The following is a 144,179-nucleotide window of genomic DNA, read 5'->3' as shown; positions in this document are numbered from 1 at the left end:
GAAATGTCTATTTAGGTCTTCCGCCCATTTTTTAATTGGATTGTTTGGTTTGTTTTATATTGAGCTCCATGAGCTGTTTGTATATTTTGAAGATTAATCCTTTGTCGTTTCATTTGCAAACATTTTCTCCCATTCTGAGGGTTGTCTTTTTGTCTTGTTTATGGTTTCATTTGCTGGGCATATGGCTGATTCACTTTGGTGTACAACAGAAACTAACACAGTATTGTGAAGCAGTTATACTCCAATAAAGATCTATTTTTTTAAAAAAGACTATATTATTAAGAAATCAATAATAATTTTTTTAAATGGGCAGAAGATTTGAACAGATACTTCACCAAAGAAGATATATGGATGGCAAATAAATACATGAAAATATGTTCTCCTATTGTTCAGTCATTAAGGAATTATAAACTAAAGCCACAATGAGGTAGTATTACACTCCTACTAGAATAGCTAAAATTAAAAGGGCCGACTGTACTAAGTGACGGTGAGGATGTGAAGGAACTGGAGCTCTCATACACTGCTGGTGGAAATAGAAAATAGCCCCACCACTTTGGAAAACAATTTGGTGGTTTAAAAGTTAAACTGTATATGATCCAACCATTCCACTCCTACGTATTTATACAAGAGAAGAAAATACATATCTCCGTTCAAAGACTTGTACATAAATGTTCATAGCAACTTTATTTGTAACAGCCAAAACTGTCAACAGCCAATTGTCTATTATCATGTGAATGGATAAATAAATTATAGCATATCCCTGCAATGAAATACTATTCAGGAATAAAAACAAATGAGACATTGCTACAACATGGATGATTGTTAAAATACTTATGCTGAGTGAAAGAAGCTTGACAAAAAAGAATATATAGTGTATATGTACTCCATTTATAGAAAATCCTGGAATGTGCAAACTAATCTATGTTGACAAAAAGCAAATCAGGTGTTATCTGGGAATAAATGAGGAGGACAGGAAATGGCAGAGGAAGGGATTGCCAAGGGACAGAAGGAAAGTTTTACGAGTGATGGATATGTTCACTATTTTGATTGTAGTGATAGTTTCACAGATATGCACGTGTATACATATATGCACATATATGTCTAAATCTATCCAACTGTACACTTCAAGTACATTTTGGTTTTTGTTTATCATTTATCCTTCAATAAAGCAGTATAAAGAAAGAGCAACAATGAAATAATCTCTACAACACAGTGGAAAATGTTCAAAAGATAATGAAAGCTATATGCATGAGGATATCTTTATTTCAGGGCAATAAAAAGTTGGAGCAAAGTTATATGATTTAAACGTCCAATGACAGAAGAATTGGACTTAATGGAATATTATATTGCCTCCATTAAAATAATAATTCTATCCCATAATGTTAAAGTAGCAGAATTTAAAATAATATATACACAAGTTTAATAGCTATATTGCAATAGGCAAACTGACCACAGAAAAAAGCATGAGGTAGTTTAGATCTCAATCCCACCACTGACTAGCTATGTATCCTAAACTTAGGTTTCTTATCTAGAAAGTGGGAGTAATAATAACTTCCTAAAAAATTGTGAGAATTAAATGTGAAACTATGAAGAATATGCCTAGGACAGAGTAGGCATTCAATAAAAGGTACCTTTGTAAAAGTTGAAGAGCTATAAAGTGTGTGTATGTGTGTGTGTGTGTGTAATGCACAGTACTTGGAAGACGGTGACAACTTCAAGCAGTGTTGTCCTTACCAGTAAGCAGGGAAGGAGGAGCTGGGGAATAAGACAGTTGGGGTTTTAAAGTTGCATTTTCCGGTAAGAACTTTCCCATGTATTAGGATATTTTGTTGAATATAGAAATGTTTCCATTTGTTGGAAAAATCCAGAAGACTGATTTCTTTCTTTTTAAAACCTCAATATGCCTTGCTTTCAGGCATGATCTATGATACACAAATCTCATTGTAAAGAGAGACAAGTTAGGGGATAGTTTTTCCCCTGACAGAAAGGATTGTTTGTTTTGCTAAAGGATTGTTTGTTGCTGAGGACTTGGATGATAGTTGTTTTCTAAGAATGGCTCTGCAGTGCGGCCTTATTTTCAAAATTCCCTTCTACATACAGAAGTAACACACTTGCTCCATATATTGAGTGTTCATCAGGCCTCCAAATGAATATGTAAACGGTGCTAGATGGAGAAAAATGTGGTTTGGGGTGTACAGGAGTCAGGGAGGATTCAGACTAGAAGCTGAAGGACAGAGAAAGCCAGCTGAGACTGGCTCCCAGTAAATCACCTTCTTGCCTACAGATTTCCCACCCAGCAGAATCCTTAGGTCATTTTGGTGACTAGCTGCGAATAACAGGCTTCTAAGAGTTTCAGATTTGAATCAAGAGTCACATTTGAACTTTTGCAAATGTGACTAAGGTGTGCCCAATTTTATAGCAAACTTGGACCCAGGGTCAGGTACACAATAGAAGGCGAGACTTACTGGAAGTTTCTGCTTTGCTTTTGCATTTTATTGTCATGAGTTTTCACAGTTTGTCTTATACCACCTTGTTACTTAATTCCCACACCTTGGAGGGAAAAATGTGTAATATTTTAATATTTATATTACAGATACTTAACATTATGTTTCTGCATAGGTGTTGCCAAGATAGCAAAGCCAGCCTTTATTTATAGAGGGTAGAAAATATAAATCTGTCTAAAATCTTTTGTGAAATAAAGGTCTTAATATTTCCAGAGTTGATTTTGGTGCCTACTCTTGGAGAGGCTTAGAGAAGCGTTGTCAATACAACGTGCCATTGTTTTAGGTTTCCTATCCATGACTTGCTTTTTTCCCCAACTTCCCTCTCTTTTGGCAACTTCTCCTCGCATTCTGTCCTACATTTGGCCCCGAGACAGTTGAAAGCTTTGCAAGTTGATTTTCCATTCCCATCTGAATTTTAGCTTAGCCGTGGAACTGTTTTCCATGTGTTTTTAATCATTTGTCCATGTGTTATGAGCTTATAGGGACAATATGTTTCCCCCAATCTGCCTGCATTGTATAAGCAGAAACTGGCAAGGTGGCCAGTGGGGGAACAGTTTTCAGAAGTTGCCCCCTACATTCATTTCTGTTGGTGATACACCATCCCCATCTTCCAACTGGAGGGAAACAATTTACAAGCTGCATAAAGTTAACTAACACAGAGTCCACTGGCCTGAGTTGCCTTTTTTCAAAGTATAATTATCTTTCAGAAGAGATTTGCCTGGGAACCGTGGCTGGTATGACAAAGTTCAAAGACCTACTCTGAGACTGTGGCCAGGTTGGGAAATAAAGTTTTATTCTGAGTCTTCCGAGACTCAGTGGAAATTTGATTTTAAAATAGGGTCTAAACAGAGAATTAAGGATAAGTTCTCCAGGACAAAGAGATACCTCTTAGAAAGTAAAGCACAACAAGGACCCATGTCAGAAGTCCAAAATTTTTCTTGGATTTGGTATGTTAAAGCAAACATTCATTTTTTTTAAAAAAAGCAAACATTCATTAACCTAAGTGCAGAGCAAGGAGCCAGGAACAGGAAAGAAACAAAAATACATTAAGCAAAATCCCTGTTCTCAAAGTCTGTGTCAGACTGCTGTCAATGCAGTCTCCGGCAAACACAGACCTTGCCTCCAAGGAGCCTTCTCCCCTGGTTGGGAAGACACGCATGCAGCCAAATTAAATCAATGCTGAGGAATTGCTAACTAGCAGAGTAAAGAAGGGACTTGGCTTCCGGGTTATGGGAGAGGTGACTCCCTGTAAATCCTCTACTCCCCAGAAAGCTGGCTGGATGGCAGATCTGCTCTTGGAGGTTAAAATTTCAGGTTTCTCATAGCTCTTTTGCCTACTCTGACCTCCCTTTCTTTCTCCATTTTATTTAGGACCAAATTCATGAGAAGTGAGTTTCATGTTGCAGAGAGTTCCAATAGCTACACGGAGGCATGGGTGATCCTGGGAAGAAAGATTTACAGGAGGGCTGCAGCAAAAAGCTAGACTTCGGTGGGTTGATATGTCAGTGGACGTCAGAAAGTAGAGTTTGGGTTTGGACAATTCTTTCCAAAGTTTGCCTGGGAAGGCAGAAGACAACACTGAAGAAAAGAACCTGGAAACCTTTATGAAATCAAAGAGACATTTTTAAAACTTGAAAACAAGCACACACTATATAATAATAAGAGGCAGCCAGTGGAGTGAAGGGAGTTTGATGATATGGGATGAGACTATTAATAAAGTAGGTTGGAAAGGGTGGATTTCAAGAGCAGAGTGAAAAGGAGGAATGAATTGTGGTTTGATGATAAAGTCAAAGGAAACGCTCCCATCTGATGGCTTCTATCCTTCTCTGTGGAAGAAGGGGTGAGTTCATTTGCTGAAAATGTTGAAAGAGGCAGAGCAGTCAAAGGTTTGAGATTATCAGAGAAGATTTTTAAATAATCTACCTGGAAAATGAAGAGAGAGTTGACTAGAGTCATACAAAAGACTGCTGGGCAGAATTGAGGGTTCAGTTAAGATGGGAAATAATTTATATGGAATCAATTTTTGCCATTTTGTAATTGTCTCTGCCAGAATTCCATAGCCCAGAAGTGGTCCAGGAAAGAGGGACAGCTGGTTGTTTCCAGGGTTGGAATTTTACTAGATCATGCAAGAGAAAGGAAAAGGGCTGAGGAAGTTGGGAATATTGCAAAAATTTGAAGTGATGGGCCATGGATACAAGCTGGATAGGGAAGGAAGTGAAGACCAGAGGATTTATATTCATTCATTCACAAATATTTTGAGCATCTATTACACAGAAGGAACTCTTTTAGGGCCTGAGATGGTGACTGAGAAAGGCAGAGCCCCTACTTTCATGGACTTTAAAATCTAAAGTGGAGACAAATGTTAAACAAATGTTCATAGAAGTAATTATTTAACTGCAATTGTGGTAGCACTGTTATAAGGGCAAAGCAGAAAACAGATGCTGTGGAAACAACTGAGAGAACGGAAACAACAGAAGGTTGTCCTGAGAGAGCGGAATGTGAAATTTACCGTTTAGAGGTGGAGCAATTCCTGGGAATAACAGGGGTGAGAATGTAAAGGGGATGGAGAGGCCAGGTGGAGTGGAAGCATCAGATTTCAGCCAGGGTACTGAATAGGACATCATGTAATACTGGTGGCGTGTTATTGGTCAGACCCATCCATGTGAATCCTGAAGTTACCCAGGGTAATAACAGGATCTGGGGTGAAAAGAAAGGCAATGAGCCAGATGAGGAAAGCACGGCAGGTGGTATTCTTTCTGGCAAGGTTTAGGGACATGAAGTTAAGCACCTAAGATCATGAGGCTTAATAAACTGTCAGGCCGAGCCAAAGTTTTTCTGGCTTCAAATCTGGAGTTACTCCCACTTACATTACTCTTTCTGAGAGCAGCTTTCTGCAAAATGAGAAATGATCCAGGTAAATTTTAAGGATTAGGAAGAAGGAGCATGACAGATGTTTATCATCAGTGAAGGCATCCTGGACTAGCTATAAATAGAGGCTGTAGGCAGTGGGGGATGGATGGATGGTGGATGGTGGGGCACATAGTGAAGTCGCCTTGGCCTCCTTCTCAGATTTGTAGGAGCCCTCTATGCAATCCTGGTAAGTAGCTTATTTGTCAAATTTAGGTATTGTCCATGACTTGTGCATAGTAATAGATACATCCCCAGTTGCAAAAAGTAAAATGCTTCTTTACGGTGCGGGAGTGTTTTGGACAGAGAGCAATAAGATCACTGAAACTGCTAACAGAATAATCTGACCTGAAAATGTAATGCTGAGATCAGTGCCAAAGAGTGGAAATGGGGAAATTTTATAATATGGTACAGCATTTGGTATTTGTCCTTTTCTATTATCTATATATTTTTTCTCTTTCAGTGATGTATTAGTTTGTTACGGCTGCCATAACAAAGTACCACAGACTTGGTGGCTTAAACAACAGAAATTTATTTTTTCACAGTTCTAGAGGCTGGAAGTCCAAAGTCAAGGTGTTGTTAAGGTTGTTTCCTTCTGAGGGCTCTCTTCTGGGAATGTAGACAGCCGTCTTCCCCTTATGTCTTTACATGGTCTTTCCTCTGTGTGTGTCTTTGTCTCAATCTCTTTTTCTTATGAGGACATCAGCCTTATTGGATGAAGCCCCACCCTAACGGCCTCATTTAAATTTCATTACCTCTCTAAAGGCCCTATCTTCAAATACAGTCACATTCTGAGATACTGGGGGTTATGACTTCAACATGTAAATTAGGGGGAAGACACAATTCAGCCCATAAGCGGTAACAATTTTAAACGATTGAATATAAATAAGTTGACAACACTGATGGCCTCCACGGCAGGACAGGAAGCCTGGGAGTTCAGAGGAAGATTTAATTTTTACCATACAATTTTTTGTATAATCTCAATTTTGTTGCTACACCTATTTATTACCTAATCAAAAATAAAAGAAAAAATTTGCATGACGTCTATTGCACTACCTGGTGCAATACTTATTTGCAAATGTTTATTGAATAAAATTAGTAGAAACACAGTGTGACAGTCCACAGTGCCTTTGGGATTTGGATCTACCTGAAAGTCCCTGATTAGTGCTAGGAATGTTGTCTGCCTAGGTTTTCCTTGTGTAACTCATTTTGAATAAACTATACTCTCCCTCTAGATTGCAAATTTCATTAGGCCTGGACAAGGACACCCTCACTATTTTATCCTCAGGACCTAGCACAGAGTTGGCACTCAGATATATGCTGTATGAATGAGTGTATCCATGAGTTCAATAAGTGAAGTAGCTTTGGGGAGGTAGGCCTTCCTAATGTTTTCTTTCCATAGAAAGTGGAAAGGAGGGGAGTGGAGAGGGAGAGAGAACTATGTTTTAAATGATTTACTAAACTAAATCATGATAAAAGGTTTAAGGGGAAACCACGTACCCTAATTTGCTGTCTTCCTTGTCCTTTGGAAAAGAAGAGAAAGATTTTGCCTTCTTTTGAGTTCTTTTTAAATAATCTAAACTCCCATGGTCCTGTGGTTATTCTCTATTTTGAAAAGAGAGAGAGTTTTGAGGCAATGGCATGTACCCTAGACAGATTTCTTCCACAAAGCCATCAGCCCAAATTCCCCTTTCTGTCTCTCAGTTTTAACTCTAATGCCTATCTCCTACCCCAACGCTGCCTCTCACCTTTTGTTGATTTAGGTCTGGGGTTTTTACAAAAGAACTGAGTTTCTCTGTTTCCCCTTAGAGAGCACTGGACTGCTTTTAGCTCCTTTCTGAGAGTCTGTAAGAGGGACAGGAAAACATAGCTGTTACTGTTCTCTCACAGGCACACTGGGAGCTCCACCCAGTCCTGAAGACATCCTAGTGCCTAGGAAGCCAGGTCAAGTTGAACTCAGAGTTCAGATCATGTGGAGCGTGAGTTATAAATCGGAAAGAATGAAGGATGGGATTGGACCCTCTGGCTCGCACGAAGGCTTGAGGTGGTCCCAGAAAGCAGACTTAGGCAGACTTGGGCTCATGAAAGCTCAGGCCTGCCTTCCGCTGTGGCATTTGGTACTAAGGACACCAGCAATTTGTGGTGCTCTCTCCACACAGCGGCTCCCTGCTGTGTCTGGAGACCCCCTCCACACCTATATCTCCATTTGGCTTCATCCAAATTGAGAGGTCACTGTATGCTTGTATGACTGAAGACCCACACCAAAATGTTTATGTTTTTAAGCGTAAACTATAATGTACCACATACACAGCTTTAGAACTGATGTAAGGACACAGTGGTGAAAGGAGAATGTCATCTGCTGTTAACTGTAAAAGGCAGGGGTTGAAGATAGACTCCTGTACCGTAGTACTCGTCACAGAAGGCTTTACTTTGCTAGATTTACCCTTCAAGATATTTGCACGTTTTCTCAACAGGACTGACAGAACAGCAAAAGGAAATGCTCCATGAGTAATTTTTTTTTTTTTTTTTTTTTTAGTAATTTTTAAATGACATTTATAAACACCAAAATTAGTATCAGAAGAAGAGGGGTTTAGGACTAAGGAAAGGATAAATATGCATAACTGACATCCCTACAGCTAATTTAATAAAGTTATAAAATGTGTGATACCACTAGACTACTTGAGGGCAGGAAGTAAGTTTTCATCATTTTCTATCATATTCTAGTATCTAATATGATGCTTGGCCCACAAAGTGAGTCTTCTACAAATTTTAATTCAAAAGAAATTACTTGAATTGTACCCTATGTTCAGAGACAAGCAACCTGAGACCCCGAGTAGAATTTCTGGAATAGTCTTCAGTCTGGGGAAAAACTGTGATTGATGGCAATGGAACTTCAGGCACGAAAACATAAAGTCTAAAAGGAATCAGGAAACATATCATAGTTAGCTCCCACACCATATTTATAATTAAGTGATCAGCTAATATAAATTATGTAATTTCTATTTAGAGTGGCTAGCTCTGGAAGGCCTACTGCATTGGATGGCTGAGGGAAATTAAGAAATTCAAACAGCAGGCAACTTTTAAAAAGCATTTTAAAAGAAATGGCAAATACTAATGTTCATTTAGTATGAATCAATTGTACCTTAAGTAATACTAGCACAGGTTCTGTGGGTACTTGGTACAAGTAAAGTATATCTCTTCTGATAGATTTCTGGCAAAATGATGGTTCATTTAAAAATAAATCATTATTGTAGGTAAAAGGACTTGACGCTTTGTCTCACAGAAATCGTGTCTGACTATTAAGAAGAACACTAGGGTCTGAAAAAAATCTTCAAATGGATCACTTCTTGGAAAGAAAGATTAATCGGTACTGAAAAAAAGAGAGGGGCATGTTCCAGGCTTACATGTGATGTGTTACTGAAAGCAAACGATATGGTGATTAAATTAAAAGGGGAGAAATACAAGCAAGTACTGAGTCAATTCCCAATGGAAATACTGTTCAGTTAGTGTAGAGCGTAGCTTGAACTCAACTCTGGGGTTCCATTTTTGTGGATGTGTTCCTTTCTCATACCCTCATCTGATTTATAACATTTTTGAATGATAGTCATCTAACAAATTTTCCTTTGATCCCTGAAGAGTCATGTTTGCCTTCATCTTTATTTAACCTGGTCATCAATTACTGCAGAATAAAGATGATGTGGATTCTGTAAGGTAAAGAATGGACCAGCCAGCTTCATGCCCAGAGCTATCAAACCTGGTTCTTAGAATCCACGTTCTCAAGTCTGGCTCTTTGTTTAGAGAAATTAAAAAAAAAAAAAAAAAGTCAATAGGGTGGCTTGAGGGAAAGACACTTCCCCATCCTCAGTGAGGGCTAATGAGCTGTCAGTCTATTACTTAGGATCCTGTTGAGAAATTTGTGAACAATTGAAAAAGCTTATCTGATGATTGACCAGTTGTGAAATTTAGCACCAAGTATTTGATTCTTAAGGTGAGGGGATTACTTGGGAATTGTGAGTTTCCATGTGTGGAAAAGGAGAATATACTCCCTTTACTGTTACTATGCAAAAATCAACAACCCTAACCACATCTCAGTAACAGGGAGCGTCCGCTGCTCAACGAACTTAACATCCCTCTATTTCTTCCTTTCCCTTCCTTACAACTTTTATATACTTCTTTGGCTGCTTCTCTGTGTGCGTGTGCGTGCGCGCGCGCGTGTGTGTGTGTAGAGCCTAACAGCCTGATCTTTGGCTAAATGTATGCGTTAATTTTTATCTGATATACTTCTCTCCTTAAAACATGTCTGTTCTATCCCAGCACAAAGCAGATGCACCACAAATATTACCTCACTCTGGTCCTTCTAACAACAGTGATGGGAAATCCGGGCAAAGAATGTGTTGTTTTCACAAATACTGCTCTTTAAATCTCAGACGATAAAGTGTCAGCTAATTACCCCCTGGGTCCCCGGCTTTCACTGAGGCCTTCTAAAATACACAAAACCAAAATGAAGGCAGGACACCATTAGCACTACATAATTCAAGCAAACAAGGAATGTGTTTACTCTGCCTGGCTACTGACCACCTGCCTTCCCATCCCACAAGGCAGGTATCTATATATAGCATCTCCCTGTTCACAGTCCTGCAGAGAGTGAACCTCTTTTGGGGCCTCACCATCTGTGAATCTGCAAGAAGCTTCGGCCCCGACAGCATGCATCTTCTCTTCCTTCAGCTGTTGCTACTCCTGCCTCTAGGGAAAGCTGCAAGGCACGGGGATGGCCGCCAGAGTCAGAATTCTGTTTCTCTCTTGCTCCTAGAAAGGCATCGCAGAGAGCTCTCCTTGGGCAACCATGAGGAAGCTGAGGAGAAGCCAGATCTGTTTGTGGCAGTGCCACACCTAGTAGGTGCCAGCACTGCAGGGGAAGGTCGGAGGCAGAGACAAAAGATGCTGTCCAGGTTTGGGAGATTCTGGAAGAAGCCTGAGAGAGAGCTGCACCCACCCCAGGGCTCAGTCAGTGAGCAGTTCTTCCCTGGGACCCAGGGTCTCACTCAGCCAGAGGATGGGATGCCAATGGAGAAATCTCCTCTTCGGGAAGAAGCCAAGAAATTCTGGCACCATTTCATGTTCAGAATGAGTCCAGCTTCTCAGGGGATCATCCTGCCCATCAAAAGCCATGAAGTGCATCGGGAGACCTGTAGGACGGTGCCCTTCAGCCAGGTATTTGTTCTGGGTGGGGAAGGGGGTCCAGGTTTTCAGGAGGGGGTGGACAGCTGGGACAGGTGGAAAGTAGGGGCCGAATGTGCCAGGAGCCCGAGTCTCACCTCATTCCCAGATTTGGTCCTTGGGCCTTCATCAGTGGATTTGGCAAAGTATGATCATACTCCCTAAATTTCCTTCCAACCTTGGAAATGCTGCAAGAATGGTATGATGGGACTTCATATTGATGGCATAGAGCTTTGTTTTATGGGGTTTTATTTATTTATTTTTACATCGGGGTGGTCTTATCTGGAGAGTTAATAGACTGTACCCCCAGTTAGGAAGTTGGGAATTTCAAGCAATCACTAGAACTTCTCTCTAGCTACATCTCTACACTCTATTAGGATATGGATGAACAGGTGGATTCCATCTGTAGATAAGATGGGATACATTGAACTCCTCCCCAAACATGCATGTATGGTGGTCTTAACCCCTGTATTTCACACCTAACTACTTCATAGGTCTATAAAATATGTTGAGGTTGTCAGGCAGAAGTTGCCATATTAGTTCTAGCATTACTATCACAAAAATGATTTAACGTATTTTCTCATAAGCTTTCAAAAAGTAATCTTGATGTGAAATCACATTTCCTCCTCTTAGAAACACCTGTTTCCCAGTTCATGTTGTGTTGGCTGATTTGCAGTTATTTTGATTGATTCCACACTACTAAGACAAAGGTGCATTCTACTATCTACTGCCTCCAGTCAGTCCTGGCAAAGCCCACACTCCAAATGTTAAATTAAAATTGAGAAATTGCATCAGGTCCTTAAACACAAAGATACTGAACCAAAAGCAATGCAGGATAGAGTAAAATTTTACAGTCCAGTAAAGCTACACAATTAAGCAGGCAGTATTATAAGGTAATGGACTGTGCAAGGCAGTTAAGTATTCTAAAAAGGCAAGGATATGTAGCAACGACAAGTCAATGATCAAATAATAATGACTGCTTTGTTGGCCCATGTATAATTAAAAAATTGCTCCTAAGAATTGGGCAATCAAATTTCCTTTGAACTCTTATTTTGAATTCTATCACTAATTAAATTAAAAATAAGGTGTTTGGCTCATATATTTTGAAGGGCACATACAGCTAGGTGTATGGGGTTATGGGAGACGCAAAGATGTCATGCACGATGATTTAGAGGCACAGGTGCTGCAACTTTGCTCCATGCAACTTAATAGATTTGAGTGTACTATAAGCGCTGTAAAATAGGACAGAATTAAACTCTGGATGTTCTGATCTATTCTATGAGCAATTGAACAAACATGTATTGAAAATTTATTTTGTACAATGCACTGTGAAGAGTAGAAGTGTAAGGCACATTACTTATAAGAAGCTAACCATTAGAATTTTCAGACAGGTAACACCCAATTAGACAAAATGTCTTAGAGTTTGGCATTTAAGTGTAGAGTAAAATATTTTCATATTACCTTAGTTATTTTCTACAGGCTAACTTATTGATGTATCCAATAAAAAATTTAGTTAAGGTAGCTCCACACTCTTAAGATGCCATCACTTGATTATTGCAAACTGTATCCAACATTGGAAAGATCTTTAAATCTTTTTATTTATTTTTTGGCCACTGCACTGCACGTGGGATCTTAGTTCCCTGACCAGGGATCGAACCTGTGCCGCCTGTGGTGGGAGTGCGAAGTCTTAACCACTGGACTGCCAGGGAAGTCCCTGGAAAGACTTTTAAATTTTAGTCTAAGTTATCCTCGCTTACAGTCTATAGCTTCGGCATCATGTATGGTAAAGAAATGACTCAAGGTAATTTAATGGAGATGTGTTTGCCTTTTAGACTATCACGCATGAAGACTGTGAGAAAGTGGTTGTACAGAACAACCTTTGCTTTGGAAAATGCGGGTCTGTTCGTTTTCCTGAAGCTGCGCAGCACCCCTACACCTTCTGCTCCCACTGCCTGCCTGGCAAGTTCACCACGATGCACTTGCAGCTCAACTGCACTGGCCTGGCCCCCGTGGTCAAGCTGGTGATGCTGGTGGAGGAGTGTCAGTGCAAGGTGAAGACAGAGCAACAGCATGGCCACCCCGAACAGGCTGGCTTTCAGGCAGAATTTCACGTCCAGGATCCCTTTATCCCAGGACTTTCAACATAAAAACAAGTCATCCCACTATTATCAGCAAAGTTGCTGATGATTCAGTCTGAAATGTTACGTGGGTGTGTAATATTTTAAGAGAAATGTGGTTTACAAAGTAAGAACGATTTAGAGGCATTCATCTAGTTATCGGTGCACATTTGGGATCTGGTCTTGACTCTGCCGCTGACTGGCTGTAGGATGTTAACAAGTTGCAAAAGCTTTCTCCCCCTTAAATTTTTCATCTATAAAGGAGGGACTTGAACTCGATGATAGATAAGGTCCTTTCCGCTACTAATATTACATGATCTATTGTCTACAAGTTTTGGTAAAAGCCTTCCATCTGAAGAAGGAAAAGAAACTAGACCATAAAAATGGGTTTGTTTAATAGCTTATCAAAGCATTAGCAGAAAAGTATATGTATATATTTATACATATATGTATATGCATGTATATATACATATCTGTATGGTATTTGTAGAAAGGATTCCTCATACTTATAGCTGCCTTCGCCCTCAGGCCGTGTTTTATTTGACTTCTATCAGATGATTAAGTAGTTCCATAGATAGAAGGAGTAACTTGTTTGGTTGCCTCCTTATTTTTGATACTCCCCATATAAAATTCTTGATGTCAGATCTCCAGCTTTGAAGAAGGAACATTGACGTTACTTTTAGTGGTTTACATAGGGATAAGGAACAGTCATCAGTAGCCAAACTAGTACTTAAAATATGGGGAAGGAAGAATATATGACCAGTACCAGGTTTAAAGGTTAATCCAGAAATGCTAATGCAAGTGACCAAGGAATTCCATTAGATGTCAAATTAAATAAACTGCAAATGATTTAAAAAACAATTTACAGGTGAAATCCTTATCCACATGCATTTTGGATTAGGTAGTTTAGTAAGGGTTCTGTGTTTGGATGACTGTGTTTTTGCTACTGTATAATAACTCCATATTATAAATTTTATTTGCCAATGTCACAGTTGCAAATTCTGAAAATATTCCAAATATTCTAACGTATTAAATATTAGTGTATGAAGCATTCTGGGAAATGTTGTGGCATTCAATTGTCTTATATTTTGTCCTTATTTGTTTTGCCTGTCCCATAATTTAAAGACACTATTGGGAAATTACCTATTAAGAGCATTTCTGAAACGGCTTCATAGGCTAATGACACTGGTCCAAGTGTTTCTTTTAACAATGCAAACAGCTTTCTGTTAAGGTCCTTCAATCACTGTCTTTTAGTCATTACATTTCTCCTGTCTGTATTTATTTGTATGAAAAATGTGCAGAACTGGCTTTCCTTACCCATATTTCTTTTTCTAAAATCATTCTCTAAAAATTCATCTTAAAAATAATTTTATTTGAATCCCTTTACTCTCAGAATATACAAAAAAGTATTTCTCAGAATAATAATTGTTTTTTAAAAGAAATTAATGCCTATTTAAATTCTATTCCTCTTTAATCACACCATTTAACCTTGTGTTCTGAAGAAACAAATGCATTTATATTTAGTGTATATTCTACAACACATCAAAGCAACAGGATACGTGCTACACAGATACACATGTGGCATTCACATCAGAATATATCATACCCTTCGGTGGTCAAAGACAACCTAATTGGCCAAGGTATGGTCATGAGGATAAAACTGTTAAGCATTAATGATATCCCAGCTGGTCAATATATTTTAGTGCCAAAAGCTCTTGAGCAGCTGTCTAGCTTGCAATTGCCTAACCTTGATTATGTAAACCCTTCTCTGCCAATTGGACTATCCTTCTCCTCCTTACACACTTGCAAATCCCTTTTATCTATCCTTGCAAATAGACTCTCCAGCCCAAGCCCCAAACAATCATCAGTTTTATTCAAACTCTGCTCTGTCCTTCCCTCATGTGTGAATTCAAGATGAGGTAGCTGATGGTTGTTATCAGAGGTCACATTCAAAGAGTAGCAGCATGAACCTCACAAAATTGTCCATATTCAATGATTTTTATTTAAAAAAAAGGCAGTTTCTAACTGTTCAACATAATACATGGCAGCATAAGAAACTGAGAGGAAACACACAAATATTGAACAATCTATTAAGTGCCAGATACTACGCTGTGTCTTTTATATATAATATAATTTATGTCATACATAAATACATAAATTATACAATGCTCACAAGAAGCAAATGAGGTAATGGGACTTCCCTGGTGGGGCAGTGGATAAGACTCCACGCTCCCAATGCAGGGAGTTGGGTTCAATCCCTGGTCAGGGAACTAGATCCCACATGCCTGCTGCAACTAAGACTTCTCATGCCACAACTAAGGAGCTGGCAAGCCACAACTAAGGAGCCCTGGAGCCGCAACTAAGGAGCCTGCCTGCTGCAACTAAGGAGCCCATGTACTGCAACTAAGGAGCCGGCGAGCCACAACTAAGGAGTCCGCGAGCCTCAACTAAGACCCAATGCAAAAAAAAAAAGAATCAAATGAGGTAAGTAAATACCCTATTTTATAGGAGAGGAAAACAAGCCTTAAAATTTTAAGCAACTTGCCTAAGATCATGTGAGGCATATTTTCTACTTGTATTAAAATATTTACCTATTTGTTGTTTGTCAATTTAGTTTTAACTCTTCTAGGTCTCTTGCCTATTGGCCTCAAAGCTAATTTTTTTTTTTACCTCTGGTCTAGCCCTCATATTTGATGGGGCAGTGATGTTATCTCTTGAAAGAGAAATCATCCCTAGGTCAGGTTCTCAGCGGAGCATTGCCCTTATCGGCAAGCCCCCTTATCAAGCTTGGTCTCATTTTCCTCCTGTATAAAATAAGGCTGGTAATAATTACGTCAAAATTACTGTAATGATCAAGTATAGGTAACAGCACATCAGAGAGCTTTAGATCCTGTAAAGCTAGGATAAATTCACTCTTCTCTATTCAGACCTTTAAAAAAAATTGTTTTGCGAAATTTAAAAGATAGAGAAAAGTACAAAAAGCAATATAACAGACCCTCAAATCCTCACCACCAGAACAGTTAATGTTTGTCATCTCATGCTTCTTGTCTATTTTCTTAAAGAAATAAACCATTTCTCATGTAAGTAAAGTCTCCTTTAACTACCGTGCTGAGTTCTATCCTCCAAGGCTCTGACCACTCAATACTTACCCCGCCCCCCAAAATTCTTGTTTACCCTTCCAATACCTTTTATATTTTTGAAAAGGTACATAAACATCCATAGATAATACATAGTATTATTTTTGTGAATTTGTTCCTTTATTTGGCAGGTATTTATTTGTCCACCAGCTTTGTGCAAGATATAGCTCTAGGTGTATAGTTGTGTCTATAGCGAGGAAACAAGTCACACAAGGTCCCTGGTCCTCTAGAGTTCACATACTAGTGGGAGGAGACAAACAATTTGAAAATCAATCAATTCATCGATCAATCAGCTGAGAAGGAAAAATATCGGATGGTTATAAGTGATATGCAAAGAATGAAAATAGAGGAGTGTGCTAGAAATTAGTCACCTTAGACTGAATAGTTTCCGAAAGGGTGACAATAAAGCTGAGTTTTTAATTACAAGCATGATATTCTATATAAATTGCTCTATGGTTACTCTTCTCTCCATATAGGATTCTGGTTTGTTTTTACAAAAGTTTTTAGAGCTGCTTTTCCCCATATATTTTATCTCTATTCTAGGAAGTTGGCATTAAGTATTCCCTACAGAGGGTGTTTAACTTAGCTTTGATAATTTATCAAAGCTATTGGTGTACATAGTCTCCTTAACCTGTCAATTTAATTCCTAATTAAGAATGTTACGTGTTCTCTGAACTTTTACTGATCATTTATTCTATACATGACACTATTCTGAGAACCCTCGGTTAACCAAAGATAGATAAAACACATTTCCCCCTACCTTGTAGCTTATAATATAGTAGCAGAGATAATATATGCAAATAATAAAGCAATAATAGTGAACAAGTCCTGTATATTATACACCTTTGTTATTCTTCCATTTCTAATATGTTTTATATTTTATATATTATATTATTGTAATGTATTATTAGATATATCAGATATATTTCTGTATATATTATAATATCATGTATTTATATATTCTGAGATTGATATATTTGCATGTATACATGAACATACACCTATGCCTACAATGTATAACTTCAATGTTTTGTAAGGAATAGATGTTTATTACCTGTAAAGCTAAATAAATGAATTTTGGGAGATGCTCTTGAAAGGACAGGTAGGGTACATAGTGTGGGGCGCTTTGAAAGGCAGCCAACAGGTCTTAAGCATGTATTTGGTAGGCCATGGGGAGTTTTTGAAGGTTTTTGAGCAGATTAGATGGTAAGGATTTACAACAGTAGCTTCAGAGGGGCTCATGACCCACCTGAAGTGTGCACAAATATTGTGGATATGGACATACTTCAGGGGAGATCTCCAGAATTTTCCTCTGCTTCTACAAAATTTCCATGAGCCAAAAATTTTAACAGTGGGGCCGGTCAATTGGAATGGAGAGAAAGCATGGAGGCCAGAAGAGCTGGAAGAAAGCTTGGAAATCATGTGCGCAAACCTCTTCTGCCCGAATCTCAAGAAAGTCACATTTCCATGTCAGGAACAGCAGACAAGTTTTAAGTGTAAGTCAGTGGGTCCTCTTCACCTTCTTTAATCTACTGTTCACATTCAGGAGTTGGCAATGGTGAAATGGGTGAGTAATAATACCTTGAGCAAAGGAATGGACTTTCCTGAAATACTAGTTTTCCAAAGCCAGGCCCCACTTATCCGCCCACATATCCGGGAGAGAGCTCAGATTTTCATTTTATTGCCTTCCTCTCTCCTATTTTGTTTTGTTCCTCCTCCTTTCATCCAAAAGAAACAATCACCAGTGACCCATCTCTGGGTGGGGACTTGGGTTAATGTTTCTCAAGGAAATGATCACAACTTCCTCTTGTCTACCAGCTAAGGGAAACACACCTATTTATGTTCAATATACAAAGAACAAGAGTTTCCAGTACATGCTTCTTTATAATAGTCACAATTCCATTACTAAAGGAAACCTGCATGCTGCCCAAACCTCAGGCAAGAAATAGATAAATATTTAAGTGGATACACAGATTTTACATCTTACAGCAGTTCAAGTAAGACACTAAAAGGATGCCTCCATCAGGGGCCCTGGGATCCATGGGATTTAGTAATCTTTGACCATTAAAAACATAATACCCTGGAGCTTTTCAGGACCATGAGAACACAGTGTGAACCTATCATGGAAGGGGCTTCCCCATGTGCAGAGATTGAAAAAAGAGCCTTTATGTCCCTCACTCTCCTGTTCGTCTGCAAAGGAGATCATGAGTCCTGGCATAGCTCTAAGGAAAATGGCAAAGCAGGTGGAATTTTCTTTGGTGTCTACTTTTCCTTCTTTCTGCCTCACCCTTGAGCTCCCTTCCCTCTCTCACCTTGATTTTAGGATATTCAAATTATCTACAATTGCCCAGGGCTCCTAACTCATGTCCATTCATCTGTGTAGCTCATCAGTGTATTCATCCAGTTAACATCTATTTAGAATGGATGAAGCGTCAGGCACTGGGCTGACCCACTGGGGTACCAAGATGGCTCTGACAGCTTCCCGTCCTTAAGGAGACAGAATTTACTGACTAGAGAGTTCGGGTTTCATTGTACAGGTAACTAGTTCTTAACCTTGGCCGTGTGTTAGAATTATCCATGAGCATTTTAAATACAGAAATTCTGTTCTAATAGTTGGAGGTAGGGGTTGGGTACAGCAGGTAATAGTCGATATATTTTTGAAAGCTCCACTGGTGATTTTGCCACCAGGGCAGATAATGAGTAGGTGGGAGCCACTGCAGAATTCTGGTCACAGGAATTCTGAACACTTGCTCAGACTTCTTCTAGAACAAGAAAATCATGCTGTTCTCCCAGACCTTCCTGATCCTCCTGTTGTTCTCCACCAAAACTCTCTTGTAAGTTCTTTAAATTTCATTTTCATGCAATTTGTGAGTAGCATTACTCTCACCCGGTTAACTAAATTGCAATTCGTTGCCCACAGGAAATAGAGGTGTTTAATTGAGTTGATTTTTCTCCCCCACATCATTTCCTCTTTTTCTCATATACCTATTGCATGTATGCTTCCATTAGCATTTAGCACTGTAATTCAATAACTCTCATATTTTAGTGTGTCTAAAACTTACTTTGGGTGCTCACAAGCAATGCGTTTTTCGTTTCACACCCAGGGCATCCGATTCACTGGGTCTGAGATATGTTTGGGAGCCTGCATTTTTTCCACTTTTTCGTTATGTAGGTTTTCAAACATACCAAAAAGTTGGAAAATAATAGATCCAAGAATACCTCCATAGCCTCCACCTTAATTCAACAATTGTTGTTTGCCATATTTGCTTTATCTCTCTGTTTGTATGAATGTGTGTCTATGTGTGCTCACTACGTATTTTTATATTGTTGAACCATTCAAAAGTAAATCACAGGTATCATGACATTTCACCCTTAATACTCCAGTATGCCTCTCCCAAGAATGAGGATGTTTTCCTATGTAATAAAGATAATGATATCATTATCACTCCTAAGGAAATTAGCAATATTTCCAACACGTTACCAAGTTATTTGCATTTTAACTGATGTCTCCTGGATCTAGCTCACTCTCTCAAGTATAGAGGTGGAAATTTCTGACTTTATGGTGGGCTAGTGGAGGAGATCGCAGGGGAGCAACCAGGACTTATGAGACAACCCAAATAAGTCTTGAGTTAGCTCTGAGTAGATTTCACAAGTCAGGACAGGCCAATGTCCCAGCTGGCCAGAAGACCCATTCCACTTGACACAAAGCCTAAGAGAAGCCAGACAGGTCATACAACTCCTAGGGTGCACTCCCGCACACTGGCTTGAACTATAAGAAAGGTGAAATGTTGTTTCCTGCCTTGGGAAACTTCAAAGAAAATCCTCCTGCCCTTATGTTTAAAATAGAAAGTTGGGTGGTGAGTGTACAAAAAGGTATCTACACTCATTAACTACAATCCCAGTTTAAGGGATAAGATTGGTTCCGTGGAAATGATGTTGAATGATTCTCTGCTGTGATTAAAGAGTTAAAATTGTGGTCCAGCGTCAGGCTTCAGGGGAGCTGTAAAGAACAGGGATGGTGGGAGTGGTAGCGTGATACTTTTGCATGCTCGCTAATATCGTCTCCATAAAGCAGCATGAACTGCTGCTGCCGCACACAGTGTAAGTTTAATATTTACAGAAGTGTGTGTGTGTGTGTGTGTGTGTGTGCTCCTTTAATAGTTACAGCATGCCCGTAGAAGATTTCAGTGATTTCTGTGGCAAGTAATGAATGACAGCACAACCATGATCAGACAGCTTCAGGAAAAAGTCTCTCAGAATGCTGGTATTCACAAATCCAGACCCGAGGACGATTCCTGGGTTCAGGATTTTCTAAACCTAAGGTTGGCACCATTACATTATTGCCTACATGGTTCTGTAGGGTCATATCTCCAGGTTCTCCCCAAACAGCAAAAGTGGACTAGGAAAAGGTGATGGGAACAAGGGGGTCACTTGCTAGAACAGGTATCAGCTGGGTCACTTGCTAGAACAGGTATCAGCTTGGGACAGACTTTTTGTTTTTGTAATGCAGTTACAGTGAAAGTTACTCCTTGAGTAAGAGAGCAAAGAACAAAGATATCAACAGAAGTGTGTGTGTGTGTGTGTGTGTGTGTGTGTGTGCCGTGCATGTCTATCAGTTTGGCAGGTATGGCTATCCAAAGCAGCACAGGTATTTAATAAACCCAAGATGTGGTCAGCACATTCTAATAGTACATCAGTCTTTCACCATCGCTTGCACTGAATTCCTCAATTACGCATTTGCTTGACCGATGCTCTTCTCCACTGTGACACTCTGAGCCTGCATTACCTCTGGAATTTTCCCAGGCATCTCTGTTTGGTGGTGCACCCATGTCAATTACACTTTTTTTTTTTTTTTTTACCACCTAAGGCTACAGCTTCCTGCTGTGGCACTGCAGGGTGTCAAAAGGTGAAATGCCTCCTAGCCTCAATCTTTTTTTTTTTTTTTTTTTTTTTTTTGCGGTACGCGGGCCTCTCACTGTTGTGGCCTCTCCCGTTGCGGAACACAGACTCCGGACGCGCAGGCTCAGCGGCCATGGCTCACGGGCCCAGCCGCTCCGCGGCACGTGGGATCCTCCCAGACTGGGGCACGAACCCGCGTCCCCTGCATCGGCAGGCGGACTCTCAACCACTGCGCCACCAGGGAAGCCCTCAATCTTTTTCATCTATATCAGATGTAGTTTCCATGAATCCAAACCAGGTCTGTTGAGTTAGTATATGTAGAAAACAACCAAAGTAAATCCTCTAAAGTGTTTTACAGCCATAAGTACTATTATGCAGAACAGCAGAAAGTACTATTTTTATTATCTCTGGCATCTGGGTTTTCTTTGAAGGACTCAGAAATTGTTTTATCCCCCTAGTCAACGTTATCTCCACATGAGCCACGTGGGCTGTCCCTTTTAGTCTCTTCATCCCCTTTCCTAGTGCTGAATATTCCCCTATTTTCTTCCCCTTTCAGAGAGCCCAGCACCTCCTGTTCTTGTGTCTGCACAAAGATGGAAGCCATTGAATTTGAACTCTTAGCCTCCCTCCTCTCCCCTTCAAGATTTCCCACTTGTTCACCCTCTGGCTCTTCTTTGCTCTGACTTTGAGAATTAAGCAGCTGTTTCTTCTCTACCAAAGAAAACCCTCCTATTTGGACTCTTGATTCTACTGGTGCTCCTGCCTTTCACTTTGTTTAAGCTCCCAATTCTAACTTGTCTTCCTCTTCTCTGTTTTTATGGTCTTGTCTTGTCGGTTTTCTCCATCTCTTTCTGCTGTTTTCTTTATAATAACATCTCTCGATGAAAATCTCACTCAATCTTTCTCTGTCATGAAAAGAGGTCGGCATCATCAAAATTGCCCTATTTTTAATACGTTGTTTGCATCGAATCAGGGCAGAACTTGCCATCATCTTTCTAGACCCATTTTATTTCTGTCTTGGAATTCTGTTAATCCCATTTACTTAGAATAAGCTGTTTTCTGAAATACCACTCACAAAAATAGTTTTTAAAAGCATTTCAAAACCTTCTATCTCAATCCATATTTCTCTAAAGGATGAAGGATCAGGGGGATCTGCCCAAAGCATCACTTCCTCCCATGTTGGAAGAGTCCACGTGTGAGACTGCTGAGTCTCATTGCTGAGAATGGCAGCTACTTTGCTGTGCCTTTGACACAGAAAGGGAGACCTCTTTCCTGAAGAACCTTGACTTTTGAGTCCTGACAACAGGTAGCTTTCATTATCAAATGGGTTCTTAAAACGTACTCAGCCAAAGACTACCAGGAACAAGTCTGTAGCATGAAAAAAAAGCAGATTTATTGCCTTGGAAAAAGGGAGGGCACATCAGAGGAGTGCCTGCCGCTAGACAAGCAGGAAGAGGTAGGCATCTTTTGTGAACTGGGCTCTCACTGAAGGACTTTGAAGATGGTCTAAGGGAAGCAGGGGTCAGTTTTGCATTGGTTGTTGTTTTGAGGTACGAGTAGAAAAAGAGGCAATTAACTAGGAACTGGGTGTTTTCATGAAGTGAAGGTATCAAGATGACTGAGCAATTGGGTATCCCTAGTAAGAAATGAAAATAGCACGTGGTCTGGGGCATCACTGGTCAGTAACCACCCAAAGAGAGGGTCGTTATTGTAATTTCTAACTGCTCCTTGATCTTGGCAGAAACAGTGTTTTCTATTAACGTTGCAGCTGCCTTCATCTGTGTCTGTCCTCCCCGCCTGATTAGTGGCAGGGCTTTTTTCTTTTTTTCTCTTTTCAGTCCAAGTTGGTTTTCCCGCTTTCAATTCCAAACAGATTTTCAGCATCCCAGACTCTAAACTCACTGAAATACATTTCCCCACCTAACCAATTGTAAGTATTTGGGTTCACCTTGATTTAACTTAATAGAAAACTCTAGAGCAGACATCAAGCAACCTTAAAAAGTTGAGGCAAAGCCATGTGGTTTCACTCCCAGGTTCCAATTTAGAACTTTTCCAAATGCCCCACCACTCTGCCTTTTGATGATGCCACTGCCCTCACAAATAGCCTTTCTAGATTAGAGCAGGTCTATTACCCTACTCTGAAAGCTTAATGGCTCCTCATTAGAAATCTCACTGTCTTTGAAGCTCACCATGATTTGGCTCTGTTCTACCTTTCCATTCTCCTCTCTTTCTATGTGTTTCACATTTGAGCCACATCAGAGCGACCCTTGTACTTCTACACTTCCATGCCTTTGCTTACACTTTCCCTCATCCTGGAGGGATCCTCTGTCCCAATCAAAATCCTATTCTCACTTATCTGAAGCAAGAAGTTTCTCCACGAAGCCACTCCTGAATCAGCCTGTTGACACTACCAGCTGCTTCTTTAGCATTCCCATAGCACTTTGTTTATGCCTCTGGTTAGCATTGCTTTTCTTCGGTCTCCTAAGAACGCAGTGTTTTTTAGAGTTATCTTTGATATTTGGGGGGAAAAGTGTTATTTTACCGACTCTCTACGTCCTGGGGAACATAGAACTCTCTACGTTCTTAACCTGAAGTTCATGACTTCATGTCTGGGGACATGGGAAGGTGAAGTATCTTGTGAAACTTTATGTATACATCTGTATGTACATGTTATATAATTGTGTAACTTGTTGGGAAGAGGGTCTACAACTTTCAGCAGATGCTCAAAGAGATGTGTAACCCCAGAGAGGTTAAGAATAACTATTAGAATATTAGACTGTTGTGGAATGGGCACTCTGCCACTCAAACAGATGGGGGAGAGGAATACAAACAACCCAGAAATCATGAATGTGCATCAGATGTGGGTGCTTAGGGCATGGTACCCAGCTGGGCAGGTGGAGAACTCTATCCACCCAAAGCTGCCAAGGGCTATTTGCCAGTACTGATTAAACTCTGGACTGTACTTTCACTGACTTTAGGAAATTGCAATAAAATTCTGTCCTCCCCAGTCAAGGCACAGCAGCACAGTCATTGGCTGAGTTTGTCCACATAAATGCCCTGACCGTGCCTTTGCTGAGAAGCCAAGTTGGCAGTGGCAGCAATGCTACTTGTCCTCATCTACTTTTTCTATTCCCAGATAAATATTAGTTTGATTAATAATCACATTTCAGTCAGTCACAGGCACCATGAAGACTAAAATTCTGGAGGGAAAAAATAGTGCATGACATATATCTTTTCTCCATCCTTAGACTAAATAGAAAAGCTCCTCAAAAGGATTATATGATGCCATATCTTCCTATTCTCTCACTTTAACTCAGGTGTCTAAGTATATGGGTTGCAAGACAATACAGTCAATGTTGAGCATGAATGAGACAACTATGACCTGACCTTCAGTGCAAGAGACAGGCCCTTGATGATACTGCCCATGAGAAAAAGACTCATGATTTTGAGAATGTTTGTCCTGCCACTTCTCTCCTTCCATGCCTTTCTTAGAAAAGTCTCTGTGGAACTGACTTGGCTAATAACAGGTTAGCATTAGAAAAAGGCATGAAAAATATGTACACTTCCAATAGTCATGTGCATTCACATGCCCATCAACTAAGCCTCATTTTGGCACCTGTTGAGATCATTTGCCACAGCTTATTCTCTCTCACAAGGGTATGCAAAGAGAGAGCAAAAGAATATGCTATTCAGCACCAGGGTTTAGGGGGCAAAACTCCATGTTTCCTGTTCCTCAAAGTGACTAGTTATCATTATTACTTCTTTCTTTTCAAACAAACCCAGTTACAAAAATCCTACAACAGCAAAAGCATTATGAAAATCAATGATAATTCTTCCAAAAGCAAGTGTGACTGCCTTCAAACCTAGCTATTCGTGAGCGAAGGAGCTTAGTTCTCAATCTGAAAAGCAATAAAACTTGCATATAGTCAAATCAACCCCTACCAATGAGTTCCTTTGGGATTAACAGATAATATTTTAACTCAGTAATTTAAAAACGAGCATGCATTAGAATCATCTAAAAGGCCTGTTAAAATACAGATTGCTGGGCTTCAGCCCCAAAGTTTCTGATCCAGTAGATCTGGGGTGGAGCTGGAGAATGTGGATTTCTCATGAGTTCCGAGGTGATTCTGATGCTACTGGTGTGGAAACCACACGCTGAGAACCACTGATGTAGGACTTTAAGGTTGCGAGGTATTGGTAATTAATTCAGAAACCAGGACATAACATGTTTTAAACTACCTAGTAATACAAGGTAACATAAGGGTCCAAAATAAGCTACAGTGTGTGTGATATTGAGAGGGAATTCTGGGCTGGCAGGATTTGAGCTGACTCCCAAGTCCAGATGGAATTAAGATCATCAGAGAGGATGGTGGAGGGCATTCTAGGATGGGCAGAAGAATCAAGTTAGTTAGAGGTAAGACTGGAGGGGTAGGTAGGGACCAGTTTGTGGAGAATGGCTTTCAATGCCATTCTATGAAGAGTTCAGATTTTATGTAGCAGGTAATATTTCTTCCATTCCCACATTATTCCTCCCATGGCATGCAGTCACAAAGCTCTAGTTCCAGGTTACTGCAAACATTTTAACCTTCCCAAAGTATTGTTCAGGTGAGGTGAGGGGGAAGAGGGAAGGTTTTAGCGTATCTCTGATGTTTGATGAAGATACGAATTGAGATTGGGAGTTGGATTATTTGCAGTGTAGAGTCAATTTATTTTTCCTAGGTTGGAGGGATGGGAAAGCAAGCAACTTTTGGATGGCATCTGAAACACTAAGTAAAGCTTATTTCAGTATGGATTTTGGTTGCTGACAGGAATAGGAAAAAATCATGGATGTCTTGGGCAACTGTGGCTCCTGAAGTGGGCAAGACCATTCACTAGAGGCCAGTGCTTTTCAATCTTTAAGGTGCACGTGTAGGAATCATTTGTAGATCTTGTTAAAATACAGATACTGATTCAGCAGGCCTGAAATGGTGCATTTCTAACAAGTTCCCAGAGGATGCTGATGCTGGGGACTGCAATTTGAAACAAGGTACCAGAGGACATCCAGAGCGCCTTAGGGGTAGAGAGGCCCGTGGGGCATCCTTCCCGAAGTAAGGAAGGAGGATAAATGCGATCCTTAAAGAAAGGCCCTTCTCCAGTCACTCAGGAGAGCGGGGACAATGGTGTGGAAGGAGGAGGAGAGCGTGGGCAGAGCTGGGAAGGTGGCAGCCGGGGAGGGCGACGGCGCCGAGGTGCGTCAGGTACGGGTGTTCGGGTGATGGCTGTCCGGCATTGCCGCGGCGCGTCTCCGCGTGCTCGAGGCGCGATTTCTGGTCTTTAGGCCCTCGGCGGCTCCCATCGCGGCTCCCGGGCGCCCAGCTGGGACCGCGGCGGCGGCGGCGGCGGCGGAGGCAGCCGGTCACTCCATCGCGCGAGCGGCGCACACCTAACCCGCCGACCCCGGCGCTCTGGCTCCCGGAAGCGGAAGGGGAGCGCGTCCCGGCTAGGGCGGTGGCGGCGGGACTAGAGGAGGAGGAGGAGGCAGAGGGGGAAGAAGCGGAGGTGGAGGGGGAAGAGCTGCCGGCGGCCGCGAGAACAGCGGCGGGGAGAGGCGAGCCCCCGGCGCCGGTGAGTGTGTGCAGGCGCGAGAACGCCACGGCCGCCCCCCCGCCCCCGGCCCCTGCAGCCCGGCGCCCGGCCGCCCGCCCCTGGCTGCGCCCCTGTTCCGCGCGCTGTTCCCTGCCCGCACCTGCCCTCGCTCCCGCTCAGAACCCCGGGTCTTCTGCGTGCCCTGCGCGCCTGGGGCCTGGCCTTTCTCCCAGCATCTTCAGCCAGAGCTGCAGCCGCCCGCCAACTGCCCCTCCTATAACTGGTGGTGGGTGGGTTCGTGCTCCAGTCAAGATGATTTGGGGTCGTTTTTCGTGTGTGTGTGTGTGTGTGTGTGTGTTTAATTAAAAAAAACCCTTTGCCCTGAGTTTCTCGCGTGTGAACTGTAGTTTCTCTCTCTGTACCTGCGCCCGGAGACCTGCGTAGGGATCTGGGATTTATCCCTTGCCATCACAGCCTTTCATTCATTTCCAGATCGCTGGGTGAGGCTTCAGAAGACTTGCAGGAGGAGAAATAGTTTGCTCCTTTACTGACCTTCTGCCTCCCTCCCCCAGATTCAAGAGTGGTTTTAAGAAAATGGCTTACGGATGGCAGCAGTTTGCACTTGTTACCATTCACTGTAACAGACCGCTTTTAACTGGGGAGATTTTAACAGATTTTAACTGGGGAGTCCATTTAAAGTTGTGCTCTTTCTCAAGCTGTATTTGGAGCGTATTTTAAGATCCCTTGTGAGTCAGTGGAGGATGTCTGTATCTCTAGGGCTAAGAAAACCTGACCAGTTTATTACTTGAAAATATTGCAATATAGCAGTCTATAAAAGTACAAGAGGAAAAAAAAATCAAGGTCGTTGTGAGCAGGTCATAAATCATAGTGTAAAGTTACAGTATAAAATCATGACAACTAACGATAATTAAGCATGCAGGTTAAAAATATTTGTCAGATGGATCCAAGGCCTAATATGTGTACTTTAAAAAATTCACTGCCTTCCTTGTAGTAAAAAGTAATAATAATTATCATCTGATGATTGCTTAGTATATGCCATTCCTGAACTAAAAGGCCTTTGGTGTAATATCTTGTTAAATCCTTCCAACTCTTTAGATTTTATTTATTTTAAAGATAAAATCCAGAGAGATGCTTTATTTTGCCGTAGGTGTGCTAAGTTGTCATGGCAAAAAAGCTTTTTGAAGAGATGAGAAATCAGTTGGAAAGAAGGAACCAAATGATTTGGTGTCGTGGAAAGAAAAACTAGATTTTAGTTCCATTGCTGTCACTATTTAGCTGTGGGGTCATGGGTAGGTCAGTGACCCATGCCATTTTTCATCTATACAACCAGGAAGTCAGGATAAATTCTTTAATGCTTATTTTAGCTTTCCCATCCTGACTTGGCATATGCTAAGTTTGTAAATAATTTAAGACCCTTTAACATGTTAAAGTTACTTTTAAAACATTTACCTGAAGAAGTATTAGTAAAATTATATCAAAATATAACCCAAAAATGTATAATTCCATACTTTTAGAATAATATTTGGTGTAGAACTATTTCAGAATTCCTCATTTTGGAGGTAAAACAATAGGATTATATTAAGTCCCTTCAAACTGTTGTGACTTCTGTTAAATTTAACGTACTTTCGAAGCCGTAGTTGGAATAAATGAACTAGAGCATATTTTAAATAAAACGGTGTCACATTGCCTATCTCTGGGGTGTTTTACTTAATAAAAAGAAATTTAAGCATTTAAAAATGCAAACATGTAACCATCAGCTTAACAGGTATGTTCTAAAGAAGTAGCCAGTGAATCATAAAATTTTTTACTTCTTATTTACCCACTGCCTGATTTCTCTAATTCATAGAGACTGATTCAGAACCTGTGGAAAAGCACATGGATAGAAGAATGTCGTGTATTAGTGAAGAAATGAATTTAGAAGTCTAGTAATGTCTCCATGGAGCTTTTTTTCAGGAATTGTAATTGAATGTGAGTCAATAAAATCTTTTTCAGTGTAGAAGGCTACATAGTGGCGTTATCAGTACTACCAGGCATAACAGGGAAGGCGGAGGAAAAGCTATTTTTATTATCGGGAAGTTGTTCCCTAAGCTCAGTTTTACTTTTATATTAAGGAATGAAGACATTTTATATTACTTTAGTAAAACATTAGGGCTCAGTTTCAACTTTTCAAATGCACTAAGTATAAACGGCATCGTAGCATGTAGTAGAATAATCAATGAATTAATACCTCTTATTAAAGTTGAAAATGTTTTGCTTTGAATCAGTAAAAAATATAGGTGAATGACATGAAGAAAAATGGAAAAACACCAGTCTTGCTTATTATCAGAGTAGTGATTTTTTGTTTCTTTATTGGAGTATAATTGCTTTACAATGGAGTGTTAGTTTCTGCTTTATAACGAAGTGAATCAGTTATACATATACATATGCCCCCATATCTCTTCCCTCTTACGTCTCCCTCCCTCCCACCCTCCCTATCCCACCCCTCTAGGTGGTCACAAAACACCGAGCTGATCTCCCTGTGCTATGCGGCTGCTTCCCACTAGCTATCTATTTTACATTTGGTAGTGTATATATGTCCATGCCTCTCTCAGAGTAGTGCTTTTTTTGGTTAAGAATCTTTGGTGAATAGAGTTAGCCTAGTTTAAAAAGCATATCTTAATAGACATGAAATAGCACTGCTCTCCATGGTAGCTACCTTCCCCAAAATATCTTAAAGTGATGGTAGATTATTTACTTATTTCCCTCTTTTGATGTACCATGGGAAGAAACGTGGTATTTTCAAAGTTTGTCTTCTGCCTTTTAGGCCTCTTCTTTCCCTGTGCTTTTCCTCTCAGGTAGATTGACTTGATCCATTTAAGAGACTGAATAGGTTTCTGCTCTCTTCATCTCTCTGTTGCTGCCACTTCCACAAAAGGGCAAGTTAGGTAAAAATTAGTATTTTACTACTCACTGATTCATTCAATTTTAACTTAATGTGCTCCACTGTGATCTCAACCAGGCTTCTGACTTTAAGCCTTTTATCTGTAATTATGGAATGAATAACTTTTTTACCTGCTGCAGGATTTTCAACTTCAGCAAGCAAGGAGAGATTTTTTTTCTTTTAGTGTTATTGGTTTTAAATCATGTCTGCTCTGGTAAAGCCTGGTGTGAAGGAAATCTAATTTAGCCTTTTGGTTTGTGTGTTCTTTTTTTCAATCTGTTCTTGGTGCAGTGGGTACTAGATAGAGGTAAGTAGCTGGCTTGCCTTTCCTCGTGGAAGAACATGTCTGATTCACACCCAGGAAATGCCAGAGTCTAACTTCTGGCTTTTACTGTAGCTGAAGTTTTTTCCTTGTGCTGTTTTTGGAGCAAAGGTTACCCGTGCCTTCTGTTCCTACCCTGCATTTAACTCCAGTTCTTCCCTTGCCTGTCCTGTCCTTTTTCCCACACCCATACCTTCCTAAATGAAGAGTCCTGCCTAGACATTTTGTACTGATTGAAACAGTATTTGGTAGTCTTTAATTCATATCATCACACACCTTCCCAGTTATTTTTGCTTTTTGTTGGGAGTTTCTGAAGAAGTGTGTCGTTGTAGTGCAATACTTTTAATAAAGGTGTTAATTTACATTTTTTTCACTCACGAGGCGGGTACACAGAAGAGCAACAGCTTATGTTCAGTTCTGCCCAGAATATAGTGATTTAAAGACTTGTTCTAGGAAGTGGATTCTTGAAACCATTGATGGTACAGGTTTGATATGCTTTGACACTTTGTCTACCCACATTTTAACAGTCTTCCTGGAGAACTGAGCAATTGGGTCAGAATTCCCTACTTTAATTCTGCATTCTTCCTTAGCTTTTGAAATCACGTGCTGGTTTTCTGCCATGCTTCATTGCTTAATTTCCCAGTCCTTCCACTTCTACCTGAAAGAGATTTAGTTTACAGGCTTTAGTTCAGTCACTCTATTTTAGATCAGATCTCTATTTTTGGTTTTCTGCTTGAAGAGACCTCACGCCAGCCTTGTGGAAATACAAACTCCCTACATGCTTATAGTGTGATGCGAGGGAAAAGGCTGTGTACTGTCCTATCTGAGGTTTCTCATCTCTGACAAGTTCTCACACTTCAGTGTTAGAGAAGGTAGGCAGCTGGGTATAGCTAAATTGTATTTAATGATGGTGACCCAGAAGCACTGTTTCATCCTGGAGTTTGTAAGACTAGATGTACAATTCATCTTTAGTGCCCCCTGTCCACCACCCCCCACAAACGCCCCTTTAAAGTTCCCATTGTTGGAGGTGCTTATCATTTGCCAGGCAATTTCTCTTTTAAGTATGACAACCACCTTGTGTGTTGATATTTTTATTACCATTTTAGAGATGGTTAAACCGAAGCTTGAAAAGAAACTGAAGTTTGGAGAGCTAATAAGAGGCTGTTTCATAATTTGAATGTGGCTCTCTTAAGTGTCTGTATAAGATTAATTTCCTACCCTATTGAAATAAACTGAATACCTCTGATATTTTAAAAATTGGATTACCTCTTTGGCTAATTATTAAAGACAGCTATATCCTGATATTTTAGGTAGAATTACTTGACCAATTTTTCAGAGTTGATAAAATCAGAAATTAAATAGCTGTATAAATATGTAAGATTCATTTTAAGCTGCAGTTATAAGGTTTAAATTTTATATATTTTAAAATTTTATATATTTGTATATTAACCATTTTGTTTTGACCCTCGAGGGGGATTTTTTTTTTTTTTTTTGGTTTGCCCTGTAAATTGTTGATTGCAGTCTCAGATGTAGCAATGTTAAAAATACTTAACATTTTGTAGTTATAGAACTTCGAGATATTCTTTGTTATCACAAAATTTCTTGGGTTTTTAAGACTAGAATTGCTTTTATATCATGTGGGTGAGATTTGATTCCACAGTGATAGCGATGCTGAACTAGATAAAATGTTCATCTCATTTTGGATGCTATGGCTGTGATGTAGTTCTGATAACTGTAAATGTAAAGTAGGATTTTTTCCTTGATTTTAAGCCAGTGAGTGACTAGGGTTTGTTTCATAGACGGTTGACTTGTGCTGTTACCTAATGTTACTGATGGAAACTACTGTTTTGCTGCAACAGTAAGAAGCCACCCTAGAGTCATAGCTTTAGCAGAATTACTGACTTTGGCCATGTTTCAGAGCACTTCATTGTACCACACTTAATTCTGCTTGAGATCTTTTCTAGAAGAAGATGAATTCATTCATTGCCACTAGAGTAGCAGCTCCTTTACTAAATCATTCTGTATTTTGTCTCTAAGAAGCAAATGTGCAGCCAAAGAGAGCACTTTAAATTAGCTTAGAAAGTTAGAGTGTAAACAAGTTAGATATATATCACAATCTAACAATCATGGACCATAGAAAAAGTGACCCTGGGAGAAAGTACAGTTTGAAAAAAAAGTCTGTAAGGGGAATGGAAAAGTAATGATAATGATTTTGATGTTTTTTTCCACATCCTCAGTATGTAATAGATTCCTATTGTACTGGTAAGCAGTATGCATAACAAACTCACAACTTGTCCTTTATCTCCTTTCTTGGAGAATGGTACCACCATTCACCAAGACCCTAAGCCAAAAACTTGGGAGTCATCCTAGCATCTGCCCTTTGCATGATTGATTACCACGTCCTATCAGTTTTACTCATTAAGTTCTTATTCTGCCCTTTTCCAGCATACCTCCTGTCTTAAGTGTTCCTTCCTCACCCCCCTCCCCTCCCCAATTCCTTTAGAAGTTACCTTTTTTGGGGTACTTACCATGTGCCCTCATTTCTCACCTGAATAACCAGTAAGCCTAGCTTATTCCATATAGTCAGTCTTGGAGCTTTATCCATCCACCCAAGTTCATTCCTCAAAGTGTTGCTCTTCTTTCCAAAATGCACATTTCATCATGGCATTCTTCTGCCTTTAATCCTTCAGTACTTTCCAAACTACTGTCTTCAGGGTGAAGTCCAAACTCATTGGCATGGTTTAACAGTGGTTTTTATTCTTAGATCACCCTCTTCTTGTAGGTCATGAAATCAGTCTAGTAGGCTGTGACCAGCATTATATATTTTTATTAAAGTGAAATATAATAAAATAGTACAGTATCAGAGTACGTTACATATAGTCAGGGTGAATATCACTTCATTAAACTTTTTCAGTTATATATTTTATATATGTGAAATATATACTCACATATCTCATATATTTCTGTGTATATATTACCAGATGTCCTGAACTATGTTTCTTAAAGATGCTTGTGATCGAAAGGTTAAACGCGTTTTATCCCATTCTTCTATATGCAATGACTCTAGTCATTTCAGTTTACTTAGGTTTTCTTTGCCTGCCCTTATACCTTTGCGTACTCTGCTCTCTTGTTCAGAAGAGCCTCGATTCTTCATCCACAGGTTTTGCTCTCTCCAGAAATCTTTTCCTGATGGTAACGTACCAAAAGAAATAAATTTTTTATTGCAACCTCGTACACACAAATATTTACATAACTGAAAAGTTCCGTGAACCAATACCCTTCCTGTATGAGATGCATTATTGCCCCCTTGCCCTCTGTCTTACTTTGTCTTACTTGGTATTGATCATGTCTGTTTACTAGTTTGTCTCTATTGAGAATAGGGATGGTCTCTTTTTTATCTATACCAGTGCCAAGGCGTAGTAATACAGATAGTGATAGAATTAGTGGGATACTGAATCAGTATATGTTTTCTAGAACTCTTTATAGTATTATTGTTTAAGCCTGAACTGTAGAAACTAACTTTAATGGTTGATTCTCTTAATGGTTTCATTATAGGAGGATAACTTTTTTCCTTAAAACATTTAAACTAATATGTGCTTCTATTTTAAACTCTTTATTTTATGTTTATCAATTGTGATTAGATAGTCCAGGCCTAATATCTTGATAGATATTACATTGGATTTTGTCACATCAGTGACCTCAGAATGTATTGTCATTTTGTGATTTGTGGTCAGTAAGTTTGATGAAGCCCAAATGCTGGACATGTAATACTAATTTGATTTTATGGGAACTGAGTGGTTTCAAAAGAGAGAAAGTAGAACGTTCATGTATAATGGTAATCAAATAAAGATTTTGGGGGGCTGGCTGGATTAGATATGAAAGCATAGAATTAAGTGGAGTTGAATCATTTTATTTCTAAATTTAAACTTTTTTTGTAATTGACATTTTTTACAGTTAGAATATTTAGTTGCTTACAGTTTTTATCTTTGTTGTGAGATATTATTTGTTAAACCATTAATAGATTCGCACGGAGAACTGCTCTTGAGGAGAGATCCATTTGTTGGGATATAATAAAAAGAATGAATCAAGATAAAACCTCTAAATGCAAGTACCAGAAAAATTACAGCACATCTCAGTGAATTTGCAGGTGGTAAGTGCATTTAATTTTAATGGGAATATGTTTCTGAATTGTGCGTAGTATAGTATCCTTAGGCGTAGTATCCTTAAAGTGTTTTGTTTAGATGAATTTAACAATCTTTCATTTGCAAAAAAAATGATAGTTGCTTTATGTTTATATAAAATTTTCATATTATCTTTTAACTACACATTTTCTTAAATAAGGCTTTTTCCATAGAGAAAAAAATCTGTAAATAATACAAGTTTCAGAAACATCTTCCTGAATTATAAGTTTTATATGGCTTTACAGCTGATGCTTCTGTGCTGCCTTTTTAAAGATATTAATTTTAAAAGCATTTCATATAAGGATAATACATAGTGATAAAGAGACGCTAAAAGTAAAAATTTTGTTTGTGAGGTTGTAATGTCAAATCACACCTTATTGGCTATCTTTATTTTTCAGTTGGTCGAGAAGAATTTAGAAGTACATATGTCTATTAATAAACTTACATGAACACATAAATATATATATAAAATGTGACAGCATTCCTTCTCACTACTCTTTCCTTCCTCAGCCCAGTGGTAACCACTGTTAACAGTTTGGTAGATGTGTTTTCTTCCACCCATACAGAAATTACTTATACATATTTTTTTTCTAACAAAAAAAAGAAACATGTTATACAACGTACATCTGAATACCCATCACCTAGATTCTACAACTAATATTTTACTGAACTACATCACATACTCACCCATCTCTCTGTCCACACATCAGTCCATTTTTTGAGGGGATCCATTTGAAAGTAAATTGCAGACATCAGTATACTTCCTTCCCCCTCTCCCCAGTCAGTTTACATGCATATCAGCAATGGATGAGGTTGTCCTTTTCTCTGTGCCCTTTCAACATTGGGTGTCACCTGTCTTTCTAGAATTTTGTCAGTACGAAGGGTAAATAGTATACCTAGTGATTTCACATTTTCCTAATCAGTAATGATTAACCACTGGATTTTTTTTTCTTTTGTGAATTGCCTCTCTGTGTATTTACTTTGTATGACTCTTACTAGTCATATGGTATATTCTTTGTTTCCAGGGATGCTTTGTCTTTTAATTTTGTTTCTGGTGTGTTTTGAACTTCAGAAATTTTAATCTTTATGTGGTCAAAGGTGGCTTATGGGTCTTGTTGAAGATCTTCCTCATTCTAAGATTATAAAACCACTTGCTATATTCTTCTACTAGTTTTGCTTTTTATTTGGAATTTTGAAGAGAAGGAGAAATCACTGTGAACTAAGGTGCCAGGAAAAATTTCATATGGCGAGTGAGATTCAAATTGACCTTGAAGTGTGAGTTGAATTTAAATAGAGTAGACAAAATGGTAGAGACATTTTGGACAGAAGGAATGAGAGAGGGAATATATTTTTCATATTCATGGAACAATAATACCACTGGCTGAGGTGGCAAGTCATATAAAACTGCAAGTTTAGAGATATTCATTTGGCTCCATTTCTTGTAAATTATTTTGGCTCACTTTTATCATTTTTTAAAATCTGCATTCTGGTGTTATAGTTTTCTGTCATGTAATAGTTTTCTGTCACTTTCTTTTCATAGTGACTTCAGTATTCTTCCTGAGGAAAATATGTGGTGAAATTTTTTGCCTGAAAAGGCAAAAAAGGGAAGGGTGGTTTCCTACCAGAGTAGTTTGAACATTGTGAATATTTACTAGTCTAGTTTATTAGAGTTGAGTTATAATTTCTTTAAAAAAAAAGTCGTGCTGTAGTAATTTACATAATTAATGAAGTGAGAGCACTCAAGTATAGTTACCAGATATCAATCTTCAAAAATGTTGAAATACCAGTGTGTCCCCTAGTTACATCAAAGAGTTATGAGCTCACCATTTAATATACAGATTAATATGTTGGATTCTCTAGGTGATGAAAGTATTTACAGATGCCACCCTTAAGACTGAGTAGCAACATTGTGTTCAGTTTGGTTGTTGCTCAGGATGTGTAATAGTTTCTGTTCAGCCGTGAGCCACGCCTGGTAATAACTGAGTGGAGTGATCCTGCAACTTTACCAGTTACACGTTTCTGGTTGTAATCTGATTTGGAGCTCTTGGAAGGCTACTGTTTTCTTTTCTACAATCTAGTTGTAAGGATTATGTGGCACTAATTATGTGGATTAATTTTCACTACTCAGGTATTTAAAAAAGTATTCAACATCTTATTTGTTCATTGTTTTATTTTTCTCTCCTTAGCGCACTTTTCCTTGGAGATGCTTGTTCTTTTAGAGCTTGTTGACTGTGTATGTTTATATCCAGGAAAAACAGACACATTTTTAGCTATACTTTTCATTTATAGTTTCTGTTGTGAGGAACTCTTGCAGTGATAAGAAAAATTTGTTATTCTCTGGTAGAGGAGAATAAAAATAGAGTTTAAAAAAACAAATGAGTGTTTGATAATTTTGCTACTTGTTTTGCTGGCTTGTATGCTTTTCTATTTCTAATACTAATACATTTAGAAATAAGTAACGAAATCACTCTGTTCTGTATAGTTACTAGAATTCATTGTCTGTTTTTTTAGTCGTGAATGGAACTGAAACATTAAAAGAAAGCACATGAAGTTAATGATATTGAACATGTTGAGAGACAGAGCCTTCTGTCATTCTTTTAGCACTTGATGGTTGGCAAGACTATAAAAATAAACATTCTTTTTAATGTTTCTCTTTTTAGGTATGTTGATAGCTTGTCATTTGTATTTGAGTTCATTTAGTTTTTAAAATAATCATCCCTAGAAAATTAAATCCTCTGTGACTTTCCTCACTTTAACGATACTGATAGGTCTTTTAATTTTTAAATTAAAAGGTAATGAAGTTCAACTTTTACTTTTTTAAAGGCCTAGGCATTATTCCTATTTTAAAATTCATACATAAGTGCTAACTGAGACCATATCTGATTTAAAGAGTTGGGTGGTGAGTTTGAGTTCTTGTCTTTTTTTCTGCTGTCCCAGTGTTTCCAGGTTCTAGGGATAACAGGATAGGGGTATTCTTTTAAAATTAATCCTTAATCTTTTTTTCTTTGTTCTGGTAGCTTTGTAACTTTAAAGAACATTGGCAAGGCCTCTAAAGGGTAGTACCCTGAGGCTCTTCAACTGATGATAAATTATCCTTAGAATGAAGTAGTCTGGGATATAAGCTGGAAATCTGGGAGTCATCCTCCAGAAGCTTACTGGTTTGATTCTGTTTCTTCAGTTGATCTCTCCAAAACTAATTTTGGCTTTTGCCTTCTCTTAGCCTAAATGATCTTTGTCTTTAATTTCATCCTCCACACCAGAGCTTTAGTCCTTTATTTAAAATATAAACCTCATTATGTTACCCGCCTGCTTTAGTAGCTTTCCAGTGCCTAAGAATGACATCTTTATATCCATCATGATATAGCCCTTTATTTCTTACCACTTGCTCTCCACTGAAAGGTTTGTGATTTATCATGGCAGTTTGTAATACCTCCTACAATTTTTACTCTTGTCTACCTCCTGCTCTTCCTTCTGTTTGCAGTATTGTTGTCACTTTTCTTTGCTTGGATAACTTTTACTCTTTTAAGATTGAACTCAGTTCACTCCCCTGCAGGGGGGTCTTGCCCTGATTTAATCAGTCCCCATCTTTCTGTGCCTATAGTAAGATCTTGTCCACATCCCTGGAATGTATTATATTAAACCCATTTTATGGCTCTTTTCCCAATTAGACTGTTAGTTCCTTTAAGCAAAGACCATGTCTTATTCATCATTGTATCTACAGTGTCTAGCAAGTGACTAGTATATAGTGGAGGCTCAATGAATATTTGTTGAACTGAGTTCAGCTCATTGCTGTACATTGAAGTCTTAGTGAAGCTCCTGGATCCGTGGTTCCTGGATACCAGTCAGCTGTATCGAGACAGCTGGGGAGCATTTTAGAACATTTTATAGGTTTTTGAGCATTACTCTGTAAAGAATTATGATTCAGTACATCTGCAATGAGGCCTGGGAATAAGTATTTTTAAAAAGCTCCTCAACTGATTCCAGTTTGCTTATAGGTTTGAGAAACATTGTCCTAGTGTATTATTGTATTATTCCATTGTATTTTGTGTAAAAAAGTTGCACCCTAGACCTCATATAGTAATTTATTATTTAAGGTTTATAAATTATAGCTACTAAAGTAAGGATATATTTTAGGTCACTTTTTTTTTTTTTTTTTTTTTTTTTGCGGTATGCGGGCCTCTCACTGTTGTGGCCTCTCCCGTTGCGGAGCACAGGCTCAGGACGCGGAGGCTCAGCGGCCATGGCTCACGGGCCCAGCCGCTCCACGGCATGCGGGATCCTCCCGGACCGGGGCACAAACCCGTGTCCCCTGCATCGGCAGGTGGACTCTCAACCACTGCGCCACCAGGGAAGTACTAGGTCACTTTTTTTTTTTTTTTTTTCGGTATGCGGGCCTCTCACTGTTGTGGCCTCTCCCGTTGCGGAGCACAGGCTCCGCGGCCATGGCTCACGGGCCCAGCCGCTCCGCGGCATGTGGGATCTTCTCGGACCGGGGCACGAACCCATGTCCCCTGCATCGGCAGGCGGACTCTCAACCACTGTGCCACCAGGGAACCCCCCAGGTCACTTTTTAAATACCATATGTAGAAGTATCTTTAAGCCTCTCATTGTGAGGCCTATTAGCATTTTGTTAACACTGAACTGAAAAAAGCCCCATTTAAGCAGGAGTCTTCTCGAATTGATAGTAATATTAGTTGGGCTTCATTCCATGAATTTAAGTATTTTTGGCAATTTGTAATTACTTCTCACTTTTTATTATAATTTTTCAAAATGATTTTTAAGCATTTTGTTGTGGTTTAAAATTAAATTAAATTGAACAAATCTTAAGTGTATATAGCTCAGTGAGTTTTTACATATGTAGATATCTGTAAGGCAACAGGTCAACATCTAGAACATTTCTAGCTCCTCAGAGTTTCCCCCATTTCCCTTCCCAATTAATAAACACCCCTCCCACCACAAGATGAGCACTCTTTTGACTTGTATTACCATCAGTTAGTCTTATGTACAAAACCTTTTCGTAGTTTTAATCATATCTTTTGGTGAATATGTGCACTCATTTCTCTTGAATTTACACCTGGAATTGCTGAGTTAAGGGCAGACTTGTGTTTAACTTCAGAAGGTAATGCCAGTTTATACTCTATGATTGCAATTCATATGAAAATTGAAATTAAATTATTTGAAGCTTATGGTGAAATTTTAATAGGCTGAAACTTCCCTTTGTTTTCCAAAGTGTTCTATTTTGTCAAAAATATACATAGAAAGAAAATTTAAGTGTCATTTTATAGTTGCCAAAAAGGTAGTTTTGTTTTATTCAAATAATTTTTCCCATATAAGTAATTTTTTCTTTTTCCCTTTCCTTAGGTTGATCTTTCCTTGTGGTTTGGCAGGCAGTCATAGGACTGCAAAATGGGTCTCCGGATTCACTTTGTTGTTGACCCACATGGTTGGTGCTGCATGGGTTTGATTGTCTTTGTCTGGTTATACAACTTTGTTTTAATTCCCAAAATTGTCCTCTTTCCTCACTATGAAGAAGGACATATTCCAGGCATATTAATAATAAGTAAGTTTCTAGATCTTTATTTATTTCTTTGGATAATTAAAGCTTTTTCTCATTGTGAATGTTTTTGGAGTAAAATACCACTATAATAATCTTCCTTTTAATATTATTCAGTGCTATTAATATGAAGTTATTTACTAAATTATGGACATTTTTAAAAAGAATGGCCTTTATATATTTTGCAGGGTTAGATAAATGTGATATCTTCATACCTAACTCTACAAAATATATAAAGACCATTTTGTAGGTCTGTGTGTATTTTCAGTGTTTCTGTTATATACTTATTGCAAATGTGGAAGGAGTTTTAAGGATGATTATGATACACATTATTGAGAAAAAGTTTCATGATATAAAAGTTATTGATTATGATTTTGATTATGATAATACTTTGAACTTCTGGATAATTATTTTCTCCTATAGTTTAATGGTGATGGTTTGCTTATGATTAAAAGAATAAGATTGAAGTGATATGTTTTACATGTACATGGCATTTATCATTTTCATGTACATTATGTCATTTTGATCTCATAAGAGCTGTGGGAAGTATAATCTGTTTTACAAATGATAAAACTGACCAATACCATGCAGTCAGTCCTGGAGTTAGCACTTGAACTAAGTTTCCTATTCCAGGTGCAGTGCCTTTATCCCCCCAACAAAATGCCTATTTCTTTTTCATCTAAAAGGTAGAATTATGATGAATGAATATATTTTCCTTTACTGTTATTTTTTCTAGTTATTCATTTTAAAACACAAAAATTTCTAGATTCTTTATTTTCAAATTAACTATCTTAAGATCTATTGAAAAGAGCAATTGAACATCACTAACCCAATGTAATTTTGAAGCTAGCCACCTAGAGTTAATGAAAAAGTTTAATTGTAGAATAGGTTTAAAAATGCTGTTTTGATTCTGTCAAATATAGTACATGTAATAATTAAAAGGGATTCATTTATACCAATATTAGTAGGGAATTTCTGTTAATAAAGAATCTGGTTTATAACAAGTTTATCAGTTATTATTATACAAAATAACTATTTAAAATTACTACATTTTACATAATCCTCTTGGCAGTATTATTTGATGAATGAAATGAATTCATCATCTTTCCATCTTATTTTTGAAAATTATTTATCCTGATGGTATTAACTAAAATATACATTTATCCTTTAGATATGCTTGTTGAAAAATGTTTTGAAGGGTAAATACTAATTTTATTTATTTACTTATTTGTTTGTTTATTTCCAAGTATTCTATGGCATTGCCATATTTTGTCTGGTTGCTTTAGTGAGGGCCTCAATAACTGATCCAGGAAGACTCCCTGAGAACCCAAAGATCCCACATGGAGGTATGGTACCTTTCAGATTTATCAGTTTTACAATGCCAGAATTATCATCTTTATTAATGTATTTGACTGCCTTTAGTATATTAATTATATATGTCATGTAACGCCACTTTCAAGTCTTTCCTCAGTTGTTTCCTTTCCAGACTTCTCAATTTAAAACCACAAATCTCAGCTGACTCCTCATATCCCCCACTCTCTGGCTCTCCTTTTCAGTTTACTTGTTTATTTATTTGTCTCTCCCTCCTCCCACTCTACATCTATATAACCTCTGTGAGGGTGTAGATTCTTTGTTTCGTTTTCTTCATTTGTTCAGTACTGTATCCTTAATGCCTAAATAGTCTCTGTCACTTAGTAATAGTTGCTAGGTAAATATTTGTTGAATGCTATATAATTACTGAGAAATTATATTTTTATTTAGTAAAGGAATTTTTTGATGGTGCCACTTACCTCATGATATTATTGATACAATATTGCTTAAATATTTGTAGTGTTATAATACTATTGCCTATATTTCTTCAGGTTCAAACAATTCAGTGAAAATTTTGAAAGCCTTTTATTCTAGTGTCAGTGAAGGTAATTTTTGGTCACTTTATTACATAGTAACCATTCAGGCAACACAAAAAAATTACAAATGTATTGCTTGTTTTATTACATGCCAGATATAGTAAACCTCCTTTACCCTCTTTCCCAAGTTTCACTTTTCCATCATTTGCTATGTAAGCTTGGAGAACTCTCTGTACTTTCTTCTAGAAAGAAATTTATATGTCTTTGTTATACATTATAGAACCAGAAAAATTTTTATAGTTGTTTCCGAACTTGCTGTACATTAGAACCACGTGGGGAGCTTCAAAAAATCTCAATGTCCAGATCACATCCCATATTAATTAAATCAGAATATCTGGGGGTGAGAGCCAGGTATCCGTATTTTTGAAAGATCCAAGGTGATTCTAGTGTGTCACAAAGTTTGGGAACCAATGTACTAATTCTTTCTAAAATTAGATAAACTGGCAAGTCACTTATATAGCCTCCCTTGAGTTTCTGATTGTTTTTTGAGATCCATCATTTGGGGCTTACTTGGTCTTGCAAGTTTAACGATTAAGTGGGAATGATATGACACTGATGTTTATGTAGAAGTTTCTGAAAATTATCTTGAATATTTAGTTTTTATTAATTTATAGAAGCAGTATCACTGTCATTTAGCGGTTATTGTGCGTGTGCGCGCGCATGTACCTGTGTTTGGTCAGGGAGGATGGCACTCTGTAATGTGTATAGAATCCCTCTTCTCTACTAGCCTAAACCAAAGGCTCTCTAAAATGTTGATACATGTATTTTCTTTCTTTTTGCGCTACGCTGGCCTCTCACTGTTGTGGTCTCTCCTGTTCCGGAGCACAGGCTCCGGACACGCAGGCTCAGCGGCCATGGCTCACGGGCCTAGCCACTCCGCGGCATGTGGGATCTTCCCGGACCGGGGCACGAACCCGTGTCCCCTGCATCGGCAGGCGGACTCTCAACCACTGCGCCACCAGGGAAACCCTGATCCATGTATCTTCTACTTCAACTCTAAAACCCAATGTTACCAGAAAATCAAAGAAGCAGGCTTTTCCTAACTCAGGACTCATTTCTGATGAAATCTTTAGTTTGCTGTGGTCAAACATTCAAATGCCTACATCTGTCAGATACTGCAAATCAGTGAAAGGGGCCAGGGAGGAACTATTTTACGTTGAAAATCTCATATCTTATCTAAAGGGAGTGGCACTATTCAGCTACAGTGAAATAGTCATACAGGCCTGGTATTATTAGATACTGCAATTTTTGAAGAGAAAATATAGAATCTCAATTTTTATGAGACATTTCATGATTTTTAAAAATATTGGCAACTAATTCAAAAATTTTAAAGCATTGTTTTAAAATAAATACCAAATGGATTATACCTGTCGGTCAGATTGAATCCATCTGAAACTGCTGTGTTACCTTTAGCTTATAGACTCCCGTGATGGAGGACACCATGGCATCTTGCCAACTATTTGGATATCTGCATTATATCTGGTCTCATTGACATTTGGCCTGTTTTTCTTTAGTGAAGAGTTCCCATTTGCCCAACCAAAAAAACATGCATTCATTTATCACATTTTAATGTTTCCAAAGTCTCTTGGTATTGTTACAGAGCTACACTGGCAACCGATTCTGTCAGAAAACCTCTGTTAAAACCCAACCCTTGTATTGATTTTTTTAGTTTCAAGTTATATTTTTCTCCCCAAAACATTACTTTGTGATTTGAGGTATAGTAATTGAGAAAAGGCCCCCTAATATGTGAGTCTTTTAAAAGACTCAAATAAAAGGTGATTCCTTCCTTTTTGAGGGATAAACCAAACCAAATCTTGCTTTATAGTCATTCATGCATTTACAGCATTAATAAGGTTCCCTGTTAAACAATGAGATGCTGTTTACCTTACATTAAAGAGCATCTATTATTTATAGAGTTTACCTTTTTTCTTTTATTTGTTTTATGTTTTGATTTTTCTTTCCTTTAAAAAATGTATCTGTTAATTTTTTATCTTCTATAGCTACCATAAATTAGGAGTTGTATTCCGTCTCCCATAGGCTTTTATTTTGTTAGATGGGTAGTACAAAAGTCTTGTAGGTGACCATCAGACACCAGAATGTATCAGTCACCAAGATCCTATTTGGACATGAATAAACCCTGAAGAAAAAAGGGAGAAGACTAAGAAATGGTTTATAGATACATAGGGTGGTAGGTTAAGATGGATGGCTTTTTTTCTTGCTCTGCAAAGCAAAAACATAGATGATACTTTAATTTCTGGATTTTAAAAATAGTGATTTTTTTTCTTTTCTAAAAACATAAATGTGTGTGTGTACTTGTGTGTGAAAATGTGCATTTTCATTTGTATTTTTCATTTTAGATTCTTACATCTTAAAGTGAGCCTTAAATGGCTCAAACCCTTTCTTTGAACAAATTTATGTTCCAGACCATAGGTCAGCACATTCTTCTGTACTGCTAAGGGCCAGATAACAAATATTTTTAGCTTTATGGACCATATGGTCTCTGTCACAAGTCCTCAGCTCTGTCATTGTAACCCAAAAGCAGCCATAGAAATATGTAAATGAATGGGCATAGATAGCTGTGTTCAAATAAAGCTTTATTATAGACATTGAAATTTAAATTCCAAGATTTTTATATGCCACAAATTATTATTGTTATGATCATTATAATTTTCAATCATTTAAATTTGTAAAAAACATTCTTACCTCATGGGTCACACAAAAACAGGTGGTGGCCTGGATTTCCCTGTGGACTGTAGTTTGCCAACCATAGTCTACACTACAGAATGAATTACAGTCTTTCTCTGACTCTAGCCAAATGCTCTTTTCTGAGGATACAACATTTTAAGTATGAAATAAATAATTTATTCTTTGCAGTATTATGTGCTGAAATTGCCAATAGCAAATACCCCATATTTATTTTTTAAGGGGCTGGTTTAAGAACATAAAGTTTTCATGTTGTCTTTTTTTTTTTTTTTTTTTTTTTTTTAAACATCTTTATTGGGGTATAATTGCTTTACAATGGTGTGTTAGTTTCTGCTTTATAACAAAGTGAATCAGCTATACATATACATATGTTCCCATATGTCTTCCCTCTTGCATCTCCCTCCCTCCCACTCTCCCCATCCCACCCTTCCAGGCTGTCACAAAGCACCGAGCTAATATCCCTGTGCCTTGCGGCTGCTTCCCCCCAGCTATCTACCTTACTACGTTTGTTAGTGTGTATATGTCCATGACTCTCTCTCGCCCTGTCAAAACTCACCCCTCCCCCTCCCCATACCCTCAAGTCCGTTCTCCAGTAGGTCTGCGTCTTTATTCCTATCTTACCCCTAGGTTCTTCATGACATTTTTTTCCCTTAAATTCCATATATATGTGTTAGCATACGGTATTTGTCTTTTTCTTTCTGACTTACTTCACTCTGTATGACAGACTCTAGGTCTATCCATCTCATTACAAATAGCTCAATTTCATTTCTTTTTAAGGCTGAGTAATATTCCATTGTGTATATGTGCCACATCTTCTTTATCCATTCATCCGATGATGGGCGCTTAGGTTGTTTCCATGTCCTGGCTATTGTAAATAGAGCTGCAATGAACATTTTGGTACATGACTCTCTTTGAATTTTGGTTTTCTCAGGGTATATGCCAAGTAGTGGGATTGCTGGGTCATATGGTAATTCTATTTGTAGTTTTTTAAGGAACCTCCATACTGTTCTCCACAGTGGCTGAACCAATTCACATTCCCACCAGCAGTGCAAGAGTGTCCCCTTTTCTCCACACCCTCTCCAGCATTTATTGTTTCTAGATTTTTTGATGATGGCCATTCTGACTGGTGTGAGATGATATCTCATTGTAGTTTTGATTTGCATTTCTCTAATGATTAATGATGTTGAGCATTCTTTCATGTGTTTGTTGGCATTCTGTATATCTTCTTTGGAGAAATGTCTATTTAGGTCTTCTGCCCATTTTTGGATGGAGTTGTTTGTATTTTTGTTATTGAGCTGCATGAGCTGCTTGTAAATTTTGGAGATTAATCCTTTGTCAGTTGCTTCATTTGCAAATGTTTTCTCCCATTCTGAGGGTTGTCTTTTGGTCTTGGTTATGGTTTCCTTTGCTGTGCAAAAGCTTTGAAGTTTCATTAGGTCCCATTTGTTTATTTTTGTTTTTATTTCCATTACTCTAGGAGGTGGGTCAGAAAGGATCTTGCTGTGATTTATGTCATAGAGTGTTCTTCCTATGTTTTCTTCTAAGAGTTTGATAGTTTCTGGCCTTACATTTAGGTCTTTAATCCATTTTGAGCTTATTTTTGTGTATGGTGTTAGGGAGTGATCTAATCTCATACTTTTACATGTACCTGTCCAGTTTTCCCAGCACCATTTATTGAAGAGGCTGTCCTTTCTCCACTGTACATTCCTGCCTCCTTTATCAAAGATAAGGTGTCCATATGTGCGTGGGTTTATCTCTGGGCTTTCTATCCTGTTCCACTGATCTATCTTTCTGTTTTTGTGCCAGTACCATACTGTCTTGATTACTGTTGCTTTGTAATATAGTCTGAAGTCAGGGAGCCTTATTCCTCCAGCTCCTTTTTTCGTTCTAAAGATTGCTTTGGCTATTCGGGGTCTTTTGTGTTTCCATACAAATTGCGAAATTTTTTGTTCTAGTTCTGTGAAAAATGCCAGTGGTAGTTTGATAGGGATTGCATTGAATCTGTAGATTGCTTTGGGTAGTAGAGTCATTTTCACAATGTTGATTCTTCCCATCCAAGAACATGGTATATCTCTCCATCTATTTGTATCATCTTTAATTTCTTTCATCAGTGTCTTATAATTTTCTGCATACAGGTCTTTCGTATCCTTAGGTAGGTTTATTCCTAGATATTTTATTCTTTTTGCTGCAATGGTAAATGGGAGTGTTTTCTTGATTTCACTTTCAGATTTTTCATCATTAGTATATAGGAATGCCAGAGATTTCTGTGCATTAATTTTGTATCCTGCTACTTTACCAAATTCACTGATTAGCTCTAGTAGTTTTCTGGTAGCATCTTTAGGATTCTCTATGTATAGTATCATGTCATCTGCAAACAGTGACAGCTTTACTTCTTCTTTTCCGATTTGGATTCCTTTTATTTCCTTTTCTTCTCTGATTGCTGTGGCTAAAACTTCCAAAACTATGTTGAATAAGAGTGGTGAGAGTGGGCAACCTTGTCCTGTTCCTGATCTTAGTGGAAATGCTTTCAGTTTTTCACCATTGAGGATGATGTTTGCTGTGGGCTTGTCATATATGGCTTTTATTATGTTTAGGAAAGTTCCCTCTATGCCTACTTTCTGGAGGGTTTTTATCATAAATGGGTGTTGAATTTTGTCGAAAGCTTTCTCTGCATCTATTGAGATGATCATATGGTTTTTCTCCTTCAATTTGTTAATATAGTTTATCACATTGATAGATTTGCGTATATTGAAGAATCCTTGCATTCCTGGAATAAACCCCACTTGATCATGGTGTATGATCCTTTTAATGTGCTGTTGGATTCTGTTTGCTAGTATTTTGTTGAGGATTTTTGCATCTATGTTCATCAGTGATATTGGCCTGTAGTTTTCTTTCTTTGTGACATCCTTGTCTGGTTTTGGTATCAAGGTGATGGTGGCTTCGTAGAAGGAATTTGGGAGTGTTCCTCCCTCTGCTATATTTTGGAAGAGTTTGAGAAGGATAGGTGTTAGCTCTTCTCTAAACGTTTGATAGAATTCACCTGTGAAGCCATCTGGTCCTGGGCTTTTGTTTGTTGGAAGGTTTTTAATCACAGTTTCAATTTCAGTGCTTGTGATTGGTCTGTTCATATTTTCTATTTCTTCCTGATTCAGTCTTGGCAGGTTGTGCATTTCTAAGAATTTGTCCATTTCTTCCAGATTGTCCATTTTATTGGCATAGAGTTGCTTGTAGTAATCGCTCATGATTTTTTTTATTTCTGCAGTGTCAGTTGTTACTTCTCCTTTTTCATTTCTAATTCTATTGATTTGAGTCTTCTCCCTTTTTTTCTTGATGAGTCTGGCTAGTGGTTTATCTATTTTGTTTATCTTCTCAAAGAACCAGCTTTTAGTTTTATTGATCTTTGCTATTGTTTCCTTCATTTCTTTTTCATTTATTTCTGATCTGATTTTTATGATTTCTTTCCTTCTGCTAGCTTTGGGGTTTTTTTGTTCTTCTTTCTCTAATTGCTTGAGGTGCAAGGTTAGGTTGTTTATTCGAGATGTTTCCTGCTTCTTAAGGTGGGCTTGTATTGTTATAAACTTGCCCCTTAGAACTGCTTTTGCTGCATCCCATAGGTTTTGGATCGTTGTGTCTCCATTGTCATTTGTTTCTAGGTATTTTTTTATTTCCTCTTTGATTTCTTCAGTGATCACTTCATTATTAAGTAGTGTATTGTTTAGCCTCCATGTGTTTGTATTTTTTACAGATCTTTTCCTGTAATTGATATCTAGTCTCATGGCGTTGTGGTCGGAAAAGATACTTGATACAATTTCAGTTTTCTTAAATTTACCAAGGCTTGATTTGTGACCCAAGATATGATCTATCCTGGAGAATGTTCCATGAGCACTTGAGAAAAATGTGTATTCTGTTGTTTTTGGATGGAGTGTCCTATAAATATCAATTAAGTCCATCTTGTTTAATGTATCATTTAAAGCTTGTGTTTCCTTATTTATTTTCATTTTGGATGATCTGTCCATGGGTGAAAGTGGGGTGTTAAAGTCCCCTACTATGAATGTGTTACTGTTGATCTCCCCTTTTATGGTTGTTAGTATTTGCCTTATGTATTGAGGTGCTCCTATGTTGGGTGCATAAATATTTACAATTGTTATATCTTCTTCTTGGATCGATCCCTTGATCATTATGTAGTGTCCTTCTTTGTCCCTTTTAATAGTCCTTATTTTAAAGTCTATTTTGTCTGATATGAGAATTGCTACTCCAGCTTTCTTTTGGTTTCCATTTGCATGGAATATCTTTTTCCATCCCCTTACTTTCAGTCTGTATGTGTCTCTAGTTCTGAAGTGGGTCTCTTGTAGACAGCATATATAAGGGTCTTGTTTTTGTATCCATTCAGCCAATCTGTGTCTTTTGGTGGGAGCATTTAGTCCATTTACATTTAAGGTAATTATTGATATGTATGTTCCTATTTCCATTTTATATATTGTTTTGGGTTCGCTACTATAGGTCATTTCCTTCTCTTGTGTTTCGTGTCTAGAGAAGTTCCTTTAGCATTTGTTGTAAAGCTGGTTTGGTGGTGCTGAACTCTCTCAGCTTTTGCTTGTCTGTAAAGGTTTTAATTTCTCCATCAAATGTGAATGAGATCCTTGCTGGGTAGAGTAGTCTTGGTTTCAGGCTATTCTCCTTCATCACTTTCAGTATGTCCTGCCACTCCCTTCTGGCTTGTAGGGTTTCTGCTGAGAGATCCGCTGTTAACCTTATGGGGATTCCCTTGTGTGTTATTTGTTGTTTTTCCCTTGCTGCTTTTAATATGCTTTCTTTGTATTTAATTTTTGACAGTTTGATTAATATGTGTCTTGGCGTGTTTCTCCTTGTATTTATCCTGTATGGGACCCTCTGTGCTTCCTGGACTTGATTAACTATTTCCTTTCCCATATTAGGGAAGTTTTCAACTATAATCTCTTCAAATATTTTGTCAGTCCCTTTCTTTCTTTCTTCTTCTTCTGGAACCCCTATAATTCGAATGTTGGTGCGTTTCATGTTGTCCCAGAGGTCTCTGAGACTGTCCTCAGTTCTTTTCATTCTTTTTTCTTTATTCTGCTCTGCAGTAGTTATTTCCACTACTTTATCTTCCAGGTCACTTATCCGTTCTTCTGCCTCAGTTATTCTGCTATTGATCCTATCTAGAGTGATTTTAATTTCATTTATTGCATTGTTCATCGTTGCTTGTTTCATCTTTAGTTCTTGTAGGTCCTTGTTAACTGTTTCTTGCATTTTGTCCATTCTACTTCCAAGATTTCGGATCATCCTTACTATCATTATTCTGAATTCTTTTTCAGGTAGATTGCCTATTTCCTCTTCATTTGTTAGGTCTGGTGGGTTTTTATCTTGCTCCTTCATCTGCTGTGTGTTTTTCTGTCTTCTCATTTTGCTTATCTTACTGTGTTTGGGGTCTCCTTTTTGCAGGCTGCAGGTTCGTAGTTCCCGTTGTTTTTGATGTCTGTCTCCAGTGGCTAAGGTTGTTTCAGTGGGTTGTGTAGGCTTCCTGGTGGAGGGGACTAGTGCCTGTGTTGTGCTGGATGAGGCTGGATCTTGTCTCTCTAGTGGGCAGGTTCACGTCTGGTGGTGTGTTTTGGGGTGTCTGTGGCCTTATTATGATTTTAGGCAGCCTCTCTGCTAATGGGTGGGGTTGTGTTCCTGTTTTGCTAGTTGTTTGGCATAGGTTGTCCAGCACTGTGGCTTGCTGGTCGTTGAGTGAAGCTGTGTGCTGGTGTTAAGATGGAGGTCTCTGGGAGATTTCCGCTGTTTAATATTATGTGGAGCTGGGAGGTCTCTTGTGGACCAGTGACCTGAAGTTGGCTCTCCTACCTCAGAGGCAGAGCCCTGACTCCTGGCTGGAGCACCAAGAGCCTTTCATCCACACGGCTCAGAATAAAAGGGAGAAAAAGTAGAGAGAATTAGTAGAAGTATGAGGAAAGAAAGAAGGAAAGGAGGAAAGGAAGGAAGGAAGAAAGAAGCAAAGAAGGAAAGAAAGGAGGGAGGGAGGGAGGGAGGGAGGAAGGAAGGAAGGAGGGAAAGAAGGAAATAAAGACAGAAAGAAAGATGATACAGTAAAAATAAAATAAAGTATAATATAGTTATTGAATTAAAAAATATTTAGAAAAAAAAAAAGGGACGGATAGAACCTTAGGACAAATGTTGGAAGCAAAGCTATACAGAGAAAATCTTACACAGAAGCATACACATACACCTTCACAAAAAGAGGTAAAGGGGGAAAAATCATAAATCCTGCTCCCTGAGACCACCTCCTCAGTTTGGGGTGATTCGTTGTCTAAAGGAGGGAGGGAAGGAAGGAAAGAAAGAAAGAACGAAGGTAAAGTATAATAAAGTTATTACAATTAAACTTAATTATTAAGAAAAAGAATTTTTAAAAAAAAGTCATGGATGGATAGAGCCCTAGGACAAATGGTGGAAGCTAGAGTATACAGACTAGATGTCACACAGGAGCATACACGTACACCTTCACAAAAAGAGGAAAAGGGAAAAAAATCATAGATTTCGCTCCTAAATTCCACCTCTTCAATTTGGGATCATTCCTTGTCTATTCAGGTATTCCACAGATGCAGGGTATATCAAGTTGATTGTGGAGCTTTAATCCGCTGCTTCTGTGGCTGCTGGGAGAGATTTCCCTTTCTCTTCTTTGTTTTCACAGCTCACAGGAGCTCAGCTTTGGATTTGGCCCTGCCTCTGCGTGTAGGTCGCTGGAGGGCGTCTGTTTTTTCGCTCAGACAGGACGGGGTTAAAGGAGCCGCTGATTCGGGGCCTCCGGCTCACTCAGGCCGGGGGTTGGGGGATGGGGGAAAAAGGGGCACTGCGTGCGGGGCCGGCCTGCGGCGGCAGAGGCAGCGTGACGTTGCGGCAGAGGCCGGCGTGACGTTGCACCAGCCTGAGGCCCGCCATGCGCTGTCCCGGGGAAGTTGTCCCTGGATCCCGGGAACCTGGCAGTGGCGGGCTGCACAGGCTCCGCGGAAGAGGGGTGTGGAGAGTGACCTGTGCTCGCACACAGGCCCTTTGGTGGCGGCAGCAGCAGCCTTAGCGTCTCCCGCCCGTCTGTGGGGTTTGCGCCCTCAGCCGCGGCTCGCGCCCGTCTCTGGGGTTCGCGCTTTTAGCCGCGGCTCGCGCCCGTCTCTGGAGTTCCTTTAAGCAGCGCTCTTAAACCCCTCTCCTCGCGCACCAGGAGACAAAGAGGGAAGAAAAAGTCTCTTGCCTCTTCGGCCGGTGCAGGCTTTTCCCCGAACTCCCTCCCGGCTAGTCGTGGTGCACTAACCCCTTCAGGCTATGTTCAAGCCGCCAACCCCAGTCCTCTCCCTGAGCTCCGTCCAAAACCAAAACCCGAGCCTCAGCTCGCAGCCCCGCCCGCCCCGGTGGGTGAGCAGCAAGCCTCTCGGGTTGGTGAGTGCTGGTCGGCACTGATCGTCTGTGCAGGAATCTCCCCGCTTTGCCCTCCGCACCCGTCGCTGTGCACTACTCCGCGGTCCCGAAACTCCCCCCTCTGCCTCCCGCAGTCTCCGCCCGCGGAGGGGCTTCCTAGTGTGTGGAAACTTTTCCTCCTTCACAGCTCCCTCCCACTGGTGCAGGTGCCGTCCTTATTCTTTTGTCTCTGTTTTTTCTTTTGCCCTACCCAGTTACGTGGGGAGTTTCTTGCCTTTTGGGAGGTCTGAGGTCTTCTGCCAGCCTTCAGTAGGAGTTCTGTAGGAGTTGTTCCACGTGTGGATGTATTTCTGGTGTATCCGTGGGGAGGAAGGCGATCTCCGCGTCTTACTCTTCCGCCATCTTCAAGGTCCCCCCCATGTTGTCTTTTAATGAAGATCGGCTCATCAAAGAGAGTCTCCTTCCTGACCATATTCCTTGTAGTATGTGAATTCAAAGTTTTAACATTGGGATATTTGGGAACATCTAACATCCACTAACATCTAGGGGGAAAAAAAAGTGACATGCTTGTGACCTTGTATTATGCTACGAATGAAATATTTCTGTTTCACTAACAGTTAAATTATCATAGTTCAATTGTACCTAAATTAAGCTTTAATATTGTTGCTTTCTCATGTAATATGTTTTCATTAAAATAAGAATTGTAAGTAAGAAACAAGAGAATTTTATTTTAAAGTGAAATTTTAAATGTAAAAGATAATTTCTCAACTTTCATATTATTGGAATGAACAGTTGATTTGATATAGCTTTTATTCATACTTTATTGATTTCTTCAGAGACATTAGTAGCAGAATGTTTTTCCAACACTTTACTATAAAATTCCAGTATATTGATTTTACTTCTGGCCATTAAACTAGAAATAATGGAATTAAAATAGGGTATCTTTTTAGAAAATTGAAAACTACCCACAATTCTGTTACTTATATTTAGAATCTTTCATTAAAAATTTTTTTTAACTTTTCGTGCTTTAGCAAGGATTTAGTTAATACCTACTATGTGCTGGGTCACATTTTGCATATACTAATACTCACTCTGAGTATTGGAGTTAGGTTAATTTTACTATGCCCATACTTTTAGTGAGGTTAGGATATAGTTTTCCATAAGTGATATAAAGTTTAAAAATTTTTATAAAAGTAAAATTCCATTTCAAGAAATATTAAAATGATATGTTCTATATAACAGTTGTCTTATCTTGGTAGATGACGGTCCCACAGAGTTTTTATGGATCTAATTAGAGCAGTTCTTAATGAAAACAAATGACTTTTCCCTTTATTCCTGTAAACTTCCTGTTTTTAAGCACAAAACTTAATTGTGTGCTCTTTCACAACAGACTAGAGGAAATTGCTCCTTGGTGGTAGGATAGAATTTTGTAAAGGACTCCTTTATTTCCATTAAATAGTAATCTTCTTGTAATCTTCTTCACCTCTGAAACTATTCTAGTACCTCTTAAACCCATCTGAAATCTTTTTCCAACCCTCTCTCATAAACATTCCCAAATGAGTCCATTAATATTTTAAAAAACGGTTTTGTGTGGGGAGTTTGGGAGATGCCATCTCTGTTTTTCTTACAATATCATAACGATTGATTTTGACTTATTAATCTATGAAACCAATACTCAGCATTATTTCTTCTTTAGAGCCTTTAGATAACAAATTTCTAGAAATTAATTTGTTTAAATATAATTCTGTTTTAATGTAATAATTTGGTTGTTTGTACTTCGGGGTTTTGTCATTAAATTTTACTTACAGCAATATGCTTAAATTCAAATATGTTGTTTTCTATCTCTTAGTTTAACTATTAATAGTGTCTTATTTTTATAGTGTTTAAAATTAGAAACGTACAAAATAAAACATGCATAGAATAGAGCAGCAACATATTTTGGCAAACATTTTCACTGGACACTTAGACATATATATCGAAGAATTCCTATAAACTCTTCTAAACACTTGTTGCTAAATTTCAGCATTATTCATGTGCCTCTATTAAATGGATTTTAATTTCCTTCTCTAGAAAGGGAGTTCTGGGAATTGTGTAACAAGTGTAATTTGATGAGACCAAAGCGTTCCCATCACTGCAGCCGCTGCGGCCACTGTGTTAGGAGAATGGATCATCACTGTCCATGGTAAGAAATAAGTAATTCACTTTTTGGAAAAAATGGTAGTAAAAAATAAATCTTAGTACTTAGCAGATTTAAACAAAGGTTATATTAGAGTTATACAGTTTAAGAAAACCTTTTTAATGAAGATCCTTTTATTTGATCATATGGTTCTGTCAACTCCCAAAGTCATTTTTTCCAGAGATCCTATATTTTCTCACAAGGAGATATTTGAGCAGAAAACTAAGAATTAACATGCACCCAAATATACAAAAGAACTAGGGTGGTTTTATTAAATGAGGCAATGTATGTAAAGCATTTAGTGTAGTATCTGACATAGAAAATACTTAAATATAAATATAGTAGCTGTTATTGTTTCTATCTGTAATAAACCGTATACATCTCATTGTTTGTATTTCCCTTTCAATTTGTTTAATTAAAGAGTAACACATTTCAGATACCCTTATACCTCATTTCACCCACTTTCAGCCTTTTTCAGTGTTATGAATTGGTAATAGGTATTAACATTACATGCTGGCTGGATGTGTAAAAAGTGGTAGTTAGCTGATTCTGCTGAACTGCCAACATTTTTGGTCAATAGGGGGCTCTCTTGTAATATTTAAAGAAAATGTTCAGTTGAGAAATAGAATTTTTGAAAACAAATGCTGTGAGAGTTCTTCATTGTATCTCATTTCAAAGCTGTCACAAAAATCTGTGAAAAAGATATTGTATTTAATTCTGCTTTCCTAGCATGGGATCTCTGTATAAATATTTAAACTGGTATGGTGTAGCACTTTATAAATATATCTATATACATATATATTTATGTTTGTACACACATACATGCATATATGCAAAGTTAGCTACATAATAATCTTCTTAAATTTATAATTGCATTTATCTAAGGTTGACTCAGGGTAGAGTTTAGCTTTGCCTAGTAATGCTAATCAATTTAGAGTTTCCCTTGTTTTTGATAACACAAGTTATTATTAGCAAGCTTTTAGTAAGAATTTGGTTTTCACTATAAACTGATTGTTTAAATACAAGGTAATTTCCTGAGATTAAGAAAAAGTAAAAGCACTTTGTTACTATGTAAAAAAGTTGAAAATTCCATCAACAGGATAGTTTAGTATATAACATACAGTTGGTGTTGAAAAAATGTGCCTTGACTTTAAACAGATTAATTCTCAAGTGATTTTACAAACCTCAGTGTTCTGTTTACAGTTGCAGTAGTAGTAGATTTTTTTTTTTTTTTTTTTTGCGTTATGCGGGCCTCTCACTGTTGTGGCCTCTCCCATTGTGGAGCACAGGCTCCGGACGCGCAGGCTCAGTGGCCATGGCTCATGGGCCCAGCCGCTCCGTGGCATGTGGGATCTTCCCGAACCAGGGGCACGAACCCGTGTCCCATGCATCGGCAGGCGGACTCTCAACCACTGCGCCACCAGGGAAGCCCAGTAGTAGATTTTTTAAAGCTATATAAAACATGTATTCAGGTAAGGGATAATCACACTTAAAAACTCAATTTTATATGCTTTTTAGAGTAATATTTCTGATTAAAAGTATAATAAATGTTCAGGATAGTCAGTTGGATATTGATACCTCCTTTTAAGTGAATGCAATAGATTAAGCTTAAGCTTAAAAAAATAATCAATTAGGAACTGTTTCGGTACTATATAGATGAGTGATTTTATTTATTGATTTATTTTCAAGGAATAAAGATTGACTTGGTGACAAAATAAAGTGCTGTTTAGCCAAAATTCTAAGATTGGGGTGAGCTCTCTGTTCCTAGGCCTTGCGCCTCCATAGTTTTAGTCACCTTCTCAGAACACTGGAGGGAAGAAGAGTGAAAGTGCAAAGAGCTGGAGCATAGGAAGGGACGGTAGACCAGGGGGCCTGCATAGATTCAGGGATTTATGTGATTGAATTCCCTAATAGAGCAGTGCTGAGATATTCAGGGAGTGAGGGAAATGTACAGTATAACTAGAAGCAAGGAGAATTTTTTATTTTTTTCAGAAACTGCATTATCTTAGCTGCTTAACAGCTTTGGATTTGGAGGTCAGTTCTCTGATGACCTCAAGGTTTACTCTATTTTTGGCTCTAATCACTCCTTCCAAGGAACTTGCTACCAAAAGAACTCTTACATGTAGATTATCTTAGTGTTTCTTAAAGTTCCGTGCTTAAGAAGAATGCCATGATCATAGCAGTTACTTCTCAAATTTTGGGGGGACAGAAAGGAGTGGGGCAAGTATAAGTCATCTTTCAAGCAACAGCTATTGAAGAGTATTTTTGAGTGCATACAGAAGCACCCTTCTCTGGTAGCCCTGCTTGCAGATAACAAAACACAGGAAGTTTTCTTGTTTACAAAGCATGCACTCTTTAGTCTAAGAAATGCCTCTTCCAGGTTTTCTGTTCAGTTATATATCTGATTTTAAAAAATAGTTAGACAGCACACCTTTAAAACAATTTAAGTTAGGAATTTGACCCTATTTATTTTTTCAAACAGTGGCAGTGTAATGCTATATTGAAATGAAAACATTTGTGAAAGATAATTTGTAGTTTCGAACTAGGGTTTTCTGCTGGAATCGTAAAATATTTTGAAAATTTAGGTACAATAAATAACCTTGGAACAATAAAATAGCTTGCATTAATCTTGAATATTTTGGGATTATGACATTAATCCTTTTTCCTAGTTGTAGTTCACTGTTGTATTGGTGGAAATGTAGCTCTGAGAGTTTATAAATACTTTTGGATATGTGTTTATTTTCAGGAACCAAGGTTAGATTTTAAAAGTAAGAAAAATTGTGAATGCTTAGCAGTATCTCAGAGTGGCAGGTTTAAGTTATTTTACTTCACATCATTCAAATTGGTCTGCACAGCTAGAATGCTGCAGTGGAAGAGCAGTGTACAGAAAAGGGTTCTTGTTCTCTTGACCACTGTCTCTCCTAACTGTACATCCTCTAGCAATTGTCCTAACTCCTTTGTTCCTTTTTTGTATCAGTGAAGCAAGGAGGCTGCCATCTGTTCTTCCCTGCCTCACTGGGTTGTTGTTGAGTTGAATCATATACAGGACTTCTTTAAAAAGTAGAATGTGCTTTACAAATGTGAAGTGGCATATTTGTGTCATATCTTATGTACTCTTTGCTTTTAGGTTTGAGTGACTTTAGCTTATCTCCGTGAAGTAAAGCACATATGAAGTTTGTGCTTTATGTGAAGTTTGTGTGTGTTCGCGTTTATCTCTACTTTTACCATCCTAAAATTAATATTAAAGTTTGAAATATTTTTTCTTTTTCCTTTTTTTCTTCAGGATTAACAATTGTGTTGGTGAAGATAATCACTGGCTTTTTCTGCAGTTGTGTTTCTACACTGAACTTCTTACTTGCTACGCACTGATGTTTTCTTTCTGCCACTATTATTACTTTCTTCCACTAAAAAAGCATAACTTGGTAAGAAATTTCTATATCAACTAATGTTAGAGCAACTATATTATACAGTTATTAACATGTGGTGCTTTTAAGTGCAGAAAACTGAAAACAAAAACAACAAACATAAACCCTCAAATTGGTGCATTTTAAAATATATTGGAATTGAGAAAGTGGACCCTGTTCTGATATTGCCTTTTAACCACATCTATTTATGATTATTTATTAGTGTTGAGCTCTTTAAAAAGTGACATATTAGATCTCTTAATAATATATTGGTTTAAAAATATCTACAGTAATGAAAAACAAAGTGAAAAATGTTAGCTTCTTGTTTCTTCTCAGGAATAAAAATAGACTTGTTTAATTCTTAAAGGTTCTCAAAGGAACATTAAGTTCTTGAGAGAAAGAACAAGATGAATTTGCAGGATGCCTTAAAAAGTTATTACATACACCGTTTGAGGCATTGCTTTTTCCATTTTGTAGAGGAACTACAATAGATGTTAACAAGATTTGCCCAGAATGGTGGTGTTAGTGGTGGCGGTGGTAATAGCATCACCTATGAGTGTTAAGGCTTGACTGTATATCAACACTATGCTATGGGCGTGTGATTTTAATTCTCACGTTAATGCTCACTACAGCCACATGAGGTGGGTATGATTTTTCCCCCATTTTATAGATGGAAACAGACTAATAGAGGTTGAATAAATAATTACTGAAGATGCAAAGCTAGGGAAGTGATTATTAAACTGGTTTTAGTTGTAGAGCTGGGATTTGAACCTGATTTTGTGTTTTCTGAATCATATCTTGTGTGCTTTGTGTGTAGAACTGGTATTTGAACCTGATCCTATGTGTCATTTGGACTTAGATTGTGTTTTTAAAATGCCCTCTGTGTGTGTGTTTTGTGCGTGGGAGAGAGAGACAGACAGTATGAGCAAAGGTGCGTGTGAGAAACCGGTAGGGAAGAGAGAGGGAAGAAGGAATAGATTCCCTGATGGAGAAGGGTGTTTTCTTTCCTATTTATATCATTTTATACTGTTTAAATCTTTTTTATTAAAAATAACAATTTCGGTGGTGGTACATACAATTAAATTTTGTAATAAGAGAGCAATTGAGAGAAGGTCTTCAAGTTCTGCATATTTAGATCTTTTTTATACACATGGTCATTTTGTTTCATTAAAAGAAGATATTTCCTGTTGTTGCTTAGTTGCATATATTAGTGGGGCCTTGTGGTAATTCTCCTTATTAAATACAGAGTGAGCAATTAAAAACTAATAACTGAAAAAAGTTCAAAAGGGAGAACTGCAAATATAGGTGTTTGACATCATCACACTGAGACTTTAGTGCATGCTAGTACTGTGGTTTTAGAAACGTTTTATTTATAGATGAATTTCTTTTTTTATGCTTTCTCATATTTTAATTTTACTTTCTAATAAGACCAGGTACAAAAGAATGGTCACCCATAACATCCAGATCAAAAGCTCTAATGCAATAGCAGCTAATATTTAGGGAGTCATTTAGGGTCGACAAGGTCCTTTTTCTACACGTGTTATTTCTTTTAATTCCCACAACAACTGTGTGAGGTGACCTAGCCATGAGTGTGACTTTAAAGCCAAACTCCTTGGGTTTGAATCTCAATTATAGGTTAATTTCTGATATAATTGGTATCATAGTTAAAATATGTAAAAGGTTATACATATTCTCCCAAGAGTAACCTATTTCAAGTAGATTGAGCCTCATAAGAAAAGCATTAAAATAAAAATTTACCCGTAAGATTAAGGTCAGAATGTTTTAAAAACTGAGAGAGAGGTAAAATTCAGTGGTATTAATGAAAAGCTACCAGAGCTTCTCTAGGAGGGAATGCATTGTAGTATAGTGAAGGAATTGGCAAACTATGGGCATTGGGATAAGTTTGAACCTCTGCCTGGTTTTTTTTTGTCTTCTTTTTCCTCTGCCTGTTTTTGTTAATAAAGTTTTACTTGAAACACAGCTGCTCTCGTCTATTTACATATGTTTATGTTTGCTTTTGTGCTACAACAGCAGAGTTGAATAGTTGTGAGAGAGGCATATGGCCTAAAAGCCTAAAATATTAAGTATCTGGCTCCTTTATTTTTTAAATTAATTTATTTTTGGCTGCATTGGGTCTTTGTTGCTGTGCGCAGGCTTTCTCTAGTTGCGGCGAGCAGGGGCTACTCTTTGTTACGGTGCGCGGGCTTCTCATTGCGGTGGCTTCTCTCGTTGCGGAGCATGGGCTCCAGGCACGCAGGCTTCAGTAGTTGTGGCAAGAGGGCTCAGTAGTTGTGGCTCGCGGGCTCTAGAGCGCAGGTTCAGTAGTTGTGGCACACAGGCTCATTTGCTCTGTGGCATATGGGATCTTCCCGGATTGGGGCTCAAACCCGTGTCCCCTGCATTGGCAGTTGGATTCTTAACCGCTGTGCCACCAGGGAAGTCCAGATTAATCCTTGTATCATTATAAATTATACCTTTTAATCTGTAGTAATTATTCTTGCCTTACAGTGTTTTTCTTTGTTATTAATTTAGCTATATCAGCTTTGTTTTGGTTAGTATTTTCATGGTATGTCTTTTTCTATCTTTTTACTTTCAACCTTTATCAGTTATGTCTTGTCAGTGTGCCTTGTAGACACCAAATATTTCTTTTTTTTTAAGTTTAGTTTGATAATCTTTGTCTTCTAATTGGAATAGTCCATTTTTATTTACTGTGACTGATACTAATCCTTTCATCTTACTATGTATTTTCTACTTGACCCATCTGTTCTTTGTTTCCATTTTTCTCCTTTTCTTACCTGCTTGGAAATTTTCAATTAAAAAAGATTTCCAATTTATCCCTTCGGATGGTGTTTCTCCTTTTACTCTTTTTAAAGTGGTTTTCCCAGAGATCAAAACATTCTTCCTTGGTTTTCTGAAGTTTAATATAAGTTGGTACTTTAAACATTGCTGTGATAGTAAATGTAGTGGCCTTAGAACCCCTCCTATCATCATTTTTGGTATTCTGGGCGCATAAAATAGATGTTGAACTAAAACTCAAGATAACAAGAAGTAATTATTGTCGTTTATATATTATGTGTTATAATACATATGTTATATGAAGTCACTATTTGCTTAGAGTTACCCACATGTTGATGCTTTTTCTAGTTCTTCATGTCTTCATAAGTTTCTAAGTTTCTTTCTGGGCGTATTTTTTTTCTGCCTCTTGGTGGAAGTGTACTGGAACAGATTCTCCCAGTTTTGGTTCACCTAAAAATGTCTTTATTTTTCTTTCATTTTTGAAGGATTTATTTGCTTGGCATAGAATCATACGTTTGGAGTTATTTTCAGGTTTTAAAAGATGTTATTTCCTTGTCTTATGGTTTCCATCATTTCTGTTGTAAAGTCAGTTGTTAGTTTTATTGTTCATCCACTGAAGTAATGTATCTTTTCTCTGACTGCTTTTATGATTTAGTTATTTATATTATTTCAGCTTTGCTGAGGCATAATTATATAATTAACATATAAATTTATAAGATACTTAAATTGTGCATTATGATAATTTGATATATGTATAACTTGGAAAGGATTTCCCCATCTAGTTAATTAACACATCCAACACTTCACATATTAATCTTTCTTTTTATGAGAACATTTAAGTTCTTCTCTCTTAGCGAATTTCAGTTGTACAGTATGGTGATAAAACAGTGGTCACCATGTTTTACATTAGATCTTTACCTTATTCATCTTATAGCTAAAATTTGCACCCTTTTACCAACCTCTCCCTATTTCCCACAACCCCAGCCCCTGGCAACTACTTGTCTACTCTCAGTTTCTATGAGTTGAACTTTTTTTTTCTTAATTCCACAGATAAGTGATACCATTTGGCTTATTTCACTTAGTATAAGGCCATCAAGTTTCATCCATGTTATCACAGATAGCAGGATTCCCTCCTTTCTCATGGCTGAATAATATTCCACTGTGTATATATACATCTTTTTTATCCATTCATCTACTGATGGACACTTAAGTTGCTTCCATATCTTGGCTATTGTGAATAATGCTGCAGTGAACATGGGAGTGCTGATATCTCTTTGATATCCTGTTTTCATTTCCTTTGGGTATATACCTAGAGGTAAAATTGCTGGATCATATGGTAGTTCTATTTTTAATTTTTTGAGGGGTCTCCATACTGCTTTCCATAGTGGCTACACCAATTTCTATTCCCACCAACAGTGCAAAAGGATTTCTTTTTCTCCACATCCTTGCCAACACTTACCTTTTATCTTTCTGATGATAGCCATTCTAATCTAACAGGTGTGAGGTGATATCCCATTGTGGTCTTGATTTGCATTTCCCTGATGATTAGTGATGTTGAGTACCTTTTCACATACCCATTGGCCATCAATATATCTTCTTTGGAAAAATGTCTGTTCAGGTCCTCTGCCCAATTTTTAATCAATTATTATTATTATTTGCTATTGAGTTGTATGGGTTCTTTATATATTTTGGATATTAACCCTGTATCAGAGATATGATTTGCAAATATTTTTTCGCATTACATAGGTTGCCTTTTCATTTTGTTGGTGGTTTCCTATGCTTCGCGAAGGTTTTTAGTTTGATTTAGTCCCACTAGTTTATTTTGCTTTGGTGACTTTGCTTTTGGTGTTAAATCCAAAAAAACATTGCCAAGACCAGCGTCAAGGAGCTTATCCAATATGCTTTCTTCCACCATTTTTATGGGTTTAGGTTTTATGTTCAAACCTTTGATTCATTTTGAGTGATTTTTGTGTATGGTGTAAGATAGGGGTCCAGTTTCATTCTTCTGCTTGCGACTGTCCAGTTTTCCCAGGACCATTTATTGAAGGGACTGTCTTTTCCCCATTGACTCTTCTTGGCTCCTTTGTCATAAACTAATTGACCATATAAGAGTGGGTTTTTTTCTGGGCTGTCTATTCCGTTCCATTGATATAAGTGCCTTTTATGTCAGTATCATACTATTTTGATTACTATAGCTATGCAATATATTTTGAAATCAAGACATGAGATGCCTCCAGCTTGGTTCTTCTTTCTTAAGATTGCTTTGGTTATTTGAGATCTTCTGTGGGTCCATACAAATTTTAGGATTGTTTGTTCTATTTTTGTGAAAAAAATGAAGTCAAATTGTGATAGGGATTGCATTGAATCTGTAGATTGCTTGAGTAGTATGTCCATTTTTGTTTGTTTGTTTGTTTGTTTTTGTGGTATGCGGGCCTCTCGCCACTGTGGCCTCTCCCGTTGCGGAGCACAGGCTCCGGACGCGCAGGCCCAGTGGCCATGGCTCACGGGCCCAGCTGCTCCGCGGCACACAGGATCCTCCCAGACCGGGACACGAACCCGTGTTCCCTGCATCGGCAGGCGGACTCCCAACCACTGCGCCACCAGGGAAGCCCGAGTAGTATGTCCATTTTAAGAATATTTAATTTTTCCAATCTATGAGCGTGGAAGAGCTTTCCATTTATTGGTGTTGTCTTCAGTTTCTTTCATCAGTGTCTTCACTGTACAGATCTTTCACCTTGTTGGTTAAATTTATTCCTAGGTGTTTTATTCTTTTTGATACAATTGTAAATGGGATTGTTTTCTTAATAACTTTCTGATAGTGTATGGAAATGCAACTGATATTTGTATATTAATTTTGTATCCTGCAACTTTATGAATTTGTTTATCAGTTCTAACAGTTTTTTGGTCAAGTCTTTAGGTTTTCTATATGTAATACCATGTTATCTGCAAATAATGTCAGTTTTACTTCTTCCTTTCTAAATGGATGTCTTTTATTTCTTTTGCTTGCCTAATTGTTCTGATATCCAGTGTTGAATATTGATGATAAGAGTGGGCATCTTTGTCTCATTCCTCATCTTAGAGGAAAAGCTGTCAGCTTTTCACTGAGTCTGATGTGTCTGTGGGTTTGTCATATATGGCCTTTATTATGTTGAAGTATGTTTCCTCCTACACCCAATTTGTTGAGAGTTTTTATCATGAATGGATGTTGAATTTTGTCAAGGGCTTTTCTATGTCTTTTGAGATGATCATATGATATTTATCGTTCAGTTTGTTAATGTGGTATATCACACTGATTGATTTGCAGATTTTGAAGTATCTTTGCATCCCTGGAATTAAATCCCACTTGATCATGGTGTATGATCCTTTTAATGTATTGTTGAATTTGGTTTGCTAATATTCTGTTGAGGATTTTCACATCTTTGTTCATCAGAGGTATGGTTTTCTTTTCTTTTAGTGTTGTTGTCTGGTTTCTGTATCAGGTTAATGCTGGCCTTGTACAAAATTTTGGAAGTGTTCCTTCCTCTTCAATTTTTTTTTGAAAAGTTTGAGAAGGATTAGTGTTAATTCTTTAAATGTTTGGTTGAATTCATCCATGAAGCCATTTGGTCCTGGACTTTTCACTGTTGGGGGTTTTGATTACTGATTCAATCTTCTAACTAGTAATTGGTCTGTTCAGAGTTTCTGTTTCTTCATGATTCATTGTTGGTAGGTTGTTTGTTTCTAGGAATTTATCAATTTCTTCTAGGTTGTCCAATTTGTTGGTATATAATTTTTCATAGTAGTCTCTTATGATCCTTTGTATTTGTGCGGTATCAGTTGCAATGTCTCCTCTTTCATTTCTGATTTTATTTATTTGAGTTCTCTCTTTTTTTTTTAGTGAGTCTAGTGTATTTCGTTTATCATTTCAAAAAACCAGGTTTTAGTTTCCTTGATCTTTTCTATTGTCTTTTTAGTCTCTATTTCACTTACTTCTACTCTAATCTTTGTTTTTTCCTTCTTTCTACTTTGGAGTTATTTTGTTCCTCCTTTTCTAGGTCCTTGAGATATACAGTTAGTTTGAGATCTTTCTTTTTTCTTTTTTTTTCTTTTTTACATCTTTATTGGAGTATAATAGCTTTACAATGGTGTGTTAGTTTCTGCTTTATAACAAAGTGAATCAGTTATACATATACATATGTTCCCATATCTCTTCCCTCTTGCGTCTCCCTCCCTCCCACCCTCCCTATCCCACCCCTCTAGGTGGTCACAAAGCACCAAGCTGGTCTCCCTGTGCTATGCGGCTGCTTCCCACTAACTATCTATTTTACGTTTGGTAGTGTATATATGTCCATGCCACTCTCTCGCTTTGTCACAGCTTACCCTTCCCCCTCCCCATATCCTCAAGTCCATTCTCTAGTAGGTCTGTGTCTTTATTCCTGTTTTACCCCTAGGTTCTTAATGACATTTTTTTTCTTAAATTCCATATATACATGTTAGCATACGGTATTTGTCTTCCTCTTTCTGACTTACTTCACTCTGTATGACAGACTCTAGGTCCATCCACCTCATTACAAATAGCTCAATTTCGTTTCTTTTTATGGCTGAGTAATATTCCATTGTATATATGTGTCACATCTTCTTTATCCATTCATCTGATGATGGACACTTAGGTTGTTTCCATCTCTGGGCTATTGCAAATAGAGCTGCAATGAACATTTTGGTACATGACTCTTTTTGAATTATGGTTTTCTCAGAATATATGCCCAGTAGTGGGATTGCTGGGTCATATGGTAGTTCTATTTGTAGTTTTTAAGGAAGCTCCATTCTGTTCTCCTTAGCGGCTGTACCAATTCACATTCCCACCAGCAGTGCAAGAGAGTTCCCTTTTCTCCACACCCTCGCCACCATTTATTGTTTCTACATTTTTTGATGATGGCCATTCTGACTGGTGTGAGGTGATATCTCATTGTAGTTTTGATTTGCATTTCTCTAATGATTAATGATGTTGAGCATTCTTTCATGTGTTTGTTGGCAGTCTGTATATCTTCTTTGGAGAAATGTCTATTAGGTCTTCTAACCATTTTTGGATTGGGTTGTTTGTTTTTTTGTTATTGAGCTGCTTATAAATTTTGGAGATTAATCCTTTGTCAGTTGCTTAATTTGCAAATATTTTCTCCCATTCTGAGGGTTGTCATTTGGTCTTGTTTATGGTTTCCTTTGCTGTCCAAAAGCTTTGAAGTTTCATTAGGTCCCATTTGTTTATTTTTGTTTTTATTTCCATTTCTCGAGGAGTTGGGTCAAAAAGGATTTTGCTGTGATTTATGTCATAGAGTGTTCTGCCTATGTTTTCCTCTAAGAGTTTGATAGTTTCTGGCCTTACATTTAGGTCTTTAATCCATTTTGAGCTTATTTTTGTGTATGGTGTTAGGGAGTGATCTAATCTCATACTTTTACATGTAGCTGTCCAGTTTTCCCAGCACCACTTATTGAAGAGGCTGTCCTTTCTCCACTGTACATTCCTGCCACCTTTATCAAAGATAAGGTGACCATATGTGTGTGGGTTTATCTCTGGGCTTTCTGTCCTGTTCCATTGATCTATCTTTCTGTTTTTGTGCCAGTACCATACGGTCTTGATTACTGTAGCTTTGTAGTATAGTCTGAAGTCCATGTGCCTGATGCCTCCAGCTCCATTTTTCTTTCTCAAAATTGCTTTGGCTATTCGGGGTCTTTTGTGTTTCCATACAAATTGTGAAATTTTTTGTTCTAGTTCTGTGAAAAATGCCAGTGGTAGTTTGATAGGGATTGCATTGAATCTATAGATTGCTTTGGGTAGTAGAGTCATTTTCACAATGTTGATTCTTCCAATCCAAGAACTTGGTATATCTCTCCAACTATCTGTATCATCTTTAATTTCTTTCATCAGTGTCTTGTAAGTTTCTGCATACAGGTCTTTTGTCTCCTTAGGTAGCTTTATTCCTAGATAATTTGTTCTTTTTGTTGCAGTGATAAATGGGAGTGTTTTCTGGATTTCAGTTTCAGATTTTTCATCATTAGTGTGTAGGAATGCCAGAGATTTCTGTGCATTAATTTTGTATCCTGCTACTTTACCAAATTCATTGATTAGCTCTAGTAGTTTTCTGGTAGCATCTTTAGGATTCTCTGTGTATAGTATCATGTCATCTGCAAATAGTGACAGCTTTACTTCTTCTTTTCCGATTTGGAATCCTTTTATTTCCTTTTCTTCTCTGATTGCTGTGGCTAAAACTTCCAAAACTATGTTGAATAAGAGTGGTGAGAGTGGGCAACCTTGTCCTGTTCCTGATCTTAGTGGAAATGCTTTCAGTTTTTCACCATTGAGGACAGTATTGGCTGTGGATATGTCATATATGGCCTTTATTATGTTGAGGAAAGTTCCCTCTATGCCTACTTTCTGCAGGGTTTTTATCATAAATGGGTGTTGAATTTTGTCGAAAGCTTTCTTTGCATCTATTGAGATGATCATATGGTTTTTCTCCTTCAGTTTGTTACTATGGTGTATCACGTTGATTGATTTGCATATATTGAAGAATCCTCGCATTCCTGGAATAAACCCCACTTGATCATGGTGTATGATCCTTTTAATGTGCTGTTGGATTCTGTTTGCTAGTATTTTGTTGAGGATTTTTGTATCTGTGTTCATCAGTGATACTGGCATGTAGTTTTCTTTGTTTGTGACATCCTTGTCTCGTTTTGATATCAGGGTGATGGTCGCCTCGTAGAATGAGTTTGGGAGTGTTCCTTCCTCTGCTATATTTTGGAAGAGTTTGAGAAGGATAGGTGTTAGCTCTTCTCTAAATGTTTGATAGAATTCGCCTGTGAAGCCACCTGGTCCTGGGCTTTTGTTTGTTGGAAGATTTTTAATCACAGTTTCAATTTCAGTGCTTGTGATTGGCCTGTTCATATTTTCTATTTCTTCCTGATTCAGTGTTGGCAGGTTGTGCATTTCTAAGAATTTGTCCATTTCTTCCAGGTTGTCCATTTTATTGGCATAGAGTTGCTTGTAGTAATCTCTCATGATCTTCTATATTTCTGCACTGTCAATTGTTACTTCTCCATTTTCATTTCTAATTCTATTGATTTGAGTCTTTTCCCTTTTTTTCTTGATGAGTCTGGCTAATGATTTATCAATTTTGTTTATCTTCTCAAACAACCAGCTTTTAGTTTTATTGATCTTTGCTATTGTTTCCTTCATTGCTTTTTCATTTATTTCTGATCTGATTTTTATGAGTTCTTTCCTTCTGCTAACTTTGGGGTTTTTTTCTTCTTTCTCTTATTGCTTTAGGTGCAAGGTTAGGTTGTTTATTCGAGATGTTTCCTGTTTCGTAAGGTAGGACTGTATTGCTATAAACTTCCCTCTTAGAACTGCTTTTGTGGCATCCCATAGGTTTTGGGTCATCGTGTCTCCATTGTCATTTGTTTCTAGGTATTTTTTGATTTCCTCTTTGATTTCTTCATTGATCACTTCGTTATTAAGTAGTGTATTGTTTAGCTTCCATGTCTTTGTATTTTTTACAGGTCTTTTCCTGTAATTGATATCTAGTCTCATAGCGTTGTGGTCGGAAAAGATACTTGAAGCGATTTAAATTTTCTTAAATTTACCAAGGCTTGATTTGTGACCCAAGATATGATCTATCCTGGAGAATGTTCCATGAGCACTTGAGAAAAATGTGTATTCTGTTGTTTTTGGATGGAATGTCCTATAAATATCAATTAAGTCCATCTTGTTTAATGTATCATTTAAAGCTGTGTTTCCTTATTTATTTCCATTTTGGATGATCTGTCCATTGGTGAAAGTGGAGTCTTAAAGTCCTCTACTATGAATGTGTTACTGTCGATTTCCCCTTTTATGGCTGTTAGTATTTGCCTTATGTATTGAGGTGCTCCTTTGTTGGGTGTGTAAATATTTACAATTGTTATATCTTCTTCTTGGATTGATCCCTTGATCATTATGTAGTGTCCTTCTCTGTGTCTTGTAAGAGTCTTTATTTTAAAGTCTATTTTGTCTGATATGAGAATTGCTACTCCAGCTTTCTTTTGGTTTCCATTTGCATGGAATATCTTTTTCCATCCCCTTACTTTCAGTCTGTATGTGTCTCTAGGTCTGAAGTGGGTCTCTTGTAGACAGCATATATATGGCTCTTGTTTTTGTATCCATTCAGCCAATCTGTGTCTTTTGGTGGGAGCATTTAGTCCATTTACATTTAAGGTAATTATTGATATGTATGTTCCTATTCCTATTTTCGTAATTGTTTTGGGTTCGTTATTGTAGGTCTTTTCCTTCTCTTGTATTTCTTGCCTAGAGAAGTTCCTTTAGCATTTGTTGTAAAGCTGGTTTGGTGGTGCTGAACTCTCTCAGGTTTTGCTTGTCTGTAAAGGTTTTAATTTCTCCATCAAATCTGAATGAGATATTTGCTGGGTAGAGTAATCTTGGTTGCAGGTTTTTCTCCTTCACCACTTTAAATATGTCCTGCCAGTCCCTTCTGGCTTGCAGAGTTTCTGCTGAAAGATCAGCTGTTAACCTTATGGGGATTCCCTCGTGTGTTATTTGTTGTTTTTCCCTTGCTGCTTTTAATATGTTTTCTTTGTATTTAATTTTGTGTGTGTGTGTGTGTGTTACGCGAGGCTCTCACTGTTGTGGCCTCTCCCATTGTGGAGCACAGGCTCCGGACGCACAGGTTCAGTGGCCACAGCTCACAGGCCCAGCTACTCCGCAGTATTTGGGATCTTCCCGGAATGAGGCATGAAACCGTGTCCCCTGCATCGGCAGGTGGACTCTCAACCACTGCGCCACCAGGGAAGCCCTGTATTTAATTTTTGATAGTTTGATTAATATGTGTCTTGACATGTTTCTCCTTGGATTTATCCTGTATGGGACTCTCTGTGCTTCCTGGCCTTGATTAACTATTTCCTTTCCCATATTAGGGAAGTTTTCAACTATAATCTCTTCAAATATTTTCTCAGTCCCTTTCTTTTTCTCTTCTTCTTCTGGAACCCCTATAATTCGAATGTTGGTGCGTTTTATCTGTTCTTCTGCTTCAGTTATTCTGCTATTGATCCCATCTAAAGTATTTTTAATTTCATTTATTGTGTTGTTCATCATTGCTTGTTTCATCTTTAGTTCTTCTAGGTCCTTGTTAAATGTTTCTTGCATTTTGTCCATTCTATTTCCAAGATTTTGGATCATCTTTACTATCATTATTCTGAATTCTTTTTCAGGTAGACTGCCTATTTCCTCCTCATTTGTTAGGTCTGGTGGGTTTTTATCTTGCTCCTTCATCTGCTGTGTGTTTTTCTGTCTTCTCTTTTTGCTTATCTTACTGTGTTTGGGGTCTCCTTTTTGCAGGCTGCAGGTTCGTGGTTCCCGTTGTTTTTGGTGTCTGTCCCCAGTGGCTAAAGTTGGTTCAGTGGGTTGTGTAGGCTTCCTGGGGAAGGGGACTAGTGCCTGGTGTCTGGTGGATGAGGCTGGATCTTGTCTTTCTGGTGGGCACGTCTACGTCTGGTGGTGTGTTTTGGGGTGTCTGTGGGCTTATTATGATTTTATGCAGCCTCTCTGCTAATGGGTGTGGTTGTGTTCCTGTCTTGCTAGTTGTTTGGCATAGGGTGTCCAGCACTGTAGCTTGCTGGTCGTTGAGTGAAGCTGGGTGCTGGTGTTGAGATGGGGATCTCTGGGAGATTTTCGCCGTTTGATATTATGTGGAGCTGGGAGGTCTCTTGTGGACCAGTGTCCTGAAGTTGGCTCTCCCACCTCAGGGGCACAGCACTGACTCCTGGCTGCAGCACTAAGAGCCTTTCATCCACACGGCTCAGAATAAAAGGGAGAAAAAGTAGAAAGAGAGAAAGGAAGGAAGGAAGGAAGGAGGGAAGGAAGGAAAGAACGAAAGAAAGAAGATAAAATAAAATTAAGATAAAATAAAATAAAGATATTAAAATAAAAAATAATTATTAAGAAAAAAAAATTTTTTTAAAGAAAAAAAAAGGACGTATAGAACCCTAGGACAAATGGTGGAAGCAAAGCTATACAGACAAAATCTCACACAGAAGCATACACATACACACTCACAAAAAGAGGAAAAGGGGAAAAAATCATAAATCTTGCTCTCAAAGTCCACCTCCTCAATTTGGGATGATTCGTTGTCTATTCATGTATTCCACAGATGCAGGGTACATCAAGCTGATTGTGGAGATTTAATCCGCTGCTTCTGAGGCTGCTGGGAGGGATTTCCGTTTCTCTTCTTTGTTCGCACAGCTCCCGGGGCTCAGCTTTGGATTTGGCCCCGCCTCTGCGTGTATGTTGCAGGAGGGCGTCTGTTCTTTCCTGAGACAGGACGGGGTTAAAGGAGCAGCTGCTTCGGGGACTCTGGCTCACTCAGGCCGGGGGGAGGGAGGCGTACGGATGCGGGGCGAGCCTGTGGCGGCAGAGGCCAGTGTGACGTTGCACCAGCCTGAGGCGTGCCGTGCGTTCTCCCGGGGAAGTTGTCCCTGGATCCCCGGACCCTGGCAGTGGTGGGCTGCACAGGCTCCCCGGAAGGGGGGTGTGGATTGTGACCTGTGCTCGCACACAGGCCCCTTGGTGGCGGCACCAGCAGCCTTGGCGTCTCATGCCCGTCTCTGGGGTCCGCGCTTTTAGCTGAGGCTCGCGCCGGTCTCTGGAGTTCCTTTAAGCAGCGCTCTTAATTCCCTCTCCTCGAGCACCAGGAAACAAAGAGGCAAGAAAAAGTCTCTTGCCTCTTCGGCAGCTCCAGACTTTTCCCCAGACTCCCTCCCCGCTAGCCGTGGTGCACTAACCCCCTGCAGGCTGTGTTCACGCCGCCAACCCCAGTCCTCTCCCTGCGCTCTGCTCCGACCGAAGCCCGAACCTCAGCTCCCAGCCCCACCCGCCCTGGCGGGAGAGTAGACAAGCCTCTTGGGCTGGTGAGTGCCAGTTGGCACCGATCCTGTGTTTGGGAATCTCTCTGCTTTGCCCTCCGCACCCCCGTTGCTGTGCTCTTTTTGCGGCTCTGAAGCTTTCCCCCTCCGCCACCCGCAGTCTCCACCCGCGAAGGGGCTTCCTAGTGTGTAGGAAACCTTTCCTCCTTCAGAGCTCCCTCCCATTGGTGCAGGTCCCGTCCCTATCCTTTTGTCTCTGTTTATTCTTTTCTCTTTTGCCCTACCTAGGTATGTGGGGACTTTCTTGTGTTTTGAGAGGTCTGAGGTCCAGCGTTCAGTAGGTGTTCTGTAGGAGTTGTTACACGTGTAGATGTATTTCTGGTGTATCTGTGGGGAGGAAGGTGATCTCCGCGTCTTACTCTTACGCCATCTTCCCCTCGTCTCCTCTCTTTTTTCTTAATGTAGGCATTTATAGCCATGAACTTCCCTCAGAACTGTCTTTGCTGCATCTCGTAAATTTGGTGTGTTGTATCTCCATTTTAATTTGCCTCAATATTTTTTAGTATCTGTTTTGATTTCTTCTTTGGCCCATTGGTTGTTCAGTAGTATGCTGTTTAAATTTTTTAGTATCTGTTTTGATTTCTTCTTTGGCCCATTGGTTGTTCAGTAGTATGCTGTTTAATCTCCACATATTTTTGAATTTTCTAGTTTTCTTCTTATAATTGATTTCCAGTTTCATACCATTGGAGTTGGAAAAGATGTTTGATGTGATTTCAGTCTTCTTAAAATTATTAAGGTTTGTTTTGCTGCCTAATATATGATTTACCCTGGAGACTGTTTCCTGTGAACTTGAGAAGAATGTGTATTCTACTGTTGTTGGATGGAATACTCTTTAAATGTCTGTTAAGTCCATCTGGTCTAACATGTAGTTTAAGTCTGATGTTTCCATATTGATTTTCTGTCTAGATGATCTATCCATTGTTGAAACTGAGGTACTGAAGTCCCCTACTATTATTATAATGCTGTCTAGTTCTCCCTCAGGTCTGTTAATATTTGCCTTATGTATTTAAGTGCTCCTGTGTTGCATGCATCATATTTACAAATGTTATATCCTCTTGTTGGAGTGACTCTTGTTTTATATTGACCTTTTTTGTCTCTTCTTATAGTCTTTGGCTTAAAGTCTATTTCGTCTGATATAAATATAGCTACCTCTGCTTTCTTTTGGTTTTCATTTGCGTGGAATATCTTTTTCCATCCCTTCACTTTCAGTCTGTGTGTCCCTAAAGCTGAAGTGAATCTCTTATAGGCCCTAGATAACTGGATCTTGGTTTTTTTTTTCACCCATTCAGCCATTTTTTGTCTTTTGATTGTAGAATTTAGTCCTTTTATATTTAAAGTAATTATTGATAGGTATAGACTTACTGTTGCCATTTTAAAAATTGTTTTCTGGCTGTTCTGTAATTCCTTTGTTCCTTTTTCTCTTGCTTTCTTCCTTTGTTTTTTGGTGATTTTCTTTAGTGCTGTGCCTGATCTATCAATATAAGATTCACTCAGCTAGTTTCTGGATTTCATTCAAAGGGAATTGCTTCATGCTTAGTAGTAGATTCATTATGTCTGTGGGAAGAGTTGAGTTCAGGAGCCTTCTCTTGCCATCTTGGACCAGAACTCCTATGATTTCTTTTTGTTTTTGTATTTAGCAGTTATTCTATGATGTGCTTCGTTGTTGTTTTCTTTGCATTCTTCCTGTTTGAGAGTTTATATAACTTCTTAAATCTGTGGCTTTATGACATTTTTAAGTTATGGACATTTCTTGGCCTGTGTCACTTCAACTGTTACTTCTGCCCAACTTTATCTCCTGCATTCCTGGGATTCTGATTATATGCACGTGACATCTCACTGCACTGCATAACTTTTGCAGTCTTTCCTGCATTTTTCCTTTTTTTCCCTCTGTGCTTCAGACTGGGTATTTCCTACTGACCCCTCTTCTGGTTTACTGCTCAACTCTTCTGCTCTGTTTAATCTACTGTTAAACCCTTCTGTTGAGGTTATTAATTCAGTTATTATATTTTTCTCAATTATAATTTCCATTTGATATTTTTTTCATAGATCGCTTCTCTGGTGAAATTCTTCATTTGTCATCTAAAGTTTTGAACATTTTAATGAAAGTTATTTTAATATTTATGTCTGATAACTTCAGTGTTGAGATCTACTTGTGGGTCTGTTTCCGTTGACTTTTTTTTCTTCTCTCTTGTAGTTTCCAGATAGTTTGTCCTTTCTTCTGATATATCTAATAAATTTTGTTAGATACTGGGCATTTTGTATGACAAATTGTAGAAGAGCTGGTTGATTCTTTGTTTTTCAAGATATGATTTACTTCTTTTGTGGACTTTCAATAAGAGAAGACTCATCTTGATCCAGTCAAGGATTTGTATAATAAATATTTCTAAGGCTAATAACAGAATATTGGTCTTAATACAGCAGTGCTTTTGAAGATGACATTTACTGTGTTTATTGAGACTTTGTAAGGATTTATGATTTCGGGTTTTGTCTTCATAAAGAACTAGTTTCAGTTTGCCCTTTCTCTTATGTCATAGCCCTTCAGGAGTTTCTCAGCTGGAAACTTCAATGTTAACAGTGGATTGTGCCTTCTCCTTTGTGTTTCCCCAGTTCTCTGGGATTGCAGAAAACTCTGAGCCTCCACTTCTACTTGACCTTTCATATGTAATGTTTATGAGGTGGCAAGTACCTTTAAGTAAAAAGTACTGAGGGGGCTTCCCTGGTGGCGCAGTGGTTGAGAGTCCGCCTGCCGATGCAGGGGACGCGGGTTCGTGTCCCGGTCTGGGAAGATCCCACATGCCGCGGAGCGGCTGGGCCCGTGAGCCACGGCCGCTGAGCCTGCGCGTCCGGAGCCTGTGCTCCGCAACGGGAGAGGCCACAACAGTGAGAGGCCCGCGTACCGCAAAAAAAACCAACCAAACAAAAAAAAAAAAAAAAAAAAAAAAAAAAAGTACTGAGGAGTGTAGGACTCACCTTAGTGCATTTCTACTCTTTCTGGGATCTTTGTCCTTTAAGTCCTAGCTAGTTTGGCTACTTCCCAGTGTCTTCAGTTAGCTGTTTATTGACCAATTAATTGGATTTTATCTGGCTTTTAGTAATGTCCTTACTGGTAGGGTTAGTCTCATACAATCTCTTCCTGCCTAGGTGTCATTGGCAGTAACATTTTGTTGAAAAATTTCTTCCCAAGTGATTTTAATCATTGCTTCCTAACTACACAACTCCAGGAGACCACACTCATGTCATAATCTATGTAAACAGTATCCTGTGGAGTTTTGCAGAACCATACGACTATAGCCATAAGGTTTGAGAACTATTGTGCTGTAGAAAATGGGACTGGTGATGGACTTGATAGTATTGGTAGAGATTAACCAGATGGAGAGAAGAAGGAAGTCATTGCTGGACAAGAGAATAACAGAAAGCTTGAGGCAGTTAATTGGAAATTGGTTTTAAGGTCACATTTTTTTCTAAGATACTAAAAAACTCTATAGCAAATATTTTTAAAGTTAAATAATAGAAAATTATCCTTACTTATAACAGGTTTTTGTTTTGTTTTGTTTTTTGTGGGTTTTTTTTGGTGATGACATTTATTACATTTTTTTTTATAAAGGTAGAAAATTGCCAGTAATTTCAGTACAAAAGTCACTATTGACATTTAAAAAAAAATAATGTTTTGTAGTGGAATATTCTTCAAACAATCCTGCCCCATCAGTTTTTTTCTAAGTCCTTGCCTGTCTCTCTTTCATTTTTCTCTAAAACAAACAAAGTATATCCAGGTCTTCATTTTGTGTGTAAAGTTGTTCATAAACTTTGTTATTCTTTCCATTATATGGGATATGGTATAAAGACCCCCCAGATATCCCTAATTATCTTTAGAGATTGTGTTATTGTTTACCGTGCTTCTTTCTTATGGAGAAAAAGTACAATGAAAGTATGCCATGGACTTTGGCTCTATATTCTGTCAGCCAGAGGAAGTGAAAGCTTTAGTCTGCATTTTTCTTTATATCCTTTCAGGTAGATAGATGGCAGCATAGTATCTTTCGTTAAGTTCTAAAACTGAGTGCTTATCTCTGGGTGGGAAAAGAAAGTGTTAAAAACTCTTACTTAGGTTTTTGTTTCTTTTCTTTTTTCTTTTCTTTTTTAACATGAAAGTGTTTATTCATTGGACTGACTTTTAAACTTTGTGGTGATGTCGCTTAACCTGTATTTAGTAGAAAACTGGTACATTAATGATTAAGCACATGGGAAAGAAAGAGTTGAGAGAAAACAGGCTGTTCACAAACTCTGGAAAATAAAGGGTTTGGGACCTGATTTTCTTCCATTTCTCTCTTCTCTTGGCTTTCTCTTTTCAGGGGAGTGCTTTCTCTGCTGGATTGTTTGAATTGCTTTGCAATAACCCCATTGTTTTTGAGAGTAACTTAGTGCTTTTTAGATTTCTTCTTAATCTTTACTTTTAAAATATCCACCTATCATGGACTTTCAAGGATTTATGTGATTTTACTATGTGAAGTTTTGAGGAAATACTTTAATATAATATATCCTTTAGTTAGAGAAGGAGTTAATAAAAGGTGAGGAAGATAAGGAATTTATTCATCTTGAATCAGTGCCTCAAAAAAGGATTTATTTTTATGCTGTAAGTATTGATTTATATCCTAAGTCTTATAAAGAAGGCCTACAAACCTGAGAAGAATTAGTATTACCATCTTCTTTGTAAATAGTAACTAAAAAAGAAATCTCTAAATTCTCAGTTGATATTAAGACAAAAATTCATATTTAGAAAACTACAGAAATGTTAGTAATAGGTATCTTTCCAAATAAATGGGGATAAATAAAGCATTTTTAGTTAAAATCACAGCTTCCAAAATTAATAAAGATTATAAGCTTGGAGATATTTGGAGAAGTTTTTCAAATGTTAGATATCAAGTTTGACCGTCATTTGTATTTATCATGCTGCTATAATGTTAACTTTTACTTAAAATCCTCTTGAAACTAATGTCTTCCTTTAAGTAGTTATTGGGATGAAAATCATTTTAAAGATTTCAAAACCTGTAGAGTGGGGAGTGATGTGGCATTTTAAATGAATAAAATGGATAGATATTAAATAAAATAAATTTTCTTTGGCCAAAGTCTATATTTGACTATTTTTCACATAGTTATTTTAAATGTTTATAAGCAAATGCCTGGCCATTTGGCATATTATTAAATTACAAAAATATACTTCGTCTTATTGTATGCTAGCTGTTTACCAAAACCATTATTAGAAAATTACAGCATTTTATTGGGTTGGCCAAAAAGTTTGCTTGGGTTTTTCCTCTAACATCTTATGGAAAAAAACCAAAAGAACTTTTTGGCCAGCCCAATGATTAAATATGAAGGAAAGTGTCATTATAATTAGGGAGTATACTTTCTAAAGATTATTATTTATTGATCCATGAATATTTCATTAGTCATATGTTTCAGGATTTTTATATTATTCTCAATTTGTAAGAATTGGATTAGTGGAAAATGTCAACTTATTTAAAATATCCTTGAGAGGATAAGTAGTATGGTTCCCATTGTACAGAGAAGGTACTGAGATTCAGAGAGGTCCAGTAACTTGTTTAAGCAGAGAATTATCCCACTTGGCAGAGGTGTGATTTGGGCCCATTTCTGCCTGTTCCTAAGTCAGTGTTCTTTCTATAGTTATCAAGCTGCTATTTCCCTTTTTTACACTTTTCCCTGAGGATATTTTTTAGCAGTTTAAAAAATACTCAAGCATCACAAAATTACTTCTTCAGGGACAGCTTATTGAATCTCCTGATTGGTAAATTCATACTTTGCTGTTTTCATTTTTCATTGAGGCAGTACATTTTTAGTAGTTAATATAATCTAAAGACTGTCAAAATACATCTTATAAAGGCATTATAGTAGGTTAAAAATATTTTTTAAATTATGTACCTGCTGATAATCACATATTGTAGGCAGTACTATCTCTACTTTCTTTCTATGTGAGAAAACAAGTTGTTTTCTTTCTTAAATAATTGGTAGCTATTAGTGTAGAGCTTATGCAACTAATCATTTGTGGCATAGTTCTAAAGTTATATGTTTTAAATTGTTTTTAGATGAAGTAGATTTAGATAATTCCCAGATGATTCTTTTGTATCTATTTTTATGTGAAGGGCAAAAACTAATATACTAACTGAATTTAAGGTTATGGGTAGAGTGATAGAAGTGGGGAAGGAAGGGTGAGAATTTGAATAAAGGACATGCTGCCAATATTCAGAAGAGGAAAATAAATAATGTTTAGCAGTCCAGCCAACAGCTTCAGCTAGGAAGATACATTATTATTATTCTGATTAGCTCCTATCTAATAGTGTTGCTAGGCATTTGATGTCGGATAGAACTACGCCACAGTTATTTGCGTAGCTTTTTGGCTAACAAAGAACAGAAGTAGCCAGAGGACTTAGTTGCAGGTAGCTCTGAATATTCGTAAAGCTCTTTACAATTTACTTTAATCTTTTTATATAATCAATCTCAAAGTATCCTGAGCACTTCTGTTATTTATTGCTATTTAAAAAAAATGATTTAGGCTTTACTCAATATTTATATAGGGTCATTTATTGTGGGTACTTTAGAATGAATAAAATCGCTGAAATATGTATTTAGTTTATTTTTGGCAAGAATAGCCAATAGTGTGGAATTAAGATAAATATGAAGTGAAAATTATTTCATTAGCAAGTATAAGGGTAATTTGGTATTTTTGCCTCTGTATCCTGAAATGTTAGTGGAGGTAGTAGCATCTCTTGGTAAATTTTTCTTTCTCTTTTTCTTTTCTTTTTTTTTTTGCTTGGAAGGTATGGTGTCAGATATGTAATTAGTTTACGTTTGTAAAAAAAAAAAAGTATAAGACTACCCTATTATTCTAATAATTGTCAATTCTATATGTCATATATCCCTGTGCTTTTACTGACAGATGGAACAAAGAAACCTTATGCTAAATCTTGACCTTGCCTTGCAGTACCAGGTCTACTGAATATATGTCCTCATTAAATTTTATATAGCTAATTATTTATGAATATTATAGCACTTAGCATAAAAATTGAGCAGTTTTATTTCTCTGTGAGGACGTTTCATTCACTTTGAGTTTAAATGGTTAAACGCTGGTAACAATTTTATTGTCTCACTCATCTTTTACTTTTATCAAATACTATAGTACTGTATTAAATGGTAAATGTAGCAAGAAAATATGGTATCTTGTTTTCTTATTGAACAACTATAACTTTTCTAGAGTTTTTACTGCTAAAAGATGGGAAGGCAGACAAAATGATTTTTCTGAAATATTGTACCCTCAGCCATGAACCTAGCAGTCAGGTGCCAGTGAAATTTGCTCCCTAAGAAAGCTGCATTTATATCTGTATCAAAATTGAATGTGTAATTTTGGTCACTCAGTGATAGCCATGAGTCAAGTATGAATAGTGATTTTTTTCATTTAGATATTAGTTTCCATTAGGATTTAACAAGACTGAAAAAAAGTACATTTTACCTGGGGTCTGGAGGTGAGAAGGATATACAGAATAATCCTGTAACTTCTTTGCCTATAATTTTGAATGTAATGATAAAACTTAAGCTGAGGCCCATTCCCAAAAGTGCTGATAACCATACAGATATGGTAGGATTTTACTTTATGCAAGAGTAACGGCCACACGAACCTAACTTAGCATGTGAAGTTGGTTATTTAGCCATTTTGAAAATTCAAATCTGTATACTTTATATATCTTAGTTGTGATCTAAGCTATTTTCATTTTTGAAAAACAGAGAAAACAAATCCCTTTCAGTAGTATAGTGGGGGAAGGAGGGAGTCTCCAGCCCCCCTTCCCTGCCTCCACCCCAGAGACATTGGTAATGATATCTGGAGACTTCTTTGGTTGTCACAACTGTGAGAATGCTATGGGCATTTAGTAGGTAGAGGCCAGGGATGCTGCTAAATATCCTGCAATCATAGTACCACCTCCTACAACAAAGGCTGATCTGGCCCAAAGTATAGTAATGTTGAGGTTGAGAAACCCCTTCAGTAGGAGGAAGATAACAAATACCTCACATGTTAATTTTCAGGCTAGTCTCATAAAAACACAAAACAACTTATTAAATAAAATTGCTTCCTACTGATTAATATAAGACTGTTATTTTATATGTAAAATTTTATTTGTAAAAGTTTTTATTTTCAAAAATTATGAAGAACACTCAGTAAATCATTTAACAAATATTTATTGAGTGCCTGCGATGTGCATGGGAGCCATTCTAGGCTCTGAGAATGCAGCAGTGAACAAAATGAAGTTCCTGAATTAAAGAGCTTACATTCTAATTGGGAGAGACAGGCAATAAACAAATATATGGTATACAAGATCAGTATTATGAAGTGTAATAAAGGTGAGTGAGGGATAGAAAGTAATGATTGATGATATAGTCAAGGAAGGCCTTTCTCATAGTGACACTTGAGCAGAGACCTGGAGCTCAAGCATGTCACTGATATTGGGAGGAAGAGCATTTCAGTGAGAGGAAAGAACCAATGCCAAGACTGTGAGGTGGGAGCATGCTTGACATTTTTAAGGAAGAGTAAGGAGGCCAGTGTGTCTTGAGTGGAGTGAGGGAGAGAGTTTTAGGAGATAAATTGAGAGCAGTGAGGGCTGGGATTGAAGGTGAGACTTTGTTTTGTCAGGATGTTTAGTGGTTGGGACTTTGGAAGCTTTTGAAGGTTTTTTAGCAAAATTACACAAACTCATTTACATTAGAGAAAGAAACCTGATTGCTAGGAAGAATAAATTTAGGGACAATCATGGCAGCAAGAAGACCAGTTACTAGACTGTTAAAATATAGTCCAAACAAGATGATGTGGGGAGTAGTGGAATGTTGAGAAGTGGTGTGTTATAGTTTAAGAGCTGACAGGATTTAGTGTTGATTTGGATGTGGGGTATGAGATAGAAAGTGACAAGTAGAGGATGACTGCAAGGTTTTATGTCCTGAACAACTGGAAGAATAGAGATGTCATTTACTGAGATGGAGAAGCTTGGAGGAAGAGTAAGTTTTAGGAAAAAGTTTAAAGATTTTGGTTCTATTGAGGTGCCTATTTGATATCCAAGAAGAGATGTTGTTAAGTAGACAGATATGGGAATCTGGATTTCAGTAGAGCGGTCTGAGCTTGATATATAAATTTGGGACCTTTAGATGTAAAGATGGTATTTAAAGCCATGGGACCTGATAGGAGATTTTCTAGGGAGTAAGTATAGCTAGATAAGAAAGGAGGTCTTAAGACTAAGTCTGGAATACTCTTAAATTTTAGAAGACAGAAAGATGAGGAGGAAACAGAAAGGTGACTAAGCAGGAGTACCCGGTGAAACCAGGGAGCACTGGTGAAAGAGAGCATCAAGAAAGTTGACGGGGGCTTCCCTGGTGGAGTAGTGGTTGAGAGTCCACCTGCCGATGCAGGGGACGCGGGTTCATGCCCCGGTCCAGGAGGATCCCACGTGCCGCGGAGCGGCTGGGCCCGTGAGCCATGGCCGCTGAGCCTGAGCGTCCGGAGCCTGTGCTCTGCAGCGGGAGAGGCCACAACAGTGAGAGGCCCGCGTACCGCAAAAAAAAAAAAAAATGTTGACAGTATATATTGAAGGAGAAATTATAGCAATGTAGTGTGGACTGTAAACAAGTAGGAAGTCAAGTGAAGGTATTGGAGGAAGGCATTGATGGACAGTGAAATGGTGGTTGGGTCAACAGATCGGACATTCATTGAGGTTGAGAATGTGTTAACATTGATGATCTACAGGGAGCTAGATTGAAAGATACAAGGTGGTATTCAGAAGGTGATGTGTTTGAATTTGCAGTCATGTTATGAGCACAGTGATGGGAAATATTAAGATAGAGAATATAATTATAGAATTTGGATTGAGATTGGAATAAGATTATTAGAAGAAATGAGTTCAAAGAATTCACAGACCAAGTATTGGAAGAAATATTTGCTAGATCATAAATAGCCAAATCTGATCCTTGGTTTATTTTCATTTAGCTTGCATCAGGAGGTGATGACCCCACTGCTCCCTAGTTGTGTAACATTTTGAAATTTTAAATGATGTAATTAACAGATAAGAATATAGGAATATTATTTCATGTAAGTGTCCTTTTCCACCTCTCTTGGTTTGTGTGACATGTGTCTATGTACATGTTGCCTTTGTGTTTCTTTTTCTTTGTTTCTCTCTGCTATTTCATGTGTGTAATAGTCTTTGTAGGTAGTACTCTGACTCTTCATGTGTTGGGGGAGACTCCTTTTTTGGCTTTCTTCCTCATTTTCATTTATTCATTCAGTAAACATTTATTGAGCATCTACAGTGAGCTAGAGCGAGTTCTAGGCTCCAGGGACTCATCATCGAACAAAACAGTCAAGAGTTCCCATCTTCAAGAAACTTACTGTTGTGAGAGACAGATAGTAAATACATACATAATTACATAAATAAGTAAATATCAGATGGAGGTAAGTACTCTAGAAAAAATAAAATAGACCAAGGCAGTAGGGAATGCTGGGATTTTCTGTAGTTTGGTCAAGGCAAAATAAGCAAATGGGCCCTGGTAAAAATAAACAAATGGGTCTCTGATAGGGTGATGTTTAAACAGAGACCTAAAGAAAATGAGGGAGTAAACCTGTGGATATCTGGGGAAAGATTTTGCTGGGAAGAATAAGTGTAACATCACTGATGTGGGGTTTGCTTCATATGTTGGAGAAATAGCAAAGAGCTCAATGTGGTAGGATCAGAGTGGTCCAGGAAGAAAGTGGTAGATGAGCTCAGAAGGCCAGTTCGACTCCTCCTCTCTCTTTCTCCCCTTTGTCTCTTGTATCCTTTTCTATAACTTATTTGACATTTTTTGTCTGTCCTTTCACAGGCCATATGTAACTAAACGTTTTCATTTTGCTATATATATTTTAAAAGAGTTCTGTTTCTATTCTAAAATCAAGAAAGTATTTTTGTATTTAATATTTCATGATCACAACTTTCTTTTTACTGCAGTTTCAGTTTTTGTACCTTTTGTATTATAAAATATAATACACATATATAGGTGTGCACAAAAATAAAAACATACAGCTCAGTGAATGATGGCAAAGCCTCTTTGAGCAATATTTATAAGATTTATTCTTTTGTTACATTAGATACAGTTTATTTTCATTGCTATGAACATTGCTACAAATATTCATAGTATTTTATTTTATTTATTTTTTTTTTTGCGGTACGCGGGCCTCTCACTGTTGTGGCCTCTCCCGTTGTGGAGCACAGGCTACGGACGCGCAGGCTCAGCGGCCATGGCTCACGGGCCCAGCCGCTCCGCGGCATGTGGGATCCTCCCGGACCGGGGCACGAACCCACGTCCCCTGCATCGGAAGGCGGACTCTCAACCACTGAGCCACCAGGGAAACCCCTATTTCATTTTCTAATAAATTTATTTATTTGTTTTTGGCCGCGTTGGATCTTCGTCCTTGTGCGCGGGCTTTCTCTGGTTGCTGCGAGCAGGGGCTACTTGTCCTTGCAGTGCGTGGGCTTCTCATTGTGGTGGCTTCTTGTTGCGGAGCGTGGGCTCTAGGCACACAGGCTTCAGTAGTTGTGGCACACAGGCTCAGTTGCTCTGTGGCATGTGAGATCTTCCCGGACCAGGGATCGAACCCGTGTTCCGTGCATTGGCAGGCGGATTCTTAACCACTGCGCCACCAAAGGAAGTCCATAGTATTTCATTTAATGTAAAATAGTTTATATATCCATTCTATTGGTGGACATTTACATTGTTTCCAGTTTGGGGCTATTACAAGTAGTGCTGCCAGAAGCAACCTTGTTCATGTCTCTTGCTGTACAGGTGCATGTGTTTCACTTGGATGTACAGCTGGAAGTGGCTGTGTTCAAAGGTTATGTGTACGTTCCTTTAGATACTGTTAAAGTTTTATGAAGTGGTGGTACCAATTCAAAATCCCACTAGTAGAGTATGTAAGTTCACGTTACTTCATAGTGTTGCTAATACTTTTTCAGGTTTTCCTTTTTTTTTTTAATGGCATAATATTAAAAGTATCTCCTTTATTTTTCAGTTGAAGTATAGTTGCTGTACAATATTACATAAGTTATGGGTGTACAGTATAATGATTCACAGTTTTTAAAGGCTATACTCCATGTATAGTTATTATAAGATACTGGCTATATTCCCTGTGTTGTACAGTACATCCTTGTAGCTTATTTTATACCTAATGGTTTGTACATCTTTTCCCCCTACCCTTATATTGCCCCTTCCCCTTCCCTCTCCCCACTGTAACCACTAGTTTGTTCTCTGTATTTGTGAGTCTGCTTCTTTTTTGTTATATTCACTAGTTTGTTGTATTTTTTTAGATTCCACATATAAGTGATATCATACAGTGTTTGTCTTTCTCTGTCTTATTTCACTTAGCATAATGCCCTCCAGTCATCTTAAAGTTTGTAATTTTAGTGGGGATGAGCAGTACTTCGTTGTGTTATTGAGCCCCTTTTCACATGTTTATCGACCATATGTATAACCTGTTTGATGCAGTGTGTCTGTTTATTTTGCATGTTTGGTAGGGGGGTTATTTAACTTTTTTTTTTCCTGGTAATTGTAGGATGTTTTAGATTTGAGTCCTTTTATGATTATGTATGTTGTAAATATCTTTCTGTAGCTAAATATTTTACTCTCTTAATGCTACTTTTTGATGAACAGAAGTTTTAACTTTACTCCAACTTACTAGTCTTTTCCTTTTTAGTTAGTGCTTTTGAGGTTCAATTTAAGAAGTATTTTTCTATCCTAAATCATCAATATAATTCTCCTATATTGTCTTCCAAGTATTATATTTTTTATATTTCTACCCGGAATTGATTTTTATAATGCTTATGAGGTAGGAGTTAGGATTTCATTTTTTTCACAGATGGATATCCAATTGATTTAGCACCATTTATTGAAAAGATAATTCCACTCTGCTCTGGATTACCATCTTTGTCATAAACCAAGAGCCATATATGTGTGTATCTGTTTCTGCTTTTTTTCTAATCCATTAATCTATCTTTGTGGTTGCACCACGCTGTTACAACTGTAGTTTTATAATACATCTTGCTATCCAGTATAAGAGTGTTTTTCTGCCTTTTTTTTTTTTCATTATTATTGCTCCCATCAGGAGCCTTTTTAGACACTTTCTCTTCTTTTCTCTGTGAAGTTAAATACTAAGGAATAAGATTTTGTCAGGTAGGATTGATTTGTGGACAGCCACAAATCACTGTAATAGCTAAGTTTTTTTTCCTCCAAGAACCAATTTTCTCCCTCCTGGGGGCGATACTACCCCTACTGAGAATGCATGCAGTAGAGCAGATCCTCCTCCTTGTTCTTTTTATATAGGAGTGGTATGCTATCCTTTGCTTTTGTCTTTTTCAGTGAAATTTAGAAACAGCTTACTTAGCAGTTTACAAATCAAAACAAAGTAAAAAACTCCTAACAGTATTTAACAGTATATACTCTACTGGTGGGGGAATTTTATTGGGATTGTATTAATTCTATACATCAGTTTGGTTAGTTGACATCTGTACCTTACTGAGTTTCCTGATCATAAGCATAGTATAGCAGCAAGAAGAAGTTGGAAACATGGGTAGTCCTATGATCATGAGTGAGTAGTTAAAACTTTTCCTGAAAAGAATATTTACACATTTACCAGTGAATCCTAGCTCTATCATATATGAAAGGAAACAGTAATTCCAGTCTTATGCATACTCTTCAAAACACTAGAAAAAGAGGAAACTCCCCAACTCATTTTATGTGTATAGCATATGTTGGGTATATAGCCTATTAAGGGCAATAAGAGAATGAAAGGAAATTAGTCTGATTATGAACATAGATAAACAACCCCTAAACAAAATTTTAGCAAACTGAATCTGGTCATATATAACCAGCTTGATCAAGTTGAGTTTATCTTAGGAATGAAAGGTTGTTTTTACACTAGAAAATCCGTCAGTATACTTTTATCAATTAACAAATTAGGGGAAAAAAACCCCAGATGTATGGAGACTGTATGTATTAGGGGAACAAATTAGGGGAAAAAAACCCAGATGTATGGAGACTGTATGTATTAGTGTGTGAGGACAAAGATAAAATTCAGCCTCCATTCATATAAACTCTTAGCAAACTAGAACTAGAGAACTTTTTTAGTGAGATAAAAGGTTCCAAAACAAACAAACAAACAAAAACCACACACAGAACCCAACACAATAGCTGTAGCATGCTTAATGATGAAATGTTGACCTTTTTCCCTCCAAGTTGAGGGACAAGGTGTTGATGCCTGCTGTGCCCCCACTGCCATTGTTATTAAATATAGTGCTAGGAATTCTAGTCCATGCAGTGAGGCAAGAGGAAGAAAGAGACGGTATAACTGCTGAAATGAAGAAAACCATCATTACTCTTAGATGGTATGATCATATAAATAACTTATCTGTAGATTCTTTGGAATTTTTAAGAAAGTTTAAGAAGTGTGACTATAAAATAATATTTTAAAAAATCAGTTTTATTTCTGTATGCTAGCAAACGGTGCTTTAGACAATGAAATTAACAGCAGAACCATTTATAATAGAATCAAGAAACAGGAATTCAATCTGACTTTAAAAAGCAAGACCTCTAGGGGAAAATTGTGACTCTTAGTGGAGAGAATATATCATATGTGTGTATATGTCTGAGTGTGTTGTAACTTGAAATCTAATTTAAAATTTTTATGGGAATACAAATTACAGTTGACCTTTGAACAATACACATTTGAACTGTGCAGATCCACTTATATGCGGATATTTTCAGTAGTAAATACTCCAGTAGTACAGGATCGATGGTTGGTTGAATCCGCTGATGCTGAGGAACCGTGGATACTGAGGGCCTACTATAAGATATATGCAGATTAACCCCCGCCTTGTTCAAGGGTCAACTGTATCTAGAATAACCAATACATTCCTTTTTTTACATTGAAGTGTAGTTGAGTTACAATATTATGTTATTTTCAGGTATAAAACATAGTGATTCAATATTTTATAGATTATACTCCATTTAAATTTATTACAAAACAAAGGCTGTATTTCCCTGTGCTGTACAATATATCTTTATTGCTTATCTGTTTTATACTTAGTAGTTTGTGTCTCTTAGTCCCATACCAAGATATTCTTGAAAGGGAACAAGTTGGGATGAGTTGGCCTACTAGGTATGGAGAGTTATTACAAAGCCATAGCAACTAAGATGTGCTCACTAGTACGGGGATAAACAAATAAACCAAGAGAACAGGATAGAGAGCCCACATCAGACTCAGGCACGTATGGACACTTGACCTCTGATCCCTGAGGAAAGGACAGCTTTTTAAATAAACCGTCCAGGGACAATTGAGTATTCATATAGTAAAAGTAAATTCAGAACCCTGTATTTCACAGTGCACAATCAGTTCCAGGTGGATTAGTGACCTAAATGTGAAAGGCAAAGCTATAAAGCTTTTAAAGGCTTTAGAAGGTAATATAGGAGAATGTCATCACTATGTCAGGGTTGGGAAAGATTTCTTAAACAGGAAATAAAAAGCAATAAAAGAAAAGATTGATAAATTGGACTACATTAAAATTAAGAATTTGGGATTATCCAAAGATGCCATAAAGAGAATGAAAAAGTAGACTCAGAGTAGGAAAAGATATTTGTAATATGCAACTGAAATGTAGTATCGAAGATATCTGAAGAACGAATCAGTAACCTTTCTCTTTAAGGTAGGGATGCGGGAGAGGATGTGATGGGGAAGAAATGCACTGAGGAAAGCGTCTGCATGTTTTCAAATGTTTGCATTCTTTTCTCTAAACTGAACTTATGTTTTATGCATTTCTCTATATATAAGCACATTTCTTTACCAAAAAATGGAAAGGAATGAAAACGATAAAGAAATACAGTTACTGTATTAGTTTTCTAGGGTGACATAAAATACCACAGACTGGGGGCATAAACAACAGAAACTCATTTTCTCACAGTTCTGGAGGCTGGAAGTCTAAGATCAGGATGTCGGCAGGTTTGGTTTCTCTGGAGGCTTCTCTCCTGGATTGCATATGGCACCTTGTTGCTGTGTCTTCACATGTGCTTGGGCATCCGTGGTGTCGCTTTGTGTTTCTGAGTTTCCTTTTCTTATAAGGATACCAGTCAGATTGGATTAATGTCCACCCTAAGGGCCCCATTTTTCTTGATCTCCCTCTCTCCAAATACTCTCACATTCTGAAGTGCTGGGGTGAGGGTGGGGTTAGGGCTTCCACATACGAATTTCTGGAGAGACACAATTCAGCCATAATAACACTGATTATGTCATAAAGATTTGAATAGCAAATGGATGCTTGTGATGTAGATAAAATTTCCCAAGCCAGTTTTTGGATTCAAAAAGTGCTAGATCTAAAAACAAAAAATCTAAGATAGAAGTAAAGATGTTGTGCTCTGGAGAAGTATGTTAAATGACTCAAAATAATATGGATTTAGTACTGATGTTAATTGTGTGTAAAGTTGGGATGCATTTTTTTGAAAATTTAAGAGTGATAAAAAGCAATTTCTGAATCAATTTACTATTTTACACAAGTACTTTCTAACATAAGTGTATACCTAAGTGAATAAATGTAATTTTAAGTAGGTCTTTTAGTCTCATCTTCATCCCTAACATGTATAAATTCTAGTGGACAAAAAGTTTTTTAATCTTTTCACTGGGAGAAAAGAGGATGCATTTTATTTGGTCATATATGGCACAGATCTTCCTTGACTTACAGTAGAGTACATCCTGATAAACCCATTCTAAGTTGAAAATATCCAAAGTTGCACCATCTTAAAAGTCGGAAAATTGTAAGGTGAACCGTTGTAAATTGGGGACCATGTGTATTTTTATTAGGGTAAGCTCTACTATGACACAGTATGTTCATTCCTAAAATTTGCCCCACTGTGCAAAATCATGCAATGAAAACCATAGGACTTATGGGAAAATGAAGACACAACACTCAAAAACTTTGTCAGTGACACTTAAAAGGGTTCCTAATAAAAATAGCAGCACAGTTTTATACATGTTAACTAGTTAAGAAATACGTAAATACTATAGCAAACATTGCACTTTACCTTAGAAGAGACCTGAAATTTTCTTGTGGAAGTGGGCATCAGAAAGGTTGCGTTATGTGAGTTATTACCAAGTGATGGAAGGAGAGTCATATGAAATTGGAGGGAAAATTGTGATACCAGGTACGGATGATTGTGGCTCATAACACACATGACAAATTGAGTTAGCCGGTAGATGTTTGGGGGGGTGTGTTTTGTGTATTCCTGTATGGCTTGGTTTAGCTGGGTGAAGTTTTTACTGTTCATCTTGGGTTTCTTGCAGATAAAATCACACATAAACAAACACAAGAGTCTTGCTATGCTCAAGTTGTTGCTTAATGTATCAATCATGTTGGAACATATTTGTGTTTTCATACAGCATAATAGCAGAGTTTACTGTACTGAATTTTTAATATCATTCATAGCCCCATCTTTTCCTCTTTACATGTTTGGTAAGGATTTTGCATTAGGCTCTTTTTAGTGAAATTTTGAAATAGTCAAAACTAATATGTAACTGTTACATAACACCTTAAGTATCTTGGTGAATTTTAAGTTTTCCCTGGCTAATAAACTGAGTGGTTTGGGTGTGGACTCAGAGTTTTGCTTAAGTCAGATGGATGATCACTGTGCCACACAGAAAAGCATCAGTTCTTTTGTTTCAAACAAGATCATTATGTTCGGTGACCCCCCTGTTTCTGGTATTGCTACCAGGGCACCTTTAAGCCTTAACCTGAATCAGTATTAAAAGAGCATGTGCGTGGTTATGTTTTGGGGTCCTTCCCATTCGTTTCTTGCTTTTTATCCACTGTGGCTATTTTATTCCAAAGCTTAGTAACTACAGGTTTCCAGAAGTCTTTGTTCTTTCACTCTCTCTCCCTCGACTGGAATGGTCTGGCCAGACAAGGGAGAGAGAGTGAAAGAACAGTGAGGGTAAATGAAATGGCTTCTCCTGGTTTTCCTGACCTCCTGCCACAGTTTCTTTGGATCACTTTCAAGACCCTCATTTTCATGCCCTGGGCTGGAAAATCAGTTTTCCCTCATAGCGTTTCCATTTCTCTCTCCTGTCTAGGCATTCCTTTATGTTTCTACTGTCCTCTGTGCACACATTCCTGTTAAAGTATATATCACATTGTTTTGGAGTTTTGCAGAGTTGGGCTCTCTCTTTGAATAAACTGCATACTTCTTGAGGGCACAGACCATATCTTTATCCTTTTTACATTTCTACTTACTACATAGCTCAGTGCTTGGCAGTGGTAGTTGAGTGAGTGGATGGATGAATGAATGAGTTGGTCTTGCAGAGGGCTGTTCACGTGATCCTATTATTTGTGTTACCCCCTCATTTTGACTAAAATACATAATCTCTAGGTATCTTGGCCACTTGAACTTTAATATTATGAATCAGATTTGTGCATTCAAGCTTTTTAGCAGTACCATAATAAAATTTCCTTTTGTTGAACCAGAGATTGTACACCATCTGTTTTGTTTTTGTTTTTTGATTTTTGGAGGGTTTTCTGTTTTGTTTTTGCTCCAAATAGTAAATGAGCATGGCTAATTTGCAACTTTAGGATTAGGAGTTTTTATGACAATTGAGTAGTAGTAAAATCCCATTTTTCAGCTTGCTACTATGAATTAAAAACAATTATTTTTGAAATTTTCAAATATTTATATGTTTATGAAGTGGAATAAACTAAAAAATGGGGAGAGTAGTTCTTTTAAGATAATAAGGGAAAATGTTATGGCTCAATTCTTTATTATTGCAACTGTAAGTAATTTTTGAATTGTTTTTAAGATTTTCTTTTTCTTCTTATAGGACCTCTTTGTTGTTAGACATGAATTGGCCATAATGAGACTAGCTGCCTTTATGGGCATTACAATGTTAGTTGGAATAACTGGGCTCTTTTATACTCAACTAATTGGCATCATCACAGTAAGTATATTTTTAATGTAAAGTAATGTATTTGTGAACATATTGCCTAATTACGAACTTAATTCTAAAAAGTTACAGGAAGCTTAGAAATTAAAGAGGAAACTTATCCGTTGTCATTTATGTATTTCCATTTCCGTATGCCTGTGTAATTTTTAAGTAGTTATAATCAGTGTACAGAGTGTACATATAATATTGTATCCTGCTTTTAAAAATTAGATTGAAGTATTTTTATATGGCTACAGACATCATGTTTATAGTTTTTAATAGTTGGATATACTATTTAGTGAACATAACATATTTTAATTAATCATTTTTCTGTTGATCAGCATCTACTATGCAATCTTTTTTTTCTGTATTACAAATAGCTCTTCGAACATCTCTTTTTCCTCTTTAAACTAGTAACTTAAGTTAAATTCCAAAAAATGGAATGTTGCTGGTAGAAACATTTTATTAGTAATTAAACGTTTTTTTAAAAAATGTATTTATTAGCCAAAGTGGATTTGTCACAACAGAAAAGATTTTAAAAATGAGAAAAATAACATTGGTTAAGGATTTAAAAGTTTGGAAATACACTGCATTGCAGAAGATGCAGAGTAAGTAGGCTTTTTCGTATGTTGTTGGCGGGGGTATAAATTGGTATAAACTTTTTAAAGGGCAAATTGTCAATGTCTATCAAAATTTTAAAGGCACAACCCTTTTGACCACCTCTAGATACTGTTTTTTCACATGTGTGTAAATAAGTGTGTATATTAAAAAAGATCTTCATTGTTATATTGATATAGTGTATGAAAACTTAAGTGTTTATAAGACTATATTCAGTGGGAAAAAATGTAAGAAAATGCATCAAAACTTACTTTAAAGCAACAGTAATCAAGAAAGTGTTGTACTGGCATAAGGATAGATGAAATAGAATTGAGAGTCCAGAAATAGACATATATATCTATGGTCAGTCAGTTTTTCAGCAAGAGTAGCAAGACTATTCAATAGGGGAAAGAAAAGTCTTTTCAACAAATACTGCTGGGACAGCTAGGTATCCACATGCAGAAGAATGAAGTTGGGCCCTTACCTCATACCATTTATGTAAATTAACTCAAAATGGATCATAGACCTGAATATAAGATCTAAAGTTATAAAACTCCTAGAAGAAAACATAGGATTAGGCAATACTAAATCTTAGACTAGGAAATAATATCCTAGATATGAAACCAAAAGTGTAAATAAAGAAAAAAAAGATAATTTGGACTTACTCAAAACTGTAAACTTTTGCACTTCAAAGGATGCTATCAAGAAAGTGGAAGGACAGCTCACAGAATGGGAGAAAATATTGTGTATCTGATAAGGGGCTTGTATCTAGAATAAAGAACTCTTAAACTCAGTAATAAGAAGGCAACCTAATTAAAGCATGGGGAAAGGATCTGAATGGACATTTCTTCCAAGAAGATACAAATGGACAATAAATACTACATGAAAAGATGCTCAACATCATTAGTCATCAGGGAAATGAAAATCAAAACCATAATTAGGTATCACTTCTCATGCACACTAGGAGGCTATAATAAAAAAAGGTAATAACAAAGGTTGGTGAGGATGCAGAGGAAGCAGAACCCTCATGCACTACTAGTGGGAATGTAAAATGGTGCAGATACTTTACAAAATAGTCTGACCATTCTGTAAATAAACATGAGTTATGTTTTGATTCAGCAATTCCACGCCTAGGTATGTACCTAAGAGAAATGAAATGTATGTTCACATAAAAATTTGTACATGAATATTTATAGCAGCATTAGTCATAATAGACCAAAACTCTCAGCAATCCAGATATCTATCAGCTGGTGAATGGATATATACAAAATGTGGTATATATCCATAAAATGGAATATTATTTGGCCATAAGAAGAAGTGAAGTACTGATGCATGCAACACCATAGATGAACCTTGAGAGCATTATGCTAAGTGAAAGAAACCAGCCACAAAAGGTCACATATTTGTATCATTCCATTTAATGATATGTCCAGAATAGGCAAGTCTATAGAGACAAAGTAGATTAGTGGTTGTGTGGGGTTGGGGAGCTAGTGGGGGCTGGAGATAATGGCTAAAGGGTACAGGGTTTCTTTCATAGGGTGATGAACATGTTCTAAAATTGATTGTGGTGATGGTTGTATGACTCTGTAAACATACTAAAAAACCATTGAATTGTATACTTTAAATGGGTGAATTTTATGGTATATGAATTATATGTCAATAAAGCTGTTAACAAAAAAAGAATATTTCTGGCATAAATTAAATGTTAATTTTATTCATTTGTTCACATTCATTCATTTATTCATTTTATATATGGTTTGTTGATGTCCTTTGTCTGTTTTCTATTCAGGTGTTCTTTTCTCTTATGGTTTAATAAGAAATGTTAATAAAAACATTCAAAACAAAGAAATAATGCAGAGGTAACTCTCTCTATCCCTCTATCTATATGCAAAGACTATCTATGGAAAGACACATGAGATACTAGTAATGGTACTGGCCTCTGAAGAAAACTGGAAGAATGCAGTCAGAAATGGAAGGAAAACATATTTATTGTGTCACCATTGTTTTAATATTTTGCAAGGTACTCATAATAACCTTTCCCCTCTAGATTTTATAGGAAGAATTTTAAACACAGGAAATTTTAAAGAATCTTGCAGTGAATCCTCAACCACAATTAACATTTTAGAGTATTTGCTTTATCTCACTTCAAATTGTCCATCAATCCATTATATGTTGTAATATATATCAAAGTAATTTGCAGCATCAGACAGTTCACCACACAAATCATTAACTGGAGCTCAGTGCTTGTTTATGTTTTTTCCTTTGAGGCAAATTTTCCGTACAGTGAAACACATAAATGCACACATGTGCAACCCAAACCCCTTTCACAATAGAGAATATTACCATCACCCTAGAAAGTTCCGTCAAGCCTCATATCAGTAAGTCCATATCCTCTGCAGAGGCAGCAGTGATCTGTTGTTTTTTTTCCCATCCATCACAGATTAGTATTGGTTATAGAATTTCATATATACCCGTTAATATGTCTCCTGTCTTTCAATATAGTGTTTTTTTGATTCATCCACGTTGTTGCATGTATTGATAATTTCTTTTTATTGCTGAGTAGTATTCCATTGTATGACTATACCACAGTTTGTTTATCCATTCTATTAAAAGACAACTGGTCTGGTTCCAGGTTTTGGTAATTATGAGTAAAAACGCTGTGAACATTCTTGCTCAAGTCTTTTTGTGGAAACATGTTTTCATTTTCTTGGGTAAATACCTAGGAGAAGAATTGCTGGTCACTTGAGACGGTTTATCTTTTATTTCATAAGAAACTGCCAGGCCTTTTCCCCAAGCAACTGTATCGTTTTGCACTCTGACCAACAATGTATGAGAATTCTGGTTGCTCCACATCCTCATCAGCATTTATTGTTGTCAGTCTTTTTAATTGCAGCTGTTCTAGTAGGTTTTAATAGTATCTGGTTGTTTTAATTTGCATTTCCTTGATGACTAATGATACTGAACACTTCTTCATGTGCTTATTGAACATTCATGGATTGTATAATGTCTGTTTAAATATGTTTTTATTATTATTCAGTGGCTTGAAATGTTTTCTAAAATCTCTTGTGATTTATCTAGTGATGATGATAAATAACATGATATTAATCACATTCCTGTGGACGAGAATAGGGCTTCCCCTAACATGCTTTTTCTCTGCTTTTATACTCATTCATAATTACTTTATAGCCTATTCATAAGTCAAGTCTAAATTGCCAGGTTATGCTTGCATTTTTGAATTTCCACTTTTGAATTTGCCCAAATCATTGGTATATATTTATATTTCCTGGAATGAAGTTTCTCTGATTTCCCCCAATTTCTTATGATTAATGACTGGAAATGGATGTTTGAGAGTGTTGCTGTTAAGACTACAAGTTACTTCTGAGAGCCACCAGAGGTTTATAGCTGAGGGTAACAGTTTCCTTCTCACCTAAGCAGAGAGTGGGGTTTGGCAGCAAAGGCTTCAAGATATTTTAAGAATTCCTATTCTCAAATTTTAGTATTCACTTCTGAGTTGGACATAAAGTTATTTATAGTATTTGCTGGTTTTTAAAGGGTATATAGTATCAGGTTCCTTTCTGACTATTCCATACTACGAGTATGTTAATATTAATTTTCAAATTGCATGATTTTCTCTTTTGCTATAATATTGAACAACATTTCACCATTTTAAGACAGGGAGATTGGGTCTGATGTTGTGATATTTCTAAAACTGAGTAGAAACCACATTTGTTAAATAATGCTCTCTCCCCAAGTCTCATCTCTTTCTGTATACATTTAGTACCCTCTCAGAACACTCTGTGCTAGACAGGTCTCGTGTCTTTGGAAATTATACATTTGTGAAGCATTTAAAAAGGAATGCAAGCATTAAGAGAGAGAATATATTCCATTTGTTAGTCCAGCCTTTAGGCACTGTACTTCCTCTTGAATATAAGTACTTAAAAAAATTACAGTAAATTTCAATTCCATTTACCTGGGCTTTCATAGTGAACTTCAAGTACCACTCTTTTTGAATGAAAATAACATTTTTTTAAAGGTTTCCAGAATTCACTCTTCCCCACATTGATTTAAGGTTCTTTAGGGCTTAATTATTTGAAGTTGTTATGCATTCAGTATTTAATTTTAAATCTAACGAATTATTAGTATTTAAAAATAGTATTTAATATTAAAATTTAAATTTAAAATATAGATTTTGCTTCCTTTCTTTATAAAATATGCTTGCTGTTTCATTTTATGAAAAAAATTAATACTGCCTACAGGATATTTCACATCTGGACATGTTTTTGTCATAATCTGAATCCATGGATCTCTCTTTACAGTGTGAAAGAAGTGACGAATTTGTCAGTTAGCATAAGAAAGAAAAGGGGGAGAAAGAATCACAGTGAATTTAATTACTTCATTGATGTCTTCCTCCTTCCCCTACTCCTGCCCCCAAAGACCAAGAGCCATTTTGGGAAAACACTGGTGGGAGTATCATTTCATTATAGAAACTATGTAATTACATAGCTTGAATCTAGGCCTATTAGACTATAAACAAGCAAAACAAGTGCTATCTCTATTTAGGTTTAGGTTGAGGTTTTGAGGAAGCAGTGTATTAATTTTCAGTAATTTTTCCCCATTATTTGTTCTTACTTGGAAAAGTCATTTCTCTCCTGTATAAGAGGGAAAATCCCATCTTATTGATAGTAGAAGGTAACAGGATAGTCATAGTAATGATAATCTGATGTCATTTTAGACCTAGTAAGAGCAGATTATCTGTGACCCAGATAAAATAATTAGAAATTACTTAAATTTAAAAACAGTGGATTTCTAATCCCATTTCCAAGGTTAAAAGATCTCAACACAACCTGATGTTTCTATGGAACAGGCAAATCTTAAACCCAATTTTAAAGGATTACCTTTGATTCTTTTTAGATTTAATTTTAAACAAGATTTAACTATATATGCTGGTTCCTTTTTACTAAAATTAATACTGAAGTTAAAGTGTTTTCAAAGTCTGCTTTGAAGCATTCTTTATTTAGTTAGGGAACAGATTATTCTAATTATTCCTTACTTAGACCGTTTAGCCTTTTTGTTTGTTTCTGAATGAGATGGATAGTGATGTTGTCATTATTGTAATTGATGTCAGAATTTCTTATTGAGCAGTAGTTCACACACAGCCAAGAATAATGTCCATTCTGATGAGCACCAACACTAAGAGTGCTGGGTGATTGTATTAGTCATGTTTTGAGTTGCTGGGCTTGGAGAGAGTTAATCAAGAAGCTCTGTAACAGCTGGTACAGCGCCTTCTGGTGAGGGTCTGACAGTGAGCTATTGTATACCATGACACTGCTCTGACAGTTTATCTAAATTTTGTATACAAGCATTTTTGTTTTCAGGGCACCGTGGAGTTTGTGTAAAAGCTTAAGCTTTTGATGGCGTCTCTGGAGCTTAGTGCTTTTCTCAGTTGTGGTGAGATTGAGGGTGGGGTGGGGAAGATATATTTAGTTGAAACTTTGTAAAAGGCTTTAAATTCTCAAAGAAAAAAATTGAGCTTTTTATATTTGGTCTCACAGGTAACTATTGTTGGACTCTACTTGAATTACTAAAGATAGCTTGAAGCAAAGTTTTTCAAAATAAAGGGAGAAAATGTTTTCTCCCCTAAATACTGGCTCATGATTACCTAAATAAATATAGACAGAATCACAGATGCAGGAGTGACTTAATTTTAACTCGATTATGTTATACAATGAAAAGTATCTTGTGTTCAAAATGTTAAATTAGTTTAAATGGCATTATCTATTAAATAACATTCTTATTAATCAGATGATTAGTGGACTTACCTGCCTTTTAACATGTACCTAGAAATGTAGTCCTGAGATTATTAATCCTTATAATGAAATTCTGCTAAGTATCCCCCGAATCAGTGTGGTGAATTAACAGCATTCGGTATAGTCTCTGTACAAATTACGTTTGCTTTACTCAACTCCAAATCAGCATTGCAAATATGGAAATCGTTGCTAATTATGCTGAACCCAGCTCACTTACATTTCTGTAAAGGGAGCTCTATACAGCATTTTGTCTTCCTTTCTGAATTATGTTTTCATTTAATAAAAACAAAATATATTTTTAATACGGTATTTCTAATTATAATATTACGGGAAGTATCTTCTCTGTAGCTTTTTTAAAACCTAGAAGAATCATTAAAATTTAAATTGTTACTTCTTATATGTTTTTAATGTCATATTCTAATATTGGCTATAATATTTCTTTGAATTTTGGATACAGTAGAGAACTTTATAGAAACTAGGTTCCCCCTCGCCAAGGAATTAGTTTAAATCCATACTGTGTTACATTGCATAGTAATAGAAAAGCTTTCTTTCTAAAAATTCCTGCTAGCATCGTAATTATTATGTGTGGAAGTGGATTGCTCTTTAGCATAAACGTGTTCCTATGTGAAAATGTATTTATATTGCATCCTCTCTCTTTACTCAATGTAATAAACTTCTTGAAAGTAATTTAAAACAACTTAAATCTATTTCTATAGATTTTTTTCAATAAGAATAGTACGTTTTAATTTTCTTGAAACATGATGAATTGCTTGAGTGATTAAATAGATGCTTTTTTTGGGGGAAGGAAGCTAAACATTTATGAGTTGTACTTGCTGTTTTTCCCATGTTATTGTTCATGTTCTGAATCCACGTGAATTTTTAATCTGAATTTACAACTTTATAGGATTGGAGGAAACAGTGAATTTTATATTTATAGTTAACTTTTAGATCTTTTTCCACAGTGATTCATATGCTTCCCTCTGTCACAGTCTATCACTATATTAATTACTTTTCAAATTCCAGCCAAAGGGGCACATTATCCCATCTTACTTCTACTGATAACCGAAAATCTTATGAAAGTATAGTTTTGTACTAAAAATATAAGAGTAGTTGACCTTGATTTGATTGTTGATTGCAAACGTGCTGTTTCTAAATAGTGTATGGCTTATTTATATATGTTATTGTATATAATCCTCCTCTCTGACATCCTCGGTATATTCCTGTATAATTATTTCTTGTATGTTTAACTACTTTCACTAGACTGTAAGCTCCTGTTGCTAAGGACTGTGTCATAATATGTACTTAGTAAATTTTTGATAGACAATAAATGAGTAAATGAATCATGTTTTATGTACTTAGTACTTATCAACTAGATTATAAGCCCCTTGTGGACATTGGATTTTATCTGTGCAGTCTCCTACAGTCCATGTCATGTTATCTTTGATTATAAAAAACACTTGTTTGTTTAAACATAAATTTTTCTAGTTACATTCTAATGTAATTAAGATAGCTCCAAGCCCTACAATAAAAACTTAGGCCTGTCATTTATTGAGGAGTTATTAAGGGCTCTAACATATTAACTCATTTAATTTCTACAAAAACCTATGAGGTAAATAGTAGTATTTGAAAACTGAGATACAGAATTTTAGTAACTTTCTTAAGGTTTTATACAGCCAGAAAATGGCTTGATGAAGAGGAGTATGGGAATTATGTTGGAAAGAAATGTTTTAAGTGGCTATCAAAGTAACATCTACTGCCTTCTCAGTTTGGTTTCATGATTGATTAAATGTCTATGTTAACTTAAGATCTCTAATAAGAGATGTAGCTGGTCCTTTGTTGGAGATGGATGCTTATGAACCATTTATTTCAAGTGAGTAATATAGTAGTGAGTTCTGGCTTCAAAGGAGGAGAGAGAGCTAAGGTTAACAGAAAGTTTTCTCTCCTTGGGTTGAAAAAAATTAAAGATAAGGAATCATGTTATTTCTGTCCATGTTCAATTAGTTTAGTGCTGCAAACATATATTGAGTACCCACTTTGAATAATTTGTGCTGTTCGGTGCTATGAAAGACACAAAGTTAAATGAGTTGCTCTCTGTATGTTGAGCAGAAATTCTAGGAAGTTAAGCAAAAGTCTATTTTAGAATTAGCGGAAATCAGTAGTAGACAAAACAGGTATATAATATCTAGTTGTGATAAACTTTCCTTAATAGTGTTTTTTACTCCAGGTTAAATCAGCAGAGTCATTGAATCAGGTATGTGCAGTAGAGTTAAAATCATGAACAAGACCTGTGATAAGACCTAAAGAGTGCAGGCGATCCTTGAGGTTAGATCGAACTGTCTTCAAGGAGACTTTCTGGTAGAATGTTCTTACTTTCCTCAGATCTTCAGTTTGACAGATCTGGAAACTCCATTTTGAAAATGTTTCCAGGGTTAATCAGGCCCAGAAGCAGTGACTCTACTTCTAGACTCAAAAGTGATAGTCATATAAACCAGGTTGACTATTTATTCCCTTATGTATGATTGTCAGGTACCAAAGGACTCTGCAGTACATTCTTTCTCCTGTACAACAACATATATGGCAAAGTGTTACTTTGTGAGAATGAACTCAAAGCAGAATGAGTTAGTTGGATGGATTGTATCATCAAGCTGTCTATTCCAAGAGGACTAGATTCTCAGGTCTGTTAACCAGGAAACGTCTGGTGATAAATTCTTGCTCTTTGCCTCTCACCTCCCCCCCCCTCAATTTTTCCAATAGGCAATAAATACCTCCCTCTCCCTTCCTATTAGAAACTTTTTTTTCCATTCCAGTTATAATCTTACTAGTTGAGATACAGTTTTCTTTTAAGTCAAACATATTTCCTTAGACTGAACCTGAAAGATAATTTCTTAGAGTAAGATGAGCCATCAGGAGAAGATAAAGTATAGTTGATAAAATACTTGAGCCCTATATTTCTGTAAGTCTTTCTTGTTTCTAGTTTATTCCTTTTTTTAGAAGATAAACTTCTGGTTTTTAAAATAGGAAAGCATTCTCATTTATCTCAGTTATGCAGACTGGCAGAAGTCTTGGATATTTTTATCATTAGACCATAATCAATACATAAATATTTCTTTGGAAATAAGGTATTTTGATTGTAGATAATACAATAAAAATGTGTTTCTTATCATTCCTTGAAGAGTGAGTTTTTCTAGATAGCTGTTTTACATATAACTAAGAATTTATAAAATATACTCCGTGAAGATAGCAATTACCTTTTTGGTCATTTTTGTGATAGTCACTAAAGGTATTGAGTCTTTTATGTTGAATGGAATTAGCTGCACTAAAATCTATTTTAAATATTTTTAGTTTATTTTTCATGTGTGAAATATTCCACAATTCCCTGCTTAATAAAACAAAACAAAAAGTTTATCAAACCTAGTTCGGCACTTGGAAATAACTTATGGTTGTCAATATTCCTGCCAGTAGTAACCTCTCTTCTCTTCTAGTTTGCTGTTTCTATTGCGTATATAAATACGATAGCATGATAACTTGTGTTGCCCTGAGTATGCTGTATAAATGCCAGTGCAAAAACTTCGTGACATGTTTGGCTGTTCTTTTTTCTTATAATAGTACTCTGGATAGCTGAGAGATAAGCATTTGCCATTTCTAGTGGAAAAAAATAGACTTTTTTGGCTACCCTCACAAATCCTGTTCATAAAGTCATGGTAAACATCACATCCTTTGATTGAATGACAATCTGTTTATGATGACTTGAAAGGTAGTGTTCCTCGTATTTCTTGAACCAGATTCTAGAAAGATGTCAAAAGCACTTGCAAATAAGAGCTTTTCCCATATGAAGTCTAAATTCAAAGTCCTTAAAATTGATTATTTTATTGTCAAATACATTCCTCAAAGTTATAATCGAGTTTTAAGTTTCTGCACAGTAAAAATATCCTGTAACATTGGCTAGTTCTAGTAGTCTAACCTTGTAATTGCCTTCCTTATCCTGAAATAGTTTCCACTTTTAAGTGTTATCTACACCTGCAATTTGGGGCCATTTATATACCTTTCCTGATAACACTTTAAAATTTCTTTCCTGTCTTTTCCTTTGTATTTTTGCGCAAGCTATCTTAATTGTTTTGGAATAACCTGTCACCATCAGTTCTAAGATACCATTTAAATTACTTCCTTCACTTTTTTTTTCTGATATGGAACCAGAACCCCAGCTTTCCTCTAAGTCTTTAATAAACTTTTTTATGTATTTGCAGACTGTGTTTTCACAAAGTAAAACATTATTTTGAGGAAATTATGCAACAGAACCAGGAAAGGTTAATTATACATAGAATTGTCGTTGGAAAGCATGAATTTCAGAAAATGCTAGGAAATTAGTGAATATAGAGTGACTAATCTATAGCCTCCACACAGATTACTGGGAAATCTGGAAATGAAACTCTGTTATTAGTTACTAGTCACATAAAAAATGATAGATTTGTTTTCCTGTATGTGGGCCAACTGTAGTTAGACAACTGTTCATACATAAGAATGTAATGTTCTGAGCCATTCGTGTAACTTCTTTAAAGAGTTTTTTGAAGTAAAGGTGCTTTTCAGTAGTATTATTGGAAGAGAGTTCTATAGCTAAATAAGTTCTTGCAATTGGAGTTGCAGCCACAAATATTTGCATGAATAGTATTGCTTAATAACTGCAGTCCACCTGCTATATCTGAGGAAGCTAATAAAGGAAAGGGTAAAAGGAGGAAGATTTTTTTGTATATGTAAAAGAATATGTTTTCTTTTGTACAACTTAAAAGTATATTTAAAATGTAAATATATATCTAAAATAAGATTATATAATTTGTGTTTTGATTATTTGGATATTCCTTATCATCACTGTTTCTCAGTCTAATGATAGGTCTTCCATTAACATGAATTAGACCAGCATGTCTAGAAGCTTTCTTCTCTTTATTGAGTTGTTTTTCTTATATATTTGTGTTAACAGCTTTATAGAAAACACATAATGAGAAATTGCATTATTATGAAGGGACTGGTTTTTCTCTTGAAAAAAAATCAGTTTTTTACCAAAGAACACTAATCAGTTAGCTTTCCTTTTCAGAGTAATAAATGTTGTAGTACGGCAAATGCATACATTGCCTTGTTGAATTTGGCTTTGTTTACAGAAAGCCATAACCAGTAGTGCTCTTTGGCTCTTGACAGTTTTCTATTCAATAGTGCCTTTCATTTATCATTTTGGTATTTATTTTTAATGCATATTTAATGACAGTTGAATTAAATATAGACTTTTAAAAGAATTATCAAGAAGGCAAGTGTAATAAAAGGTTATTTTTTAATGAAGTGAGACTCCTACAATTTGGAGGGGGTTGTAATTGAATAAATTGGTTCTTTTTAGCACAACGTAATGTTGATTCTGTTTTTCCAAGGGAATTTCAGCAATGTACATAGATAATTTAAAATTCTTTTTTTTAACATCTTCATTGGAGTATAATTGCTTTACAATGGTGTGTTAGTTTCTGCTTTATAACAAAGTGAATCAGCTGTATGTATACATATATCCCCATGTCCCCTCCCTCTTGCGTCTCCCTCCCACCCTCCCTATCCCACCCCTCTAGGTAGTCACAGAGCACCGAGCTGATCTCCCTGTGCTATGCAACTGCTTCCCACTAACTAGCTATTTTGCATTTGGTAGTGTATATCTGTCCTTATATACACTACCACTCTCACTTTGTCCCAGCTTAGTACCCATATATAAACTTTTTATATCTTTAGAATATTCTCTGAATATGATTAAAAACATCATGAAATAGATATAGAATCAAGCCTTGATAACTTATATCTGAGTATTTTTTTTTATTTTTAATAGGATACAACATCTATTGAAAAGATGTCAAACTGTTGTGAAGAAATGTAAGTATGAAAGTGAAGTCTGTAGTGTCCTTATTTTAAAATGCCAGCACCTGGTTATATTTGAAAAATGTGTGCATGTAGTGGAAAGATAATATAATGATGGCTTTTTCTTGGTGCCTTTTCTAAGACCTGAGCTAGCAAGCATAACCCAGTCTTACAGTAGGGGTAGGGGTCTTCTAGCCGTGATAGTTTTCAAACAAAATAAGTACTGATCATTCTTGTTCCTTGTCCTACTAAAGTAAGTTAAATTATTTGTCCTGAAAATACATCAAAAGAGATTTGCTACTGTGTTGTTGACACACATTCTGTTAATCCTGAGATTCTCCTCTGCTTCAAAAGTTGCCCTAGGTTGATTGACGACACAGATACAATATCTGCTATCCAGAGTTAAAACTCAGCTGCATTCCATAATGAAAGAAAAGCTGTATTTGTGATGCTGGGACACAATTCATCAGAGTCCAGTAATGGATCCCCAGCCAACCTGTATTGTTTTAGCTGACTGAAGTGCACCATGGGAGTGCTGTCTTTCACTAATAATGCTGTCTTCTGTAGATCGAGACCCCGAAAGCCATGGCAGCAGACCTTCTCAGAAGTTTTTGGCACTCGTTGGAAGATCCTGTGGTTTATTCCTTTCAGGCAGAGGCAACCACTGCGAGTTCCCTACCACTTTGCCAATCACGTCTAAACAGATGGATGGTGGGCACAGATGGGTCCTCCATGCTGGAAATGCGTTACAGGTTTTCTGATAATAGAACTATGACAGTCTTCAAGTCAATTAAAATCCACCCACCAATCTTAAGCATCATAATGTGCCCCAGGCTTTATTTGAATAGTGATCTTGATCCTGTTGTGGGACTAATACATGATCTATATTTAAGTTTTAAAGCATGTTTACTTTCAAATTAGCTTTCCACAGGGATTTCTTTAAATGCTTTTGTTATTAAACTCAAAAGGCAGTGATTGGGATGAAGTAATTGTACATAATTTCTTTTAGTACTGACAGTGTTACAGATTTTACTTTATGGGAAACTTCGGATGTTTATTTAAAATTTTCACCCTTAAGCAGTACTAACCAAATCTGAATTTCATTCTTTAGGTTTTACAAAAGTTGATACGCCTTATATGTAAATTTTCTTTTTCAAGTACAATTTTATGTTATACTTCCTTTTGTATGTACTGCAAGATTTTTTAAAATTTAGCATATAGGATTGAACAACAACAACAAAACAAAAACAGCAACAAAAAAGGACAGTGTTTTCTTAGAAGTAGCTTTCTAATGTTTTTTTTTCTCTTCACCAAAAACACCACTAAAGTAAAACACCAACTACCTACCTTATTTTAAAGGAAAGATTAAATTTTTTTCACGTTAACTTTCCCATTTCTTTCCCCTGTACTGTTATAATTATTGGTTTTTGTTAAAATATTTGCTCCAAGGGGAAATTTTTGACCAAACAGGCATGTGTTCCTATTTTACCCTAAGATTTTTATTAGCAAAAAGGGTAAAGAATTTGCAATAATTCCACTGATACCTTTTCTAGTGTAGTTATGTTAGAATGCATATGTTTTTAAAATGCTAGTATAGGGCACCCCTGGTGGCGCAGTGGTTGAGAGTCCGCATGCCGATGCAGGGGACACGGGTTCGTGCCCCGGTCTGGGAAGATCCCACATGCCGCGGAGCGGCTGGGCCCGTGAGCCATGGCCGCTGGGCCTGTGCTTCCAGAGCCTGTGCTCCGCAACGGGAGAGGCCACAACAGTGAGAGGCCCGCGTACCACAAAAAATAAAAAAAGCTAATATAACTAGATAATATATAATGTATAGTATAAAGAAGAATATTGTGCTTTAAAAAAATATATGTATACTTTTTACTTTTGTTTACCTACTAGTAGATCTAAAATTACACCTTGAAGGTTTTTATATAATAGATATTGGCCAACTAATATTGAAATTTTATTTATAGGAAGTTACTAGTAAAAGTAACTTTTGTGTACCTGTAATCACCCAGATTGAAATTAAATTTTAATTGACCAACTATAATCTGGATTGAGAGACCGTTTTTAGTAGCCAATGTTAGGAAATGACCTTAAAATGAGAAAATATAATCTATATTCATTATTAGCCTTATACAAATTTAAATTGCTAATTGTGATGGTCTCTTGGAAAGCATAGAATATTTGTGTGAGAAAAAATTTAGCATGGTTTGAAAAAAATTCAGTTAAAAATTTTTTTCCATTAGAATACTGCAAAATCCATATATCTTTAAAAAACTAATTATGTACTCAGCCTTTCCCTTGAAGAGAGGATTGAAGGGGTATCTAGTGTTCTTGGAGCATATCAATATTTTCTTTTTGGTTAGTTTTGGTAGTAAGGAGTCATACCTGAGAAATCATGAAACAGAAGGTTACCATTGTCAGCTAGTTAACTATACTGTGGTTATTTTTTAGAAATTATAAATATCTCCTAAAATAATAGAATAAGGTCTACTCAGAGATACAGGTACCATGTCTTTCATGTTCTGATTACAGTGCTTTATTATTTAAAAACTTAGTGGCAGATGGAAATATTTATTGGTGCTGATAAGATTCATAGTAAATTTAATATAAGAGGTATATTTATAGAGCTTAATGAACCACAAAATTAGTACATATATTCATTCCAGGCAGATGGGTTGGGTTTTGACCAAATTTGGCCTGGTGACTGAACTGTTATAAGGAGTAATGTATAGATAATGTAGATAGATGTCAGTCAGATGCCTTATGCTGTATACATTCCTTTCAAATAAGGACATTGAAAAAACAGCAAAGCCAAGTGAAGACCCCCTAAAGAGCTTTATGGACGAATTTATACTTCATATGGTAGCAGTAGCTACCTTGAAAGGTACCAGGGAGGTACTCAGTGCCAACCTCTGTCTCAGTAATGAGAATCAAGAGGTGGTCTCTTTCCCACTCTAACGGTTTCTGGTTTTGGTTTTCTTAGGTTCCCCACTTCTAGGGCACCTCTTCCCACCTTTCTCTTTACCTTCCCTGATCCTGATCCCTCTGTACCTGATTTCTCTAAATTACTGGAATACAAACTAATGCACTAGGCAAGGCATATATTTATTTTTGTTTGAATGGCAGAAATGCTACATATCAATATATTTATGTAGGAATCTATATAAAGTATATCTATATATACTTATGCTGTAACTTGCAGTATTTCAGAGTTAGCACACCTAACTGGGTTTTATGATTCTTGTTAGACAACTTGAGAGAGAACACCTGGCACTTTCCTGGGGAGTCCATAAACTCTAGTGTGCTCTCTGCGCCCTCTTTTGGCTAATTGATGTAATTATACTGGCTCTAGAGATTTGTTGCCCAAATGAAATGTATACCCAAATTCTGAACATTTCAGAGGTACAAACTTAAGGGAAGTCTATGTGCAAAAATGTAAGGTTTTATGAAAATTAATGTGTTCCTATTTATGATTCTGATGTCTGGTTCATACATATATGACTACTTTGCTTCATTTATGTATATTCATATTATATTTTTTACTATCAGACAAATTTATATCAGATCAGGATAAATAAATATAAACCATTTCATGAATTTTATTTTGAACCTTATTTTGGCAAATTAAGTCCTTAGAATTAAAAAGTCATTACCTTAAAATTACCAATTTATTACAAAACAAATTTATCGTAGTTACAATGGCAAGCCAGCGTCTAATGTGTTTTACTGAATATCTAAAAAAATACATTCAGTTTTTTAATCCCAGTTTTGGAATGATTTTTTTAACTGATTCAATTGCATTAAAATAATAAGAGATTAATAATTCTTTCTGTACTTCTCTTCATTTTTTTTAACTTTCCTACTGTGAGTTAGAGCTGTAGCTTTAGTAGCCAATTTATTATATATTCTAGATAACCCTGAAAATAACTAATGATGTTGAGCATTAGAAAATAATTATGAGCAGTGAGATTACTGATGTAATCTGTATATTGGATGAAGTATTTCGTTATAAACATTTCATTTCATTTTAAGCGAAATGTATTTTAAAGGATGTTTTACATTCAGCAAAGTCATTAATTGGACTTCTGGAAATGAAAGTAGTTGTTAAGTACTTGTTATAAATTGCACCTCTTGAACAATTATATTTGTTGCTCTTCTTTTCTGCAAACAAAAATGTTTATGGGCTCAAGACTGTAGGCAAAAAGTGACTGAGTTCAGAATTTTAAAAATATTGTTAACTGATGTTCCATTGTGAGAAAAATACTATTTTGCTTCAGAGTTGTATTAAAAATATTTGTGGTTAACATAAGAGATAGGTATACTTAAAATATTAATATGTTAATGTCTTTGAACAGAAGAAAGCATAGTTTACTTTTAAGTAATAGAAATAGAGAACATAAGCATAAAGTTTAGTGTAACAGCTGAGTTAAAACTTCTGTCAGAATGAACATCAGTGAATGTTTGCTAATGCTTAGAGGTATTTTTCTCTAAGGATGGCGGCTAATTATAACTGTTCTTCGTCAGGCTTTTTTAAGTCACTTTCCTACAAATAATTAGTTGAAGGTGTGTCACCTGAAAGGGTGTATTAATGCTAATCATAAAGACTTGAGTTAGGACAACACCTCCACCCAGGAAGTATGAAGTAGTTCTGATTATAACCACATACCTTTCTATGTGTTAGATAATGGAGCAGTTTGAATGTTCTCACATATGTTGGTATAAAATCACAATGTATCCAGCTCTAGTTTACAATGGTATTAATATTAACAGAGCTGCTAGCCTTTCCCTGGACTTTTCTCTAGTGTCTACTTCCCTTGTGCTTCATGTGTGAATAGACTACTTAGCTCAAGTTTACTAAACTATTGCTGCTTCATTAAATAAGTTTTTGACATGACCTCTATATATGTAGATATATCTAGAATTTACTTGGTACAGTTTACACTTACAAACATTAAATAATTTATTAATAGATATAAGTATTAGATTTTTTACCCAATTCTACTACGGTCGCTTTCAAAAATATAAGTACTGGCAAATGTAGTTAGTAAGTCATGTACATTTAGTATGTTCTACTTGCTAGTATTAGTAACCATATAATTAACAAATGAATGAGTGTATTATTTAATGTCCACATTTGTTACTTTCGATCCTAAGAATCCTCTGAATTTCTCTGTAAATCACAAATTTCATTATGCTCTGAATTTAGCCATTCTCAATTGAATTCTAGAATATTCTTCAGCAGAATGTGAGAAAGTAATAGAACCAACTTGCTTGAAGTATTTTGAACCAATGTTGTTCTTATGTATATCAATCAGTATTTAGCATTTCAGCTGCATTTAGGATGATGATGGTTTAACTTCAGGAAGTGTTTTCTCTGATGTTTCCTTTCATTATCATTGTGCAATTTTTAACAACAGAATTTACTACATTTTTGTCTGTTCTTCAGATGTTATAATACTGCCTGCTAGTGCTAATTTGAAACAGAAATAGTAATGGTGTTTATCCTTATGTCATTGGTATTTTCTATTATCATTATTTTTTTTACTATTATTATTTCCTTTTTCCCTTGTCTACCATAGAGGACAGGTACAAATGAGTAGTGAGTAGCCAGAATTAGATAAAGAGAGTATTAAGATGGAGAGAAGGCTAGACAGAGCATGTATAATCAGCATCTCAGCAGAAGGGTTTACTGGACACAGAATCTGTGACGTCAGATAATTCCTCTGCTACAATCATTTTAGCCTTTTCTCTTGTTGACACTGTTTCACTGTAAGAGTTGTTGATGCGTGTAAGCGTTTAGTTTGAGTTATTTTATCCAAGGAGTGTATATTGCTGATTCTTGTCAGCTAGTCAGATGCCTTTAAGAAATTATTTTGAATTTTAAATATCGGAAGTGTACAGTGTACGCTAACCTGAAGTGTCAGGAATTATGTGAAAGTACAGCTACTTAATGCTAAGCAGAAATGAATAGGTTGCCCAAGGTTTGATTGAAAAAGCTGGGACCTTTTTATAAGTCTCCTCTTGCAGAGAAAGGATATACTAAGTATTGTAGTAAAATCTGTCAACAGAGGGAAAATCAACAGTTTGTATATAAAGGGTGATTTTCACTTTAAAATTTGGACTATTTCAGTTTTTCGTATCTTGAGGGTCTCCGTAGCTATTGGTATTTTGAATCCCTGTAACATGTAATGTGGTGCTTACCACAGTTGTTCAACACTCTGATCTTTTGGGTGTTGATAGCTTTATATCTAAACAGAGATATGGACAAAACAGTAGCAATGTAAGGTGGTCTTTTTGTGGTTTTGCTTGTCTGTTGACTAAATACAGGGTTTACCTGGGTAGGCTGTCAAGTAAAGGGAGAGCTAGTCTGCATATTGCACACTCGGTGTTCTTGCCAGGGTGTGTCGGGTGACATTGGAACTACTGGTGCCTGAAGTTAGTGTTTCACAGCCTCAACAGCTAAGACATCCTGGTGCTACTCACTTTAGCATTGAGTGACATTTTTAATTCCCGTACCAAAGAGTTAATTTTCTTTTTGGTTCACTGAGTTTTCTTCTCACATCCTTGTGTTTATAAAGTAGAATTTAATGTCACTAAGAACAATTTTGATTAATAGATCTTAGTTTTTGCACACTGCTGCCTCAATTTAGTTGGCTTTAAATGTCTCTCACTTGGTCTGTTTTTTTCTTTTTTCTTTTTTGCTTAGAAAGTAAAGTAAAAAAAAAAAGGGGGGGGGTTTTAACTTAATATGGACTTTAATTTTGTATTTTCGTATAGATTGGCTACTTTAAAGAGTAGTTTAATAGGTCGAACTTAAAAAGATAATTGAAACACTTTACACAAGATTTTTTTGTTTTATTCTGCAGGAATAAATGAGAAATAATAACTCTTATCTCTACAGATGAACTCTGTAGCTTGTTGGGCCCTTTTAATAAATGCTAAAGCAAAATGCTAAAAGGAGAAGTTAAGGGCCCATTCTGATTACAGATGAAGAATTTTGCATCTGTGTGTGTGTATATGTGTGTGTGCGTGTGTGTGTGTGTGTGCGTGTGTGTGTAATCCTTAGTGGTATTAAAGAATGATAATTGCCATTTGTTTTGCGAATAAAGATAAAATTAAAGAACGTTTTAAAAATATACACATATGTGATATATGTACACACACACGCACACACACACACTCTTGCCCAAGAGGAAATGCAAAACTTTGATTTAAAAGCAAAACGAAAATTGAACTTTACCCAAAAAAAAGCCTGGATGTTGTTACTCACTTCACGTAAGTTAGAGTTAAGGGTATTTTTAAAACTAATTCTGCTTAGTGATTCATTTTACAAAAAATGGGAGAGAATATCCTTTAGAAGTAGTTGTCCAAATGTAATACTGCTATGTGTACTATCCTGGTTCCCTATTTTTTTTCTACAGACTTCTAAAACACTCATTTAGTGTCCTTAAAAAAACTGTAGCTGAAATGATTAAAAATTTTGGCAAGAAGATAACTGTGTGTATGTACTGGAAAAGTAGACAATCACATTTGAGAATGTTTTGCATAGTTTTCAATCAACTAAAATCATTCTGTCTTTGAATGTAGATACAGTATATGGTTTTGCAGTGGATTCTGAATGGAAAAAAATCAAGTCAAACTAGTGTGAGATGTGACTTAGGATCATTTGAATGATATGTAGAAATACAGATGTACATATTTTTAGGGGTAAAGACAAAATTTAAAAGCAAAATGGGAAGAGACAACATTGTCTCTCTGTCAACAATATATTTTCTAGATTTTGTTGTGACAATATCAGTTCTGAGTTACTCAGCTTGTTTATGTGTTACTTAAATTAATGTGGCTGAATACAGTTATTTGTTCAAGTTATTGGATAGTAGAAGATTCACAACTATCTGCTCTCCTCCAGAGATGAATATTAAAAAGAAATATCTACTTTAGCATAGGTACAATAAAGCGACTAAATGATACAATAGGAAGAAGTTTCTCCACAATTGGAGATACTCAGACAAATAAGTTGCAGGTCTAACCTGGGGGAATAGAATAGGCTTTTGGGAGAACTGAGTGTAGATGATCTTGCTTGTAGGAGCTTTATGTCCCTGGAATTAGTCTTTTTAAAATGTGACTGGCAAGTTTAATGAATAGGCAAAATTTGTGATATTTCAAGGCTCCAAAAATTTTGTGTCAACCTCAGTGGTGTCTAATATTATATCCCTAAAATAAAAGACTTTTATTTTAATAGCGGTATGTTCCAAGTGCCATATGACGATCCTGTTTTTACATTTATCAGGCATTTTTTCATTCAGTGCATATGTTTAAATCTGAGTGCTGTTTAGCTGCATGTCTGTTTTACCTTGTCAGTTACCCTAAGAGCATTTAAAGAAAAATCTTCACTGACATTTCTTGTGCTAAAGGTAATAAGGAAAATGGTAGTTGAGGGATATGAGAATAGATTGAGAAGAGGGAGGAAAATGACAAGTGGGAGCCATGTATGTATCTGAGATATACTTGTTTCAATGAAAAGTCGACACTGGTTCTGAAAATGAAAAACAAACCATGTATCTAGCTTAAGAACGGTGTTTTGTTTTTAATTTATTTTAACGATTTAGTTTTATTCATGTAATATTTCTGTTTTCTTTGCAGATTGTTTTTAATTTAAATTGTGGAGTTTTTACTTCTCTTGAAATGTATTAGGTACTGTATTTTTAGAAATCTTATTTTTAAATAAATATTTTTTAAAAACATAGGACTGTTCTTCTCCCCCACCTCTGTATTTATTAAAATCAACCCAAATTCTAGATTTTAGCACTATCAGTGTGGCAGGCCACTTTGTTTAGTTTTATGCAATTTGGATAATTATTCATACTTAGTAGCCTTAGGATTTTGTTCTATTATAATCTCAAAATTGTTTATATATTCAAGAAAAACTGGGTATACATAGTGGGGGTTGAAATTGACAAATGCAGTATTTCTAGTTAGGCATATTTGTTTAGAGATGACCCAATTGGCTAGATTCAGTCACCCCTTTTATTTAACATTTATTGTTCCAGACAGTATTTTATGGAACTATTTTTTTCTTTGTGGAATAATTTACATAAAATAAAATGCAGAGAGTATATATCTAGGCATTGTTTTAGATCTAGGGGTATTAAATTACCTAGAGCCTTTGCTGTTATGGAGTTATAGTCTAAGAGTATCTGGGTAGCTTTTTATTGACAAATTTCCTAAGTCTCAACTAATTGCTTTACTTGTATATGCGAGAAGTGAGAACAGAGACGTGTATATTAGTGGGTATAAATTGGTCAAAAATATCTGAAAAGACAAATCAGTATGTCTTAGAAACAATGAAGGTGTAGAAACTGAGATTGAAAGATAGGGGCTTAACTTTATTTTAAAAATCCCTTCTTAAATTTTTATTACCAGAAAAGTAATGTTGATAAATACTCTGAATTAAACGACTTGATAGAGTTTCAGATAAAACTATAAACTTTGCTGCATTGGTAAATGAAAGCAAATTGTTGCATGCTGACAAACCTTAAAGGATTATAAAACTTTATTCTTGTTCCTTTTTCAATTTCCTTTGCTCTGATTCAAAGCAGCATTTAAAATAATTGTGCCTTCTCAGCGATGATAGATTATAATTCTCAAGCTTTTTGGTCTCAGAACGCTTTTGTATTCATAAAAATTATCACAGGCCCCAAGGAGTTTTTGCTTATGTAAATAGTCTTTATCGATATTGACTATATTAGAAATTAAAACTGAGTATTTTAAATGCTTATTTATTAATTCATTTAAACATACCAATAATAAACCTATTGCATGTTAACATAAATAATGTATTTTTATTTAGCGATCCATGATTTTACATTTTTTTCAAAATTCTAATATCTGCCTTTATAAAAGAAAGCTGGATCCTGATACTCTTCTACACTCAATCCCTTGCATTGTTATTTTGGCTGAAGTATCTAGAAAAATCTGGTCTCATGCAAATAATGGAATTGGAAAAAGGAAGAATATTTTAATAGTCTTTTCAAGTGCCTGTGGATATTCTTTGATAATATGAAAATCTCAACAAGTTATGGTTTCTGAAAGTTTAGTTGCATTGTAGAACCGGAAACAATACCAAGGAACTTTTCCTACTGTGTTACATTAAAAGCCATTGGTCTCTTTTTCACTTTGGAAAGTTCTCTTCACCCATACATGATTTTGTGACATCATTCATTAGTCATTTGGAAACTATTGGAGTAACACAGATCTTCCAAGTGTTACACATTTCATTCGATAAAAATAAGATAAAATTAGATTAAATTAAAAATTTTAAACTAATATTACCACTGATCTGGTCAGAAAAGTAAGTACTAGAAAACTGTTAAGCTCATAATGACACATTACATTTTGTAAAATCCTAATTTTCATGTAAAAACTTGAGTTTTATTATTGGTAACCACAATGTCAGTGATTTTCCTTAAGGTTCACTTCATTCATTTTGAGAAAATGTTTGCCAGATACCCATGTCTGAAAAATGAAAGTTTGTCAGTTATTCTTTCAAGTAAAAAACGACGTTCCGTGAAAAATGTTCAGCTTGCAACTCAGTAGCACCAGTGCTTTTTTCCTCAGGAATGAACAGTCATACTTGGGAATGCAGGTAAAGGGCTTCATGTTTACTTCCCATGTTGTCAAACAGAATATTCAAAATGTACTCAAAGGACAATATTTAATTAAAAAAATATATTTTTACTGATTCATCAAGGGCATATTAAGTGAAACTGGCTTGTCATTTTCTTTTTTAAGCTGAGGTTTGTTTGAGTCTACTTAATTTGAGTCTGTTTAGGGAGGAAAGCAATGGGGAGTGGGGGGGAGGTAGGACAGAACACTATGCATTTGAGACTCCAGTTCATTTACTCTATATTTGATAAGAGAAAAGGAGCATTAGCTGCTTCAAAAGAGAATTTGTATTTCTGTATGCCTGCTTTTGAAGTACTTAAAATGTAGCGTTCTTAAAGATTCACATCTATTTAGCCTTGTTATAAAGAGACAAAAACTAAAAATACATGATAGTATTATAATACTGCAAAATCATTTGAGAAGCTGCCAGATACTGTAAGTGAACAAATGCATACAAATGCTGCTCTAGGCTGATCAATTATCCATATGAGCAGCAATTACGTTAGTGTGCAAGGGCAATTGGAGGGAAAATTGGACCCTGTGGACATCCAGCTGAGCAAACAGGACTGAGGAAGGATAGAGGATGTGTGTTGCTTTGGGGAAAAAAAAAACAAAAAACTAAGCTTCCTTAAAAAAATATTTGTATCAGTCACAGCATATTCTTTATATGTCCTCTGGTTAGTATTTATATGTCCCCTGGCCTAGTATTTTTCAAATTAGCCCTTTTCTCCAAACAAAAACGTGCCTCTGTTTAAGGATCAAACACCCAAATAGCAATGTGTTTTGCATGTGAAAAAGCCAGAATAATTCAGGAAATAGAGAACTTGGAATATACAAATCCAAACATTCAGATGCTACTGTACATATATGCTTAAGTATGTTGTTAGTAGTAAATTGTGGAATGGTCTGGATGATATTTATCTTTCTTAATACTGAAATTTACTATTTTTATAACTAGAAGTGTTCCCTCACTCTAATGAGTGATGGTTCTTGGCATAAACTGAATGATTGAGGATCTAATACAATGTGAAGTTGTTATAGTTCCACCTTGAAGCTGTGGGTGAGTAATCTTGATGAATAAGGAATGACCATCAAGTTAATGAAATTTGTTCTATAAACTGTATAAGCTGTGTAGCTGTTGGACCAAATACCCTTATTCCATTTAACAGGTTCATATTTTAATGGCAAATAAATATAACCAATATCAATTTTTTGGGGTGGTCTACACATGTTAGAACTTGATGTGTGATTTAGAGAGTTCTTGAGTGTTTGAAAGCATTTCACATGTTCTCAACATGGAAAAGTATCCACAATATAAAATACCAATCCATACAAAGTGCTCTAATTTTTGCCATTCATTTTCCATGTGTATTTTTTATATTTGAAAAATAATTTTAGTAATTTGGGTGATCCCGGTGGTAGATAATCTCTAAAAGGACCTCGGGTGTTCCCCACCTCCTGGTATTCAAACTCTTGTAGAATTTTCCCCTTTTCCATCCCTGGAAGTAAACACTATTCTAAATTTGAAATGTATTATTCCCAAACATGTTTTTGTACTTTCACATGTGTAAACATGAGAAATATTTTATTACTTGATGATTTTTAAAATTTACATAAACCTCCTCACAGCAGTTCTTATCTTTTGTTCTTGCTTTTTTTTTTCCTCCATAGCACTTACCACCATCTAAAACAAAATGTGAAAAATCCCCTCTTCCACTGTCCACTCCAAAGGTAGCTACTGAATAGCCTGGTATCCATCATTCCTCTCCCTTTCCTTCACATATCTCATATCTCTCTATCTATCTATCTATCTATCTATCTATCTATCTATCTATCTATCTATCTATTCTCATACGCATGGTTATTTGGCTTTCAAGGGAGACCCAACAAACTTTTCTGTGATTTGCCTTTTTAACAATATATCTTGGTGATCATCCATATCACGACATAATAGTCTATCCCATTCTTTCTAACTTTTCTGTAGATCTCATCATATTAATATCCTATAAGTATAAAATAAATATAAATAAATAAAATAAGTATATTCAACCATGCCTCTATAATGAACTTCAAATATATTCCTTTCTTTTTGCTATTGGTAGCAATGTTACAGTAAACACTTGTACAAAAACCTTTGTGTCCATTTGCTAGTATTTCTGTAAGTAGATTTCTAGAAGTGAAATAAGTCAAAGGATGTGCATATTTTTAATTTTGATAGGAAATACCAAATCGTGTCCCAAAATTCTTTAATTTACACACAGCCTCACTTGGTACCATTAATCTTTAAAATTTGTGTCAGTCTAATAGAGGTTGGCATCTGTTCATTTTTTTTCTTCTCCAAATTCCTTGTTTATGGCATTTGACTCTTTACTTTTCCTTATTGAGTGTCATTAACTCTTTATATTTTCTGGATATTGTTTTTAAATTTATTCAATATGTTTCTAAATTTTAGCCCAGTCTTTTGTTTTTCTTTATGGTTTTTCTTTACTGCTGTGTAACAAATAACCCCAAACTTAGTGGCACAAAACAAGCAACCATGTTCTTATGGTCAGGAATTCAGAAAGGGCACAGCAGTTTTTTTCTGTTCCATAGTGTCTGAGGCCTCAGCTAGAAAGTTTTGAACTGTGAAGGAATCTATTACTGGGAACTGCAATCAGCCAAAGCCTCATTTACTCACATGTCTGATGATTGATGCTGGCTGTCAGCTGGGACCTCAGCTGGGGCTGTCATTGAGAACACCTGCCTGGGTCTTTCCAGATATCTGAGCTTCCTCACAGTATGATGGCTGGGTTCAAGGAGAGTAGCCCAAGAGAACCAGGTAGGAGCTATATCACCTTTTGTGACCTAGTTTCAGAAGTCACAAGCCTGCTGTAGTCTCAACCCTGCCTGAAAGAGAATGTGGACTCCACTTCTTAGGAAGAGTGTCAAATTCACATTTAACAAGAAAATCATCTTCGAAGGGAGGTATTGTTGAGGAGATACATGGAAAATAAAATCTGCCATAATCATTATATTTTATGGAAGAATTAAGTTATCTTGAAATTAAACATTTTAAGATGTCTGGGGTTTTATCTTGTTTTAAAAAGCCTTTCCTCAATCAAGATTATATATTTTCCTTTATTTTTCAAAAAACTTTGATAGTTTTGCTCTTTCATATTATGCTGCTGAATCCATTTAGATACTTTTATAAACTCCAGTGTAACTTTAATTTTTGTAAACTTCAGTGTTTTTGTATATTTATGTAAACTTTTATTTTGTAATAAGTGTATAGGGGGAGACTAACTTTAAATTTTTTTAGATATACAAAATATCACCAACACAATTTTTGCAAAGTTCATTTTTGCATATATGATTTATAATGTCATTTGTGTTCTTAAAGGTAAGTAGCATGCATTTTATTCTTTTAATAATTATTGGTAAAAATTTCAAAACATTCACCTATAGTTTTCTAATTATAACCTTCATGTAAAAATAGTATTTTTTAATTCCACCCATTTGAAATAATTTTTTATGTTTTAATTCCCTATTTCCGCTTATTTTTTAGTGAATATAATTTGGAATTTTATATATTATTATTTTATATCATCCATTTTAAAATCAATTTTATTAAGGTATAGTTTATATACAACAAAAGGAACCCATTTTAAGTGTACATTTCAATTAGTTCTTAACAAATATATACACCGTGTGACTACCAGTACAATCAAAATATAGAATATTCATTCAGTCACCACAAAAAATTCCCTGGGCCCGCTCACTCCCAACTCTAGGAAACACTGGTCTGCTTTCTCTCACTCTAGATTAGATTTGCCTTTTCCAAAACTTCACACAGATGGACTTATATAATGTGTCCTCTTTTTTTGACAGGCTTCTCAGCATTTTGTTTTTGAGATTCATTCATGTTGTGAGTATCAGTTTGTTTCCTTTTCTTACTGAGTGGTATTCTGTTACATAAATAAGCCTCAGTGTTTTTATCTGTTCCACTTCCTGAAACAGTTATGAAGGATTGGTATTATTTACTTAAATGTTTGTTAGGTTTCACCAGTGAAGCTAACTGGACCTTGGCTTTTCTTTGCTAGAAAAATTTTAGTTACTTATTCACCTTGTTAACCTGTTATAGGTCTACTTAGGTTTTCTATTTCTTCCTTTTTTATTTTTTTAACCATTTTTTATTTGAAGTATAGTTAATTTACAACGTTGTATTAGTTTCAGGTGTACAGCAAAGTGATTCATTTATATATATATATTATTTTTCAGATCCTTTTCCATTATAGGCTATTACAAGATATTGAATATAGTTCCCTGTGCTATACAGTAGGTCCTTGTTTATTTTTTTATTTTTATTTTTTCGGTATGCGGGCCTCTCACTGTTGTGGCCTCTCCCATTGTGGAGCACAGGCTCCAGACGCGCAGGCTCAGCTGCCATGGCTCACGGGCCCAGCCGCTCCGCGGCATGCGGGATCTTCCCGGACCGGGGCACGAACCCGTGTCCCCTGCATTGGCAGGCGGACTCTCAACCACTGTGCCACCAGGAAAGCCCCTTGTTTATTTTATATATTGTAGTGTGTATACATTAATCCCAAACTCCTAATTTATTTCTCCCCCCCCACCCCCCGCTATCCCCTTTGGTAATTATGTTTTTTTCTATGTCTGTGTGTCTATTTTTGTTTTGTAAATAAGTTCATGTCTATCATTTATTTTTTTAGATTCCATATGTGATATCACATGATATTTTCCTTTCTCTTCCTGACTTACTTCACTTAATATGATAATTTCTAGGTCCATCCATGTTGCTGCAAGTGGGCATTATTTCATTCTTTTTTATGGCCGAGTAACATTCCATTGTGTGTGTGTGTGTGTGTGTGTGTGTGTGTGTGTGTGTGTGTACGTATATACACCACATCATCTTTATCCATTTATCTGTCGATGGACATTTAGGTTGCTTCCATGTCTTGGCTATTGTAAACAGTGTTTCTATGAACATTGGAGTGCATGTATCCTTTCGAATTAGAGTTTTCTCTAGATATATGCCCAGGAGTGGAATTGCAGCATCATATGGTAACTCTATTTTTAGTTTTATAAGGAACTTCCACACTGTTCTTCATAGTGGATGCACCAGTCATTCCCACCAACAATGTAAGAGGGTTCCTTTTTCTACACACCCTCTCCAGAATTTATTATTTGGAGACTTTTTAATGATGGCCATTCTGACTGGTGTGAGGCGACACCTCATTGTAGTTTTGATTTGCGTTTCTCTAATAATTAGTAATACTAAGCATCTTTTCATGTGACTGTTGGCCATCTGTATGTCTTCTTTGGAGAGAGATCTATTTAGCTCTTCTGCCCATTTTTTTGATTGTGTTGTTTGTTTTTTGATATTAAGCTGTATGGGCTGTTTGTATATTTTGGAAATTAATCCCTTGTCAGTAGCATCATTTGCAAATATTTTCTCCCAGTCCATAGGTTGTCTTTTCATTTTGTTTATAGCTTCCTTTGCTGAGCAAAATTAGGAAAAAATAGAAAATATGAACTGACCAATTACCAGTACTGAAATTTAATCAGTAATTTTAAAACTGCCAACAGACAAAAGTCCAAGACCAGATAGCTTCACAGATGAATTCTACCAAACATTTAGAAACGAGTTAACACCTATCCTTCTGAAACTATTGCAAAAAAATTTCAGAGGGAGGAACACTTCCGAACTCATTCTATGAGGCCAGCTTCACCCTAATACCAAAACCAAAAATACCACACAAAAAAAGAGAAAATTACAGGCCAATATCACTGATTAACATAGATGCAGAAATCCTCAACAAAATACTAGCAAACCTACTTTAACAATCTATTAAAAAGATCATGCACCATGAGTAAGTGGGATTTATTCCAGGGATGCAAGGATTTTTCAATATCTGTAAATCAGTGTGATACACCGCATTAAATAATTGAAGAATAAAAACCATATGATCACTCAATAGATGCAGGAAAAGCTTTTGATAAAATTCAACACTCATTTATGATAAAAACTCTTCAGAAAGTGAACATAGAGGAAACATACCACAACATAATAAAGGCCATATATGACAAACCCACTGCTAACATCATGAGCTCAATGGTGAAAAGCTGAAAGCATTTCTTCTAAGATCAGGAACAAGACAACGATGCCCACTCTTACCACTTTTATTCAACATAGTTTTGGAAGTACTAGCCACAGCAATCAGAGAAGAAAAAGGAATCCAAATTGGAAAAGAAGAGGTAAAACTGTCACTGTTTGCAGATGACATGATAATATACATAGAAACTCCTAAAGATGCTTCCAGAAAACTACTAGAGCTCATCAATTAATTACATAAAACTGTTGGATACAAAATTAATATATAGAAATCTGTTGCATTTCTATACACTAACAATGAAATATCTTAAAGAGAAATTAAGGAAACAATTTCACTTACCATCTCATCAAAAATAATAAAATACCTAGGAATAAACCTACCTAAGGAGGCAAAAGACCTGTAGTCTGAAAACTATAAGACACTGATGAAATTGAAGATGACATAAACAGATGGAAAGATATACTGTGTTCTTGGATTGGAAGAATCAATATTGTTAAAATGACCATACTACCCGAGGGAATCTACAGAATCAGTGCAATCCCTATCAAATTACCAGTGGCATTTTTCATGAACTGGAACAAAAAATTCTAAAATTCATATGGAAACACAAAAGACCCTGAATAGCCAAAATGATCTTGAGAAAGAAGAACAGAGCTGGAGTACTCACACTCCCTGACTTCAGACTATACTTCAAAGCTACAATAATGAAAACAGTATGTACTGGCACAAAAACAGACCTATAGATTAATGGAACAGGATAGAAAGCCCAGAAATAAACCCACACACTTATGGTCAATTAATCTACAACAAAGGAGGCAAGGATATACAGTGGAGAAAAGACAGTCTCTTCAATAAGTGGTGCTGGGAAAACTGGACAGCTACATGTAAAAAAATGAAATTAGAACATTCTCTAACACCATGTACAAAAATAAACTCAAATGGATTAAAGACCTAAATGTAAAGCTAAATACTATAAAACTCTTAGAGGAAAACATAGGCAGAACACTGACATAAATCGCAGCAATATTTTTTGGATCCATCTCCTAGAGTAATGGAAACAAAAACAAAAACAAATAAATGGGATCTATTGCTTCTTAAGCATGTTTTGGGAATTTATGTCTTTCTAGGAATTTGTCTATTTCATCCAAGTTGTCTAATTTGTTTACACAAGTTGTTCATAGTATTCCCTTATATACCTTTTAATTTCTTTTTTTAAATTAATTAATTTATTTATGGCTGTGTTGTGTCTTCATTGCTGTGCGCAGGCTTTCTCTAGTTGCGGCGAGTGGGAGCTACTCTTCGTTGTGGTGTGTGGGCCTCTCATTGCGGTGGCTTCTCTTGTTGCAAAGTATGGGCTCTAGGTGCCCGGGCTTCAGCAGTTGTGGCATGTGGGCTCAGTAGTTGTGGTGCATGGGCTTAGTTGCTCCATGGCATGTGGGATCTTCCCGGACCAGGGATCAAACCCATGTCCCCGGCATTGGCAGGTGGATTCTTAACCACTGCACCACCAGGGAAGTCCCACCTTTTAATTTCTGTAGTGTAAGTAGTGATGTCCCCTCTTTTATTCCTAATGTTGGTAACCTGTCTTCCTTTTTTGTCAATTTTGTGATCTTTGTAAAAGACGTATTTTGTTTTCACAGATTTTCTTTATTTTTTCTATTTCATTGACTTGTACTATAATTTCTTATTTCCACTCTAATTTCTTTTCTTCTGCTTGTTTTGAGTTTAGTTTGCTTTTCTTTTTCTAGTTTCTTAAGGTGAAAGTTTAAATTACTGATTTGAAACCATTACTTTTTTTAACATAGATTTTTCAAAGCTATAAATTGCCCTCTTAGCACTGCTTTAGCTGTATCCCATAATTTTGATACGGTGTAGTTTTTTCATTCCATTTTAAATACTTTTAATTTCCCTTGTGATTTATTTTTTGATCATAGATTATTTGGAAGTATGTTTAATTTGCAAGAATTTAGGAATTTCTCAAATTTATTTCTGCCGTTGATTTCTAACTTAATTTCATTATTGTTGGAAAGTACACTTTTTTCAATTCTTTTAACTTTTTGAGACTTATTTTATGGCCTAGGATATCATGCGTCTTGAAGAATGTTCCAAGTATGTTTGAAAAGAATGTACATTGTGTTGGTTTGGGGTACAGTATTTTATAACTGTCAGTTATGGAAAGTTAGTTAATATGTTTGTTCAAGTCTCTCTCCTTGGTGGTTTTTTGTCTAGTTCTTCTGCCAGTTATTGAGATTAGGCTATTGAAATATTCAAATATATTGTTGAATTGTTTATTTCTCCTTTTAACTCTTTCAGTTTTTTTTTTTTTTTTTTTTTTTTTTTTTTTTTTTTTTTACTTTTTTTTTTTTTTTTTGCGGTACTTGGGCCTCTCGCAGTTGTGGCCTCTCCCGTTGCGGAGAACAGGCTCCAGACGCGCAGGCTCAGCGGCCATGGCTCACGGGCCCAGTCACTCCGCGGCATGTGGGATCTTCCCGGACCGGGGCACGAACCCGCGTCCCCTGCATCGGCAGGCGGACTCTCAACCACTGCGCCACCAGGGAAGCCCTCTTTCAGTTTTTGTATCACTTATATTAAGGCTATGTTGTTAGATGAAAATGAATTTATAATTGCTACATCTTCCTGGTTGTATAACTGTTTGGTTTATAGCATAGGTATTTTATAAAATACATATAACACAATAATGCAAAGGAGGAGAGGAAATGGACCATACTGAAACAAAGTTTCTGTATTTTACTGGAGTTAAGTGTCATTCCCTAGTTGATTTTGATGAGTTACAATGGACATTCTAGTAGCTGAAGTAACCACTGAGAAACCAGTCCCCCAAAATACAGTTTAAAATCAGTAGAAGAATTAAAATGATACACTAAAAATATATATTTAAGACCAAAGGAGGCAGTAGCAGAGGAACAGAGGGGGAAAAGGGTGTAAGACATAGGAAACAAACAGTGAAATGGTACCTGTAAATATAACCATATCAATAATTACTATTACAATGGTACCTATAAATATAACCGTATCAATAATTACTATTATAAATTGAATAACGCCAATCAAAAGGCACAGATGGTCAGATTGGATAGAAAAGCAAGATCCAACTATTTGCTGTCTACAAGAGACAAAATTTATGTTCAAAGACATAAATGGATTAAGAATAAAAGGGTTACAAAAGATATACCATGGAGGCAGTAATCATAAGAGAGATAGAATAGCTATAATGACATCAGACAAAACAGATTTTATGCCAAGAAATATTACAAGAGACAAAGAGGGATATTTTATAAAAGTACTTAAGGGTCATGATTTAATAATATCAGTAATTTTTACTGCTTCATGAAGAATTTTCTTAAGTGAGACTAACTCTTTTCTGTGCAGATTTAATGATAATGAACAATACAGTGATTGCCAGTACAGTTTGATGTAATATGTTGATTTCTGCTAAGGGACCATAAACCTCAGTTTTAGAACTGCTCAGGCCATTTACACTTAACATAATTATTTTTATAGTTGTGTTTAAATCTGTCATCTTGCTATTCATTTATTGTTGGTCCTATCTGTTCTTTGTTCTGTTTTCTTATCTTTTGGGGATTAATTTTGTATTTTCTTAATACTTCATTTTATCCCCACTATTGGTTTATTAACTCTACCTCTTTTGATTTTTAGTGGTTTCCCTCAAAACTGTAATATGCCTCTTTATCATTCTACTTTTAAATATTATTCTACTTCATGTATAATATAAAAATTATATAATATTTTGCTTCTGTTTCCCTTTTGGATATAGTTGTCATGTATTTTGATGATCCATGTGTTATAAACCTCACAATAACATTGTTACTACTTTTCTTGTACCAGTCAATGATCTTTTAAAGCAATTTTAAAGTAGGAAAAATATATTAAAGATTTGCCCATCTCTTTACCATTTCTAGTGCTTTTCATTTCTTTTGTAGATCTTGCTTTCCCTGTAAATCTTTTTCCTTCTACCTGAGAATTTCCTTTCACATTTCTTATGATGCAGTCGTACTGATAATGAATTCACTGAACTTTTGTTTGTCTGGACAAGTTTTATTTCACTTTAATTTTTGAAGGATATTTTTGTTGAATATAGAATTCTAAGTTGGTGGGGTTTCTATGCCCCCCAACACACACATTCATCCCCTTCCATTTCATTGTTTTCTGGCGTGCATATTTTCTGGTGAGAATTGTGTTATAATTTTTCCCCCTTTATCTGTAGTTTTCAGCAGTTTAATTATAATGTAGCTTGATGTAGTTTTCCTTGTGTTTATGCTGCTTGGGTTTATTAAATACCTTATTAAATCTATGGGTTTATTATATTCATCAAATTTTGAAAACTTTGGCCATTATATCTTCACATATTTTGTCCACGTCATCAGTTTTAAACATATGCTGTAACACTTTGTGTTGTTCCATAGGTGACTGAGACTGTGTTTTATTTTATATTTTCGGTCTTTTTTAATCTGCCTCTGTCCTTCTGTTTGAATAGTTTCTATTTTGATGTTTCAAGTTCATTGTCTTTTCTTCTGCAATGTCTAATATACTGTTAATCCCATGTAGTGAAGTTTTCATTTTAGATATTGTATTTTTTTTTTTTTTTTTTTTATGCGTTACGCGGGCCTCTCACTGTTGTGGCCTCTCCCGTTGCGGAGGACAGGCTCCGGACGCGCAGGCTCAGCGGCCATGGCTCACGGGCCCAGCCGCTCCGCGGCATGTGGGATCTTCCCAGACCGGGGCACGAACCCGTGTCCCCTGCATCGGCAGGCGGACTCTCAACCACTGCGCCACCAGGGAAGCCCCTAGATATTGTATTTTTTATTTATAGAAGTTATATTTAGTTCTTTATGTCATTCATTTCTCTTTTTATTATGTACATGTTTTCCTTTAAATACTTAAACATGATTATAACAGTTGTGTTTTAGGCCCCTTGTCTGTTAATTCCATCATTTTTGCATCTGTTTTGACTGACTAACTTTTCTCCTAATTATTAGTTATATGTCCCTACTTCTTTCTGTGTCTAGTGATGCTTGGTTGAATGCTGGACTCTTTGAAATTGATATTTTTGAGCAACGAATATTGTCTTAAGACAGTGTTGGACTTTGTTATGACAAGCAGTTACTTCTGATCCGCTTCCTCCTTTGGAGACTTTGTTTAAAAACGCTAGTTTGATCCTAGTACTGAGGCGTGAGTGTTCAGCTTGAACTTCTCCAATCCTGTGTGAGCTCTGAAAATTGTTCAGCTCACAATTTCTCAGTCATCTTTTGCTCAACCTTGTGGAGTCTCACCGTATACAAGTATGGCTCAGTATTCAGCAGCAGTCTCAGAGATCCTCACAAAGACTTCTGGAGTTCTTGTTCTGTGTGGTACCTTTCCTGTGGTACTCTGCCCTGCAAATCCCAGCCTCCTCTGCCTCTCTGAATTTGGTGAGAGTACCATGCTCTGTGTAGGATTCCCTTCCTTATCTAGCAGCCTACAAAGTGACTACGGGCAGAAATCCAAGGGGATTTTAGGATTTACCTCATTTGTTTTCCCTTTTTTAGGGGTCATAGTCTCGTACTGCCTGTCAACCACTGTCTCAGAATGGTTGATTCATACATTTTTGTCCACTTTTTTAGTTTTATGGGGGGGGGGTTACATTACTTTTTTAACATTAAAAACATTTAAAATCTTCACCATCAAGGCTGTACACATACCCATCACTATGCAAAGTTTCCTGCCACTTGCTTTATTATTTTGTATGTGTGTGCTAAAAACACTTAACGTGAGATCTACCCTCTTAGCAGATTTTAAATATACAATGTGGTATTGTTAGCTGTAGGCACTAAGCTGTTTTGTGCATCTCCAGAACTTATCTTGCATGTCTAAACCTTTGTACCATTTGACCATCACTTCCCCAGTTTCCCATCCCCACAGTTCCTGACAACCACCATTCTACTCTGCTTTTATGAATTTGACTATCTTAGATTCCACATGTAAGTGAGCTCATATAATATTTGTCATTTTGTATCTGGCTTATTTCACCTAGCATAATAGCCTCCAGGGCCATCCATATTGTTATAAATGGTAAGATTTCTTTCTTGTTTACGGCCTTGATGGCAGTGCTGGTTTCACAGCTGTATACTTATCCTCAAATTCATTGGGTTGTATACATTATATACGTACCACTTTTTAACCTGCCAATCATACCTCAATAAAGAGGTTTTTAAAAACATTAAAAGTCTTTTATTTTAAGAGTGCTTTGGACTCTTGAATGCATTCCCTAGGTATATCCCTGTTTCAACTGGTCACAGGTTTCACTTAACTCACTTGATCTTTCTTCAGCTAAAAGACAAATTAGTGTATATTGTTTCCCTTCCAATTCTCTTTTCCAGGAAACTTTGACCTAGTGAACCTCTGCTCTCAGCAGATGCTCCTTCTTTACTGTGTGATTCTCTGGTGTTCTGAGACAAGAAAAGGCATGGAGAAATACAGTGATCAGGGTGCACTTCTTTTGAGGCTCTCTGCATTAACCATTGCCAGTGCTTTGTGACATGGGCTGTAGATTTCAGACAGCACCACAGTTTGCCCTTTAGTTTCTGAGCCAGTTCTTTGTGTGTGTGTGTGTGTGTGTGTGTGTGTGTGTGTGTGTGTGTGTGTGTTACCTGCTCGGTTGCAAGAAGATGCTGATTAGGACTACTGCAGGAAAAATTGTTTTCATAGAGCATTCCTAATGCATAGAGAGGGATAGTAGCCTGGTTTCCTGGTTTGTACAGGCTCGATCAACTGAGTCAGTGGGCTCATAGTGGAAAGATGGGGGCTCTTTTATGCCTTTTCTCAGGCTATTTCTGTTTCATGATTTAAAGCCAGAGTTGGTTGTGACTTGAAGCCTTTATATGTGGTTCTCTTTTTAAATCTTGCCCCAACAGCCTTATAACTAATAATAATAACATATACTTTATTGAGGAATCTCAACATAATGAAGCAAAAACATGAAACTTTTTTTCTAAATAGTTATGCTCTATTAACTGCCAGTTCCATCACGGGTGGTGGGTCCCTTGATATTTTACCCAGATTCTGCAACGTTTTCAGTCACTTTTGGCTATCAAAACAGATTAATAAGCCTTGCTCATAATCAGTTTAAAATGTCAGTCTTACATTCAGTTCAAAGCTCTTTCTATCCCCATCCCTACCACAAATCGGGCTGGAGATGGGACTTCAGAGCTGCTTCCTCTCCAGGGGTTTGAGTGGGAGAGGACAAGAGGCAGGTCCTTTCACTGTTGGTTGTTCCTGCTTCTCTGGCTACCACTAGCGGGTTATCGACACTTCTGTGTGGCTAGTTTCCCCTTGCTGGCTGTCTGATGGTCTCTTTGGAGGACCCTGGGAGAAACAAAGGACACTGTCCTAGGCAGAGCCCTTGATTTGAGGGATCGGGTTTCAGTTTGGCCTCTTTCCTCCCTTTTGATTCCAGTGAAAGACAGTCCCAGCAGCCTCTGTAGCTGGCATGCTTTTACATGATAGATGGGGCTCCTTGTTGAGATATAAGTGAAATGAAAAAAGTCCAGCCACCTCTAAGTGGTATCCATCCAACCATGGAACATTTTTGTATCCATCCTTACTATGAATGCAGTGGAAATGTAAGCAGCTTCTCAGCCACTTCTTCCCTCAATTCTGCCATCTCTTTCACATTGATTTCTCTAAGCCCAAGGAACACATTAGATCCTCAGCTGACCTGTCGCCTCACCAAACTTCAGAGTAAGGATGATCATTAAATCTCTTGGTTAATGCAAAATGGGGGTGTTGGAATCCCCCAAACTTAGTTAGAATTTTTCTTAGGATCCCCCTCCCTTAGCCTCTTAGAGAAGAAACATCAGGTATCCTCCCCCATGGGGAAGGGGAGGTTATTATAGACACTTTTTCTGAATATTCACCCAGAGGTCACACTTCTCTACCAGTTCTTCCTTTGTATTAGTAGTGGAGGGGGGTTGGGGTTAGGGGTGGGGAGGACTCAAATGAGCACCTCGAAGTAAACGTACAACATTCTGTGCCATTACTTCTGCATTTGCTACAATTCCAGGACAATGGAGGAAATCCTGTTTCACAATGACAACATTAATAACCATGAAACTATGCTACTCATGCTGACATTTGCTAAGTATTTACTTGGTGCCAATGCAGGGCGCTGAAGGCTTTACAGGCATATCTTCTCTAATCCTCAGAACAAGCCTATGAGATTGTCCCCATTATCTCTACTCTGCAGGTGAGAAAATTAAGGTTACTCAACGATTAAATAGTAGATTCAAAATTCAGAACTTGAATCTGCATTTTTAACCGTTTTCCCCACATTGGGCATTGGGCTGGCAGTCTTTGTGATGCTACTGAGAGTTTCTATTTTTGGGTTTATCTTTATAGGTATCGATTGGAGAAATTGCAGGGGGAACACTGGTACTGTTAGAAACCATTCTCAACCAGAAGTCTCATTTTCCCCTTTTTAGCTTTAGGATTCTGTGACTCAGATGTAAATATAAATATGGTTTAGCAGAGGTTAACAAAACACTCATTGACTTACTGCCAACTTCACTCTAAGTCCCAGGGGTCTTTTGGGGGGGTTTTTTAGGGAATAACTACCTCTCTGGGAATTAATTTTCCCATGTGTATTTGAAAGAATTCCCTCAGGCCACAGATCTGTAATCTGGAAGAGTTCATTTAGCAAATGGCACCCAGCTTTTCTCACCCTGGTTTGCCAAAGACACTGTGAGGCTGTTTGAACACGGGCAGCAGTACTGGACAGCAGATGTTTGCAAATACAATTTGTTTAATTGCTCCTAAGCTGTGGGAAACACATTCTTTATCAGTTTTAAAACAGTGCAACTTTGCAGAGCCACTCTGTCTGCCCTTTTTCCTTGTGCATTGGTCCAGACAGATCGAGTGAACAAAAAGAAGAGAAAGGGGAAGCTGTTGGCAGTTACCCTCAACTTTACCTCTTAATAGCAGCAACAGCAATACAGAAATGAGTACCTTTTCCCATACAGCTCCCCACCCCCTAAAAAAAAGAAAACAACCAACAGAAAAGCACTCACGACTATCAAGCTGAAAAGATGAAAAGACAGTCAAGGAGACGGAGATTCACATGGCAGTAGCCCTTCCTAGCAGCCCATCTTACAGTATCTACAGTTAGTGTCTGAATTCTGGGAATTTCACAGGGACTGGGCATTACCTTGGGGCTGGTGCAAGAGCTAATGGGAGGTTCCCATGGGTGCAGTGAGTGCCCAGCATGGCCTTTCAGTCTGTGTGCTGTTACTTCAGCCTCTTACACGTGCTACAGAGTCCCTGACAGTTGCACCCTAGAGGACATGGGTGTGTGGTAAGTTGGTCTAGGTTTCAGGAGATTTGGAGAAAAAAAATTTTTAAGTGTTAGGAATCAACATGAAGGAGACTTCTAAGGCAATTATGCTAAAGAGGATGGACGAAAACTACAATACCGCAGGATGGCAATGAACTTGAAGCTTAAGAAAAGATCACAACTTTGGATTTTATACCACTTTCCACTAATATTAGAGGAGAGAAAACTATAGCTTTTGGGGGAAAAAAATACTCAAGTCATTTCCAACGCAGACTCCAAGTTTCTGCAAACAGCTCGTAATGCATCTGGCTACAGATGCATTATAAACAAGACGGCTTCCTCATAGCAACACAGTATTCAGTGTTCTCATATTAAATGCTTCATTTCAGAGCATTCATCTCATCTCTTCCAACAGATTACAACAAAAGGACAACATTCTTTTGTTTTCCTTAATTATTTTTTTTGCAAGCTGCTGTCTCTGTAACGTGTTACAGTGGTGGTCAGATTAAAACAGGCCCTTTCAAAAAACACCCAGTCGACATTGGAGTATTTGAAGAAGATACACAAACTTCCAGTTCATAAGCTGTGTGGATGTGGTAACTCTGTCTTGTGCTCTGGAATAAAACCAGGTTATGCAAAGAAGAAACTGATTCCAGATGGTCCAGACTTACCTCTGACTTCAAAAGACACACACACACACACACACACACACACACACACACACACACACACACACACAAGCTAAAATAGCACAGTTAGTGAACCAATCCTCAGTTCTCTCCTTGAGGTATCAAGACCTATCCTTCTTGGGGTGTATGGAAGTCTCGGTTTTTTTATTATTTTTACATATGGCTGCCTTTAGATGAGTTTGTCTTCTCATCCTGTACATAACCAAGAATCAGGAAACCAACAAAATGCTCATTGCTTACTTATGCAACCTTCCTACTTCAGGCCCTTACAACTTGAGACCAGGGTTTGCCCTATTCTTAAGTGTTCTTTTATTTAGAAAATTGTAGAATGTGAAAGTTACTTCATTCATTTTTAATGTTATTTTTAATAAAACTACATTATAGAAGATCCAAAAAACAAGAAAAAGTTATCCATGACCACATTCTAAGAGAGACTACAATCTTTAAATTGGTGTATTCCCATCTAGTCTCTTTTTGCTATGCATATTTATTACATAATTGTACTCAACAGTCTAATACAGTTTTATACAATTTTGCATTTAATTTTATGTCTGAAGCATCCATTCACTCTCCATGCCTCATCTTAAGGACTGACACAAAGATTTCCTACCTTGTCAAGTAAAGTTAGTGGGAGACTGGTATTTACCAACTCATCTCTCTTGAGGGAAATGCATTGGTTGGTTAGGTCTTAACCCAGCAGTAGCCTGTTTACATTTCTTCTGGTTCCTTAAAAACAAAGAGACTACATAACCATCCAGAAGGCCTACTTGAGTCTCCTTCAATACTGTGATAGTTCTTTCATCTTCAGGAAATCTGGAGAGAACTATGTTCTCACTTTTCTATACCATCTAATGCCTGCTGTCTAGACTGGTTATCTTACACTTGCTAAAAACAAGGTCAGAACTGGGATCCTCACCCGCTTCAGGATTAGCCTAGAATCACGACATGGGTTGCATGATATGTACTGAGGGTGACAAATATTCTCATTAGTTGGCGGTTATTGAATAGGAACCTGGGGTCTGTTTTACGTCAGTAGTAAAGTGTGATTGGTTGTTTAGCAGTGTTTGCCTCAGATACGGGGGAGACGTTATGTGCCGATAATTTGCCATCCCTTGAGAGAAATAGTTACTTTAAGCCTAATATATGCTATGTATAGTACTACTATATTCATATATTATATGCTATATTCCTCATAGCAATACTAGGAAATGGTTTCATTTTCCCATATGGGCAGTGCAGGAGAGCAAAAGCAAAGTGTTCATTTGAACTCAAAAATTAGGAAAATTACCTCAGAGGGTTAAACTGTGAAATCAACACAACATGAAATTCAGAGAAAGTATTTACAACTTTATGCTAAAGAAACTTGTCAGAAAGGCTCCCAGGATAACAGTATGATTATTTGCCAATAACTGTATTAATGATTAAGCATATTTTAAAGAATGATTATCAGTCAGAAGGTGATTTGATTAATAATGGAAACTTAGATATGCAGGTACCACTGAATCCCATTTCGGCTGTATATTCCCAAGTGAGACCGTTCAGTTTCTTATATTCAGCAAACATTTATTAAACATCTACTGTGGGCCATGCATTGTTCTCAGTGTGGGGCATGCAAAGATAACTAAGATATAGTGATATAGTGCTTGCCCTTCAAGAAGCTCACAGTTTATTGGAGGAAACAGTTATAAACAGATAATTAAAACAACTGCACAAGGTCAGCTTGGCTATGTGGAAGAAGGGAGGAAAAGCACCCACCCCACCTGGGAGAAAATGGTGAGGTTTCCTGGAGGAGGTGATATTGGAAAGGAGTCTTAATGTAGCTTTTGAAACTATCTATACTAAAGGGCTAATCCTTTTCTCTTTTTAATTTTCAGTCTGCCATGCAAATACAATAAAAATGATTGACTAGGAAAGCAAAATAAATTTAAAAAAAACTCAAGCCCAGCTTTGTGATTAGAGTACAAAGATATGAAATTACTCTAACATATAACTACAAGACATTTCTAAATGCTGTCTTTCAACTTGCAGACTTACCTCAATTCACCGGTTTAAAAAACAGAAAACTGTTCCTAGACTGGCACACATCCACGGACCACACTTTGAGTGGCCTGGTCTTATAGGATGAGTTGGCATCGGCCATCGGCTAAGGGAAGGAACTGGTTAGCGGGGAGGACAGATTGAAGAGCTGGCTGTGAGATTTCCTAAGTGGATGGTAGGGCTGGGGATGAAGCGCAAGCATGTGGCAGATTCTTTTGGCCATTCGAGTGACTTAAATGCCCTTCCTTCTTTCTGTCCTGCTTGTGTTTCTCATCCCTCTCTCCCCCACCCTCCTTTCTTTTGTTTTAAATAATATTTTGGTGTGACTTTTTAAACACAGCCTTCCCATCTGCCCTGATTTCTTCACTTACTTCTGACTGGATATGTTTTTACAAGTCAACTTAGATTCTTTTTAGCAACAAGACTAATTATAAATCGATAAATTAAAAATAAAGGGAGAAAATTTTTGCCTTATGAAGTGGCTGTAATTTAATCTCCGCTCCCCACCTCTCTGCATGTTGGGAATGAATGTCTTCTTAATGCCCAGCATTAAATTAAGATTTAGCTCTGACCTCAGAAAGCCTAAAGCCTAGTAGAAAGGTAGGCAGTTGAGCAGATACGTTAGCAAGTCCAAAAACATGTATGTCTGAAAGTATCTGGCATCGTGTTTGGAAAGTGAGGATTAGAGTTTGGCTGGAGTATAGAGTATAATGGACAGGGGGTAAATAAGGGAGTAGATGGGCCCCATGGTAGGTTGTAAAAGCGGACCAAATTATTTTCCTCCCTTGATGCACAGTTCTTGCAACGTGACTTTTAAGCTTCCTCCACCAAGAGGAAGAGTCTTTTCCTCAGCCCCTGGAATCTGGGCTGGCCTGGTGATGGCTCTGGTCAATAGAATGTGGCAGAGGGACAATGTACAGCTCTGACTAGGCCACAAGGGGCCTTGCATCTTCTACTCACCATTTTGGAACACTCCCACGTGCCATGAGCTCAGCTAGCCTTCTGGAGAATGAGTGACATGCGACCCAGTCTTCTCAGTCCCCCCAGCCAATAGCCAGTTGGTCCCCAGAAGGACCGACACACAAGGAGCTTAACTGAGACCAGAAAAAAACACCCCTTCCTAGGACAAACCCAGGGGTCTGGGTGCCGGGACCACAGTGTGAATCAGACACCACATGGGGCACAGCGGCAAAGAGGGAGACAGGATGCATTGGTGCTGTTGGAATAAGCTAATTCAAGTCAGGAGCTACAGGACTTAGGACCATAAATACATTCTTCAGTGATTCTGTGTGATCTCCATTTCTTAGTAAAATATTTTCCAAACTTCAGGGGAGGTGTCCTTTAAAGAAATGGGTTTGCTAAAAGTACTGTGCAGTTAGGTAGTTCAGAGAGACTATGGAAGCGTGGGCATGAGTGGAAGGACATAAGTGCTGTCACTCACTGAGGGTGACAGCTGCCAGGGTTTGTGCATTAGAAAACCGAGCCACCCCCTCTCCTCACCCCCCACGTCAGGTAACGTGGCCCCAAGAGGATGCATATAGTGTGGGTCTTCAGGTCACTGGTGATATTCTCTTATTTTAAACCTAGACACCTTACATTTACAGTACAGCAGGACACTTGGAAACCCTCTCCAAAGATCTTCTGACATGCTCTTAAGTATACCTTAAAAACAGTCAACACTGAAAACAAAGCAGCTCTGTGGAGGAGATACACATGAGGACTTTCCAGAGGCTAATTACAGGGTCCCTGAACATAGGATACTTTTAATGTAGGTGATTGGAACTTTTACTTTTGAGGGAGAGCCTTGGTGTTACCGAAACCAGTTTTCCTCCAGCGTAAACGTTGTTTCTTACTCCTTGCCTTCCCTGTTTGATTCACTCCAGACTCAACCCTCTCTAGGAGTCGCCATCGAGGAGCTGCAGTTGCATTCAGGGAACGTGTGCTGAGCATCTGTGACTTACCGCCCCAAGACTAAATCCCAGAGATACAGAGAGGCCCCGGAAATGGCTTGCCTCCACAGCATTCACCAGCTCTTAAGGCAAAAAAATTTTCTGTCTACTCTTTGATGTCATTACCTCCAATCTCAGACTAGGGGTTGACAAAGTATGGCCCGAGGGACAAGTTTGGCCATTCACCTCTCTGTTTCAGGAACATTTTTTTTTAACTGTGGTAAAATATACGTAACATAAAATCATCTTACCCATTTCTAAGTACAGTTCAGTAGCGTTAAGTACATTCACATTGTTGTACAGTCTTCAGAACTCTTCATCTTGCAAAACTGAAACTCTATACCCACTGAACAACAATTCCCCCTTCCCCTTCCCCCCATCCCTGGTAACCACCATTCTTTCTGTTTCTATGAATTTGACCCTACCCTAGTACCTCACATAAGTGGAGTCATACAGTATTTGTCTTTTTGTACCCGGCTTATTTCACTTAGCATAATTCAACCATGTTGTAGCATGTGTCAGACTTTCCTTCCTTTTTAAGGCTGCATAATATTCCATTGGGTGAATATACCACATTTTGTTTATCCATTCATCTGTCGATGGACATTTGAATCGCTTCCACCTTTTGGCTATCGTGAATAATGGTGCCATAAACAAGGGTGTACAAATATCTCTTTAAGTTTCTGATTCTGATCCTTGCGGGTGTATACCCAGAAGCGGGATTGCCATATCATACATTAATTCTATGTTTACTTTTTTGAGGAACTGCTATACTGTTTTCCACAGGGCTATACCATTTTATATCCCCACCAACAATGCACAGGTTTCCAATTTTTCCACATCCTTGCCAAGACTTGTGATTTTTCTTTACTTTTGATGGAAGCATCCTAATGGGTGGGAGGTGGTATTTCATTGTGGGTTTGATTTACATTTGCCTAATGATTAGTGATATTGAGCTTTTCATGTGCTTATTGGCCATTTGTATATGAGCAGCCATTTTCAACTTTTAGCTGTTTTTTATGTGTTTACCTCTGTGCTTCTAAATAACATGATCAAGTGCCCTGTTTTGATTTTTCAGATTTAACACTGTTACCTTTATTATACCCTGTCCTGCATTCCCAATTCATGCACATAAACTTTCCCTTCCATATCCTCTCACTGTAATTATATCATAAATTTGATATATACACGTTGTCTTTACATTAATATAACTAGGTGAATATTTTCTCACAGCTAAGCCATGGTATATATTAGGACTACATTTCTTTTATAGAACAACTTTTTATTTTCCCTGGAGTTAATAATTGCCATGATTTTTTAAGTCGTTTACTTTTCTATGCACCAATCAATGATTTAGCTCTAAGCTCATTGCCAGAAGTTAAAATAGTCCCTCAATATATTCACACATGTCAAGTAGTCCATCTGTTTTATTTATATTCTTCAACTTCAGCTTCCCGAACCCCTCTGTCTCCTCATCTGATTTTCCAATTTGGGGGGAATAGAGATGAGGTTAGGGGGAGACACTCAGAAGCAAAATACATATATCACTCTGGCATTAGAGAGAAGAGAAAACACTTTTCCTCTTTATTTATTATGAGTAGTAAATACCCACTTATTTTATTTTAATAAGTCATCAGTTTATTTCCTATGTCAAGGTATTACATGTCTCTTTGGGCTGTATGGCCTAGAGTTTACTCTGTTACTGGTTTGTGTAACTTTTACACACAGCTGGAAAGCACTCATAAACCATAGATTTCTCCATCAACATATAATGGGATGATGACAATGGCTCTACAGAAGATAATGAACAAACGTCTCCAAATTATGTACATTTCATCTTGCAAGTACAGAGAGCAGTCCCAGAACAGGAACAGTGGGCAGTGGTGGTTTCTTCCCTGTGGAGCTGCACAGGACGCTCTGAGGAGCCACATGGCTCTTCCGTGGAACATAGATGCATTACACGATGTGTTCCAGTTCATTATACCTTGTCATTCCCTCACCCTTCCTTGTGTTTTGTACCTCTGGGCTTCTGTTATTGCTGTTCCACCACCATGGAATCCCTTCCTCTCCATCTCCACCTGGAAAACACTTATTCACCCTTGTGAAGGTTTAGATGTCACCTCATCCAGGGACACTTTCTATGAACCTCCCAGAGGATTCCCTTTTCTGTGTTCTGCAGGGACACATTTTATCTGGCCTCCAGGAGAGCATGCCTTCTACAGCAGTATCTAGCCCAGCACTTGGTTCTCTGAAGGTATGTAGTAAAGGTTGACTTAATTAATGTGCAAATGAATGTATGGGTGAATATTCTTAAGTACACGTTCTCCATGGACAAAGAACCTTTCAAATTCTCCAGAACCACTTTCCCTGAATAAGAAAAATTTCCAAAGCTGTTCCCCCTCCATGATCCTTCTCCTATCTTTATTTTTTGTTATTTATTAAAAGTATTACAGAATGGAAAGTGACTGACCCTTAATTTCTGACTATTTTTATTAAGCCCGACTGGCGACTGAGTGCAAGTAATCCATTTCACTACTTTGTTATTTTGTTCAATATTCAACACACAGATTTTTCATAAAAATGTGACTTCCTGCTTTATTTCCAGTGTAACACATGAGGGTTCCATAAAATCTACCAGAGAAAATGAAATGTAGTGCAGACAGGAGATTTTATCTATTCACTGTGGCTCCCAACTGTCGACTCATATCGTGTAATTCTACTTAGCACTTCTGGGCCCATTTCCTTCGAAGTACTTTCCAAGCATTACCTAAGTGATGTGAGCGGATGGGACGCCAGGAACTCGAGCTGTAAATGTAGAACTGTTAAACACAGTTCCGAGGAAATTAGATTTTAGAATTGGAAAAGAAATATGGTCCTGACACTAACGCCTATCTCAATTCAAATGACCAAACCTCCACCTTCCTCCAGCATCTCCTCTGTGAGAACAAGGGGATATTATATTAAATGCAAGTGCAACTGAGAAGTGACGTTCCAAAGATTATGGAAAGCTATAATCCCTGATGGGCAGCCATATTAAAGGACACTTTTTTTTTCCAGGGTTGTCAGAAAAAGAACCGCCATCACTGCATAATCAAGACACAGAACACTACACTTGGAAGAGCCAGTGCATTTTAAGAACAACGAATATTTTAAAATGTAATCATAGCAGTCACTATTTATTGCCTACTGTATACCAGGTGTTTTGCATGCAGTACTTTTAATCCTTTTCACAAAACTTAGAACAAGGTAATGATTCTACACAATTGAAGAGTTTTGCCCAGTCTCTGTGATTCCTTGTAACTTCAATCTAGGAAGGTTCTCTCACATAAGAAGGACACCTTTTAGAAAATGCCATCAAGGGGAGAAGAAGGCAAGAGACTAAAGGAATTCTGCTCAGAGAATGAACTTATTCAGAGCTTTCTGATCTCATGGAAAAGTTTGGAAGATTCAAGTCAGCACAGTTGTGACTCCTGAAGAGTGGGACTAGAGGGTATTGAGAGGGGGTAGCTTTCAGTTATTAGTTTGTAGACTTCTGTATCACTTGCAACTTTTTAAACAATAAACATGTAGTTGATTTAGGAATTTTAAAGTATTATAATGAGAAAAAATATAATTATTCTTTATAATCCAGGTCCTGTTTTCATGTGTTGCTTCTCTGTCCCAATCCGGTGTCACCTGCAAATCCTAGTATCCCTAGTTCAGTTCATCCTGTGGACAGGAGCATGCTCTGTGTAGTTCATCACTGTACCTACAGCATCTAGAAAATGCCTGGTGCCTAGTCAGTGCTCAGCCATTCTTTTTTTAAAATTTTTTTTAATTTAATTTATTTATTTTTGGCTGTGTTGGGTCTTCACTGCTGCACGCGGGCTTTCTCTAGTCGCAGCAAGTGTGGGCTACTCTTTGTTGCGGTGCGCGGGCTTCTCATTATGGTGGCTTCCCTTGCTGCAGAGCACAGGCTCTAGGCTCACAGGCTTCAGTAGCTGTGGCCCATGGCCTCAGTAGTTGTGGCTCATGGGCTCTAGAGCGCAGGCTCTGTAGTTGTGGCGCAGGGGCTTAGTTGCTCTGCAGCATGTGGGATCTTCCCAGACCAGAGACCGAACCCGTGTCCCCTGCATTGGCAGGTGGATTCCTAACCACTACACTACCAGGGAAGTCCAGCCATTCTTGGTTGAATGAGTTGAATGAGTTCTCTACAGGAATCTTATATTTTCTCTTTCCTTTCAATGACCATATGAAAAATGAAAAGCTCTAGTTGTCTTGAGATCAACATGGTACTTTGGTGCATGGGTTTGCTTTAGTGTTTAAGACTGTGCTTGTAACAAGTGGTCCAGGCTGATGAGAAAAGAAAACTAGACAACTGGACATGTGAATGATGCATGTGTGCTGAGCTGAGGTCAATGACACTGTTACCAGGCTGCAGAAGGATGACTCACAGACATCCCCAGCCCCTTCCAGGATTGCCACGTGGAGCTCAAAAGCACCTGCCTGTCGCCATCAGGACCACTTGAGGTAAGCCAGTGATTTCATGTCAGCGAGAGAACATCACCTGTCACATGAATGCTGTTCACTGGACTTCCACGGGGTTTGCATTTTATTTTTAACATTTAGCTTTGGAGTCATATAAAAGCCACCAGCAACATTTAATCTTATTTGTGCCTATATTTAAGTAATACTATAATAAAATAATTTAAGTCAAACCACTGAGGTCTGTCAAAACTTTCTTTATAAAAGGAATTACTTTGGAGAAACAAAATTTCAAATTGTGAAAATAGTAAACCAGACAAAACCAAAGACAGAGCCCTATGACATATACCTTGAACTATTGATATTAATCCACAGTTCGGGTACATTTGGTCAATCAGGTAAAAATACACATAATGGAACTACCACCCACACTGTGCAGTGCCCTTGTCCACAGGATATACTCACAGACCTCATCTACTGTTTATCAAAATCAAGACACACGGTATCTTGGGCCACTTCCTCACCTGTCGGTCTAGTCGGCCTATTAGGTGTTCATGTGATGGATATTTGCTGAGGGCGCCCTGGGTACCAGACCCTGTTCTGGGGTCTTGGAATCCCAGCTGCTGGGGCTTTTAGCATAGCCCTTCCAGATTCCTCCTCAGACCTCCACCCGGTAAGGCCCTACCACGTGTACGGTTTACTCAACTGCACACGGTTTTTAATCATTATATGTTAACTGTCACACTAGGCAACTGGAAGTGGGATGTATGCAGTTTCCGCCTTCCCTGAGACTTGAATTCCACTAAGCTAAGCTTCCATTTTGTTCTTCTGGCCTCAGTCCTGAGGCCAAGCACTGCCCACCTTGCTGGGCTTTCTCTTCCTGCTCAGCTGCTTTCTCCATTGGGCCCAGGAGACCTGTGTGATTTCGCCTGAACTTAACACATGTGAAGGAGCCCAGGTCAGCCCACCAGAGGAAGAGAAGCTGTGTGGAGAGAGGCCCCGATTGTGTCAGTTGTGCCAACTCTTGCGGTTTCCTCAAAGAATTGTGAGCTTAAAAAAAAAGGTAGTTATTTATTTTTTTCATATTAAAAATTTTTTTAATTTTATATTGGAGTATATAGATTAATAATGTTGTGTTAGTTTCAGGGGTACAGCAAAGTGATTCAGTTATACCTATACATGTATCTATTCTTTTTCAAATTCTTTTCCCATTTAGGTTATTACAGATTACTTAGCAGAGTTCTCTGTGCTATACAGTAAGTCCTTGCTGGTTATCTATTTTAAATATAGCAGTGGGTACATGTCAGTTCCAAATTCCCAATCTATCTCTCCTCCCCCTTCCCCCCAGTTAACTATAAGTTCCTTCTCTAAGTGTGTGAGTCTGTTTCCATTTTGTAAGTAAGTTCATTCGTATATTTTTTTTAAAGATTCTGAATGTAAGTGATATAATAAGATATTTGTGTTTCTCTGTCTGACTTACTTCACTTAGTATGATAATCTCCACGTCTATCCATGTTGCTGCAAATGGCATTATTTCATTCTTTTTCATAGCTGAGTAATATTCCATTGTATATATGAACCACATCTTCTTTATCCACTCCTCTGTTGATGGACATTTAGGTTGCTTCCATGTCCTGGCTATTGTAAATAGCACTGCAATGAACATTGGGGTGCATGTATCCTTTTGAACCATGTTTTTCTCCAGATACGTGTCCAGGAGTGGGACTGTTGGATGATATAGCAACTCTATTTTTAGTTTTTTAAGGAGCCTCCGTACTGTTCTCCATAGTGACTGTACCAATTTACATTCCCACCAACAGTGTAGGAGGGTTCCCTTTTCTCCACACCCTCTCCAGCATTTATTGTTTGTAGATGTTTTGATGATGGCCATTCTGACTGGTGTGAGGCGATATCTCGTTGTAGTTTTGATTTGCATTTCTCTAATAATTAACAATGTTGAGCATCTTTTCATGTGACTCTTGCCCATCTGTATGTCTTCTTTGGAGAAATGTCTATTTAGGTCTCTGCCCATTTTTTGATTGCGCTGTTTGTATTTTTGATATTGAGCCACATGAGCTGTTAGTAAATTTTGGAGACTAATCCCTCGTCGGTTGCATCGTTTTGCAAATATTTTCTCCCGTTCCGTGGGTTGTCTTTTCATTTTGTCTGTGGTTTCCTTTGCTGTGCAAAAGCTTTTGAGTTTAATTAAGTCCCCCAAAAAACAGTTGTTATTTTAAACTGTGAAGTTTTGGGGTGGTTTTGTTACCCACTGAAAGCTAATTGATAAGGTACTTTTGCCAAAAAACAGTCCACTTGCATGTCCAACAGGTGACTGGTTAAATGAAATCTCATTCATTCATGCATTGAAAAAGTGAGATGACCATCAAGAATAACAGCATTGATACATGTTTACCGACATGGGAAGCTATCCTTGATGTGCTTGTTAAGTTGAAAAGAATATTATAAGACATGTAAAATATCTCCTTTTGTGTAAAAACTCAAAACCTGAGTAAACAAGCTATGAATTTGTCTGGCAGGTTATACTTTAATGTGAACATTAGATTACTTTTAGTCTTTTGTTTCTGATGATATTAAAAAGGTTTTAATATTAATTCTTTGGGTATCTCTATTGTCTCATTTGTTTACTTGGATTAAAAGAAATAATAAGGAGAGTTTTGTTTTATGTAGAAGAGATAGTGAATGTAGTTTGATTTCTACAGGTAATATTTTAATTAACTTTTAAAGAAAGCCATTGTCTCTATCTATGCCCTAGTCCCCAATACCGTGCTCATTTCTTTTCTCACCTCACCTCTGCTTTGTGTCTTTTGCATCCCTACTCTTGGGCTCCCCTTTTTTTTCTATTAATTTTTTTGGAGTATAGTTGCTTTACAGTGTTGTGTTAATTTCTACCGTATAGCAAAGTGAATCAGCTATACGTATACATATATCCCCTCTTTTTTGGATTTCCTTCCCATTTAGGTCACCACAGGGGCTCCCCTTTCGTGTCTCTCTCTTTTTCTGCTTTCCTCCCTGCGGTTGTTGGCCTCCATGAAACATTCATTATAATTTTATTCTTTGCTTCTGTCGCAGCACCTTTCTATCTTAGGTTCCCATGCTGGATCTGTGTTAGTGGATGAAACCTGAGAGCACTTGGCTACAGACAGACTTTTGTCTTCTCAGTAAGCAAAGTAACCTAAGAAGACTGGGGACAGGACTAATGCTGCCAAGTGCATGGGGATGGCACTGATGGGGGGGTGGGAGATGGCAGAGTTAGTGGATAGGGAAAATGCGTTCAGGCTCAACATCGAAAAGGAATGCAGAGATAACACGTTGCACCACACACTCTCCCTAATACCTGCTTAGTATCTATACTGTGGCTTTGACTAACAAGCTGAATTTCCCTTTTTAAATTGTGACTAATCTTGAGGTAGGCAGACAGCCCCTTTCTACTGATGGAAATATTGAGTACCAAAAATGACTAAGTGATATATCTTAGGTCAAAGGAGAATCTAGTGTCAAACTTCATCATCTGATCTCTACCAGTGGTCTGTGTATTTTCACTACAAATAGACACTCTGAAAAGAATAGTGTGGCAATACTGCTGGGTATTTTTACAAGTAAAATGACAATTTGCTATTAAAAATGCAAAACACCAATGAAAGCAAAAATAATAATTAATGGACTTATAATGGGAAAATAGCAATAGTATTTGTCTCTTCATTTCTACTTATCTCCCTCTCTCTGCATCTGTCTTTGCCTAGAGTTTACATAAGTAAAGGCACCATGTTTATGATGCATTTGGGGGCAGTTTCTGAGTCTTTGTATCAGGTTTTTCAAACAATCAAAATGCTAAGTGATGCAGTATAATTATGTGGTTTTGTGAGCTTCAGGATAGTTTTTATTTTTTTAATTGGTTCAGCCTCACATTTTCCCTAATGGTTACAAATGATTTGAGGCTTGGAGCTATGAAATCTGCTTAGTGGAAGGTAATCCTGCACTGGGAGTCATTCACTGTGCCGGTGGGGGTGGGGGGGGGGGAAGGAGTGTTTCATCTATTATCAGTGTAAACGGCTGCACTGATGCTAAACTGTAACAGCTATTAACTGTGGGTGTGTGTTAATCCATAATTACAGTTGAACCGCTTTCCTGGAGTAACCAAAGATTTATGTATTTTGGGTATACTTTAATACCATGCGGTAAGTATGGAAATAAATTCCTCAAGCTATATAAAATCAGACTAAAGCACATTTCGCTTAAATGTGCTCTCTAAAATCTGTGCCTAACTTTCTATTTTCTATTGGAAATCCATATTGTATTGAGTTACGCATTTTTCTAGCTGTTTTTCTTTATAACTTATTAATTTTAAGTCCAAATATATTGAAGGAGCAGATAGCAGTGATACTAAAATAATGTTTAAACTAAACATTTTATTTTATTTTATTTACTTATTTATTTTTTTGTGATACGCAGTCCTCTCCCCGTTGTGGCCCCTCCCGTTGCGGAGCACAGGCTCCGGACACGCAGGCTCAGTGGTCATGGCTCACGGGCCCAGCCACTCCGCGGCATGTGGGATCTTCCCGGACCGGGGCACGAACCCGTGTCCCTGCATCGGCAGGCGGACTCTCAACCACTGCACCACCAGGGAAGTCCTCAACGTTTTATTTTTAATCACATAGAACTTGTCTCGTAGTTCTAGTGAGCTCCACTTATTGCCCCCCACCCCTCCCCATGAGTGGAGGTTGGAAGCTAAAGTACCATTATGCGGGGGGATGGTAGGTGGCAGTACTTAAATTCAAAGGGAGAATGGTGGGCCAGTTTACTAAGTCAAATTAGTGCTTTCAAATACGATGTGCAGAAACTATTTGCTTATTCATTACATCCTCATTACCTATTATGTGTCCAGACTTTACGAGGACAGAGTCTTAGGAGGATGTAATCCAAGCCTAATTAGAGATACAGGCCAGCAAACATATCTACACTGCAGTGTGATAAATGAAAACCATGGAGGAAAGTATGCATTACAGTTACTTGGTCAACTTTGGTTGGAGAAGGCCAAAGAAGTGTTCAGAGGAGAAGTAATGATTACACACACAAAGGTCCCCAACATAGGCACTGGAACAGAGAGCCCTGGATGTAAATCACACTCTTCTACAGAGAAACTCACCCCATGACTTCAGGCACACTTACTCATCTGCACTCAGCTTTAGTTTCCAACAGTAGAAATATGATAAATAATACTAGTGAGGAAATTCATGTAAAAAGCTTTGCACAATCCTTGGTACATAGTAAATTCTCATTAGATGAGAATCTAAAGAACTCTGTGGAGTTCTTTGATAAGAGACCCTTGCACCTGTCCAAGGCTCCAGAGTCCTCTGGGAGGCAGCAAGAATGCGGGAGGGCGGTTGGAGGTGTGTTTCTTGGTGACATAAGGAGAAGGGAGCAAAGAAGGACCCTTGTGCCTCCTAAATCATCTTGAAACTCTGAGAGCTGAACTGCAGCTGGTAGCACCCATGTCTCCCTGTCACAGATGAGCCAAACTGACCTCATTCAAGCTCCATCCTCCCAGGAAATTTATATTTGTGCAGCGCTCCACAGCTTCTTATCTGAACTTCCAAAGAATCCATGCAACTAGCAGGCATGGAACACTATCCTTCTCCTAAAGGTGAGGGCCTTGCAGTTCAGAGAAGTTGAATAATATATGCGGTTGATAAAGCTTATAAGGGTTGAGCCAGGACTTGACTTTAGGTTCACATTGGTATAATGAGGAAATTGTGTTGGTTCATACACAATTTATCCTTGGCAAAGGGACCTGGAATAGTGAGAGTAGAATTATAATCTTCAGTGGGAGAGAGAAAGAACCAGTAGCTTGCTGCTGTACTAGCAGCAGGAGTCCTTATCATTTGTAGTTTTAAATATTCAAGATAGAGACTTACCCCTGGGCTCCCACCCCAGGTTTGCACGGCCTCCAGTTCATAGCAGGTTGTACTCTTCCCATGCCCACCTTCATGGTAGCCCATGGCTCACACCTCCACTTCTGATTGCATTGTTTCATCTCTTTTCAGCCTTGCTCTAATTTCCAGCATTTCCACTCTGTTACTTTTGTATATTTTTTATGTCTAAGATGACAGCCCCCAGCCATACTGACCTGCCTACTGGGCAGTCCAATTTATCTCCCCAGCTACCATGGATCACCTTTTTGTTGGTGCTCTGGTTACAAAATTGCATAGGTTTTGAATGGACTGTCTCTAACTTTGTTTCCCATTAGTTCTGTTACTTGATCCCTCAGCTTCTGATAAGGAATATGTATTTACTTTATTAAACACTTTATTCACATTATCACATGGGGTCAAGAACAGGTAATGTAAAGCGAGTTCTGTAATTGAGTTTTATTATTACTCCCATTTTACAGAGGAAAAAGTGGAGACTCTGAGAGGTTAAGTAATATTTCCAAGTGGCGGAATTGGAGTTAAAGCCAAGGTCTGCCTGACTCTATTCAGATGTGTAGATTGTGGCTACCATATTGGATAGCACAGCTCTAGACCATTGTGCTGTGCTCCCCGGTGTCAGTTCTCTGCGTTTAATGGCACTCTGGACTTGCAGTTTGTGAAATTTTAAAATAATGCCAAATGACCTGCCAATTGGGAATGCAGAGTCAATGCTCACAGTCATAAAATGGTAGTTTTATAAGGAACCCTTTGTTTTGTTCATGTTATTATGAAGTATGGTGTTAGGATTTAAAAGAGCGTTTGATTTCCTGTTTTTGTTGTGTTTTTTTTCTCCCAAAGCCATATAGATGTGGTTAGCCTGAAAAAGAGAAAACTGGGAAGTATTATAAAGCAAAGTACAAGTATCTGAAAGGCAATTTTATGAGAAAAGACTAGATTTCTATGTGACCAAAGGGGC

General features: G+C 37.1%; 2 protein-coding genes across 2 annotated transcripts; both read left to right on the top strand.

Annotated features, from left to right (window-relative positions):
- Positions 1-10,115: 10,115 nt before the first annotated feature.
- CER1 (cerberus 1, DAN family BMP antagonist) lies at positions 10,116-13,788 on the top strand. The gene is made up of 2 exons (XM_032636010.1): positions 10,116-10,622; positions 12,461-13,788. Exons 1-2 carry the CDS (start codon positions 10,116-10,118, stop codon positions 12,773-12,775), a joined length of 822 nt encoding a protein of 273 aa, XP_032491901.1. The 3' UTR covers positions 12,776-13,788.
- Positions 13,789-26,138: 12,350 nt separating this feature from the next.
- Positions 26,139-110,762, top strand: ZDHHC21 (zinc finger DHHC-type palmitoyltransferase 21). Its single transcript, XM_032635873.1, has 9 exons — positions 26,139-26,385; positions 33,631-33,759; positions 39,152-39,350; positions 40,592-40,690; positions 53,450-53,561; positions 56,839-56,977; positions 89,625-89,741; positions 101,982-102,025; positions 102,578-110,762. The coding sequence occupies exons 3-9, from the start codon at positions 39,197-39,199 to the stop codon at positions 102,708-102,710; spliced, it is 798 nt and encodes a 265-aa protein (XP_032491764.1). The 5' UTR covers positions 26,139-26,385; positions 33,631-33,759; positions 39,152-39,196; the 3' UTR covers positions 102,711-110,762.
- The last annotated feature ends 33,417 nt before the right edge of the window (positions 110,763-144,179 follow it).

The sequence above is a fragment of the Phocoena sinus genome, chromosome 6 (genome assembly GCF_008692025.1).
Source record: "Phocoena sinus isolate mPhoSin1 chromosome 6, mPhoSin1.pri, whole genome shotgun sequence".
NCBI lineage: Eukaryota > Metazoa > Chordata > Mammalia > Artiodactyla > Phocoenidae > Phocoena > Phocoena sinus.
This window is presented reverse-complemented; position numbering and strand designations above follow the sequence as displayed.

What these genes read in the sequence shown, in the direction of transcription:
- CER1 (XM_032636010.1), top strand. Translation starts at nt 10,116, where the DNA reads ATGCATCTTCTCTTCCTTCAGCTGTTGCTACTCCTGCCTCTAGGGAAA. An exon ending in GGACGGTGCCCTTCAGCCAG is followed by an intron (nt 10,623 to 12,460) that starts GTATTTGTTCTG and finishes TTTGCCTTTTAG; the next exon opens with ACTATCACGCATGAAGACTG.
- ZDHHC21 (XM_032635873.1), top strand. Translation starts at nt 39,197, where the DNA reads ATGGGTCTCCGGATTCACTTTGTTGTTGACCCACATGGTTGGTGCTGC. An exon ending in CACTAAAAAAGCATAACTTG is followed by an intron (nt 56,978 to 89,624) that starts GTAAGAAATTTC and finishes TTCTTCTTATAG; the next exon opens with GACCTCTTTGTTGTTAGACA. An exon ending in TCAAACTGTTGTGAAGAAAT is followed by an intron (nt 102,026 to 102,577) that starts GTAAGTATGAAA and finishes TGTCTTCTGTAG; the next exon opens with ATCGAGACCCCGAAAGCCAT.